The sequence below is a fragment of the Scardinius erythrophthalmus genome (genome assembly GCF_964197995.2).
Source record: "Scardinius erythrophthalmus genome assembly, chromosome: 23".
Classification (NCBI taxonomy): Eukaryota; Metazoa; Chordata; class Actinopteri; order Cypriniformes; family Leuciscidae; genus Scardinius; species Scardinius erythrophthalmus.
Window position 1 is genome coordinate 3,621,600 of NC_138243.1, and position 144,179 is coordinate 3,765,778.

General features: G+C 40.5%; 7 protein-coding genes across 17 annotated transcripts in view; 3 read left to right on the forward strand and 4 right to left on the reverse strand.

The window, feature by feature from the left end:
* Nucleotides 1-5,082: 5,082 nt before the first annotated feature.
* On the forward strand, nucleotides 5,083-85,014 carry chsy3 (chondroitin sulfate synthase 3). Its single transcript, XM_081353615.1, has 3 exons — nucleotides 5,083-6,220; nucleotides 7,772-8,055; nucleotides 82,768-85,014. Exons 1-3 carry the CDS (start codon nucleotides 5,620-5,622, stop codon nucleotides 84,328-84,330), a joined length of 2,448 nt encoding a protein of 815 aa, XP_081209741.1. The 5' UTR covers nucleotides 5,083-5,619; the 3' UTR covers nucleotides 84,331-85,014.
* Nucleotides 85,015-95,580: 10,566 nt separating this feature from the next.
* hint1 (histidine triad nucleotide binding protein 1) lies at nucleotides 95,581-97,312 on the reverse strand. The gene is made up of 3 exons (XM_081353825.1): nucleotides 97,134-97,312; nucleotides 96,586-96,690; nucleotides 95,581-95,875 (listed from the first exon to the last, which is right to left on the reverse strand). Exons 1-3 carry the CDS (start codon nucleotides 97,242-97,244, stop codon nucleotides 95,711-95,713), a joined length of 381 nt encoding a protein of 126 aa, XP_081209951.1. The 5' UTR covers nucleotides 97,245-97,312; the 3' UTR covers nucleotides 95,581-95,710.
* A 452-nt stretch (nucleotides 97,313-97,764) lies between these two features.
* ubxn8 (UBX domain protein 8) lies at nucleotides 97,765-106,410 on the forward strand. 3 transcript variants are annotated; one of them, XM_081353829.1, is made up of 8 exons: nucleotides 97,765-97,885; nucleotides 101,774-101,899; nucleotides 102,000-102,073; nucleotides 102,185-102,307; nucleotides 103,970-104,101; nucleotides 104,981-105,022; nucleotides 105,128-105,202; nucleotides 105,275-106,410. In XM_081353829.1, the coding sequence occupies exons 1-8, from the start codon at nucleotides 97,810-97,812 to the stop codon at nucleotides 105,434-105,436; spliced, it is 810 nt and encodes a 269-aa protein (XP_081209955.1). In that variant the 5' UTR covers nucleotides 97,765-97,809; the 3' UTR covers nucleotides 105,437-106,410. The 3 variants fall into 3 exon arrangements, with proteins under 3 accessions (XP_081209955.1, XP_081209954.1, XP_081209956.1); XM_081353828.1 differs by having other exon boundaries at nucleotides 97,773-97,885; nucleotides 101,985-102,073; nucleotides 105,275-105,856; XM_081353830.1 differs by having other exon boundaries at nucleotides 97,777-97,885; nucleotides 101,774-101,877; nucleotides 105,275-105,856.
* A 3-nt stretch (nucleotides 106,411-106,413) lies between these two features.
* ppp2cb (protein phosphatase 2, catalytic subunit, beta isozyme) lies at nucleotides 106,414-122,731 on the reverse strand. 2 transcript variants are annotated; one of them, XM_081353826.1, is made up of 7 exons: nucleotides 122,287-122,731; nucleotides 116,245-116,454; nucleotides 115,993-116,166; nucleotides 115,794-115,883; nucleotides 111,437-111,598; nucleotides 111,242-111,360; nucleotides 106,414-107,125 (listed from the first exon to the last, which is right to left on the reverse strand). In XM_081353826.1, the coding sequence occupies exons 1-7, from the start codon at nucleotides 122,386-122,388 to the stop codon at nucleotides 107,053-107,055; spliced, it is 930 nt and encodes a 309-aa protein (XP_081209952.1). In that variant the 5' UTR covers nucleotides 122,389-122,731; the 3' UTR covers nucleotides 106,414-107,052. The 2 variants fall into 2 exon arrangements, with proteins under 2 accessions (XP_081209952.1, XP_081209953.1); XM_081353827.1 differs by lacking the exon at nucleotides 122,287-122,731 and adding an exon at nucleotides 117,028-117,203.
* Nucleotides 122,732-122,782: 51 nt separating this feature from the next.
* tex15 (testis expressed 15, meiosis and synapsis associated) lies at nucleotides 122,783-132,849 on the reverse strand. 2 transcript variants are annotated; one of them, XM_081354770.1, is made up of 9 exons: nucleotides 132,744-132,849; nucleotides 131,536-131,674; nucleotides 130,849-131,014; nucleotides 130,502-130,736; nucleotides 130,264-130,407; nucleotides 130,013-130,175; nucleotides 124,873-129,821; nucleotides 124,296-124,342; nucleotides 122,783-124,186 (listed from the first exon to the last, which is right to left on the reverse strand). In XM_081354770.1, exons 2-9 carry the CDS (start codon nucleotides 131,648-131,650, stop codon nucleotides 123,532-123,534), a joined length of 6,474 nt encoding a protein of 2,157 aa, XP_081210896.1. In that variant the 5' UTR covers nucleotides 131,651-131,674; nucleotides 132,744-132,849; the 3' UTR covers nucleotides 122,783-123,531. The 2 variants fall into 2 exon arrangements, with proteins under 2 accessions (XP_081210896.1, XP_081210897.1); XM_081354771.1 differs by lacking the exon at nucleotides 132,744-132,849 and adding an exon at nucleotides 132,057-132,146.
* Nucleotides 132,850-137,957: 5,108 nt separating this feature from the next.
* On the reverse strand, nucleotides 137,958-139,431 carry purg (purine-rich element binding protein G). Its single transcript, XM_081353769.1, has one exon. It carries the CDS (start codon nucleotides 139,093-139,095, stop codon nucleotides 138,151-138,153), a length of 945 nt encoding a protein of 314 aa, XP_081209895.1. The 5' UTR covers nucleotides 139,096-139,431; the 3' UTR covers nucleotides 137,958-138,150.
* Nucleotides 139,432-143,670: 4,239 nt separating this feature from the next.
* The window catches only part of wrn (WRN RecQ like helicase), a 37,460-nt gene continuing 36,951 nt past the window's right edge, over nucleotides 143,671-144,179 (forward strand). For 3 of the 7 annotated variants that reach the window (XM_081354774.1, XM_081354777.1, XM_081354778.1), the window contains exons 1-2: nucleotides 143,684-143,892; nucleotides 144,014-144,090. In XM_081354774.1, coding sequence (XP_081210900.1) covers nucleotides 144,034-144,090 — 57 coding nt within the window. In that variant the 5' untranslated portion in view covers nucleotides 143,684-143,892; nucleotides 144,014-144,033. Of the gene's footprint in view, nucleotides 143,893-144,013; nucleotides 144,091-144,179 lie in introns of all 7 variants that reach the window. The other 4 variants (XM_081354775.1, XM_081354776.1, XM_081354773.1 and 1 more) reach the window with 3 other exon arrangements.

The following is a 144,179-nucleotide window of genomic DNA, read 5'->3' on the forward strand; positions in this document are numbered from 1 at the left end:
GCTCATTGCCCCGTGTTCTTTTCAAAGAACGACAGCGCGCTGTCCCACAAGTGGCCGCACTGCCCGCTATACGCGTTTCCCCCAGTCTCCCTCCTACCTCAGGTGCTGGAGCGAGTCAGGGAAGTGAAATGCCCAGTACTGCTTATAGCACCGTTCTGGGACAACCAAGCCTGGTTTCCAGTCCTGATGCAGTTAGCAGACTCCGCTCCATGGCCAGTGCCATTGAGGAGAGATCTCCTCTCGCAGGCCAGGGGCTCGATTTGGCACCCACACCCAGAGCTGTGGTCCCTTCATGCGTGGACGTTCAACGGTTACCCGTTAGCCTCACGGATGGAGTGCTGAACACCATCACTCAGGCTAGAGCGCCTTCCACCAGGCGGCTTTATGCCTCGAAGTGGTCGGTTTTCTCCAGCTGGTGTACAGCTCGGGGCCTGTCACCCCTCGATTGTGAGGTGACGGAGGTTCTCTCCTTCCTACAAGAGCTGTTGGATAAGGGCAGATCCCCTTCCACGCTCAAAGTCTATGTGGCGGCTATCGCAGCGTGCTCGACAGCAACGCCAGGCCAGTCACTGGGAAGGAACGATTTAGTCATCCGCTTCCTCAGGGGAGCTAGGAGGCTGAATCCCCCCAGACCTCCCTCAGTCCCGGTGTGGGACCTTTCTACGGTCTTGGCAGCCATGAAAGGCCCCCCCTTTGAGCCTATCCAATCTGTTAGCCTCAAACATCTGTCTTTCAAAACGGTGTTTTTGATGGCCCTCGCTTCGGTGAAGCGCATAGGCGATCTGCACGCGCTCTCTGTGAGTCCAACGTGCTTGGAGTTTGGGCCCAATGACTCCAAAGTCATACTCAAACCTAAGCACGGCTACGTGCCGAAATCCCTCAACACTCCGTTTAGGGCTCAGGTTATTTCCCTGTCTGCCCTGCCGGGGTCAAACGAGGAAGGGGACTCGAGCTGTCTTTGCCCCGTTAGGGCTTTAAGAGCTTATGTGTCCCGCTCCGCTGCCTTCAGACAGACGGAGCAGCTCTTTGTCTCGTTCAGTGGACGTTCCAAGGGAACGGCTGTTTCGAAACAGAGCCTGTCCAGATGGGTGGTTGACGCCATAACAATGGCTTATACTACCAAGGGCCTTCAGTGCCCGTTGGGCATTAGAGCGCATTCCACGAGAGGCGTTGCCTCATCGTGGGCCTGGTCTAGCGGGATTTCCTTACAGGAAATATGTACGGCGGCGGGCTGGGCCTCGCCGTCTACATTCATAAGGTTCTACAACCTAGAAGTTCCCGCCTTGCAGGCCAGGTTGTTTTCGGTTTAGCCGTATCAGCTGTCTACCACGACACTGATTTCGCAGGCGCACAACGCCACCGAATACTTCACCGCACTTGCAAGCCAAGTATTTTCGGCGTATTCGAGTCAGCTGTCTAAACACGGCACTGATATCGCAGACGCACAGCGCCGCCGAAGTTCTCTGGGCAGAATTGTGTAAGACCCATGTTTTCCCACATTAGCCAGGCTCCCTCCTGCCTATGTGATGTTATATCGCGTCTAGAACGCACCTATTTGGGCGAAAGTGTGTAAGTCCCACATTTCCCACATTAGCCAGGCTCTCCCTGCCTATGTGACGTTGTATCGCGCTTAAGGGCGCATCCATTGGGCGAAATTACGTAAGACCCACATCTCCCACATCAGCCAGGTTTTTCCCCTGCCTATGTGGCGCTGTTTCGCGCCTAAGGGCGCATATATCTGGGCAAATTTGCGTAAGACCCACATTTCCCACATTAGCCAGGCCTTCCCCTGCCTATGTGATGTCATACCGCGTCTTAGGACGCAGCTATCTGAGGGTGGTTGTCCCCCCCCCCCCCTCCAGACTCTCCGAGTCTACCGGGTGATTATGCACTGTATACCTGGACTAGCTTCCAGTGGTCGGTGTTTTCTCATCCCAGCACGCACGGCGTCTTACAAGTGGTTCCCGCAGCGTTTATTCAAACGCAGTACGAGAGAACTCTCGTAAGAGAACGTACTCGGTTACTAACGTAACCTCGGTTCTCTCTAGAAGAGGGAACGAGTACTGCGTTCCCTGCCGTGCGCGCGGTTCGCTCTGGTTCGCTTCGGCGATGAAAACCAGTTGAATCAGCCTACTCGAGCTCCTTTTATAGGGGATGGCCACACCCGTTTCGGCGGGATGTGACGAGGAGCGCGCGAAGCGCTCTCATTGGTCTGATGTTGCATCAGCCCTCGCTCGATAGGCTCATGCAGTTGCCGCAGAACAGCCAATGAGTGAGCGAGCCGTCTCGCCATGGCTGTGCACTGCTGCAATGCGTTTTACAAATATGAAAATTAAGGATAATTTTGCTTCAGTATTTCGTGAAAAGAGACTTTTCCCGCAGCGTTTATTCAAACGCAGTACTCGTTCCCTCTTCTAGAGAGAACCGAGGTTACGTTAGTAACCGAGTACGGTATATTTTATATGGTATCCCAAAATACTCTAAAATAAATAAAGCAATACATTCAAATAAATAAATTAAATCTTAATTCATGAAAACTTAAAGATTAACGGGTGTTTTTTTGCAGCCAATCACATCATGCCTCTTTTTCAATGTCTTTTTCAAATGCTGCTTTCACTTGTTATTAATAACCAGATTAACTTTATTTCTGTCAGACATCTACAGAAGCTCTTATTGAGAATTAACAGGTTTTGGTGTTGACAATTCATTGAATGTTTCATTTAAAGTCACCAGAATCGTGATTAGTGTCAGCTTTATTTGGGCTCTTGACCCTTGACGCTAGTTTCCTCTAATTGCTGTAAATGTGTGTTTATTTTAACACATTTGAAACAGCAGAAATAATCATGAGAAAAATATGCTCAAATGATAATATTATTATCATGGACATGTAAGATTGTTAAGCTCACCAAGAGTTTAATAATTGAAAAATAAATGTAATATATGAAATATATAGTTCAGTTCGAACAGAACCTTCTTGACTATCTATGGTATCAAACAGACATCAAGAATCAACACATGAATCTCAACACTGGTGACAAACAAAAAGCTTCATGCCGCAATGCATGCTGGGTGCCACCATAGTACAAATCTCATCCATGACTCCCAGCATGCACTGCGGCATGAAGCTTTTCGTTTGTCACCATTGTTGAGATTCATACGCTGATTCTTGAGGTCTGTGTTTGACTAGTTTATGCTGCAGATTAAAATTTTCAGAAAACATTTTTTTTTTATTCTGCACTGCTGGATAGCATGATGTAGTGTCACAAGATCATTATAACTAACAGCATATATATAATTTAAATGCACACAATCCATTTACTAAAAAACTTGATCAGATCAGCACATGCTGATTATGAGATCATCAAGAAACATCTGATCATATTTTCTCCCACCATAACAAATGTATTTTATTAAAATAAAGTAGCCAGAGAAAAGCTAAAAGAAGAGTAAAGGGTCAAGAGCTCAGATAAAGGAGCCATTAATCACGATTCTGGTGACTTCAAATAAAACATTCAATGAAACATCAACATCTAAACCTCTGTTAATTCTCAATAAGAGCTTGTCTATGTAGATTCATGATGTCTACCATCCAAATGTTCAAACAAACTCTTTATTAAACGTCACTGGACTACATAAACACAAGTTAACAATACGTTTCAGTGTTCGTCCAAACACCCAGTTTTAAAAACACAGGAAGTAACACATGTGACACATATCTGACACAAGTTGTGTAACTATAACACATTAGTGTGTAAAAGGTTTCAACACACTTCTGTGTAAGAGGAATAACACATTAGTTTTGTTAAAGGTATAATGTGTACTCCTTATAAACACAGAGATGTGTTAAGAATCAACACAGGTTGTGTGTTAAATTTGACACAACATGTGTTGTCCCTGAGCACACACACTACATGTGTTAAAACTGACACAACATGTGTCATTTTTAACACATCTCTTTTTAGAGTGCTGGAAATCGACAGGAGGGATTTCAGATTAGTTTTCAGAGTAAGGTAGGTAAATATTCCACTTTATCCACCAGAATAGTTTTTTTGGGGGGTATTTTGCTTTCTTATAAAGTTTTCTCAGTGCATGCAATAACTTGTCCAAATTATCGTGAAGTGATTTAGATCATTTTGTTAGTTTGACCAATTCACTGAGTAGAATCAACTTAAATCAGTGAGTTATTCATCAAATGGCCATTGCTATTTCAGATTCTAAATAGCAGACAGAAAATATGTATCATGTGATCACTGAAATATTGAGTGTTGGTAAAGGCTGGAGTACACTACACAACTTTTCAAATCTGAACAGATTTTAGACTAACAATACCCAGATGACGTACTCGTACCGCATATGATGGGATTGTAAAGTGTGCGAATAGTGGATTGCAAACACTTTGCTATCCCATAATATCATGGAAGCTGAGGAATCATAAAGCTGAAAAATAAAATAAAAAAACTGTAAAACTATGTATGAGCTCTTTTCTTACATACGTACAAAAAAAAAATAGTTCCTTGTGCTTAAATTGTTTAACAATACCCAATAAAGGATTTTCATTTTGGATGTTTTATGCCCACAATGTATTTACAGCATACATGCTACAGAACACTTCATTAACAAGAAGTTCCTTATCAATGTACTATAGTGAAAATAAGGCAATTCGGATGCAGCTAATGACTGTTTTCAAACAAGTTTCCCAAATGTTTTCAATGTTTAAGTTAGTCCCGCCCCAAACTCACACCACTGGCTCAAGCCGTTTCCAATCCTGATTTATTTATTTATGTGTTGTTGATTTCTGTCAGGTAGCTAAATGTTATTCATAGTATTAAAACATCACTTACAACTTTATTTATTTTTTTTATACATTTTTTTTATCTCTTGGCTGCACTTAGTCTTCTGACTTTTAGGCTAAACATCGTGTAGGCGAAGTAGTCTCAGTTAAGTCAAATATTCAGAGTCAATAAGCCCAGAGCAGTGAAATTCCTGCCTTGTATTTCCCAGCTAAAGTCCGCCAGGGAAGAGAAAGGTTCGCTCCGCCCCGCGACGGAGCGTGTGTTTGTCCCGTTACATCAGTGCGCCCACAGGCTCAATCCCGGAGACATGCGGGAGACGCGAGGTGGAAAAGTTCCGCGTCCGTGTGAGGAAAAATGTCGAGTGTGTGGAGACTGAAGCGGCTGAACGAGGAGAGAAGGGTTACGCGAATGCAGTGTATCTTTACAGTGAGGTGAGGAAACAGAAAGGCACAACGCGAGCGTTCACCGCTTGGGAAAGGAAGCGTCAACTTTATAAACGTTACCGTGTGACGCGTTTTCACTTCAGTAATGTGGACCGGCAGCGACCGAAAGAATTATAAGAAACTCTTCTCACCGAGCGAGAGATAATTGACCAGAGAGCTGCGATATCAACACTTGGATGGATTTTCACCGTGATCGATACATGTGAAAGATGTTTAGGTCACGTGTAACGGGACAACCCTCAGTTTCGGTCGCGCGAGGCTCACGCGAACGCACTTTGCAGATGTTAGATAATCACAGGCGTCAGTCGTTTGACTCCAAACTGCACTGTATATCAGTTTGAGGAGACTGTTGTTTATGAGGGATCTGCTGTGTTGACTGTGCGATGGCCCTCAGGTCGAGGAGACCGCTGGTGAGCCTCATCGTGGGGGTTTTTCTGGGCTTCACCGCCGCGTCGTGGCTGGTTGTGCCCAGAGTTGTAGAGATCAGTGCGAAGAACAGAAGATCCTCAGTGTGTTCCTTCTACAGTAACGCCAGGGCTCAGGCTGAAGTTTCAGACACCTCCTCCTCAACCAGTGGCAGACACAAGCATCTGCAGCCAGTCTTCTCCAGCCAGGAGGGCAGTGATGAAGGGGAAGAGGAGCTTCATGGGACGGGGAACGGCAGTGATAGAGCTGCACCTGTGCCTCAGGTGAACAGCTTCTTGTATGTGGGGGTCATGACGGCTCAGAAGTACCTGTCCTCCAGGGCCGTGGCTGCCTTCAGGACCTGGAGCCCCAGCATCCCGGGCCGGGTGGAGTTCTTCTCCAGCGAGGGGTCTGAGAAGATACCCCTGCCCATCCCTGTGCCCCTCGTCTCGCTGGCAGGGGTGGACGACTCCTACCCTCCCCAGAAGAAGTCTTTCATGATGCTGAAGTACATGCACGACCATTACTTGGATAAATATGAGTGGTTTATGAGGGCTGATGACGATGTCTACATCAGAGGTGAATAGCTGAAGAGCCAGAGTGGAAAGAGGCATTGCTGTGTTGAAGTTTGTTTATGCATACATAGCTCTTTGGAAATATTTAACTTTGAAAAGTGCCTTTTTCTTGAAAATTATAGAAAGAACATAGTTTTGGAAGCTTATTGTAGGACCATTGAGATGTTTTGCATTGTGACATTATTTTAATGACAGTTGAACTTCCCCTAAATCTGTTATGCATCCAGACATTTTACTTTGAGGTTTTTTTTTTTTTTTTAATGGTGATTCTCATTTGATTAAATTTTTACAGTAAAATAATTGTCTCTAAATATATAACAATTTAAAATATATAACATTATTTTTATACAGTAGTCAACATTTGAAGTGGATAAAAACCTTTCATCAAAGTTATACATGATTTTTGAACAATACCCGTTCTTGTCTTAGGACAACTTTGATGAACTTTTATATATTACTATACATTACTATATATTACTTTTATATATTACTACTACTATTATTACTATTACTACTATTACTACTATATATTAGAGTAATCAGAAATTTAAGGGTAAAATTAAAATGAAATGGCATGAAAATAATGTCACAATGTTTTTACAAATAATAATCCTAAAATCAGGCATAATTATGATGCTTAAGATAATGATTTTGATTTCTGGGGTGAAATATGACCCAGATATGCTCTTGGTGGGTTTTTGTGAAATTAACTCAGATGATTATCAAATGCATAATCAATTTAGGTGGCTATATCCATTGGTCAATCAAAAAATATTTGGTGAAGACAGTAGTTTTTTCCTCAATAAAAAGGTTTTAATCAGAAATATATGAATAATAATAAAAAACACGTCAAATCCGAATAACAGCTATTTTACATCTTTTTATTTCACAGGTCATCTAATGTGACTTGATACTGTCTATAATGTGTTCTACACTTCATTCGAAATGTTGAGTACATTAATTAAGGTTAATATTAGTATTAGGGCTGTGCAATATATCGATATATCGGAAATGTATATATCGCGATATGCATATCGCAAATGGGGTCATGAACAAAAGACAGAGAAAATCACTCACTGCTCTTGGCTGAATCAATTTTGTAGCTTTAATAAGAATCAATATATTTAATATTCATACAGTGAAAACTAAGCAGTGTTTTATTTTTACATTTGATTATTCAGTTTCTGTTGTTAAATAATAAACCTAATGTAGGATAACCTGAACCCTTAAACCCCCTGGTTTACTCTGATGTTATAATGACACTTACTTCTAATGCTACAGTAAAACACTGCTGTTTACTTTCAGAAGTTGTAGGGATGCTTTCTTCTCATGTAGGTTATATAATTTTAAAGAGAATTAAAGTTTATTTTACACACTTTAAGCATTATTGTATCACATATTGCATTATTTAATGAGTTATCGCATTTTTCTTCAATATCGTGCAGCCCTAATTAGCGTGTTTAAAAATATTAGTCATTGATAATTCACCACACAGAATTTGTATAAACGGCTTTTGTCGGATGTTTCTGAACCTCGTGGGTTTCTCCTCCTGCAGGTGAGAAGTTGGAGCTGTTCCTGCGCTCTCTGAACAGCAGCAAGCCGCTGTATCTGGGCCAGACGGGCCTGGGCACCACAGAGGAGCTGGGGAAGCTGGCCCTGGAGCCCGGAGAGAACTTCTGCATGGGGGGTCCGGGGATGATCTTCAGCCGGGAGCTTCTCCGCAGAATGGCGCCTCACATCGGGGCCTGTCTCAGGGAGATGTACACCACTCATGAAGATGTGGAGATAGGGCGCTGCGTCAGGCGTTTCGGAGGGACCCAGTGCGTCTGGTCATACGAGGTAACGCCGGTTAACATCCTCATGTGGAATGTGGTTTGAATAGGGTGAATTGTGCTGCTCAATCTTAGAGTCTCTAGAGTTCGAGTTTAGCTTAACCTCTTATTACTCCATGTTTACATTCTGCTTTTCTGCTGCAAATTATAGGAACTTAACATTATTTTTTTTCCCTAAAGATAAATTATTATAATTAGAAGATATTTCTAGTGTTATTGAAGATATTTCAAAAACAGTGTTTGTTCGCATCTGTCAATTTTGGGCTTTTTGGCTTTTCATAAAGTGTTTTTTCAGACTAGTGGAAAGAAAACATCCGAAATACACTTTTAACTGTATCTTTTCGAGCACTTTACCTGTTTGTGTCTGTAGATTTCAATTACAGTATATCTAGGCTGTTTTCTCAAAATGAGTTTTTCCTCCTACATTGAGCCAGAAATCTCCACTTCAGTAACACTTACATACACCAAACTTTACAGTTTTATTATCTATATTCTGTAGGTTTTTACAGAGGGGTTGTTCATATATAATTTTCCTGATTTTATACAACATTTTATTCCTTAAAAAAATGGTGAAAATTTTTTGCTGTTGACAGTATTTTCTGATTTGTGGACTGATAAATAAAGATATCCAAAATCCCCTCTGTAAAAACCTTTGACTCTAATATATCAAATAAATTTAACAAGAATTTTGATCCTGACTTCATCCAATGTTTTAGAAATGTATGCAAATTAGTGCATATTTAATTAGATAATGCCTCATTTGCATATTTAAACATAACATTTCAGAAAACTTGTAATACAAATTTTTTTTTGCAATTATTAATGTAATCAATCAACTGGTGAAGTATGGTGATATATTTCAGCTCTTGTTTTACCCTCTTGTATTCACCGGGTGTCTTGCCTTAAGACATATATATGTGCTGGTCAGGGTTACGGTAGTCTCGCGGAGCCAGAGCTTCAGACTGACAGCAGAAGGTCTGGACTCTATCGCAGCTTTTCTTGGCCAAGGACCACCCAAGAGGACGTTTGACTGACATGTAACGCAACCAATCACAGTTTGTTTTGTTCCGCGTCATATTCAGGGGCGTGAAAATATAATATCGATGTCCCTACAATAAAAGACTGGCGTGTATCTAATAAATTATTCATTCAAGGACGTTTTGCAAGTTTACTGCAACAATGGAGCTGCGAACTTCACATACTTTTGAAAATCCAGCGTTTTGTTGATCCTGGTAAGTGCTCATTGTCACAGTTGTAAACACAACGGCTTTCTTCTTCAACGAGGGGTTTTGGCGTCACGGCATATGTTTCCAGGCGGACCGATAAAGAACGCGACACACACGCGTCTCCCGGACATCCTGCAGAATTCAACCGATCAGATCCACGGTAATTGATACAAAGTCTGGATCCCCCGGCCTTCTTCTGAACTACCACCACTGGAGAAGCCCAAGGAGAAGTAGACATTTGAACAATCCCTTTGTCCAATAAGTCCTGTATTTGTGCTTCAATGAATTGTTGTTTTTCAATGGAGATCTTGCATGCACGTCGCCTTACCGGTACTTCATCAGTGGTAATGATGCAGTGTTTAACAATGTATGTCCGACCAATTTCTTGGGTACAAACAGTAGGCCAGTTTAATATCAGACTCTGCAGCTCTGTTCTTGTCTGTTGATCTGTGTCTGCTGCCAGTGTAAGTTGATGTTTGTTCTGTCGAGTTTCATCACTGCAGGTATATGAGGAAATGGCGAGGTAAAAATGCATTGTAAGGGTAGATGTCATGGTTGTGGAAGGGAAGGGAAAAGTATTTACTTCCATAACCCCTTCTGTTGTGGGTAGGCTGTACTGAGCTTTGTGAAAGTCTAGCACCATTCCTTTTTTTAAAGGGGTGGTTCAGGATTTTTGACATCGGACCTCATTTTTAAGTCAGCCTGGTTGTTATTCATCAGTGGAGAATTTAAAAAAAAAAAATTATCCAGTCCTTATATTTGGATAGTTAGCCGATGCTAGGCTAGCGTGAGTCAAGGGTAGATGTTAGCCAGCCATTAAAAACCGTTTTACCCACTCCACAGTGCACCAAACGCAAATCAATTATAACACTAGACTATCGATGCAAATGTCCGTTGAGAGAATAATGTTAGAAATCAAACTTACCTTTCATCACATTGCATTAGTTATAACTTGTTCCCTGTAATCATAAGCCTTGTCTACAGCAGCAGCGGAGTGATATTGATTACCTAGGAAACCGAGTGAGCCGGTACACACATGTACTGCACACACTGTAGTGCGCTTCTGTTCTGTGTTTACTTTTTGCCACATTACTAACTGGAGCAAAGTAAAATTCCGCAGCTGCTGAGAAACTAGTTCCTTTGGGATCATTGAGATGAAAGGTAAGTTTGATTTCTAACATTATTCTCTCAACGGACATTTGCATCGATAGTCTAGTGTTATAATTGATTTGCGTTTGGTGCACTGTGGAGTGGGTAAAACTGTTTTTAATGGCTGGCTAACATCTACCCTTGACTCGCGCTAGCCTAGCATTGGCTAACTATCCAAATATAAGGACTGGATAATTTTTAAAAAAAAATGTCTCCACTGATGAATAACAACCAGGCTGACTTAAAAATGAGGTCCGATGTCAAAAATCCCGAACCACCCCTTTAACAGAAAGTCCATTGACTGGTACTGTCAGGTCAGCATCCTGCATAATGAAGAGTATCAGGTCTACTGATTGTCCCTGGACTTCACACTTCCACTTCACCTTACCAATAGCGGTCTGCCTTTGTCCATTGGCCAATAGAAAAGATTGACCTTCACTGGGTTGGTATTGCTCTTGGTGGCACAACTGATTCCAACAAGACTCCTGGATCAGCGAGAAAGTGCTACCTGGGTCGACCATGGTGATGGCATACCTATCCTGTAAAATTATGGTCCTTATAATCATGTTGTACAGAAGTTTGAAAGGATTGCACTACTCAATTGCTTGTATGCGGTGGTTTTCGCTGAGGTTCTTGAACTGCGGAGGCTTTCTTCTTCTGTTCCTCCACATTAGCTTGGCTCCAATACCTCTCGGATTCATCGATATCTCTTTCGATCTGAGGTCCTATCCTGATAAATTCTCCAACGTCCTTGATGATTCCGTGTAGCAAACTAGCAAGTCGTGGATTACAGTTTCTAAGGATAGCTTGAACTACTTACTTTTCAGACATTTCTTTTCTCCACCTCAGACACAATAGTCAGTAGTGAAATGCTAAATCTCTGATGCTTTCTTTGGCACCTTGCTTCCTCTCTAACGTTTTCCTCGCTGCAACATAATCATAATCCTCACTTAAAAATGAGTGTAGGAAAGTTTCTTTAAACTATCTCCAGTTGTACACATTCCTCTGCTCTGCCAACCACCAGTCCTTTGCTGTACCTAGAGTACAGCAGATAGTGAAGCAAGGACTTCACCATCACTAAGGGGACGAACAGCGAAATACTCTCGCAGTGTTCAATAAATATGACAGGGTCATTGTCTTGGGTATTACTAAAGCTGGGGAAATTGAGTTTCACTGGGGGGTTATACTGTACTGTGGATTGGTTGCTCTGAGTTGGTAGGTGACTGGATTACACACTGTTTGTTACATTTCTACATTTAGAAAGAGGAAAGTGAACTGTGGAATTAGGGTCTGGGGCAATTGGAGGGGATGAACACGGCACCAGAGATTGAAATTTATGGTCCACATGACGATCTCGTCTCTTCAAGCAGTCTACTACAGATTGGCCCAGCTCTTGGACAAGCAGTTCTAGTTGTTTTTTTACTTTATCACACTCGCGTTGTACCCGGTAAGACATTCTCTCTATGATTCTACATCGGCTTTCAAATTCATCAAAAGGAACATTTTTCACTCACCCGCAGGCCAAAATCTGTTAGCTGGTCTTCAATCGAAGTGAATCGTTCTGTCAAACATTCTATTGTGGATGTGACTGAAGTGGATGGGTCGTTGTTTGGTTCAGGATCCATCTCCGGTGGTGGTGGAGGTGGAAAATGGATGTTGTCAGGAATGTCTGGAGCATTATCCCTAATTCTCTCACTTTCCTCATCCGAATCAATACATAGGTCACTGAAGGTGTTGATTAGATCTTTTAGGGGTTCCCTCCGCGTGGTGAAAGGTTCAGCAGAAAAGTCTACACCAGGCACGGCCTCGTCCCCATCCAGAGCAGTATAACTGACCCTTCTGTGCGACATTAATACTAGTTAAGTTTGCAAATATACAGGTTTAATGGTCCCTGTTTGGGCACCAATCTATAACCATCCTCCTCTGTTTAAAAAGGCACAGCTAATGATCATTTTAAGGGAGGGGCCCACCAACCACATTTAATATATGCACCTTAAATAATAATAAACCAAGCTTAAGGAAGTATGCCCACTGCAGCAAATGTATGTATTTATCTGAAATAAAGTTTGTATACAATTCAACTAAACGACCAGATGAGGTATACGAATTATACGATTATTATTGAAAAGTAAGAATTGTCATTAAAAAAAACAACAACAGATGATGAAAAACAAAGCAAAAGAAATCAACAGACTCACAAATTTGTATAAACAAAACCAGTTGGCATAAAGGCAAACATCGCAACAAGAGAGAATTGTAGATGAAAAGAAACAGGGCTGTTAAAGTGTGTGGAGTGGCCTTATATCCGGTGATGAGGTGATTGAAGACAGCTGGTGATGATTGTTGAATAAGTGGAGGTGAAGGACCAGGGGGCTGTTCCATAAACCAAGATTAGAGTATAAGCCAGGCTTATTTCGGTTAGTCAGGCTTATTTTTGGTAGATTCGGTTTCATAAAGCAAACTTAAAATAGTTCAAACTCAGTTACCCTGGCAACTTATGCTGGGAAACTAGCCTGGTCCAGGGCAGGCTAACTGTCAGGCTAAGCCTCAGTTGTTAGACAGATCCTCTAACACTGACCGACAAGAACACAATGATATTACCACTGACACTCTCTCATACCATTATTGGACTTTATTAACCACTATTAGTCCAAAAATAAATACACAGTATACAGAAAGTCAACTTAAATAAGGCTACAATGATAAATTAGACTATATAGATAGATAGATAGATAGATAGATAGATAGATAGATAGATAGATAGATAGATAGATAGATAGATAGATAGATAGATAGATAGATAGATAGATAGATAGATAGATAGATAGATAGATAGATAGATAGATAGATAGATAGGCCTAAATACAATATATGTACTACAGGTTTTTTTACTGGCTGAATGTTTTGTGCCCAAGATTTAATTAGATTGTTTTAAAGATTCATGAATACATTTCTCTCTGGTTTTGTTTGGCAGCTGTAGTACATGTTTATGATTATTAGAAGAACATTAGAACACAATCTGAAAAAAGCTTTGTAAAGCAGAAGTTAAAATCACAAAATTAAAAATAAATAATTACAAAAGCACAGTATAAATTTTAACTGGTAAGATGAATCTGAGCTCAGTAATTGACAGTATATTAGCCTACATTTGATTTACCCCATTACAATAGTTATTACCCCTTTACAGTTATTGCTATCATAAAAATACAGGTTTAAAATTCTAAATAAGGCACATCTAATGTTCAAATAACAAATATTTTAGTATATATATATATAAAATGTACTTTATTATGTCTTTCAATTCAAACACATTTAACACAATTATACAAATTGACAGTTCCTTTAAAGACATCATATTTTCCCCCAATAAATATTCCTTATTTTTCCTTCTACTTTTTTTCTTTTGTTATAATACCCACCAACACATAGCCTAAAAAACACACATGATTAAACAATAACCAAAAAGTACATAGACATTTTTACATATGATTTAAGGGGGAAAAGACAAAAAACAATAAATAAATAGTAATAAAAATTTAACATTAACATATTTATATCAAACTCTTATAATGACACATAATTCCTAATAGTTATTAAAGTAATATTATTTGAATATCAAATATTCAGTATTAAATAAGTAAATAAATAAAATAACAAATAACTAGAAATAAAAGGGTATATAAAAATGTAGTTAATAATATATATTCCTTTATTTTATGGAATATTCTTTGATTTTAGAGTTGCACATATCTTTTCAAAATGTATACATTTGCTCTTAATTTCATGTTATCCTCTCCATAATGTACTTTAGAAACTAAATCTACTCATTTAAAACTGGGGATTCTTGCTTTCTCCAAAAAAATATTGCATTAAAAGCTGTAGGCCTAATTCTCAGCTTTCTAAATAAGTATACATCATTTTTATTAAGTAGCATAGGTCCTATACCCAAAACTATATTTTGTATCGCTATATATTTAGTTTCATAAAATCTTCCCTGACTTATAGGCTACTTCACTGAAGTACTTCTGTTCGCTAGAAGTTCACTGCAACTTATCCAACATCCTAAAGATAAATTATTATAATTAGAAGATATTTCTAGTGTTATAAAATATCGCATATTAATTTTCCGAATTTTCCGATTTTAAGAATTATTGCGCTCCTATTTGGCGCGCATGCGCACAGCAGCGCTCGTTCAATATGAAAATTAGCAGCAAAATGGATACATTTGCATGACTTTCGAACATTTACAGATGGAGAATATAACTGTAAAATGTAAGTTTTGAACTGAGGGGGGAAAAAACATGTCGCAAACGCATAAAACAGCACAAAATATACGCTGTTTGATGGTGGATCGATTTGATCCACGATCGACCTCTAGGGCTGCTTCAGAAACGCGTGCACACGCAATTATCTAGACTAGATAAACCTGGATCAAATTAGTGAGATTGCGTGAGCTTCAATTACCTTTTATGGAACCACTTTAGCCCCAACTCATTTGTTAGGCTTATTCAAGTACGGTTTTGGTGTTTAATCCCCGCTTTTCTAAGCGTCTTTTATGGAACAGCCCCCAGGAAGGATCAATCAATCTCTCTCTCTAATAACTGCATTAGTCTATTAGTCTGCTATTAGCTCAAGCCTCTGTTACTAGCTCTAAAATGACATTTTTGAAATTAGCAACAGAGGCTTGGGATGAGATGCATAGGAAATGAGTCCTACACACAAGATCATTTTAAGGACAAGAGGCGATTTTAAAAAGATTTTAAGTTTGAGGCGTGGTGACTGTATAAGTGGAATAATTGACTTCGGGCCATATAAAAATGCAACAGTATGTATCATGGAGAGTGAAATTCATACAGGTTTAAGTTAGCATCAGATGTGTAAGGAATAACTGACAACGTGCTGTTGAGTAAATGCGGAGTGTGTTGTTACACCCCAGTAGCGTTTTCAAAAATATCGATATTTCGATATGTATTGACACTGAAATATCTGAAACAGTTCCAATACTACTTTTCTGCAGTTATCGATACACCGATACCAGCTGTGCGTTCTCTCGTTTGAAACACACGGCTCTTCCAACTCACTCGTCTCAATCACTCCGGTTGAATAGTGCTTGTATTGCACATTATTTTAGTCAATCCCTCACACCAAAAGCGCACACACCAGTTTATAAGTGGCGCTCACATAAAGCCTCCTCTCAAACAGATCTCAAGTACCAATTTGACAGCGTCCTTTTTCGTGGATTATTGTGCTTAATTGGTCAAATACATAACAAAATATGTAAAAATGCCCAGTATTCAGGTATATTTGGTCAGTTTTGGAATGTAAACAGTTGAGAGAAATCGCATGTTGTGTAACAGTATATTGGATCTGTGCATAAGCTCTTAAAGTGACAGTAGCCTAATAAACCTGCTGCTGTCTGTCATGTTAGAACAAAAGAGAAAGAGAAAATCACTCGCTGTTCTTGTTTTGTAAGCTGTTAGCATTAATCTGTATTTAATTTTTACAATGAAATCCATCCAGTGTTATTTTACATTTGATTACTTTCATTTCTGTAGTATTTCTTACCTGAACACTGTTAGACCCACCTGAAAAACTTAAATACATGTTTATTTTACTTGTCCCTTTATTCTGTTGTATTTATTTTGCTATCATTTGCAGTTTGTTTATTTGTTTTTTTTTACTGAATGTTTGCTTGTCTTTTTTTTTTGTAAATGTACAGTGGTGGTCAGAATTAATGGCACCCCTGGTAAATATGATCAAAAATGGCTGTAAAAAATAAATCTGCATTGTTTATCCTTTTGATCTTTCATTAAAAAAATTAGCAAAAATCTAACCTTTCATTGAAGTAAAAGATTTGATAGTGGGGGTTAAATCACATTATGAAATTAATGCTTTTCTCCGAAACACGCTGGCCACAATTATTGGCTCCCTGTTATTAAATACATTTTGTAACCTCCTTTTTCCAAGATAACAGCTCTGAGTCTTCTCCTATAATGCCGTTTGGAGAACACCTGACGAGAGATAAGAGACCATTCCTCCATACAGAATCTCTCCAGATCCTGCAGATTCACAAGCTCATGTTGGCGCTCCTCCTCTTCAGTTCAGCCCACTCCTTTTCTATAGGGCTCAGGTCAGGGGACTGGGACGGTCATGGCAGAAGCTTCATTTTGTGCTCAGTTACACATTTTTGTGTTGATTTTGATGTTTGTTTTGGACCGTTGTCCTGATGGAAGATCCAACCACGGCCCATTATAAGAGTTCTAGCCGAGGCCGTCAGGTTTAGATTATTGATCTGTTGGTATTTGCTAGAATCCATTGTACCATGTATCTGAACAAGATGTCCACGACCTCCAGTGAAAACAGCATATAAGATCCAGCAGTGTATTTAACCGTAGGCATGGGGTACTTTTTATCCCTGTTTGCATCAAACACATCTGGTGAGTTTGCTGCCAAAAAACCCTTTCTTAGTTTCATCTGACCACAGAATATGGTCCTTTTGAAGATCCAGTCGTGTCTGACAACTGAATATGCTGGAGTTTATTTTTGGAGGAGCGAGGAGGATTTTTCTTGAAACCCTCCCAAACAACATGTGGGGATGTAGGGGTTGTTTGATATATTTTTATTTTTAGGTTTTTAGGCTTCCCATGTGTTTTGGAGAAAAACATTTATTTCATAATGTGATCCCCCCCCCCCCCCACACACACACACACTCTTTCAATTCTTTTACTTCAATGAAAGGTTAGATTTTTGCAAAAAAAAATTAAAGGTCAAAAGAATAAACAATGCAGATTTATTTTTTACAGCCATTTTTGCTCATAATTTACCAGGGGTGCCATTAATTCTGACCACCACTGTAATTCAGCGATTCAAATAAAGCCTTCCTGTGCGGTGTGTAAGCTATTAAAACAAAATTTCCCAAATTATGAAAAAATTATGAGATTTATCTGTATGGCAGAATATATGGCAGTTTTCCTGTGGTATCGATAATGGTATTGAATATTGATATTTTTCAAGGTATCGTATCAAAGTTGGAAATTGCAGTGTATTGTGACAACAACACTAACCCGTAGTATTCTCATATAAAGCAAAATATGTACTATATAGAAAATCTCAAGCGTTTAATTGTTTATATTGTTACAAAATGTAAACCATATTATCGCCCAGCTCTTATCTGCTAAATGTGACTTTAGGGCATGAAGATAGTAAGATATTTTAAACGTTAACATCATTATTTTCTATAAAACTGCTTTGAAATCCACTATACAAATAAATTTGACTTGACTTGGTTTTCTCCTTTGTAATCAAATGGATATCTCTGGAAACGGACCTTGTCCACCTCTAGTTCCTGCACCAGCCAGCAGTGCCCACTATAAATGCTCCCGTAGACCTAGAGAGGATGGGGTTTGTGCTTTGTCTGCTTATAGATATGGAGAGAGGTTCTAACGTCTTTAACATCACACTGCAAAGAAGACTGGCCAACCAATAAGACTCTCACTTTTGGCCACATGCCCGGGGCCGCTGCTGCCTCTTTCTGTGGGCCGGTACTGATATAAGGCTTGATGATCACAATGGCGTCGGAGCGTCAGGGGTCGCTAGAGTCCGCCGGGTCCATCTGAGAGATGGTTTATCACGCAGCTCCAGGCAGGAACTGACACAGCAGCATTATGTCACTGATTCATTCAGTTGCAGTGAAATGTATTCAGCACCTTAGAGACACACACGCTGACACAGCGTTTGCTGACAAACTCACATCATTACTTTAATACCTCAATGACATGCTTACAGAGAGTACTGTGCTGTACCAGATGGTAATACCGTGGTACAAAATCATGACCATATTTATGTGGCATGTTATTTCTGCAAGCATGCTTTACGCTAAGTACAGATTTTTGTATCATCTGAAGAATAAAAATGAAAGTGATGCTAAGGTCACCTGGCTGTGTGATTGGCTTTATTTGGTGATAGCTATAGCAAGAAGAAAAGTCTTTAATGTTACATTGAAGGACAGGAATATTGATCAGTGTTCCTGCTTGAAGAGATTACTGAACATGACACATTTGAGTTGAGTTTTGGCTTGATTCTGACTTATTTGATGTGGTGGAGTATGATCGATTATAGACTCTGAGAGAGCGAGCTGTGTTTCTATCCCATAATGCATCAGTGCAGATTTCCTCCCTGCTGACTTAAATGCTTGATGTTGTGTGGGTTGAGCTGTATCTTCAAAATGTTTCCACTGAGCAAAGCAAAAGCAAGCAAATATTTACATTAATCACACACGCACATGCACGCACACAAACACACCCTGTTTACACTCATGATGTTTGGGTGTAAATATGACATTTATAGAGAAATTTTATAAAAAAATATATTTTAATACAAATTATTTATATTTTTTTTTCCATTAACTTCTCATCTATACGTTTATTCTGTGTTTTCGGAGATTTTAAGTAGTTTTTTTTTTTACCTATTTACTACAAAATTTCTCAACCACACCATTAGCATGCATATGAAATATTACATTTTTATGAAAAGAAAAACACTTTAATGATGATCAAAATTAAAGATGAATTGTTTCTGGATATGTTGAGGCAGAATTCTGCCATCTGCTGGTTAGAGAGAAATCTGTAGGAAATACAGTTTTAGAAAATAAGTGTAATGACCATAAACATCCAGTAGAGCCCCATGTAAATCCATTCATTTTTTCTGGATGTGGCCAACGAACAGCTTTTGTATACATTTAAACATTATAAAATACATGAAATCAGTATTTTTGTCAAAGTTTAGTTTAGTCTAGTCTTTTGAAGTGTCTTATTGCAATAATGCCACATAAGTTGGCACTAAAAGACAAGGCCTTATTGTAATCACATAATAATCCAAATGTATAAAAATAATTAACTTTATTATACGAAATTAATTTAATAAAAGTCAATAGAATGTACAAACAGCAATAAGCAGATATGAACAGGAGTGAAGAGTGAACACACACCTGTGTGTGTGTGTGTGTGTGTGTGCGCGCACGTGCATGCGTCAGCAACAGAAGAGGATATACAAAGGTAATTTCCATAATTGGTTTATTGGTAGGGAAAGAGGTGCACCGGCGAAGGCTGTAGGCGAGTAATAGAATTCGGTGAATTGCAAACAACTTAACCTGAATAACAAAAGTCCTTTTCGGATGCAGGTGCAGGCAGGAATAACAGGGAACAATGAAAACAAAAGATAGTGTAAGTGCAGATAGTGATATGGTAGTGCAAAACGAGACCAGACACTAAGGACAGGCAAGGTGTGTGTGTGTGTGTGTGTGTGTGTGTGTGTGTGTGTGTATGTCTAAATGAGTTGATGATCAGCAGCATGGCGTGATGGCTGACTGAGTGCAGGTGGGGACCAGGGGGGATGCTGGGAAATGTTGTTCCTGTGGTGACTGGATAATATGACAGCATGTATGTGTGACTGATCATGTTCATTCCACATTGCACTTGTTCTCTAGTACTTCATTTATGTGTGGAATTTAAGAATCAATATTGGTTCATCAAAATGCAATTAAAAAGAAATTAAATTTGATTAATTGATATTTTCAACTCAGCCCTAGTGTAAACATGCTTTCCATTGGGACGAATGAAGCTGGTCAGTGTACTGTATTAAGCCTAAAATGTGTTTTAACATCATTATTAGTAAGGATAGTATGATCTCTGTATAACATCCATCTTTAAATGCAAGATATTTAAAGTGTACCTAAAATTTACTTGCAATAGTTCCACTTTAGCACAATCCAATATACAGTACTTCACTATATCTTGTTGCACCTCAGCACTATTTCTGGATAACTAAAGTGCATTAAGTACTAAATCAGTTGTTCCAATTTAGCAGACTTTAAGTATACCAATCTAGTATACCAAAAGTACAGTTGCAGGGTATTTACATAAAGTAAATAATATGTAAATGTATTTGTAGTGTACTTAGCATAAAATTAATGTATTTCAAATACACTGCTCAAAAAAATAAAGGGAACACTTATAAAGAAAAATAAAGGGAGCACAGGGCGCATGTGGCGAATTTGCCAATCTTGATGTTCTCTGGCAAATGCCAAGCGTCCTGCACGGTGTTGGGCTGTAAGCACAACCCCCACCTGTGGATGTCGGGCCCTCATACCATCCTCATGGAGTCTGTTTCTGACCGTTTGAGCAGACACATGCACATTTGTGGCCTGCTGGAGGTCATTTTGCAGGGCTCTGGCAGTGCTCCTCCTGCTCCTCCTTGCACAAAGGCGGAGGTAGCGGTCCTGCTGCTGGGTTGTTGCCCTCCTACGGCCTCCTCCACGTCTCCTGATGTACTGGCCTGTCTCCTGGTAGCGCCTCCATGCTCTGGACACTACGCTGACAGACACAGCAAACCTTCTAGCCACAGCTCGCATTGATGTGCCATCCTGGATGAGCTGCACTACCTGAGCCACTTGTGTGGGTTGTAGACTCCGTCTCATGCTACCACTAGAGTGAAAGCACCGCCAGCGTTCAAAAGTGACCAAAACATCAGCCAGGAAGCATAGGAACTGAGAAGTGGTCTGTGGTCACCACCTGCAGAACCACTCCTTTATTGGGGGTGTCTTGCTAATTGCCTATAATTTCCACCTGTTGTCTATTCCATTTGCACAACAGCATGTGAAATTGATTGTCAATCAGTGTTGCTTCCTAAGTGGACAGTTTGATTTCACAGAAGTGTGACTGACTTGGAGTTACATTGTGTTGTTTAAGTGTTCCCTTTATTTTTTTGAGCAGTGTATATTTTAGTATATTTATTTTTTTACTAGGTTGGGTATTTCACATATTAATAATTCCCGAGGTAATTCACTAAATGTGACAATGTCTCGCTTCGTATTTCACAGGCAGTGTAGGCGCAGGTATGAAATGTGCAGCGAGGAATGATCATTTGCAGTTCAGTAATGCAGTGACTCGGATGTTCATTTAGTAACGGTTCTGGGCTGCTTTTCCCAAAAGTTGATTGTCGAGACCTCTGATAGCAAGGGTTTCTAGTCTACTTATGATGCTAATCCAAAGGAATATTAGGCCCATAAATTCTGCATCGGTTCACTCTTCTACATATTCTGTAGTTTAGGCTATAGATTAATTTAAACTATCAGCACTAGAGGCCTTTATTATATTTTATTTCTGCTTCCCTTGTGAGTGTCATTTTCACTAAAGGCTGAAATGCATATACACTAGGGCTGACTTCTAATAGTCGAGGATTCGACGATTCGATTCGGAGAGGTCTGATTCGACTATGAACCTCATAGTCGAATACATGGGCGTCAGTTTGGTTTGAAATGTGCTGGGGACAGAGATGCATTCGCATTTTCAGAAGGGCTGGGTACCATTTTTATTTTATTTTTTCAGGTCATGTTTTGAAAGACGATGTCCTGTAGCTTACTAATGTAAATAAATAAAAATGTATTCAAAAATCTGCTTCACATTTTCAGCAGGGCTGCGGAGCGGCTGTGAGTTGACTCCACACGGTTCTCATGTGCGTTAAAAAGCTTTACATGGTTTAATGTACCTAAACAATGATAACCAAATTCCCCTCTCATGTTGCTCCACATAACCACTTAAAATGATAAAAAAATCGAACCCAGAGTCCAATTATTATGGACGTTATCTGATATTAAGCGTTTCTGCTTCACATTTTCAGGAGGGCTGCGGAGCGGCTGTGAGTTGACTCCACACGGTTCTCATGTGCGTTAAAAAGCTGACTCCACACGGTTCTCATGTGCGTTAAAAAGCTGACTCCACACGGTTCTCATGTGCGTTAAAAAGCTGACTCCACACGGTTCTCATGTGCGTTAAAAAGCTGACTCCACACGGTTCTCATGTGCGTTAAAAAGCTTTACGTTGTTTAATGTACCTAAACAACGATTACCAAATTTCCCTCTCATATTGCTCCTCATAACCACTGAAAATGGTCAAAAAATCGAACCCAGAGTCCAATTATTATGGACGTTATCTGATATGTTTCTGCTTCACATTTTCAGCAGGGCTGCGGAGCGGCTGTGAGTTGACTCCACGCGGTTCTCATGGGCGTGAAAAAGCTTTACGTGGTTTAATGTACCTAAACAACCATCACCAAATTTCTCTCTCATATTGCTCCTCATGTTTATGAAATGTTATGATATATGTGTGATATATATGTGTTTTTTTTAGCTCTTTTGTTTGAAATGGAAAAAATCTAGCTGCTATCTAAAAAAAAAAAAGAAAAAAAAAAAGGTTCGACTATCAGTCGACTACGGCAAAATCTAACGAATCAGATTCGACTATGAAAATCCTTAGTCGAAAACAGCCCTAATATACACATCTCATTATATGCTTAAACTTTTCGGTTGTGTTGACAAATTAATATTTTGTAACATTTTGGATTGATTCCCCCAACCACCCGCATTTATAAACTTGGTTCTGCACTCATCACATAGGCTAAATGACATATTTTGGCTTCAAAATGATGAAATTCACCAAAAGGCAACAACTTTGGGCCACTGTTATTTATTCATCTGTAAATGACTGCAAATTCAGGTTATATCAGTAAAACATATTATATATTTTCAGTGTATATATAGTATAACACGCCATGAAAGTGACCGAACAAACAGAAGTTGACAAGCCACTTATTTATGCTTCTATCTCTACAATGTCGTCGTGTTGTGCCACTGCAAGGGATAATGCTGTACTCACAGTGGTCTGAAAGCAGCTCGAGGATGCTGTGTGAAGATGACTCTTCTGGTAAATGTATCAACCTAGAACGTTTGTCTTCCGGCCTCCAGTGAAATGGCTCAATCAAATTTAATTACTTTCTCTTTTCTGCTTCACTCAATGTGTAATGTTAGACTCAATCACCGCCTAGATTTAGGCATGCTGAGCCTTTCTCCATCACATGTGCTTTGAAATCAAAATGGTCAACAGAAATTCAGTTCTTTTGAGAGGCAGCGAGAGAAGAGTGGGATGCAGGAGTCTTATGGTAATGGAAAATTACTGCTTCACAGCATTGTCCTGTAATGGTATAAACCTTGAAATGGAGACATGTGAATACAGAGACATCTGTGTTCTGTTCACTCAGTTTTCCATTTAGTTCAGAAGGCACTGAAAGAGGTCTGAGTTTGGTCCCTCTGCAAAAGTGCTCTTCGCTCATACTTGACTGAAAAATGTTACATTTTTTTTTTATTATTTTTTTTTTTCTTCATCGGAATGGTACGAAACTTGGTAAAGGTTTTGGCACTTGTTTGGTGAACACAAAAAAATCATGGACATGATTCAAACAGGTTAAATGGTCCTGAAAAAAATAGTCACACTTGTGCTTCTCGTGGTCAATAATGAGCGCATTGGAAATGAATGAGAGGCGAATTTCATCAAGTGGAAACCTTTGGTACTGCGGCCAAACTAAATCTCACTGAAAGCTCATTTTTTGAGATATCAGGCTGAAATTTTGTTCAGTCTTAGTTGGAAAAACTTGTTTAGAAATATGGCTTTGGTTTTCTCACAGTTTTAGAGTAAAACGTGTTTTTGAAAATAGACATTTCATATAAAAATTGAAAATTGTATTTTTGCACATTTTTCATAACAATAAACGTAAAATTCTGTAACTTTTTTTAAGTTCACTTTTTAAAACTTTTTTCACTTCAGCAATAATCTTCCAAGTGTTTGTGTCTTTGAAAAGAGATCAAACTAAAGTCTGTGCTCTAAAGCATTCAAGATTTACGAGTTTTAAGTTGGAAATTTAATTTTCAGGTCTATGCTCAAAAAGTGAATAAATGGATTATAAATACAGTGTAAAAATAATTTAGTACCATAAAATACCCTAAAAATATGAAATAAAAAAACATTATCGATCTGAAATATAGTACATTCATTTAATTTAAATAAAAATAATAAATTTAGGGTCAGTTTTGACTGACACATGAAGAGCACAAGAGGGTTAAGATAGACCATTTCTTCTGGCTGCACGTCCTTTTCAGTGCTGGTTTCTGATTTCTTTGGTGTGTTTACACAACCATTGTGCTGGAAATAGCTCAGGACACATGAGCCAAAACTCTAATCATAGTGCTCAGTTCTATCTGGAGATAGTGAACAGATTCATTGGTATTTGCGGTGAACATTCACAGTAAATATTCCTGTTAGTTGTGAAAAGGCCTTAATGAGGGAAAAAATAATGTACTTGTAAATTTGCGGATCTCAGAAGTGCATGTAAGGGAAGAATCAAACCCCATCAGTGAGACATGAGGATCTGTGAGAAGCTCATTATGTGTTTTATCTTTGATGAACATGCTTTCTTTGAAGTGTGTCACCTGTGAAGTATTCTCAGACGATCTGCTCATGAATCTGAGTGGCACAGACCGGAAGCGCTCGCTACTTCAGTCATATCCATCCCAGTGTCCTCAACCATTCCCAGGAGAACTGGGGAAACTCCCTGAGCTTCTGCCACAGGAAATGAATGTCCTCCCAGAGGCATTCCGGACTAAATGATGGGAACATCAAAGCCTTCCTTATTATATGTCCTGCTGGCCAGAGCAACCTGTGATGTGAAAGCTAATGAAGTTACATCTGCAGGCAAGGTCGAACTAATGCAGTGGACAAGCAGAGCTCACGGATGCCCTTGGAAGATTTTTCTTCTGCTGGAATTATCAGGAGTTTTGTGTTAGACAGTGTCCATGATTCCTGCTGTGCTCAGGCGTAGCTGCTGTTGGCAGGTCGGGGAACCACCCCCATTTTTAATTTTAACCCATTTTTGCTTTAAATCAAATGCTGTAATTGTGGAGATTCATTTTGGATCTGGTTGGCTTAGAAGTCTTCACTGAAGATTTATTACAGCTGTGTGTTACCAGCCATAAGAGCAGGATCTCTATTATAAGATTGAAATGTTTGCTCTTCACTAGATCTTTCCTAGTTTATCCATTTAAACACACTGAGGGATGAGTTTAAATTATTGTCTGTGATGATTGACAATGTGCTATGGATGAGGTCCATTGGGAGTGTCTTTTGTATTAAACATTTGACTGTTGTACCATTTCATTAGAGATAATATGCTGAACATCCCCCTCTGGTCAATAATTGTATGCCTTAAAACTCATCTTTGATCACCAAAATTACATATGTAAAAGTTTTTTCCTTGAATTTTTTTTTCATGCCTTAAAATATCTTGAATGTAACTCAACACCCTTGCACTCATTTAGTATACGCGGTTCTATGAATATGCAAATGAGCCCCGCCTCCACTCACTCACTCACTCAGCTCAGAGATCCACTGGTTGACATTCACACATTGATCTGATTGGTTACAAGGTAGTTTGTGACGTCAGAAACACCAGCGAGCTCCCTTACTACTAGATCTCTCCTTTCCATCTAATTTTACAAACTACATGTGGTGATTAAATTCATCGCTTTTGTCAGATGACTCATTTTGCCAACATGTATCTTCTTTAATTGACATTTTTTTTAAATTTAACTCAACGGAGCAAGTCTCCCCCTCTCTCCTCTGGGAGACGCTGAAAGTAGTGCTCAGGGGGGACATTATATCATATACTGCTTTTATTAACAAAGAGAGGGAAAGGAAAAGACAACAGCTAATTAAGATGATATCCAAAATTGACAGTCAATACTCTTCTTCTCCTACACCAGAACTTTATAAAGAAAGGATTGATCTTCAAACCCAATATAATTTAATTTCATCAAGTCACGCAGAACAGCTTATTCTCCGGTCGGGAGGTTTTTTCTGTGAACACGGTGATAAGGCTGGTCGACTTTTAGCCCATCAACTTAAATACAGGTCATCAACACAACATCTCTCAAATTACAGATGATGCTGGGGATTTAACTATTGATCCCCTTACAATTAATAACATTTTTATGAACTTCTATTCTTGCCTTTATAAATCAGAAACCCCTAAGGATCAGTCTAAATTGGTAGAGTTTTTTGACATCATAAATGTCCCCACTATTTCATTGGAACATAAAAAAGACTTAGATCACCCCCTTCAGCTGCAAGAAATATCTGTGGCCATATCAGCGTTGTGAAGTGGCAAGGCCTCGGGGCCCGAAGGCTTTCCGATCAAATTCTATAAGAAGTTTTCTACCAAATTATCTCCACTCTTGCTCAATATGTTTGAATATTCTTTGTCTCAAGGAACTTTACCAAAGTCCCTTACCGAAGCACTGATTACACTTCTATTGAAGCCCGAGAAAGACCCAACACAATGTAGCTCATATCGACCAATTTCTTTGCTAAATGCAGACGTCAAAATTTTAGCCAAGTTACTGGCTATCCGATTAGAGTCTCCCTGGGTCAGTATCATTTCAGCTAATCAGACTGGATTTATAAAAGGTCAGCACATTTTCTCTAATGTTCGTCGCCTTTCGAATGTTCTTTACACCCCCCCACCCCAGGATACCTCTGAAATTGTAGTTTCGCTAGATGCCGAAAAGGCATTTGATCGAGGGGAATGGGACTATCTTTTTTTTTGCTATGGATAGGTTGGGATTCGGCCCCAGGTTTATAGAGTGGACCCGTCTTCTGTATACTTCCCCAGTTGCTTCAGTGGTTACTAATAAATGGCGGTCCAAAACTTTTTCTTTATCAAGGGGCACTCGGCAGTGGTGCCCATTAACCCCCCTTTTGTTTACAATTGCAATTGAACTACTCTCTCTGGTATTAAAATCCACACCTTCTTTTCATGGCATAAACAGGTGGGGTGTTGAACATAAGCTCTCATTATACGCTGATGACTTGCTTCTTTACGTTTCAGATCCTTTATCATGTATCAATGATATTATCAAAATCTTGCACAATTTTGGGACATTCTCAGGCTATAAATTTAATATCTCTGAAAGTGAATGCATGCCTGTTAACACACTTGCCAGGCTTATGCCTGACTCTGCGTTCCCCTTTCGCTTGGCAAGATCTGGGTTTAAATATCTGGGTATCAGTATTGCACATAACTTTAAAGGATTATATGAAAATAATTTGACTCCTCTTTTGATTAAACTCGATTCTTATCTTCAAAAATGGAGGACTCTTCGTCTAACCCTGAACTGTGTTAAAATGACAGTTCTTCCGAGATTGTTATATTTATTTCAATGCCTTCCCATCTTCTTATCCAAAGCTTTTTTCAACAGATTAGACTAACTTATTTCCAGTTTTATATGGGATGGGGAAAACCCCGTGGATTCGGAAAGAGTTTCTCCAGAAAAAATAGGAGTGATGGGGGTTTAGCTCTCCCTAATCTCTTATATTATTATTGGGCTGCTCATGTTGAAAAGATAGTCTGCTGGATGCACTCATCAGGCGCCACTGATTGGTGTGAAACAGAATCTAAATCCTGCACAGAAACCTCTTTACAAGCCCTAGTAACATCTAGCCTACCTATTAAAATAGCACAATATACATCAAATCCGGTTGTTCATTCTACTCTTATGGACTCAGCTACGCCAGCATTTGCAGTTAAGACAAGCACTTCTGCTTCAGAGCCCAATATGTACTAATCATGCATTCCTCCCTGCCAAACCAGACTCTGCATTTAAACAATGACAAGATAAGGGCATTGCTCAATTTGGTGATCTTTAGATTGATGGTCTTTTTGCTAGTTTTAATGATTTGCGTTCCAAATTCAATCTTAATCAAGCTGACCTTTTTCGCTATTTTCAGATACGACATTTTGTGAATGCCCAAAGCCCATCATTTCCACATATCCCATCTAAGTCCTCCTGCAGACTCTTTAAAATATCTTTAAAAAGTGTAGGAACAGACAAAGTTAAAAGTGGATGGGAGAAAGAGCTTGGAACAGTATTTTCAGAGGAGTTCTGGAGCAATGCCCTCCATAGAGTGAATGGTAGTACCTCTTGTGCCCGACTGAGTCTTGTACAGTTTAAGGTTTTGTGTCCACCTAGCAGAACAAGGGTTGCTTCTTTTAATCCTACTTTTGATAAGACCTGTATAAGATGTCACACTGGAGAAGCGGATCTGACATGTTTTGGACGTGCCGCACTCTTACTGTTTATTGGTCAACCATAATTTGATACACTCTCTAAAGTATGTAAAGTACAACTGAAGCCATGTGCTGAATTTGCTATATTTGGTGCTCCAGGTGGTGAATCGAATCTGACTCAAAGACAACTAAACATTATTGCTTTTGCATCCTTATTGGCTCGCAGACGGGTGTTATTACATTGGAAATCTACAAACCCACCTAAAGTATCGCATTGGCTTCAGGATTTGATGTTATACCTACACTTGGAAAAGATTAAATATTCAATTAGAGGTTCCCATAAATTCTCTTATGTCTGGCAACCCTTATTATCTTATTTCTCTGCCATACATGTACTTCCTGGGGAGTAGTGGGATTTACATTGGTATTGTAACTTTTTCTTTTACACACACCTCTCTATATGACAATCTCGTGGTCTTTGATGCTCAGGTGCATGTGCTCCAGGGCCCGTATTCATAAAGAATCTTAATGCAATGAGTAGCTCCTAGTGACAAAATTCTAAGAAAATTCTTAGAAATGTGGGCGTTTACTCTTAAATTTAAAGAAAAAATCCTAGTAAAGAAAAAAGTAATTCAGAAAGCATCTTAACCCTTAAAAGAGGTCTTAAGGTCAAAATTGTTAGGAGCACGGACGAGGACTTTTAAGAGGCTTAAGAGTTTCTTTAGCAGAGGAGAAAATGGCAGAAAGACGAAGAAGGAGAAGAAATGTGTTGCAGACAATGGATGACAGTGAGTTAATAAGACGCTTTAAATTAGATCATGCAGGGATCATGTTTGTGACAGATCTTTTTAGAGACACGCTAATATCTCCAACACAGCGCAGAAATGCCATAGCGCTCGAAATGAAAGTAATCACTACATTACGATATTTGGCAACTGGGAAAATTCCATGTTTGATACATTAAAACCAACATTCAAACCACCATTTAAATAGACATGCCAACAGTCAGTGTAATTAGAAAGAGTGGAACAATTTTTATCATTCTAAGCCAAGCAAATACCTTATAGGAAATCAACAGCATGGTTAATAAAATAAGGATTTATATATATAATGTGTGTGTGTGAGAACGGTCAAATAGGAAAAATGACGCATGTAATTTCAAAGTGGAGGCTTAGAATAGACCCTATACTTAAAATCACTTTTTTCCCCTTCTTGGACAACCAACCAATCACAGTCTTCAAAAGATTGTGTCATACATAGCAACGGGGTCAGCCCCGCCTCCTCACTAAGATAAAAGTTTTTGTCTTTTCCTTACTCAGAGTTGCTCTCAGATCAGTCCCGAATCGCTCTTAAGCTAAGACTCCTACATAAAAGTTTTTAAGCTAAATTAAGAGTTTTCTGAGAGGATTCTTAGAATCTTTATGAATACGGGCCCAGGTGTTTTTCCAGGTATTTACATGTGTAAATATGTAGGGCTTGTGTTTATTATTGTATCATTGTTACACCTTTGATTGTGGTGTGTCCAACTGTTTTTCTTTTTTTTTAACATTGCCATAGTTTTAACTGTTGCATATTTGTATTATTTTATTTTAATATTGTATCATTATTATTATTATTATTATTATTATCATCATATTTTGTACTCTTACTGTTTAATTAACATCATCTAAGGCAGGTTGTTCTGGGTTGGTTGGGGAGGGATTGAAAATGTAAAAAATACAATCTTTGTACAAACAAATAGTTTCAAAAACAATTTGTCTTTAAAAAATAAGAAAAGAAACCAGCGATTTCAAAGCGTGTTTTTGAGACTGTCTTTGGTTCACTGCAGTTTTAAGGAGAAAATACTCAGCAAAGGTGTCGACTTATGAATTTAAACATGGTTTGTCTTCAAGCATATTAAAAACACCACATAGACATTATTAAAAGCTGGATTTTCACCACAGAGGGACTTTAAAGGTCACATGATTCTTTTAAAAATTTTGATTATAGAAATTAATTTAGAAATGAAAAACTCTTGTTTTTCAAAACATGCTCAGCCCTAAAGTCCCTCAAACAGTCACACACTACCGTATATCATTGCAGCTCACAGCATCATAATGAAGTCAGTCTGGCCCATCTTGATTTTGTTCCTCATATTAGTTTCAGTGGTTTAACAGCAGGAATATGTCGCCACATGCGTTTCTAGAGTAACGACAACAATAGAAAAAAAACTGTTCAGCTTGCTTGGAGAAAACAACAGTTAGTCATCTTTTCTTTAGCAGACCTTCTGTATCTCTTCAGATTAATTACATCAAGTTTGTCACATCATGGAAAATAAAAAATAGTGCAATTTAGAAAGTGCTTTTTTGTTGTTGTTGTTGCATTTCCTAAAAAAGTTATTATCCGCACTATTCAAAGCCAGTTTGATACTTGGCAAGCATTTGTTTTCCACTGTCCGTATAGATGAATTTAATATGATAATGCACTGACAGACAGTTTTTCCAGTGAATGCTCCAGGTTTGCTTTAACTGCTGATTGACACAACAGGGAACATCATTCATCTATTGACCCATACAATAATAGTCTTCTACTTCTTCTGGCCATCTAGTAGTCCAGTAACATTGTGCTCTGAATCAGATTCATCTCTTCAAACCTATCAAGCATTAATTGCTTTGGTTAATTAACTAATTTATTTCCTTGTCCATTGTTTGCAGTGGCTGAGTTTGCACCAAGAATTGATTCCTTTAATCCTTATGTGAGGAACAGATATTCAGTTCTTCATTGTATCACCAGCTTCATCTCCATAATTGAAACTGATTTTTCATGCTGTTGTCCTGTCAGTGTCAGTAATGATCTGCTCATCCAGAAGTGTGATGGATGCGGGTCACTTCTGTGTGTCATCCATCATCAAGTGTCATTGAGTTGATCTCTCATGTCACCCAGACCAGGAAATTCTGCCTGCGCATTTAGGGAGAGTGGTTTGATTGATTGTTTTCCACAAAGTGCATTTACTAATAATATTACATAATTTGTCTCATGGAAATTTGACAGTAAGGCACCGAGTTTGAGTTGGTATGCAGATGTAAATTTACAGATAACAACATCAGTGTAAAATACTTAAAAATGCGAAGCAATTGATGTGACCTTGATTGTACTTTGGATTTGGTTTTATTCAAATCCACTATTGTTCTTCCACAGTATCATACACTTGTACATCATGGTAACTAGAGATGCACCAATGCCAGTGTCTGTATCGGGCCTGATACTGCGCTCGTGTTCTCGTACTCATTCAAGTGCTCCGATGCCAGCAACCGACACCACGCCGTGTGTTCAGCACAGGGCTAGTGACAAAGAAACACAGACAACAGAGCAGAATGGATATATCAGAGGAGGATGTTTTTGAAGTAAATGTATCAAATTAATAGATTGTTGTAGCAATTTAGCCCAAAAGGGAAATATGAATAATTATTCATATCTTTTTATGATTAATTATGAATATTTGGATCAGGTAATCAGATTAACTTGATGTAGCTACATTAACATTACAATCAATTAATCAGTTCGTCCTGTGGACACTCAATATTGATAATTAATTAATAGAAATGTTGATTTCCGGGGTTGGGAAATAACTCTTACTGTACAGTACCACGCAGAGCATGTAGTCAGAATCTGGAATCATTAAATTGACTTTGTTGCAGAGCAGACAATCAGAATCAAATACGTATTGTGCACAAGTTGTATTAACTAAATCACAAACACAAACTAATCTAAACACACATACACACAATCACATATACATTGGTAAAATGGTAAGTGACAGAATGAAACCGGAAGCAGAAAATTAAATAATGGAAAAGATTCATTTAACTATGAAAAGAACCATCAGCTTTCTTTCAAAGCACCTCATTAAGAGGCGTCTACCACTTATTATTAAACCTCTGAAGCAGTGTGTGACGTCTTTGAAGAAGATCTCATGGGTTCTGTGAGTCGATGGTTGGAGTTGCGATTGACTTCTGCATTGAGTGAAGAAATTGTGCCAAACTCCCGATGTTGTCCTTGACTCTGCTGAGGCTGAGAGAGTCCTCTCTCTCCTGAATGAGCACAAGGCCTGCTAACCTGTGGCCCAGTGAGACCATGCAGGACAGCAACCCGAATGCACAGGGAAGGGCTTGTGCAGAGGCTATATACAGCCTGAGAAAGGTCCCACCTCTCCGGGTTGGCTTGGCCAATGAGAAAGGTGGAATTTCCAAGCGGGAAAATTCCTCTGGAGATTTATGGCTCTTTGTTTCAACCGTGCTCATTTGCATGTGCAGCTGGATTGGTTGCTGATGAAGAAATTATTAAAGGTTCTTGTACTACTAATTTTGTGCAGCTATCAACATATCATATACACGATCATTTCGATCTTCAAAGTACCAATTTATAGAGACCAAACATGGTATAGGTATGTATCATAAAATACATAGTATAAAAAAAAAAATAGTATCATAAGACACTACGTAAGACAGTCATATTCATTCACCCAATGTCTTGGGGTGCATGTTCATTTATAGATCAGTTTGTCTATAAATGAATGCAGGAAAGTCTGTTTTAAGGGCTGTTGGTCTTTCCTTTGGCCTCTGCTTTTCCACGTGACCACATTTTTTTAGAGCAATAAACCATCTTATCAGTTGGTAGTCATGGTAACTGAGGCCCTTCTTGCCCTAGTTGTGGGATGGTTAAATATAACAAATAATTGTCTCTGATTTGTCTCAGTCTTACATTGTTAAACAAATGAAATATTTATGCCTATATAGCGGGTGTGCGCGAGCTGGATTGAGCGAGCAGCGGCACAGATGCACGAGCTTGTTGAGCCACATCCCTTTTTCACAGACTTGCTGGAACGTTTGTAGTTCGGTCAGATATGGCAATAGCAAAAGTTACAACAAGGCATATATTACTAATATTAACTGACGGTAAATAGAGAGAGAGAGAACGCACTTCTGCTGCATGCTTTTGATTGCACACTCAGCACACATGCATCATTCGGATTAAAATTAAATTGTATGTGGACGTATAAACTGTTACATGATTTATGTATAACAAGTAGTTCCCTAGTATTATCGGACGAATACTGCATTGATTTCTCTTTCACGTCTTGCGCTTGAACTGACAAATTCAAACAAAATTATGTTAAAAACACCCGTCTTGGCGAGTATCCATGTAAACAGTTGGTTAGATCTTCAGTGAACGTAAACGGTTTAGAAATAAAACACGTGTGTATCAGTATATTTAAACTGTGCATTCTGTCTTAAAGGGGCAGCAGCTTAATAAACCTGCTGCTGTTTTATATAAAGATATAGTTTTTAACCTTTATTTAACCAGGCAAGTCAGTTAAGAACAAGTACTTATTTTCAACAACAGCCTAGCAACTTGACGAGACTTGACAAGAATCTATTTTTATGGTTGTAACTAGTGCTGGGCGGTTTGACCAAAAATCAACATCACGGTTTTTTTTCTAAATTATACCGGTTTCACGGTTTTTACCGTTTTTTTTTGTTTGTTTTGTTTTTTTTAAGCATGATGGGTGTTAACCACATTTTCTACTGAGTGAGAGAGGAAATACTGGAGTAGATTTACTTATAATGCCCTATTTTATTGTCATGAGTGAATATTATAGAAAAAATCCACACTAATATTAATAATACAGGTTTGCAAGGCTGTTTACAAAGAGGTGCCAGCAGGACGCGCTTTAGGAGCGGCAGAAACAGTGGTTTCCCCGGTAACGGCTGTACACAAAGCAGCAACGCTCATAAACACTGCTTTATCAGGAAAGATAAAGAAAGATTCAATCGTAATACCAAAGAAACTTTTCTAAAGACCGTCAGTTCACTTCAGATACGTTAATACAGTATAAAAACACGCGCGCCGCGAGAAAAAAAGACACTCTCACCCCCACACGTCTCGTGCCCATTCTAGTCAATGCTTGTGTTTCAGATCGAAGCTTCCCAGAAGCGGCTCTCCGCGCCGCTTCGCTAAATATAGGCGCCTAGTCTATTTTGACGCACCGCGTGGAGGACGGAATAAAACCTTGTCGCAGCTGTAATGCGCCACAGACGTGTGTTGTAAATGAGGGGTGAGACTGTGTCGCGCAGCGCCGCGTTCCGATTAAAGCGACATACACCGGTATTGCGGTATATTAAAAATTCATATCGTAACAAAAATAAACACCGGTATTCGGTATGAACCGGTAAACCGCCCAGCACTAGTTGTAACGAGGTTAGTAATTCAGGGAAGAAAGAGGCGGAACCCGGGGAATGTTTCAACAACTTTAATATCAAAATAAACAAAACAAAAGTAAAAGTGGCAGCCCCTCACGGATGAATGCCTCACATACATAAACAAACCATGACATAATGTCCAGGCCTGGTCCTCTCTCTCACTTCACTCCTCTGTGAGACACGGCTCCTCGTCTCGCTCTCACGGCTCTCGGCCTCGTCCTGCTTGCCTCAATAGTATTTTTATGAAAAACATTAACATAAATAAATATTTATATAATTACATAAATATAGCTGCCTTCTAACTGCATCTTTCATGGCACAATGTTTTTTCTGTTTTCGGCATCAGTGCTATTGGGATTGTGGCATGATTAAAGGTGCTCTAAGCGATGCCATGCGTTTTTTAGGCCAAAACATTTTTTGTCACATACAGCAAACATCTCCTCACTATCCGCTAGCTGCTTGTCCCCTGAACACACTGCAAAAAAACGCGGTCTCTCTAGACACCACAGGCTTCACAAACGGCAACAAAAACAAACTGGGCTCACCCGCACCACGAAACACAACAAACAGTGCTCCAGCCAATCACTGGCAAGAAGTATTTGAGGGTGGGGTCTGGGGGGTTGTGTGCGTACACATGAAGGGGGTGTGGAGGAGAGAGAAGCATGAAGAGGGAAGTTTGAATCATGGCCGACACACGACCAAAGAGACGACGTTTCGATGAACAAATTGCAAAGAAGAGCGACAAGGATTAGAAACGCGCAAAGTACCAAATTTACATCGGAAAAACTTTCGAAAGGTTGCGAGAACTCCGCCGGCAGAAGGGCTTCCAATCCGACATTCAGTTGCTCTGTTTTTGCAGAACAGGTAAATCTGTTTTTCTTTCTAAACTGACGTTCATGTTCGCCAAACCAACACAAGGATGTAATTAGCTAGAACTATGCAGTCAGCGTTAACTTTGGTGAATACAGCATATGTTTCTAGCAGCTAACGTTAGCGAACAATCTCTATTGTAATGATCAAGCAAATTCACAGTAGGGCGACAATTTGTGTGAATGATTGTTTTCACCCACTGTTTGTTATGAATTTGAATGTTCATTTATAGGCTATTGACAACTTTGACTAAATTTGTTTACGACGCCGCCGTTGTTTATGCTCACTGGGAAACACGAAGCTAACGTTATCTTGCTATTATTGCATCCTTGTATTGGAGCTATAGCTATAATCTCAGGTGGCGAAACGATTTTAAGATAGTGTTTCTCTTTTTCTGCATTCTGTTCTGCAATATATAAAACCCTTTATCTAACTTGGTGACATTACATGCTGAATGAAGTATCAGTAAAACTTAACTTTGTTGTGAGACTGACTACTTTGACTTTCCTTTATGCCGGAAAGGAGGGGAGGAGGAGGGAGGAGACGGGATGAGGAGGAGGGAGGTTCTAGCTAGCCTCCGTTTTGTTTGACAACAATTCGAATGTCAACAAGAAGTTACAACTCCCGGGATCGCTTAGAGCACCTTTAAGATTGGTCCGTGTGTAAACGCTCATGTCTGAGCTCATGCTGCCCTGTCTATGGCCCGAGCTGATAAACGCTCTGTGCACAGTGTTGAAAAACGGTTGCGCTTTTGGAGCGTTTGGTGTATACAAGCATGAGGTGTGTTTTGTATGCTGGGACCGGCACGGGGAGCAGGAGTGCTGGTGGACCTGCTACAGCGATTCAGCTCTGCTTGAGAACAGCATGACTAAGCTGATTTTACAGCTAGAACAGCACTAGCATAAACCAGCCTGGACCAGCATGGAATTAATTCATGCTAGATTTTTCTGCAGAGTAGCAATATTTCTTTTTTCTTTAAGTTATAGCAATATTTTCTGCACATGTGGCACCTGTTTGATGTCTTTTTTTTTTCTTTAAAGTGAAGGCTCATGTATAAGTGAGAGGACATTACTCAGCACACTCTGTGGACATCAGTAACTAACACATGTTTATGGCTCTTGTCCAGGGGTCTCATGTATAAAACTTTCCATAGATTTGATCCTAAAAGTGTGTGTACTCACGAAAGATTTTAGATAACTTATAAAACCATGCATATGCCAGGACCTGCGCAAAATTCACTTTACACAACCTAGTCAGCAGAAATGACCATATATGGAGCTCACAACGCCTAGTTTTACCATGCCATGCATAACATCATCTGCTAATCATTTCCATATGCATATTCCCATCTACGTGATGCCAAGTTTAACGGTCCAAGACATTAGGAAAATATGAGATACGGACTATGTGTCGTCACATTACATTGCTAAAAATTATTCAGCATCCTTGCCTTGTTTTAGAATAAATAAATCACAATAGTATAAAATACATTTCAGAGAAAGTTTTCAGAGAAGAGTCATTCTCAATCTTTTCCATTGGCCGAATAGTATTTTTAATTGCTTTAAGCAAAACAAATTTATGCAATTTTGCCTACAAGGTAAACATATATATATTAGGATGTTTATATATTTTAATGGAAACAGATAGGCCTTATTTTTCCTGTGTATTGGGAAGAGCATGAAAGTGTTCTTCATTAGTCTGCACACGACACCAACAGCACCTGCGTTCAGCACAGGTTGTACAGTAATGTGTGTGTGTGTGTGAGAGAGAGAAAGAGAGAGAGGTTGTACAGTACTGTGTCATCAGACTTATTCAAACCGGCCAATGGACCATTCGATGACCGAGAAAGTCCTTCACTCGCTGGCTGTCATTATGCCATTATGTTGCTAAGCCATCTGCTTAGACAGAGTCAAGTGCTCATCATTGATTATTATTCGCGTGAGAATAGTTCTGCTATTAGAACACAATTCAAAGCTGAATTATCATGTGCCAAGCAATCCTCGCTGTTGTTAAAACATTAAAACACAGCATGATGCCAGCATGAATTGAGATCCCAATTCATCAGTTCAGTTCTGTCGTACCGTCTCCGTTCCCTCCTTCAGTGAACGGGGGTTGCAAAAGTCATACTTTTTATTCTTCCTTGCGGTTTACTTTCTTGTCAATCAAAGTGTGCTCCCAAATTTAAACATTAATTAAAAGCAGTCAAGGAAATAATTTCAATTCCTATATCAATTCCTCTTTAATAACAAATCTCCTCATATCTAAAGCAGGATATTTGAATTATAACCATCTCTGAAGATGGTCAGACTACAAACTATTATTCAATTTGTCAAACAACTTAACAAAATAAACTGCAGCTGAAACAATTTTCTGTAACAGAAAATAACAAAGGCGTCAGAGTTTTGGTTTCTGTCGATCATCAGCGGAGTTCTTTGTATCAACAGTAAATGTTACGCTCTTCGTCTCTCTTGTCTGTCCTGTCATTTCTTTCTCTGTAATCTGCTCACACATGTCCTGTGTGTTACAGTGTGGACAGTGTGTTATACTGTATAACGTAATGTTATAGATTATTGTCATAACATCATCTGCAGAAATACTCATCAGTTTAACTGGCATTCGGTCGGGCCAGAATATCTGTTAAAAAGCAGATATACTCCTGTTTGTCTGAAGAACATCTGTTTTACATGTTGACAGTTGACAGAAGAATAATTTCAGGCTGTTCCTCAATGTTTAAATCAAATCGTATGAGTGATTTGTAGCAGTGATACTGGGCCAGAACCCCATAAACAGCTATTGATTGTCAGTATGTTGTTCATTTATCAGCCCCATTCACCCTGACAGCAGTTTCATCACTGACTGTTGGTCTCTATAGGAGTTTCTGCTGCTGAGAGAACATTATTGGAGGCCTGCATAACTGGCCATATCTTTGTATTTTGGCAGTAAAACTAGGATACCAATGTTTTTTGGTAAGTCCCCAAAGACGGCAAAAACTGCACATTATGAGTGGTGATCCATGAGGGAATTTATAAGATGTGCTGTTGTTTGGAACTTGCTTACCCATTGTTTTTGCAGCATACAAGGCAGTTTAGTGTGCTTTTCATTGTACTATCAAGCTAAGGCGGGATATATTGAATGGCTCCTCCCCCTTTTCAAATAGCCAAAAGCGTTTAGTTTACTTCACAGACTGCAAGTTTACAGCACCATGGAAGCGAATCAATGGATTCAATGGTAGAGGTGTGAATAAATTCTAGCTGTTTCATTCTTAACAAAGTTGGAAAATGGGATAAAACTCGAGCCCATATTCATCCGTGTCTGTCAACGGTCGCTTTTGGCCAGGTGGTATTTATAGCATAGGGGTCGGAGCTTTAGATTCGAGAGAGCATTTGATTGGACAGATGAGAAGCTGAAGTACGCGGTGATGACATAAAAATCCCTGATCCATTTTAGCAGAAGTGAGAGACTATGTTTTGAATGCTTATATCTCCTAAATGTAAATTTTGTCATTTTTTTGGAGCACACCAGCTTATTCACAACCTTAAGGCTAACATATGTACTTAAAGCTAAAAAACGTACATTTTGGTTTGTGTGGATGTTACTCAAGATATCCCACGGCTGCAATTATCATTCATGCATTTCCGTGGGCCGCTCCTTTGAAGTGTTCCTCCTCATCCCGTCAGCTGCTAAAAATACTTGCAACAGTAATTGTGCAGTTTCTTCCTCCATAAAAACAACAAAAGGCCTAATGAAAGTCATGCATTTGCCATATGCGATATATAATCATCATATCTATATGTACTGTTGGTTTTGTATACATGTAATGAGCATAATTTGAAGAAAGCACCTAGATGTCTTTAAAGCATCTGCATTTTCTGTGCTGTCTGCTTCATGGGCTCTTTCAACTATTGTCTGGAAGCTGTTACAGTTTACCACTCTTAATGTAAATGAAGTTGCTCTTGTTGTACCAGCTGTGGTCTGTATGTTAATGAGTATCTCAGCCTGCCTGACAGATGAAGGACCACCACTTTCAACTAAACCTTGTGAAGACAGAGTTGCTTGTGGTCACGGCCAACCCAACACCTCATCACAACCATTCAGCAAGGCTCATCATCCATAACTCCATCAAGGTTGGCCAGGAACTTTGGAGTTGTGAGTGATGATCTATTGAACTTTACAGACCACATTGCTAGAACTGCCCGGTCCTGCAGATTTACCTTATACAACATTAGGAGGATCAGGCCCTTCCTACACTTCACTGGTCGTCAGTTGCGCTCGCATCAAATTCAAGTCACTGACGTTTGCCAACAGAACAACCACTGGCTCTACTCCCTCCTACCTAAACTCATTACTTCAGACTTGCGTGCCATACAGAAACTTGCGCTCTGCAAGTGAACGCTGTCTTGTGGTGCATCATCTCAAAGAGGCACAAAATCTCTTTCTCTGACCTTTACGTGGACTGTTCCCTGCTGGAGGAATGATCTGCCTAACTCAACCAGAGCTGCTGAGTCTGTGGCCATTTTCAAGAAATGACTGAAGACGCATCTTTTTCGGCAACACTTGATCCATTAATACTAACACTTTATCTTCTATTCTATATCTACTATCTTTATTTAAAATAAAAAATAAAAAAAGTACATGTACTGTGTTAAATTAAACTGGGAAAGGTCATAGCACTTGCATATTGTTGTCCTATTGTTAGTTTAATTGCTTCTATTGTTCTCATTTGTAAGTCGCTTTGGATAAAAGCGTCAGCTAAATGAAAATGAATAAATGTAAATGAAGTTGAGACACCCCATTGTCTGAGATGGTTCTCTGTGTCCCACATCCATTCCCATTCTACAATTGATGACCATTTGCTCAGGATGTGATAAACCCAAATAGTGAAGAAACAATATAACTTGACTTCATCTCTATGATAATTAAACCATTTTGGGGATGAGCTCATTCTAAAATATATTTTAGAGTAGAATCTGGGTCGAGGCAAACTACAGTTTCTTACAGTCCCCTCTCTGATCCTCTTGGCCAAAAAGAAGCATCACATCCACTCCCTTCTCACAGATTACACCTCCCTTCCCTATTGGGCAGGTGCCCAGTGGCGGTGAAGCCCTTGCTTATGTTGTCCTCCTCTGGCCACCGGAGAATCTGACACGTCATTGGGTCGACACCTCATGCACACTGGTCACAGTTCCATCCAATTTGGCAGAATTATCAAAGGGAAATTTGGCAATATGATACAAACATTTTCTTGGGTTTGAGTGAGAAGACATTCAAGGACCATCATAGCCAGCGGGAGAGTCCTAAAGCGATCATTGAAGTATCTGCAATTCAACATTTAAGCACAGAACACATAACATAACATTGCATTGGCAAATAACAAGGAAGATACATACAGCCGTTTTAAAGGTTACATCCCAAATTAAACCAGAATAGGCAATATCTCCATCATGCATTTGTTTTGGCAAAATCTTGTCTTTTTCTTCAAGGCCTTGTTGGGCTGTCACAATGTGCATCCGTAATATTAGCGTAGTTTAGTTTTGATAACTAAAAAAAAAATCAACAATCAATAGACATTATAATGTGTGCATGTATGTATGTGTGTCTGTGTGTACATGCTTTTTCATTTTGTCATGTATATTGTGTCCATTTTCTCAGTGTGGATATCCTTTATCCAAATGTGTGCATCCAATAGACTAAAATATATCTAATGCATATGAGTATGCATATATTTGTCTCTTCGTGTGCAGTAAGTCTGTGTCTTTGTGCATTTCTTAGTGTGGGTATGTCCTCTGCCCACTTGTTTTCAATCTAGGTGGAAAGACTCCTGTCCATAGTCTCTGAAATTGTTTGATCTCCTCTTGTTTCTCTTGTCATTGTCTATTCTTTTCCATTTGGAACGTAAGTCCTTCTAGAATAAACAGTCACTGGTGTTGTTCGAGTCTGTGCCTCATCATCAGTTCCATCCATCCCATGGTAGGTTTCAGGGTTTTAAGATCAATTAGGTCTGGAGTTCTGGATCTTGCAGGTCTGGAAATCTTAGTATTCTGTTCTTTTTCTTGAGAAAATCCCATTCATTCTTCATTCAAACCACCAAATCATCTTTCTCCAGGAGGTTACACATTTCAGACAAACATCTCGATGCTTATATCTGAAACAATAATCAAAAGAACAGGTTCCCTTTTCCCCCCTTTTTGCTTTGAGTGGTTGGTCTTGGCACACCTCAAAACCGGTCTCCCACCAACACTGGATACTTATCAATTCACCTACCGCAAAATAGGAGGACGGATGATGCAATTTCCATAACGCTGCACTCAGTTCTCTCTCATTTGGACAATAAAGACACTTACGCTAAAATGCTGTTCCTTGATTTTAGTTCAGCGTTCAACACTGTCATCCCAAACTTAAAGACTTGGGTATCAGTACTTTACTCTGGAACTGGCTATTGGACTTTCTGACCAACAGACCCCAGTATGTTCAATTAGACCATCACTGCTCTTCTACCCTCACTCTTAGCACTGGTGTACCACAGGGCTGTGTGCTGAGTCCTTTCCTCTATTCCCTTTTCACCTACGACTGCGATCCTGTACATGGTTCTAACATCGTCAAGTTTGCAGAAACCAAAGTGATCAGACTCATCAAGAACAACGAGTCAGCCTACAGAGAGGAGGTGGACCGCAATGTTGCATGGTACGCTGATAACAGCTTGTTGCTCAACACCAAGAAAACTCAAAGAACTCAACTTTAGGAAGGAGAAAAGTTGAGCACACACACCCATCCACATTAATGGAGAGGTTGTGGACTGTGTCACGAGTTTTAAATTCCTAGGGATTCACATATCCAATGACCTTACATGGATAATCAACAGCCCCTCACCAGCGCCTGTTTTTCCTGTGGATTCTGAAAAAGAACCATCTTTCTTTAGAAATCCTGATGAACTTCTACCGATATGCCGTAGAGAGTAACCTGACCAACTGTGTTACAATTTGGTACGGAAGATGCTCTGTGTCAGACCGGAAAGCACTGCAAAGGGTGGTGAAAACTGCCCAACGCATTGTAGGAACTGCACTCCCAAACTTGGAAGATATTTACAGGAAACGTTGTCACAGGAAAGCACACAACATCATAAAAGATTTCTCTCACTCGGCTCATGGACTTTTTGATCTCCTACTTTCTGGGAGGCGCTATAGGAGCCTCCGGACCAGGACTAGCAGGTTTAGGAACAGCTCTTTCCCCACAGCTGTTTCCATGCTGAACTCTTCCCCCTAGTAACTCCATTATTCATATCTGTGCCTTGTACTGTAACATGTGCAATGACAATAAAGATTAATCTAATCTAATCTAATTAGAATTGATATGTAGTTGTAATTTATAATAAATGTTTTAATAGCATTATGTTAAGAATTTTTTTTTTTAAACATTACAGATGTTTGATGTTTTGAGATGAAACTTATGTGACTGATGTTTGAATGTTAAAAGATGCTTGTGGGGGTAAGTAGGTTTGTATTCACTAATGGTCTGAATGCCCTGCCACATACGTTGGGAGTTTGAGTTGAAGTGTTCCTCAATCTTCAGCTTGTGGCAAGTGCTTGGCCTTCTTAATGCCCCATCTCAGATTAGCTTTGCCCATACTGTAGGCCTGTGCATCACCAGATCTAAAGGCAGTGTTGCGTGCCTTCAGTAAGAAACGAATCTCTCTTATTTATCCAGAGCTTCTAATAAAACATGTTTCATAAATCATTAAGAATCACCCTCCTTTTGATAGTAAACCTTTTTCTAAAATGTGTTTCTATCATAAAATTAATTCTGATTTGCATCAGCATCTGCTTGTGACCGATCTACAGTCATGTTGTTCAATATGTTTGACAAGGTGGGAATGGCTTCTTCTTTATTTCCTTTCCACAGTGCCAACTGGGTTTCTAAAGTGCCTATTTTCTTAAAGGGGTCATATAATGCCATTTTTGTACAAGCTAATATGATTCTTTAGGGTCTAAATTAAAAGTTTGTAATATACTTTAATTAAAAATTCTCATTAGTATTGTAAGAAAACACTAATTTTACCTGGTCAAAAACAGCTCTGTTTTCAGCACGCCGTTTCAGTGCATGTGTCTTTAAATGATAATGAGCTTTGCTCACCCCGCCCCTCTGTTCTGTGGGTACACCGTATTAGACATTCTCTGACTGTATCTAACACAATAACCACGTGTTATTCGTTATAAACGTGGGATTATGAATTATATTGAGAACGTCGTACATAGAAAACATGCCGTAAAGTACCCTGAGTGTAAACCTTAGACGCATTCATCATGAAGCCTGCAGCAAGGTTTGCAAATTTCGCAAAGATTAATATAAATACGAATATAAAGGTTAATAAAACATTACACTCACATCTTCTGGAGGTTCAGCAGGAACACGTTGGTACCGATCCGTTTTTTCTCGTTTGTGAAGCTGTCTGGTGTGAAATGATTCGCGCAAACATGAAAGCACAGACGATCGTGGGGAATCCCCGTGAGGGAATCCCCGCGTCAATCCTTTGGGCATATCGCTTCAAAAACAAAACTCAGCCACTGCTTCTTCAACGGCTCGGATTTAGGAACATCCAAATGACTGCTGTGTTCCTTATTACATCTAAGAACAGAACACCACAATCGCTTAGACGCCATTCTACTCCAGCATATCAACAATGGCGGACTACAATGACGACGGCTGTCACAGCTCGCTCAGGGCGGGTCTTGTGTTGAAACACGGCTGTCAATCACAATAGCGGGAGGGGCGTACGATCTTATGACGTCACAATATCGAACGGCTTGATTTCAGAGATGGTCAAACATATAAGGAGATTAAAACAAAACCACTGGATGGATTTTTATCATGATAGGATGGTTGTGTACAGGCACTGCCAACAGACATTTCAGTGCAATCAACTTGTAAAAGTGCATGTACCATTATATGACCCCTTTAAGCAAACCACGATAGCCCATCTTTCTTTTGTGTGAAAAGTGACACTGTCTTGCCATGTGTCCCATCTTTCCACAAGCAAAACAAACAACTTCCTGAGAAACTTCCTTTCTTTTCTCCAAACAGTGCCTTGCAATGTCACCATCCTTTCCACATGCATGACAGACAAAGCTTTGGAGAGGTCTCTCATTGTCTTGACAATGTCTAGCAATGTGACCAGCTTTTCCACATGCATAGCAATGAATAACACCACCTGATACCATTAGATAATGTAGAACATTCTCTCCCACTAAAGGCAGCAACTGGATGTCTAGATTTGGCAGCTTTCATTTGACTATTTGCATTAGCATTATTGTTGTAAAACTGTGTCATTTTAGCAATGATGTCATTCATATTCATATTCAGAGAGAGGTGTCACAAGCATTGTCACAGCAGGCCGGGTGAGTGGGTCACATTTGTTAATCAGGGCAGACTTGAAACTGACATCATTCTTAGTAATATCAGCATTGCCACTGGAAGTTTTGAACAATCGTTCTGAAAACGCTGCTGGATGCTCCCCTTTCCTCATGTGCATCTCAGATATTTTATCCCAATTAACTGACATCACAGCTAAGACTTCAAGCAGTGCTTTTTTCCTCTCTGACTTATTAGCATTTCTGTCCTTTACTTTCTGAGTTAAGGCTCCAGACAAAGTTTCAGGCAAGCACATTCTTACCAAAACGCTTGAATCACCATCTGTTAAATAGTAAACTTCTGCATATTCCTCCAAGTTTTTCAGAAAATCTAATGGATCTTGTTTGGCAGGATCAAATTTCCCAATATTCTTGATCACAGTTTCTAGTTCAGTTGGATTAAATCCTCGGACTATGGTAGAGCTCATTGGTTCTTCCCTTCCTTCTCTAGCAAGCATAGTCGTAGTAGCATGGACTGGTGCCATGGGAAATCTTACACTTCAGTCAGAGTATTGGCTACTGAATGACTGAGAATCTTTTTCCCAACCCTCAGTGCTGTTTTCCTGCAAATCTGGCATTTCTGGAACTGGGTTACACAATGTGACACCTAGCAATGTCTTGCATGGTTTTTTCTCAGTTGTGCCATTCTTTATCATAAACTGACAAGCTGCCTTCGCCTCCTCCAAATTGTTGGTCAATATTTCCACAGATGATTTAAGCATACTATTGTTAGTTCTAAGAAGTGTGATCTCATTCTGCATCTTGACCTTTTCTTTTTCTTTCTTCCATATCGTTTCACTAGCCAGGAAATTTTTTGTAGAAATAACCCCAACACTGAGTCGCTCATTTTCAGCCTCTGACTCATCTACTCTCCTCCTAGTTACTTGTATGGAGCAAAAACTGCTTGAAGCGCATTAGCAATTTTTCCATTTTTGTTCTTAGGCATTTTGGGATCATTTTTTAACTTAGAGATAGCCCACTCATACGGTTTATCAACAATATTCTCTATTCCATCAAACATTCCCTGATAACCATGTTTAGCTATGTATTTAACAATAATTTCTTCTATTTCAAAGTTTTATTGGACTTTAGAGTATGCCGTGATTTAATAGTTATTTAGAATGTCTTATTTAAATAACTAATCATTATCTAGTCGCGTTAAGATTTCCTTTAATCTAATCATTCACAGCTCCAGTACTTCAGATGCAAATGAACAAAACAAGCACACTATCTTGGGCTTCTAAACTTAACCACGGCCACAATCTGTCGGGCCGTAAATTTCACTACGCAAAAAAGTTAAGAAATGTAACACTGTCACAGTATGTTGGACAAAACCACACTACGTCGGGTGTTATGTTATATTCATAAAACAACCTACTTAGCCACCGTAATTCGGGCTTAAACAATATTTATCAAATTTAAAACACTGCCACAGTACACAGTGTGTAAGTATCTGTAAGTTTACTCTATTCTTCTTCCACTAATGTTCATGTCTTTAGGGAGAAGTGGACGAATTTATCTAACAAGCTCGTTGCGTTTACTTAAATATTTCGGCGCACAAAGGCTGCTGTTAATGGTCATTATAAAAGTATTTAAATCACAAAATCTAATTGAAACCCCCCAAAGAAATAAAAAAACATACATAAGTCATTCAGAGCGAAGTGTCAGGTGACAAGCTTGATGTATCGCCATGGAAACAGGAGTTTCGAGGTGTAAATATATGGAGTTTGTAGAGCTGTAACGATACACCAAACCCACGATTCGGTTCGTATCACGATTTTTCAGCCACGATTCGATACAATCCGATATCGGTTTGATGCGGTGGTATGAAGATAAAAGAGTAGCAATAGTCGAGAGCACGTAGATGTGAATTTGAGAACTTGTACAATAAATATTCGTACTTGTTCGTGAACATTTACACTCACAGCTCCAATGTGAAAACCTGCAAAATAAAAATCTGAAGTTGAATGTTGAAATTTGCACTCGCAGACAATAGCCACAAACCTGTATTCTGAATTTGAAGCTGCAGACATTTGTAGTCACAAATGTGTAAAATGCCATTCACAGAAATACAATGACAGCCACAAACTTGTAACATATTTTTGCATTTAATCTTACATTCACATTCGCAGTACAACCTCAATTAGGCACTTGCAACTTCTCTTGCGCCTTGACTTTTGCTACTCTTTTCGTGATATATCAGGTGCCAAACTAACTTGTGCACTTGAAACTCAGTGGCGGCGAGAGAGAAAGGGGGGCGGGAGCGGGGGTGTTCAAAGGAGCCGTTTTATTGGTTGGCGCCTTGCCAATGAAATGGTACTTTTATTGTACGCGATGATGTCACGAAACCCGCGTGCACTGAAACGCTAACATGTCTTAATGCATTAAACTGATATTAAAAGAAATAAACGATATTATCAAACAGTAAACACCATACTAATAATGCATAGACAGAAAAGCAGATTACAGCCCTAGGAGTTTGTTATTGTCATCAACCAAGTTTTAGCAAGGCCTTGCAGTAAATAAAGGTATCTTTGTGAATTTTTTGGGGGGTTTGGGTGCAGATAATGAGTGATGAAATTGGCCCTTTTATGGGGATGGGGGCGGAGGGCTTTCTTTCTAATGGAAGAGCTGCTGATGCTCCAGATACTGTCTAATGTGATATACTGTACACACACTAACATCTACTAAGCTCACATTTTGTTTGAGCAATCTTGTGCATAATGCAGGTGATTTATTAGGACACTTACAAAAACAGTCCTACATGCAAATAGTTGAACGCTGTTGGGACGCTAGACAGTCGACTTCTTTTGCTTGGTTTTGTGTAGATATGACTCAAAGGGTCATTGGGAAAATGTCAGTTGGCTAATCATAGAAGATTTAATTGTTTGTCTTTTAATTATATTGCTTTTAGCTCCAGTGTATAAAGGTGCACCAGAGAAAGCAACTTTACATCCTTGATTCTTGCATCCTAAAACCCTAGTGCACTATATCTGTGACTAAACTCACACCGTTCTGGAACGACGACGGTGAGTAAATGATGACAGAACATGAACTACCTCTTTATTGTGCATAATAAAATTATCCATAAGACATGTTATCAATATCATCCATGCACATTTACTGTTGAATCTTTGTAACTGTCATAATTAGTTTAAAATATTGTCTTATGTTTGTATTCTATTATTGTAAGTATGTGAAGGCTTTTTGGATGCTAATTAGCTTCAGTCACTGATGTTTGTTGCTGTGAGATTTGAACATCATTTTAAAGGAGAACTTGGTAGCTTTTTTAACTTAATAAAACTGTCTAGAAATCATTTGGATGGTTAAACAACCTGTTCTGGTGATATTGGTGACTTTCCCCGCTCCCCCCAGCGTTCCCAGGCGGAAAACCAACCTTGCAACTTGTTCACTACCGTCCCGGCAAGATAGAAATTGGAAGTCTCGTGAGAAGCGAAAGCGAGAAAGAGAACGAGCGCGAAACACAAATTGCTTTACGGCAATTCGACATAAACACACACGCATTTATGATGTATTACCAGATTACCCACCTCAGTAGACATAGCTCCACGCGATACAGTTGGCTTGCTCCGATCAAAACAAACGCACATGAGCAGTGGTAGAGAGGGGGAGGAGGCCGCCGCAAGTGAGTTTTTTACGACTGTGTTGTGAAATATACGCCCCACCACAGCTGTAGGGGGAGCTCGTGGGGAAAACATGCGACAACAAAAGGGAAAATCAGCGAAGAAGTGACTAGAGTTCGCTAGAGTTGCCGAGTTCTCCTTTAATAAGGCTGTGTGAAGGAAACCTGTTGGAACGCAAGCCGTTGATGAAAGTGAGTAGATTGACCTCTTGATGAAATTAATCCGAGCTATTAATGATGTATTTCAGTTGTTCAGTTTTGTAGTCAGTCAAGCATAATCACATTATTTACGGTAAGTTTGATATTATGCCTGCGGGGAGATCAGCACTGAAAGAATCAAACTTCAAAGTGTAATTCAGTCTTTAGTCTGATAACACGACATATCTAGAGCACAACATTTTTCTAGCATGAACAAATATTTTGCTTTTAATTTCTTTCTTCATTGAAACGTTTGCTCTGAGTTTAAGTGCAATCATGATATTATGTATGTCTGTGTCAGTTTATATTGACCTGAAGCAGATGTGGCTGTTTGCGGACATGAACCCAATCTTGAGCCTGGCAAATAAAGGGTTTAATATGGAAGCTTGTTTCCGCCACAGAATAAAACATTTTAATTGATAATTGTGACTTTTTATCTTACAATTACGACTTTATATCACGCAATTCTGAAACTACAATGTGGACAGTTAGGTATTAAGGTATCTCAAGCATTAATATAATGAATTGCTTTGAAACTGTGTGTATAAGTGCTATGCAAACTGACAACTTCCATTTTGCAAAACACGTCATGACAGTAAGTGAGTCTCCTCATTGAGTGACATGTATGTATAGCTGTGCGGGTACACCTCACCCCCCCCCGTCCTCAAGAGACACTGCGGTCTTTAGCGTCTCATTAGCGCACACTCCCATGCCATCTGTCAGCGTTTGAGCCCAGTGGACCCGCTGACACGTCAGATGGAGGACCACAGGGAAGGGCACTGCCGTGATGTGGACTACTGAAATAATCATTTTGATTATTTGTTGGACATTTTTGTACAGTTGCTGCCAAATGTTGTTTTCTGTGGTGTAAAACCTTGCTTTAAATCCCCAAACCAGTAATGAATACTTTTGACAGGTTAAAGGAAGCATTGCGAGGCTCACAGGAATGTGGTAATTATAATGTTGATGAAGTTAACTCAGTTGTACAGACCTCTTCACTCTTCACCATCTCTGTGAGAGCCAGGGTGAGGGTACAGAGATTTTCTTACAACGATTTGTCAATGCTGTAATGTGGGGAGGAGTAAAGAATATCTAGTGCATACTGTATTTTCATGGAAAATTAGCTACACCACTTATTTGACCCGCACGCAGGTCAAAATTGCATTTTTGAGAGAAAGAATTACATCGGTGTGTCACATTTTATTAAAAAATAAAAGACTTGAAGTATCATACAGTAAAACTAGCAAATTCTAAACATTATTAAAGCAATATATACAAACAATTTACACGGTAAGCATGAATTCCTCTTAGCCATCGCTACTGTTTATCTGCTGTTTATCTAACGGTCATAGGTTTGTAGTTTCATGCAAGCTTGCCTCTCATCTAGGTGTGGGTTTGTGAAAGTGCATGCAAACATGAATTGGTTGTGTCCTATAGTGGTGCAGGGATGACGTCAAAACCCAGACGACTAATTCACCACTGGTTCCCTCCAGAGTTTGAGTAAACAAAACAAAAGTTGACGATACTTTGACATTTTGTTCACACGCCTATATCGAAAACGCGCATTTTGAAGCAGTTATGTTTATTTTTTAAAAACATATGTTTCTAACAGGTAACCAGAGAAGAGCGTTTGGAGTGTGAGTGTGTGCAGTTTACACTGTAGAACAAAATGTTGAAGTATTATCAAGTTATGTTTCTCATAGGGGCGTAACAGTTCGGCATGCACTTGCACCACGGTTCATCTTAAATCTGACGACGCATTTATGGTTCATTTGCAATAACAACGCATAAAACAGACAGATAGTTCCACTAATGAATGCTTTGTCAATGAAAACACATTCAATATGTTACCATGTAAACAACAAGCTTTTCTTCTTTCTTTTTTTCTTTTTTTTCTGAGAATTGGAGGATTTTCGGTTATTAACTGGTCTTATGTTGATGTTACTGATGTATGATGTTGAGTTTGTGTATGTCAACTGTGGTTTGTGGGTGTGGGGGACAGGTTGAGCATTTCTTTTGTTTTGTATATTTGTAGTGTGTGTTTGTTTTGTAAGGTTGTTGTGTTTTGTGTTATATTATTCTGTTTGTGTTTTTAGGACCTCCTTGAGAATGAGATGTTACATCTCATGGGACTATCCTTTCAATGAATTCAAATATACAACCCAATTTTCCTCAAAACGAGCTTTATAATATAAATTGATCTCAATGAGCAGGCGGCTGAGAGACAAGTCTGAACGGACCGTCTGCAAAGTGCAAAACCCGAAAAGCGTTACTAAAAAAAATAGTCATTAACTTCAATGTTATACACTGTAGTGTCACCAAATTCAGTTTGCACATCAGTGGTCTCCTAGTGGCCATACTAAAGGTCCCACAGACCTTATTTTACTCATACTCATTGAAAAACCCCATAGGAAAATCTTGAGGAAAGCAGTGGCGCATCAGTCTTCGGGGTCTGATGTCATCCCCGCATCACTCTATTATACATTACATTTCCTGTCAAATGCAGACAGCTCAGTTATGCGACGCTGGTACTGTTAATGGGCTGCATCCAACACTGTAGACGAGAGACACATGAAGCATTTGTCTAACCAGCCATGACTGCGACTGTCTATCGCGTATTGGTTTAATATCTGTGGCTTGGTTCCAGGGAGCCCACAGCTATATTTTGTTGGAGTGATGTACCTCTCCTCATGCATATGAAACTGCGGTTGAGGATAGACTGATTTTGGAAGGTTAAAATCATTATATGATATATATTATACAACAGTATATGAAGAGTTCAGATGCAAAAGCCTCTAAGTGCCATCTGAAATTTTCCTCTAGAATGATTATTTTTATCAAGCTTGTATATTTAAGTTCAGTAATTTCACTTAAATGACAATTCATAGGTAATTTGCATTGCCATTTAAGGCAAGGCAAGGCAAGGCAAGTTTATTTATATAGCACATTTCATACACAATGGCAATTCAAAGTGCTTTACATAGAAGAAATTAAAAGAGATAAGAATAATTAAAACAGTTAAGAAGAATAAAAAATAAAATACAGTACAGTACAAACAGTCGGACGAGCATTGGCACAGTGCTCATTCATTAAATGCATAGCTAAACAGAAGTGTTTTGAGTCTGGATTTGAAAGTGACTACTGTAGGAGCACGTCTGATCTCCTCTGGAAGCTGGTTCCAGCTGCGGCTGGCATAATAGCTAAAAGCGGACTCGCCATGCTTTGAGTGAACCCTTGGTATTTCTAGCTGATATGATCCTAGTGATCTGAGTGATCTGCTGGGTTTATATTCAGTGAGCATATCTGCAATGTATTGAGGTCCTAGGCCAGGGGTGGGCAAACTACGGCCCGCGGGCCACATGCGGCCCGTTAGGCTGTTTAATCCGGCCCGCCGAGCCCGCCGAGTATTTTAAAAAATTGTCTTAAGATCGCATTAATTTTGCCTTTTTTCTTGCAATACTTTGCGTTATATATATATATATATATATATATATATATTGCGTTGCATATATTTGACAATCGGAATATCAGATATTGCATGCCATAGCTAACAAATGTAAAAAAGGAAAAATGACATAAAAGCAGATCATCATTCATTCAGCGCTGTTGTGGCTGCGGTGTGTCACGTAACAAGCAATGACGCGTCACCATGGAAACCAAACAGACAGCGACTTAAGCGCATAGACTTGTTGCACGTTAATGTTTTTTCCTTTTTTGGAAACTCAATGAGAAAAAAATGTTTGGTAACCGCTTGCACACCATAGTTTTTCCTTTGATTTGTCTGCTATTTAGTTTCTTTGCTCCTCTGGATTTGTGGATGTATCCTGCCCGATTCCGTTTACCGACCTTTATCGCCCGGCTTTCGACTACGCTCCCCTGTCTGCCATGTACAGAACCCGTTTATTTTTTTCATTAAATGTTCTGATCTCCCTTTGCCTTTTATGTTTTATTTGATTATTCTTAAAATAAATTTGTATATTCGTTTATTTCCACAAATGTATGACTTTTGGAAGTGCAAATTGCCATTCAGTTTTAATAAAGTTGAATTAACGTAGCCTGTAATTTTTACTTTTCTAAGTGTACACTTGCAGATGTTTTGTTTCTAATTTACTGTTAGGCCATTAAATAATAATAAGGATAAACAATATTTAAAAAGTGTAGGCTATAAGTATCTAACATCTTTAAAAATTAACATTAAAACATAACATGCTAAATGGGGGATATCTAGCATAAAAAAATGTATTGTCAGAATGTCGTCTCTCAGTTGTTGAATTTCGCACAGACATTGCCACAACATTGTCTGTTTGCTCAGCCCGATCTTATGAAAGTGCGAATACCACGAATTGTATTTGTAGTGCATAGTATGTTTTCGCGTGCATATGATATGCACTTTATGGCGTGTAATAGGCACGCACTCCACACCCCTAATCCTAACCAAGGGGTTTACAGTGTGTAGCATGCACACAAAAAAAAAAAAAACCCAAAAAAAACATTTTTGCCATATAAATGGCACGAGAAATAAAATTTGTGGTATAGATACGCACTTTCATGAGATCGTGCTTCATAATCTGCTACTGGGCCGGCCCTCTGTCAAATTTTTTAAACCCAGTGTCGCCCTTGAGCCAAAAAGTTTGCCCACCCCTGTCCTAGGCCATTGAATGATTTATATACCAGTAATAATACTTTAAAATCAATCCTAAATCTAACTGGGAGCCAGTGTAAAGACCTGAGGACTGGTGTGATGTGTTCATATTTTCTGGTTCTGCTCAGAATCCTGGCGGCAGCGTTCTGTATGAGCTGCAAATGTCTTATGGTCTTTTTGTGAAGGCCAGTGAGGAGTCCATTACAGTAATCCACCCTGCTGGTGATGAAAGCATGCACAAGTTTCTCTAAGTCTTGTCTGGAAACAAAGCATCTAATTCTTGCAATATTTTTCAGATGATAGTATGCTGATTTAGTTATTGCTTTGACATGACTACTGAAACTAAGGTCTGACTCTAGTGTCACACCAAGATTCCTGACTTGATGTTTAGTTGTTTGACCCCTAGAGTGAAGGTATGCGTTCACCTTGAGAACTTCATCTTTGTTTCCAAACGCAATGACTTCAGTTTTGTCTTTGTTTAACTGAAGAAAGTTTTGACACATCCAACTGTTGACTTCGTCAATGCATTGGCACAGGGAGTCAATGGGGCTGTAATCGTTAGGCGATAGGGCTAAGTAGAGCTGTGTGTCGTCTGCATAGCTGTGGTAAGCAATTTGGTTCTTTCTCATTATTTGGCTCATTGGGAGCATATACAGGTTGAACAGGAGTGGCGCAAGAATTGAGCCTTGAGGGACTCCGCATGTCATGGATGTCCACTCAGACTTATGATCTCCTATACTCACATAATAACCTCTCCCATCTAAGTATGACCTGAACCATTTTAGGACTATCCCAGAAAGCCCCACCCAGTTTTCCAGCCTGTCAAGAAGTATGTTATGATCGACAGTGTCAAATGCAGCACTGAGGTCGAGTAGTGCAGCACTGATAATGTTCCTGTGTCAGTATTTAAGTGAATATCGTTTATTATCTTTATGAGCGCTGTCTCTGTGCTGTGGTGCGGTCGAAAACCAGACTGAAAATTGTCAAAGTATCCATTCGAGCATAAGAATTTGTTCAGCTCATTGAAGACAACTTTTTCAACGATCTTGCCTATGAAAGGAAGATTTGAGATTGGCCTATAGTTGCTTAATATGGTCTTATCCAGATTGCTCTTTTTCAGGAGGGGCTTGACAACTGCAGTTTTCAGGGAGTTTGGAAAACTCCCAGAGAGAAGTGAGGCATTTACCACTTCTAGAAGATCTGCTTCTAAACTGTTTAACACACTTTTGAAAAATGATGTGGGGAGTGTGTCAAGAGCGCAGGTTGATGTTTTAAGGTGCTGTACAGTTTCTTCCAAAATTTTGCCATCAATTTCTTTGAAATCAGACATAACTACTTTCTCAGGTGGTCTGATCTGTCTGACCCCAGAGCAACTCAAGGATGTGCTGATCACCTTTGTGATATTATTGATTTTCTCAGAGAAGAAAGAAGCAAACTCACTGCACTTGTTCTCTGAGAGCATTTCACTGGGAATCTGGCTTGGGGGGTTTGTCAGTCTCTCTACAGTAGCAAAAAGAGTGCGTGTGTTGTTTAAATTACTGTTTATAATATTTGAGAAGAAAGTCTGTCTAGCTTTGCCTAGTTCCATATTAAAAGCATGAAGGCTGTCTTTGTAGATGTTATAATGGACTACAAGTTTTGTCTTCCGCCACATGCGCTCTGCTTTTCTGCATTGTCTTTTCATATTTTGCACTGCTGTTGAGTGATTTAAGTGAAATCACTGAACTTAAATATGCGAGCTTCATAAAAATGATCATTCTAGAAGAAAATTTCAGATGGCACTTACAGGCTTTTGCATCTGAACTCTTCATATATTGATTTTAAACTGATTGTTTTTTTCTCTTTCCTTCACACTTTGTTTTACCCTTTAGTTGCTCATAATAATCAATCTCTTTCTGAATAGAGGCAGTGTTAGTGGTGGTAGTGTGCTCTTTATTCTCAGTCCAGAGAAAAGCTTTGTGTTCCTCTTTAAGCGCAGAGCAGGATCAGTGTGAAGCCTCGCGAGCGTTAATGCGTCACCACTTCAGGCTGTTTACTGCTCAGGTCAGCTATGCAGATGTAATATTTGATATTCCTGGAGCACTTCAGCACGAAACTCCCACATAACTCTCGAAAACGCAGCCATTACCCCAAACACCATCACAGAGCAGTAAAGCTGATCATGCTCAGTGTGTGCATTAGCACAGTAATGCTGAGTAAGACTGAAGGTACACTATCAAGAGCGTGACCCATTCACAATTCAAAAGCTTTGACTAAACGCTAAGAAAAAGATGATTGTAGAAAAGCACTTCATAATGCTGTCTGTGATGAAGGCTGATGAAGCCTTATTTTTATTACTTTTATACTGTTATTCTTATTACTTTTATTTTTTACAGCCCCAATGTAAAGGATATGTGTACTTTATTTTTTCCCACTGACATGAATAGTTAGTCAATGCAGATATTCAGTGGCTCTCATTATGTTGGGATGATTTTAATTAGTATTCTAACCTGAAAAGATAAGAATTATTCAGCTTTAAATGGTTTACAGGCAAGAAAGCACCGAGAGAAAAATATATCAGGCCATCATCAATCATGCGTTTTATGAGAATCTTTGAGATTTATTCAATATATTCTTGAATAAATCTCATAAATAAATAAATTGTATTCATATATTCTAAATTATGAGTTTTCCTTTTGGACTGCCAGATGAAGCTGTGTCTGCGTTTGTGTTTGAGCACTGTTCAGTTTAAGCCTGTGTGATTTGTTATTTTATCTTTCATATCCGTCTTTCATTCTTTTTCTCCTTCATTTCATCAGACCCTACAGCAGGAGGATATGAGCATTTCAAACACTGCACTTGAGACATGTCCACGCTCTTACCTGCCATTAGTTGGGAAAATAGCCGCACTTTCACCGTTTGCTGTAACCTTGTGTCCCGTAGTGAAGGGCCTTTCCCTGGTGAACACTGAGAGCAGTCAGCACTCTTATGCCGTCTGTATTTGACTAATGCGTTCCTCTCATGTGAATGATTGCCTAACAGCACATTATGATTCATATGGTGATTAATTTCTATAGACAGCCTAATATTATGAGCTGTGGGAGATATTATTAGTGCTTGTGAAACAGAATAATGGATGTTGCGGTGCTGCAGTCATTAGTATTATTGCACTAAATTCTGGTTCTTTGCAAGTCAATATCAGTCCTTTTACACTTTTATAATCCAAAACTGCTTTAGGGTTTCTTTTTGATATGTGCTGTGGTAATACCTTGGAGTACCATATTAATGTTGCATGAATATGGATTTACCTGTATTCATGTATGAATTGGTCATACAGTTTGTTCTGGGTTGATCTATGTAATGCAATGATAATGCATAGATAGACAGACAGGTGCAAACAGTCTTTATTAATCCTTATCCACAATTCTATATAAAAGTGATTACAGTGATTACAGCCAGAAGTCTTTTCGGATATGATGCAACAAGCTTTACAGAGGTGACAGTCGTCTTACAAAGGCCCTTCTCCTCAGTTTGGCCAGGCATCAAGCTGTGAGAAGAGAACTGGATGTCCTGAACTTTTCCCATTTAGGAATTATAAAGGCCAACTGAGCTGTGAACATGTGCTATTCACTTTCACAGTGTTGCTGAAGATAAATGTTGCTTTGTAAAATCATCATATCACATTCCTGCACGGATGAAAGAAAATGTACTCACAATTTCTGTCCTGTGGCAAAACATGGGCAATTGCATTTTAGACCGAACACTGGAATGGCAATCGAGTGCGACTATCCTATGCAGGACCCAGCATACAAAACACAACTGATGCTGGTGACCAGCGATGATGGATTTTTCAGCAGGGATAGCCATGGTTTTTGCTCTGAAATGCATTTTCAGATGCTAGACTAGGGTGTGTGCAGTTGCTGAACAAGACTTTTACGGGCTGGCCGAGGCTACTTTAGGATCTCCATAAGGAATATCATGTGTAATACTTACTTGTTTTCATTGTTTTGACCTATGTAACATTGTATTCTAATAAATAAGCTACCAAAATTGTAGATACCAGTGTAATTTCACAATTCTCAATTCCAACTTATATACCACAGCAAAAACTACAAGCCTAACTAATATACATTTAAAACATTATTGAAGACAAGTGAACTGTTAATAATAAAAAAAACAGTGCTAAGAATTAAGTGCTTGAAGTTTTTCAGGTCTAACAGTCATTCAGGTACAGAAATTGAATGAGCGCCCTATAATCCATCGCGCTCTTTAAGATCACTAAATTCGAGGCTTTTGGTCATACCTAGGATATCCAGGTCCACCAAAGGAGGGAGAGCATTTTCACATTTAGCACCAAAACTCTGGAATAGTCTTCCGGATACTGTTCGTTGCTCAGACTCGCTCTCCCAGTTTAAAACTAGATTAAAGACGCATCTCTTCAGCCAGGCATTCATATAATACTTTTAATCCTACAGTTAAATCCGACCTCTAGTTCATAAACGCCAGAGGAGAACTGGCCCCCGACTGAGCCCGGGTTCTCCCAAGGTTTTTTTTTCTCCATTAGGTCACCTGATGGAGTTTTTCGGTTCGTTGCCACTGTTGCCTTTGGCTTGCTCAGTTGGGGATATTTGGGGATATTTAATTGAATTAATCAATCAACGATACTATTGATCAGCATTACCAAACGTAGACGTTCCACTAGAAACAAACATTGATGTATTGTTCTAATTTATTACTGTGAAGCTGCTTTGATACAACCTGTGTTGTGAAAAGCGCTATATAAATAAACTTGACTTGACTTGAAACTTGACTTGAATAATTAAACGTAAAATAACATTGCATAATCTTCACTGTATAAATTTAATATAGATTAATCCTTGTTAAAGCTACTAAAATGTTTCAGTCAAGGATTTTTTTTCTTTTGTTCTTTGATTAACTTTAATGACATAGACGGTAGCAGATAGACTATATTTTGCTGTTGTCACTTTAAGACCGAATGCAATAGATTGACACACATCTGATTTATTTCTCAAGTGTTTACATTCGGTTAAGACTGTGTTTATGATTCTCGACAATAATTTGCCATACTTTTATGTTTATTTGTCTGTTCAAGTGCAAGAAGAGGATTTATGCACGTTCTGTGTGGATGAAGAATCATCTATGGATGAAGCGCCATATGCCTCATATCAGACACGTTGCATTCTCAAGTTCAAGGCGGCAATGCAAAACACTGAATTTAATCACCATACAGTCAAAAAGTTCACTTCAAGAGTGAAGAAAGTGCTGCTGATGTGTTTTGCTATAAAAACTGCATAAACGGAAACAGAAAGGACAATCTATGTTATATCTCTCCATAAGCACAGACTTTATTAAATACACAGAAAGAAAAATATTGAAAAATGTCTATACACACTCTTCTAGCCTAGGGTAAAGTCATTATGTAGATACATTAACAATGATTTGAGACAAATTATGTAATGTAATGGGAAACGATGTGAGTGGCGCTCTGTGACACAGCAGGATTTTAAACAGCTCTGCGTCAGTGTGACCAACTTTATTCTGAATCCTCTGTGTTTTGCAACTAACGTTAATATTATCCTAATATTCAACGTTAATACATTAGCAATGTGCCGCACCACCGCTCGTCAAAATAAATGCTTCTTTTAACAGGAGGTGAAATTGAAGTAGGAATTTTGCTTTTTAGGTGGACTCCAATCAAACTTTGCAAATATTTGTGAGATGATCCAGAGAAATGGGGTGTACCTGAGATAAACTATAGCCAAGTGTCAGCAAAGGGTCTGAATGCTAATGTCAGTGTGGTATTTCAGGACAGTTCGTCTAAAAATTAACATTCTGCCATAATTTATTCACCTACATGTCATTCTAACCAATGCATGTATCAGGACGAGAAGAAGCTGCACAGTGTGAATGTAAAGTGAACGAGATTTGACGACCCACTCATGGAGGACTAGTGTTAGATGATGAAATCAAGATCAAGAAACACTGCACGTCACAAACCACATTATGAACACCATTATGCAACTCACTTCCACTGCCCACCACACCAGCATGACAAACAGCCTGCCCAAATGCTTCATGGCCTCGGCCTCTCTGAAAACTTCCCTGTGGACAGAGACAACAGAAAGCAGTGTGCACACCTAGACCATGTTACACTGTCTTTTTGGACAGAAGGTCAAAGGTCAGTGTCAGGACTAATTCCACTAGCCTCATTAGGAAACGTCACCCTGAATATTTCATCATGATCTGGATATCGAGCAGCAGCAGATGTTATTGCTGTCGCCTTGAGCCGCTGGAGGAAGAGCTCATTTATATTCCCGCCCGAACGCTGTTCTGAGTGAAGCGAGTCCTACAGTCCTGAGAAGAGCTAAAGATTCACAAACCTACAGGGTTTGAACTTACTCCACAAGACAGACAGATTGCTTGTGGCTGGAAACCTATCGCTTGGGCCCTATCTTACACTCGCCACAATTCAGTGCAAGTGTTTTTTGCTAGTTTTCATTTTCACGTCCTGCGCCACGATGTTTAATTTAGCAAATGCATTTGCGCCCATCTGTGCGCCCATGGGCTGCGGGTCTGAGAACCAGGTGTGTGTTTTGGCGCATTGTTGGAGCGTTGCTTTTTTAAGGAACTGAAATAGACTGAACCATTGACCAACTGAAACCTGGTCTAAAGTCAATGGTGCAGGGGTTAGCGGGTTAGTAATGTGCGCCTATAGGCGGGTCCACAACGCGCTTACACTTTGTCCCGTAGATGGTCTGCTTACACTTTAAGTTCAGTTTAAGTTCAGTTTTTCCGCTTGCAAATTCCGCCATGAAAATAGCGAATCCGCCAGTTGCGAGAACTTTACTCAGAAGTTCCTTTGTGTCTACAGTGATCCACAATCTTGTAAACTGCAGAATTGCATAACCTACAGAATCCTTTATATTGTTCAAATATGTCGTACAGGTCCCTGTTCTTCATGTCCTCGTGCTCATATTCCAACAGACGGCTGGTGAATGACAGCTTTATACGTGACAAGGGTGTGAAATGAACAGCAGCTTCTATGAAGGTTAGAAGAGAGAGGAACATTACTAGAATGAAAATAAAAGAGTTTGTTGATCAAAACATGGAAGCTGAAGTGTGTCATCACAGCTCCACTAGGATCTCCAGAGGAAACTGCAAAAATAAGGACTTTGAAACAAGCTTCCTGAACACTCCTCCATCTGCCACTGTGCCGCGTTGAATTATCATCTTGTAATCTTTGTCTTTCCACCAGTCATTTTCTGCCAGCTAAAGTGTTTAGAGTGCCACATCTGAAATGAAAAAACTTCTGATAAATGCATACTGCGTTTTAGTTTCATGGGATTCACTTTGATGAAGTAAATGTGCAACCAGTCTACTTTTGACAAATGAGCTGTACATTTCAGGCCAGTGTTGTTTGGACAGGTAGATCCATCTGTGCCGGTACAAATGAAGTGACAGAATGATTTTGTGGTTGAATCGTAGAGGCATCAGCATATCTTCAGTCTTAAAGGGGTCATATGACGGCTCTAAAAAGAACATTATTTTGTGTATTTGGTTCAATGCAATGTGTTTATGTGGTTTTAGGTAAAAACTTATATTGACTTATATTGTTATGTAAAAGTCTTTATTGTTGCTCCTCTGTGCCCCGCCTTTTTGAAACGCGTCACTTTTTACAAAGCTCATTTATCTTTAAAGCATGGTGTGCTCTGATTGGCCAGGGATCCAGTGCATTGTGATTGGCCCGAATACCTTAAACGTATGATGGAAATGTCACGCCCCTCACCAGATTTCGAACATCAGCTCCCAAAGCAATAATGACAGGTGATAATGTCGGTACTACCTTATCAATTCGAGCCCGAATCTGATCCGGATGATGCAGATGACCATGTAAACATAAAACCGTGTCTGCATTTGTGATCGTAGAAACGACAAATATGCGCTACACTATACTGCTCAAAACTCGCTTTTGAATAGTCAGTAGCAAATTCTTAAAATATGAAAACATACTTGAGTGTCTGTGTGTCAGAAGCGCCAGACTGTACTTGCAAAGATGTAATTGCCCCACTTTTTAGAATCAGGCTTTGTCCACAGCCGGCCTTGTGCTCTCCCAGGTTCTGGAAACAGTCCTCCGAAAGATGCTCAGCACACAGTCGAATATTTTGGTTGTACTGTTCTGGAACAGTGTTGTAAATAAAGCTGAACCACTATTTTCTAATTGTGTCCTCTTTTGGAAGGCCAAACAAAGTAGCAACGAAAAATACAGCATCTCCATGATGCCAGCGGCAACAATAACACAGCGAGAATAAAAGTTACGCCTTCTTTCTTTGCGTGTACATTTGGGCGGTGTTATGAAACTGCCCACACAGACTGATGTCGATTTTTGGGGGCGTGTTTGAACGAAGCGTTTTAGGAAGGCGTGGCTCAGCCTTAACCTTTAGAAAGAATATCTCTTTGGGTTTTAGACTGAGCTTTGTAACTCGAAGAGATGGTGTTATAGTGTAGAAATGAATTTGACAGCACACATGGCAGCGTCTCTGCTGGAGCTCTCCTCGGAGCGACACCCACTCACAGATGGAGAGGTGACTGCCGCTCTTCATCTCGCAGTCGCAGAGATGTTTTCTGTCTCTGCTATTATCTGTTGTCAAACACTGTCGTTTATTGTGGACCTATGAACCACATTTGATGCTCTTAATATACGTTCATATAACAGTGATAAATTCACTCAATATTACTAGACACATCTTTCTGAATAGACTATCATAAAGACTCAAATGAATGCTCATTTAATTTAGGCTTTTATTCTCATTTGAACATATATCAACACATATATAGCACAATGAATATGGCAAACAGAAGTGCAGCCGCATGTGCTCTGTGCATGAGAACCTGCTTTCCTGATGCGTGAGCATGCTCGTGTAAACTCATGTTTACCATGCCAAGTGAGGCAGGATGTTGTTCAGTGTTACAATTCTCAAGCCTTTATTAATAGTTTTATAGGGGTCAAGACATGGATTTTTATTTGATTTTATTCCTTGAAGGTCACTTATAATGTTAATAAAGTTTTTTTGCACTATAAAAACTAATACACAGAAACCCTCATTCTGCCCCTCTGTCTGAAATGATCCGTTTTTAAGGGGCGGCTCCTTTAAGGGTTGTGCCACGATTATAATCTGTTGTCAAATGCTCTGAACAAACATATAATCCTCAGACGAGTTACAGGATGCCATTAAAATAAACCCTCCACTTGTTACCGATGCTGGGATTCTTCTGAAGTCTGTACAAATGAGCTGGTTAAACTGGACGCGTTCTTTCACTCTTCAATTTGTCCTGTTGTCAGGAATCTCTCAATCGTGTGGATTCAGTCATAAATTGAACAAGTGTCTGTATACTGTATCAGTGATTATAATGAGTTCTAATTACTTTTGATTGCTATGTTCACGTCTTGTGTAGACAGGTATCCGCCGAAAAGTGACTGAACGCAAATGGGTGGGGCCTATGTTGCGATGATGTAAAACCATTCGTCGATACCTTGCTCTAGAGGCAGTCATATGCAAATGTGTTTGTTCGTGTGACATCACAACATCAGACTGAGATGTTTTTGGAGCTTGATTGCATAAATGCTTTTTTTAAGCTATGAAACTTGCTGGATGTTTTAACGGTACAAAGGCCTCTTATATGTCAAAAGATCAAGGAAAATGTTTAATATCATGACCCCTTTAATATAATGAATTAATTCCAGTTAACTTGTTGTAGAAGCTTCAGCCTCACATTGCTCATCATTTATTTTTCTACAACTGTCACAAATTCCTGCTTTTCCATAGTGTAATTGATTGTGAGTAATATTGTGAAATTAGCCTTAAAGCATGCAAACCACATTTCAAAAATTCACCAGAAAATATATCATATATCATCTGAGCACCGTAGGCTACAGCGTGGGGCACAGTAATTCTCACATACTATTAAGGAAAGTATATGAAATTGGGTTGCAGCTAATGTTTGCTGATGTTGAGCTCGTAACTGGATGACTTGATGGCATAGGCAGAGTGTGTAGAGTGTGAAGAGTCAAGTCAAGTCCAGTCAAGTTTATTTATATAGCGCTTTTCACAATACAGATTGTATCAAAGCAACTTCACTGTATTAAATTAAAATAATACATCAATGTTTGTTTCTAGTGGAAAACGTCTACGTTTGGTAATGCTGATCAATAGTATTGTTGATTGATTAATTAAATTAAATATCCCCAAATATCCCCAACTGAGCAAGCCAAAGGCAACAGTGGCAAGGAACCGAAAAACTCCATCAGGTGACCTAATGGAGAAAAAAAAAACCTTGGGAGAACCCGGGCTCAGTCGGGGGCCAGTTCTCCTCTGGCGTTTATGAAGTAGAGACCGGATTTAACTGTAAGATTAAAATATTATATGAATGCCTGGCTGAAGAGATGCGTCTTTAATCTGGTTTTAAACTGGGAGAGCGAGTCTGAGCAACGAACAGTATCCGGAAGACTATTCCAGAGTTTTGGTGCTAAATGTGAAAATGCTCTCCCTCCTTTGGTGGATCTGGATATCCTAGGTATGACCAAAAGCCTCGAATTTAGTGATCTTAAAGAGCGCGATGGATTATAGGGCGATAGAAGATCCATAGACTGGAGCTAAGCCGTTTAGGGCTTTATAAGTCAGTAGCAATACCTTGTAATTAATACGGAACTTTATAGGTAACCAATGTAGTGATGATAAAATTGGTGTTATATGGTCAAATTTTCTTGATCTAGTAAGAACTCTAGCGGCGGCAAGAGTGTGTAGTGCGCGTAGAGTGTGTAGTGCGCGTGTAGTGTGTGTAGAGTGTGTAGTGCGCGCGTAGTGTGTGTAGAGCAGGGGTCACCAACTGGCGGACTCCGGTCCGAATCCGGACCGCAAAATGCGTCCATACGGACCGCGAAGCCTTTTGAAATAATGAAATAAATAAATGCCGCTATTTTCTAATAAAAACACATTTATATCAGGCACATCAAAGTCAGCTCAGTAGAGACGTTTGGGTCCAACAGCGCAACGGTTTGCTACTACAGTTACTATGCTCACTGTTGCTACGTTCAGACTATTTTTCAGACCAGACGCGCAGTCAGATTGCGCAATGAAGAGAGCAGAGAGCGCGCAGACAGATGAAACTTTCAGCCAGTGAAAAACGCAGAGAGATAAAACTTTCAGTGAGTGAAAAACAATGGCATTTTCAAAAATTAGTAAAGTTGACGCTGAAAACCAAGTTTTCTGAGATAATTGATGGAAAAATACGCATTTATTCTTCCTGCATCGAGCTGTAACTGTTACAAGGCCCGTGTGTCTCATTTGCTCCGAGTCTGTCGCGGTTTTATAAAAGTGGAAACATTAAATGTCAGTACGAAGCTAAACATAGACACTTATTAGAAGAAACTTATCCTCAGCAATCCGAGGTAAGGGCACAGAAAATAAATGAGCTCAAAGTCCAGTATGAGCGATCTACACGGGTCGTCCTCTCTCACTCATTCGCCGCCCAACATCGAGCATATGAGTGTTCACTGATAATACAGTGAATTTTAAACAATTTTATTTAAATTTCATAAGAGGTTATTTACATTTTTATGGACTGTAGCCTACAAAATAAGAGATAAAGGGTTTCTTGCACTTTTTAATTTTTCCAGGTGGCACTATTTTTTGCATGTGTTTCTGAATGATATTGCTGAAAACGCACTTTAGTTTTCCTTTTAAGTTGTTAATGTTGAAATTAATGTATGTTTAGTGCACATTTAGAGATGAAGGCATTTTGCACTGTTTCCTTTATCATATTTTTGTTAGACATTGTTACTGGTTGAATTCAGATATTTTGTACCAAATCAACGTAAAGGACATAACAGAACAGCATTTAAATTAGATCAGTTTTGTGAAGGATTACTTATGGCTGCTTATGAAAAGACATATTGTTTATCCATTATATTTTGTTAAAAAAAAAATGTTATCTACACTCGTTTCTTTAGTCTGGTAAAACCCATCAATTCATATTTTTAGGTAGGCTATATAATGTCCGGACCTCGGCTGGTGAGGAGGGTTCATTTACTGGACCTCAAGCAATTTTAGTTGAAGACCCCTGGTGTGGAGTGTGTGGAGTGTGTGGAGTGTGTGGAGTGTGTGGAGTGTGTGGAGTGTGTGGAGTGTGTAGAGTGTGTAGAGTGTGTAGAGTGTGTAGAGTGTGTAGAGTGTGTAGAGTGTGTAGAGTGTGTAGAGTGTGTAGAGTGTGTAGAGTGTGTAGAGCGTGTAGTGCGCGTGTAGTGTGTGTAGTGCGTGTAGTGCGTGTAGAGTGTGTAGTGCGCGTAGTGTGCGTAGTGCGCGTAGTGTGTGTAGAGTGTGTAGAGTGTGTAGTGCGCGCGTAGTGTGTAGAGTGTGTAGAGTGTGTAGAGTGTGTAGAGTGTGTAGAGTGTGTAGTGCGTGTAGTGTGTGTAGAGTGTGTAGTGCGCGTGTAGTGTGTGTAGAGTGTGTAGTGCGTGTAGTGTGTGTAGAGTGTGTAGTGCGCGTAGTGTGTGTAGAGTGTGTAGTGCGCGTAGTGTGTGTAGTGTGCGTAGAGTGTGTAGAGTGTGTAGTGCGCGCGTAGAGTGTGTAGTGCGTGTAGTGTGTGTAGAGTGTGTAGTGCGCGTGTAGTGTGTGTAGAGTGTGTAGTGCGTGTAGAGTGTGTAGTGCGCGTTTAGTGTGTGTAGAGTGTGTAGTGTGTGTAGAGTGTGTAGTGCGCGTAGTGTGTGTAGAGTGTGTAGTGCGTGTAGTGTGTGTAGAGTGTGTAGTGCGCGTTTAGTGCGTGTAGTGTGTGTAGAGTGTGTAGTTCGCGTTTAGTGTGTGTAGAGTGTGTAGTGCGTGTAGTGTGTGTAGAGTGTGTAGAGTGTGTAGTGCGCGTAGTGTGTGTAGAGTGTGTAGTGCGCGTAGTGTGTGTAGTGTGTGTAGAGTGTGTAGTGCGCGTAGTGTGTGTAGAGTGTGTAGTGCGCGTAGTGTGTGTAGTGTGCGTAGAGTGCGCGTAGAGTGAATAGCCTGGCAATTTCTCACTCAAACCTCCTTCTGCTTCTGATTGCTTTTAGAAGGAAAAGCTGCCCATAACTGCTGGTCTAGGATCAGTTTTCTCCATAATAATGGCACACTGGCAAACAAATTTGGTGTTTGCGCTCTTGAGATCGTATAATGTGTTTTTGCAACGTTGAGCAATGTAGCCAATCAGCAGTGTTCAAGCCAGAATCCACTCACCTCAAGTTTTTACCCAGGGCTGAGTTCTGCACTCTCGCAAGTCCTCTCGAAATAAGTTAATCTCTCGTTATAACAAACAAAGTCTAGACATTCTGTATGCTTAATAAGTGACTCAAGCTTTCTAGGCGATATATAATCCATTTAGAATTTAATAAAACTTTTGTTTTGCTGCATTAGTTAAGGCAATGGTTATTTATCATTCTAATTGGCTGACATGCCAAATCATGCATAAAGTATGCTTGCTTTTCTGTTCAATTTATAGTGGTTTGTGAACGTAGCCGCTTTAATAACAAATAAGATATCATGAGTGTTTATGCTAGGATGCGTATGTTGTTACTAGGTGACATGTAACTTGAAACTATTTCATAGCATTCTATTTAAATGTTTTTTTTTTTTTTTTTTTAAAGAGGAAGTGCATCTCCTTAGCCTTACCCTGGAGCTGGTTCTACTGGCCTATGTTCGATGAGTTTATATTGTGACCAACCTGGAAATCTGCCTTTATTCCCACTTAAACGGCTCCCATTCCACTCATATAATCTCTCAAATAAACAGCTAAGTGCAGTCAAGTGAGCTGATGCACTGCAGAAACACTGATGAAACTCGCTTCTGATCACTTGATTTATCTGCTGATCCTGAGCTCAGACTGCAGGCGTCAGTCCGAAGACCAGCAGACTCACTGACAGTCTGATGCATGTTGCCAAAATGTTAAGAGCTTTCAGGAAACAAAAAGCTGATTGGCTGACTTTAATTAAAGGAGTAGTTCACTTCAGAATTAAATTTCCTGGTAATTTACTCTCCCCCACGTCATCCAAGATGTTTATGTCTTTCTTTCTTCAGTCGAAAATAAATTTAAAGTTTTTGAGGAAAACATTCCAGGATTTTTCTCCATAAAGTGGACTTCAATGGGGTGAAGGTTTGAAGGTCTAAATTGCTTCAAAAGGTTTTACACGATCGAGGAATAAGAGTCTCATCTAGCCAAACCATTGGCCATTTTCTAAAAAAAAAAAAACATTTATTTAATTTTTATAACACTTTTTAACCACAAATGTCCGTCTTGCGCTAGCTGTGATGCGCCACACATTACGTAATCACGTTGAAAGGTCACGAGTGACGTAGGCGGAAGTACCGACCAAGTGTTTACTAAGCGAATGTGCAAAAACTAATTCAACAATGTCGGATTTTGAAGTTGGAGGAGAAAATGAGATGGAGTTTTTCGCCCTACATTTTTAAACTGGGACATGTTGACCTTTCAACCTGATTAATGTGTGGCACATCACAGAGCTAGCGCAAGACCAGCATTGGTGGTTAAAAAGTGTGTGTACATATATACTGTATATATATATAATATATATATTAAAACACAAGTTTATTAAAGTGTTCATGCTGCTCTTTTCCACACAAGGAATGACTAAACCTGTAAAGCTTCAAAATTTGCCAAAATAAATTAACAATAAAATAAAATATACTTTTGTCCAAACTGATGAACAGAGCTAAATTTAAGTTTTTCCCTTGCCTATAAATTTCAAAGCTCATTCACAGTTTTGCTCAGATATGGTGCATGCACGATGTGATGCCAGTGTGAATGAGATTCGAGAGCTACAGCGAGTTAAGATTATCACTCAGTAAAACTAGCATAAGACCAGAGGTGGAAAGTAACCAATTACAAATACTTAAATTACAGTACTTAAGTAATTTTTTTCATTTTTAATTATAATTAAATTGTGGTACTTTTACTTGAGTTGAAATAAAATAAAGTATTCAACTTTGCTACATTTATTTTTTACCAAAAGTATAAAGTACGGAGCAACAGGGCGAGCTGGCACTTTCCTATCTACTGCGGTGGAGCCCTGCGCTTCAGCCAATAACTGACAGGTCTGACTCGGGTGATGAACCAATCAAATCGTCCAGTTCAGCTGGGGGGCGGGCGTTCAAACTGCGCTTTGACCAGTGTTGCCAGACGTATGATAATTATCGTATTTGTACGATAATTTTGACCTCTGTACGATGTACGATCAAAAATGAAAAAAATCCCATAATGTACGATAATTTCAGAATTGTGTGACACTTCAAATGATGGTCGTTGTAATCATAGGGCTTCTATACGCATTGATCTAGCTGTGGATCCTACGTCTACTTTCAAGATTGTGAGGAGAACGTGATTGTGGTGTTACGCATGTCTTCCATCTCAACTCATGTTACGTCGTCTTGGCATTTCACGGTGGAGAATGACTCTCTCTCTCACGAGCACAAGTTAGCGTTCCTGCCGCGGCGCTTAGGTCAGCGGTTTACAAGCTGAGCTCGGTGGTTTAGCAATAAAGTAATTTGCTGGTCATGTCAAAAAGTTGTTGGTCTAGATAAATAGTTGTATTCTGTACGTTTGACTCATGTACAATAATTTTCTTCCAAATACGATCATTTTGCTTCTGGGACGATACTTGGACATTTTCAATCTGGCAACACTGGCTTTGACATTCAATCACTGGCACTCGTGTTTTGAATCAGTATCGCTGACGTTTCAATATTTTAGTGAAAGTGAGTTATGCTCATATTCTGATTTTAAATTTTTATTTTGGTAGCTCCTGAAATGGGTCATACCACTGATATTACCAGAGCACTGAGCAGTTGAAGCAAATAGAAAACTCGGCTCATACAAGGACGCAGTTATTGCATGGACGGAGCAAGAACAATGTAAGTGTCTAAAGTACATGCACACCGTTCAGTTGAATGGTAAAGCTCGCCCTCATTAAGAATGCAGTTAAACTAAATGTGTGAAGCAAACTTTGCTTCAACTATAGCAACAGCGAGCTCCCGGCACATTTTCGGTCGAACGAAAAAAGAGCATTTTATTTAACACGTTAACCCGAACCCCACTTAATTTTTCTACTGGCTCTTTTCTATTCATACTTTAATCCCTCATTTCTTTGATCAGACTCGCTAACCCTTCTTTGCTTTTGCCCTTCTTCATGTCAGTTGTGTTTGAAATAACTTCTGTGGTCTCATGTTGCGTGAATATATTATTATAACGTTCTATGATACAGGTTATGTCGATTAGCGTTGCATAATTCTATGAAAATACCCGTGATGGCTTATACCCATGTGTTAATTGTTTTGATGTTTCATTAGTCAAAACGTCTCTATCTGCATGTTATTCAGCTGTAGTGATATCTGATGTCCATATAAGGGATTTCCTGGAACGTCATAAGTTTAATACTTTTATGAATCTCACTTGTGGACTTTCCGGGCAAGGGCGCCCTCTGGCTTCCAGTATGAATGAAACAGAAATTACATGAAAGTGTTTAGCGCTCCATGTTGCTAACATTGCCTCATTTTGGATATAAATAGAAAAATAATACTAAAGTACTTTGTAACATAGTAACTTGAGTAGTTTTTCAGCAAACTACTTATTTACTCTTACTTGAGTCATATTATTTTTCAGTACTTCTGCTTGTACTCAAGTAAATTATTTCTGAAGAAGTAATACTTTTACTTGAGTACAATTTTTATTAGTCTTTTCACCACTGCAAAAGACCAATGTCAGGATGAAAGGAGCTTTTCCTGAAACACAAATTTCACAGTGTGAATACACCGAATATTCATATTCCCACAGTCCTGCTGTCTTTGCACTGATGATAGTTGATGCTTTCCTCAAGCGCATGCTCATTTCTATTGTGCTAGTAAACATCTCATTCTCATTGTGTGGACAGAATCAATAAACATGATTTCTGCTCTTTTCATGTCCACTGCCCTTGAGGATCGAGTCTCTGCTTCAGCTACTCATACGCTCTACAGACACACGCTGGCTGGACGAATATACAGCTTTATATGTGCTGTAAAATGGGCTTGTAGAAGCTTCAGAATTGGGCTCATTTCTCAATATTTGATGAGCCACCAAAATGAAGATAACTTTCAGGGATGGTTCCCCCTAAAATAAAGATTTTGTCATCAATTATTCACCATCACGTTGTTCCATATTTTAATTAAACCTGAGAGATTTCTGTCCCTTCATTGAAAGTCTGTTCACCCAAAACTTTCAAGCTTCAAAAAGTTCATAAAGGCATTGCAAAACTAATCCACATGAACCAAGCACTTTAAAGGGGTGGTATAATGTAAAGATGTAAAATAAGTCTCTGATGTCCCTAGCTATGTGAAGTTTTAGCTCAAAATACCCCACAGATATTTTTATAAATCATGGGAAAATTGTCAATTTTTGAGGGTGAGCAAAAACACACCGTTTTTGTGTCTGTCCCTTTAAATCCAAATGAGCTGCTGCTCCCTGCACAGGGGGCGGAGCTTCAAGAGCTTGTGTCCTGAAAAGTCAGATAAAAGATGGAGAGACTCAAGAAGAAGTGACATCATGTAGACAACATTTCTGAATGGTTAGTTGATGAATTTATGTAGCTGATGTGTAGTTATCTTCTAGTCATTGATTAGCATATTCTGTCTTGATAATCTATAAATTGTGTTCAGGGGGCGGGGCTTATGTAAATTTTAGGGTTGGTGATGTCACTAACGGGGGAGGAATGTTGTGTAGTCTCTACCAGCCGTTTGTTGTAGTCCTTAAAAAGCTATTTCTGTAAAAGAAAATCACTTTATACAGAGTTAATTAGTCCTTGATTCACATATAAACATTGATAAACGTGCATACATAGAGCACATCAAATATGGTTCATGGAAGCACAAACATACTTGTTGACATGCGAGAACAAACCTCACTGGTTCTTGCAATCTGTTGAGCAATGTCCTCTCCAGAGAACAGATTCACACATGATGAATTATGTTTTGTTTTGTTTTTTTCATATGTTTTTACCATATATGGTGAATTCACACAGTTAACCAGCATTTTTACAGTGTGTAAATGTTCCATTGGCTCATAGTCTCTGGGCTTGAAGCCAGCTCTCTACATCACGAGAGAGAGAGAGAGAGAGAGAGAGAGAGCGATGTCTGTGAACAGTGGCTCTCTGAGGAGCGGATGTCTTCTTCATCCATCTCTCCAGTATTGAGTGATGAATATCATGGCTTACCGTCTCCCAACTGATCCTCGCACTGAAGTTCAAAGGCAAATCAATGTCTGCGTAGTGGCAAGATCTTCACAAAGCCCTTGATTGATTACCCTTGATTATGTAGTTGATTTTCTTCTTGCTGTTGAATTCCACATTCTTGCTCCGGGCATATTTGAACATCAGTGATGTGCAGATCAAAGTCAGTCCGAGTCAGTTTATGAAGCATGAGACTGTCTGTGAAATGAGCACTAGAGATAAGTATTAATGATGCTTCTCTTCACTAGAGCTCTCAAATCTATTATTTGCATGTCTCATGTCCTGATCGATAGTGATGTGGCAAGTTTAAATATGCTGAAAGATTTGAGAGCAGTTGCTGTACTCATTTCACTCGATGCCTGAAAAGAGTTATAAACATATATTTATATGTTCATAACTCAGGATATAGAGTGCTGTTCTCCCAAATATCAGCGCTATTGTAAACATGATAGCCTAATGATTTTATACAACAGTGCAGAGCTGAAACTGACGTTTTTAACCAACTTTTTCCACTTTTGATGTTATGTCTACTATTGTAGCAATTCAATATTTGCTTGGTTATCACCAAAGCTCTATTTTGCTGTAGGTCATGAAACCGTTGTGCTGGCCCAGGAGTCTGTCTGAAAGCAGGTTTATGATGAACCCTCATGCACAGACACGTCATTGATTGGGCAGCGAGGAAACAAGTCAGTCCTGAGCTTTCAGACGCAGTCACAATTGCTTTGTCCCTAAATGCCTTTTAGATATCACTCATAAGCTGCTGCCTACCTCAGGCCTGCAACAATCCTACACTACAACAAGCCAGATTTGGGTTAGATTAATATGAACCCCCTGCATTTCATATTTTAATAAACGTTTCACTTTCTGAATTTGAAACAGCATCACTTTCCTTTAAAGGCTGATGTGATCTCACATGGAGGACGCAGTCACAGAGAAACACATGCCGTTTGTGGCATTTTAATTTGTTGTTTTGTTCTGAACCGGCTGTGCAAGAAACACAACACTGTCAAACTGAACGAGTAGTTGTTCCTCTTAATACTAAAATCACTCTTCATCCTCCACTCACATTCTCATCTCCTCATGCAAACGAATAACAGCATCTAAACACAGAACACCCCGACTGAGAGTGAAATTGCAGAAGTCTTAATGGTGTTATTGCCTCGAAGCTCAAGGGAGAAACGAATGAGATTCCTCAGATTGAGTTAATGTGCTGGAAATGAGCCTGTGCTTTGTTGCACCAGCAGCTTCACAACACTTCAGAAACAGACACGAATGACGTCTGGACCCTCACTCATTACTTCAGTAAAGCACTGTTCGCACTGCAGTCGAAGCATGAGGGAAACCCTGAGGAAGAGTGGTTGTGTGTGTGTATATTATACACACTACCGGTCAAAAGTCTGGAAGAATTACGATTTTTTTTTTTTTTTGAAACAAGTCTCTTATGCTCTTCAAAGCTGCATTTATTTAATCAAAAATACTGTTAAAAACTGAATATTGTGGAAATATTATTACAATTTACTGTTTATCACAAATAACTGTGAATGTAATTTCTTTCTGTGATCAAAGCTGAATTTTCAGCATCATTACTGTCACATGATCCTTCAGAAATCATTCTAATATGATGATTTGATTATCAATTATTATGATTAATGCACAATTATTAACAATAGTTATTATTATTAATATTGAAAATGTTTTTGCTGCTTAATTTTTTTATATATTTTTTGGGAAACCTTCATATACTACCATTCAAAAGTTTGGTGCAAGTAAGATTTCTTTTTTAAATAAAATAAATAAATACTTTTATTCATCAAGGACACATTAAATCACTTAAGTGACGGTAAATACATTTATAATGTTACAAAGATTTCTATTTTAGATAAATGCTGTACTTTTGAACTTTCTATTTATCAAAGTATCTTGAAAATATGAAGAAGCAACTGATAATAATAAGAACCATTACGAATAATTTTGCATTAATAATAATTGAGCAGCAAATCATCATATTAGAGTGATTTCTGACTCTAATATAATGATGTAATGACAGTAATGATGCTGAAAATTCAGCTTTGATCACAGGAATAAATTCAATTTTATTATTCACATAGGTAACAGATATTTTAAATTGTAGTCATTTCTTACAGTATTACTGTTTTACTATATTTTGATCAAATAATTGCAGCCTCGGTGCGCAGAAGAGACTTCTTTCAAAAACATTAAAACATCTTAATTATTCCAAACTTTTGTTCAGAGCCGTGTGTGTGTGTCTAAAGACGCTGCTGGAGACGTTGTTAGTCTCAATGCTTAAAGCTTAACATTAAAAGGATACTTCACCTCTGGAAAGATTAATGTGTATTATGTAGAAGAAATGTGAAATTATTTTTGAATTTGAAGCTTTGTATTTTTTTTGTATAGAAATGTATTTTTGGCTTATGTGGATGAAAGACAACAACTCCCAGAATGCACTTGCTTCGCTGCCCTAGGAGGCCGCTCCCAAGCAACGCCTACCGATTAGAGAGCAGTTAAACAACAAGGTTAGGCTACTAGTGAGTCTCCGTGACGAGTTTGCCCGGGATTTCGAGATCGCCCAAAATGTCCGGGATTCGGCTTTTGCGTTCTACAGTCGCCATTCATCATGTTTACTGTGGCGAGCAGGACGAGACCGAGGGAGAACGACGCGAGGCCGGTGGCGTGATTACTGATGAGCGTATCTCTCACGGAGGAGCGGGAATTTTCTTAGCAATGTTAAAAAGTACATCAACTGATCACTTGTTTAGTGTTCATGTAAACACTACATTCAGATTCACCAATCGGAATGAATTCAGCTAGATTGAAACAAAAGGTGTGCATGTTAACAATGGCAGGAAAAAAAGCAAAAAAACTGCAGAAAGCAAAAGCTGAATCCCGGACATTTTGGACGATCTCGACGGCCGGACATGTCCGGGAAAAAGAGGATGGTAACCCCTACTATTCAGCTTTCTCCACAGAACAAGAGCCTGCTAGCTTAGCTTCCAAAGAAAGACGGCTGACAGTGTGTACATTCTGTGAGTGAGATCCCACCCTGTATGGGCGGGTTGAACACATGCGGGACAGCGCCTCCTACTGGCTGTAGTCTCTCGCCTCTGGCCAAAAAATCCTCCGATGACGCAAAATGACGATTTTTGCGTCATCGGAGGATTTTTTTCCAGACAAAAAATACATAAATCTCTCGTCTCAGGGGGATATGAGGGTGGAAAGCACGGTAATTCGAAAATACTACAGGTTTTCTACTAATACAAAGCTTAATGCTAAATCCTGAAGTATCCCTTTAATAACAGAGCTTCGTTCTAGAGTTGCAGAATCACTTTTCCTCATTTACACTAGAGTTTTAGTGGAAATGGGCTTGAGATTGAGTTGTGAAATACAGGAACTTCAGTGCAGGTCTAACGTGCTTTAATACTGACACCAGGCGCGGTGTAAAGCCTGAATACATTTGCATGACTCTAAAATGAACAGGGACCAGTTAAACTTATTGAAAATAGTCCTGTGAAGTCTATTTGAAGTTATACATATTTTTCTTTCTTGAACTTACTGACGACTTATCTGTTTTAGAGCTGCTTCACATTTGAAATTAAAGTTGCAAGCAATTATAATTGAAATGATTGGTTTCTGAAATTGAAAAATGTTGCGATAGTGATGCTGTTTATCTCTGTAAAGCTGCTTTGAAACCATCTGTATTATAGAAATCACTATATAAATAAACGTGACTAGACTTGACTTGACGCTCTCTCCTCTTACTCCTCCACATTTCCTCCTGTCTGTGCTTGACGCGTCACATGACTGGACCTGTGCATGTTTCATCGCAGGGTTAATGCAGCAGAGAGGGTTTACTCTGTCTCATCACTGATCCAGCCTCACTTTCGCTTGTTTTGCCTACACCTATTCAAATACACACCAAATACAAAGTTACTCTTTTCAGAGCTGAGTCTGAGTTCGAGTTTTGCTCTGGAGACACTAGATGCTTTATACTGGATGCCAAACATCCCGGAGCGGCCGACCGCATGACTGCAGCATTTATACACCGACCACTAGAGCCCAGAGCCAACTTTACTCATACCTCCTGTCAGCAGACGAATGACCAAAGCGCTCGTGGGTTAAGTTGCAGACGCCATTATTTATCACACTATGAAACTGCTAGAAATCAGCCATAGAGCTTTGGCTTGATAATGTCCAGCTTTCCTCCTTTCGCTCTCTGAGCGTTGTTGCAAGCAGTTTAGTGTAATCACTGTTGATAATCCAAACATGGTCGGATCTTGGAGAGCTAAGGGCCGTTGACGGATCCCGATGATCTGTGTGTGATGTAGTAGAGTCTGAACCGGAGTGTGTGAGCGAGTGGAGTGGCAGCAATTTCTCTCCGCGCTTTGAAATCTCGCAAAACATCTGCTCATAATATATAGGCTAGGCCTATTAAATGATCAAATAAAAACACAATGCTAGGAGAATAGTTTCAACGTTTCAACTGATTTGCAAAGATTTTTCCTACAACATGCCAAGCTTATGACATGGTAATCAGCATTAAAAAAAAAAAAGCATCGTTATTTTATTTTATCTACGGGTCGCTACATTTATTACAGATTTCTGCTCATTCACAATCATGTACAGATAAAGTAGCACTGTAAGATTACATTTGTCTGAATGCATTAGTGAGAGAGCGATTGCGTGTGTGAATAAGTACCTGTTTAAAATGTGCTTTCACCCGATCATATCCAGTAGCAAATCTAGAAGGGATAAACAAATTCCTTGAGAAATATAAACTGATGGATTATGTCCATCACCGCCATCATAACCTTCACATTCTTTCTAATTTGAGTGATCTGTATCATGCTAGCTAAATGTGTTTAACGTGTAAATTCTTGCTAAAAATGCAGCATGGGCCGTTGGCATGAATTGTAAATCCCGCTGCTCCACTCCCACTCTTACTCCGGTCTGAACACCGCAGGGAACGCGCTTCATCTCATTAGAGGAATGAGGAAGACTGTGGTCGCTCGGGTCTGGAGATCTGGTGTGAAAACACACCACAGTCCAGTGTTAGTCAGTCTCTCAAACAGCAACAGCATCAGTAGTGCCGTGCTGGACGCCGCTTTCAGAGTGAAATGCATGAGTGTGAGGACAGGACAGGTCAGAATAAAGGTGTTAGTATTTGAGCCTGAGCGTTAGGAAGCGCATCAGAGCTCTAGACCTGCAGACAGTAGTGCTGTTGTTCGAGGCTGACGCATGGGATAATGCACGCTAGGAGGAGGAAGAATCATTTCTCCATAACTTGTAAGCACGAAATGAAAGGCGTCTTGAGGAGTTATGACTTCATCGGCTGTAAGGGTGACTCAACTGTTCTGTTGCAATCAGGAGTTTGTTCACTATGAGAGATAGAAAAGGTCTGAAACAACATCACACAATTTTGTTCAGTTTGTTTTACAGATTAAATCTCTCTGCAACACTTGATATTATTGGTCAGTAGTGGCTTCTCTGTACATACAGATGAAGTAATAATAATAATAATATAGTGAAACAAATGCAAGTCAACTCATGTGCGTGTATTTATTTATTTGGCAGGTTGCTATGCATTAACTGGGAAAATGTAGTCAGCCCTGCTTGATCAGCCTATTGGGGATTATATTGCGATAAAAAGTGATTAAAGAGGCACTTAAAGTACACTTAAGCTGAGTTAAGTACAATATAGAGGATTTATTATCTTATTTCCTTAGAAATAAATAATTGAGCCATTAAATCTGCATTGTAGGTAAGCTTACAATAAAGATTTACATCTTAAATAAAACAAGGTTCATCTACGATGTCGACAGGCATGCTGCTTTTAAAATATGCCTTGTAGGACTATTTTAGTTTATTCTTCTTACTTGCATATTACATGGCTTGGTTGAATTCTAATGTAGAATGCGGTGTGTTATTTCTTGTTATACCATGGTCTGGGTGAATACTCGATTCTGATTGGCTGCAGGGCGTCCATTAAAAAGTGATAATGTACACCTAGGAAAGGCGTCCCGTCAATTTGCCTGATGACAGTTCTAAATGATTGCGCTGGCTCAAACTCACTGATCGACTGCTGCGGTCGGGGCGCTGTGGCCACGTTGCTGTATACGGGAGATATTAAATAGTGCGCTTGACTTAATAAAAACCCTCACGATTTTTACTCTAAAACACATTAAAGTATTATTAATTGATTAAATATTTCTTTCTTTCGTAAGTGACCATGGTATAAGCGGGTTAATGCCCTTCGAGGTGTCCATTATCAGGTATTAATGGACCTCCGCTGCGCGTCGGACGGTTCACGCCTCGCCTTCGTCCATTAATACCTGATAATGGACACCTCGTCGGGCATTAACCCTTACATAACAGTCGCTGCTGAGTATAACACACCGTTGCCATGAAAAACAGTGCGTTGCTATGGACGCAGGATTCTAACCGTAGAGAGGAACGGACTATTTTCTTTAGCGGAAGCAATACAATCGTTTTTAAATCAATAAACTCCTTTTTAAATCAATATTTTGTGTCAAATTATTGATTTATTTGGTAGGTAGCCATGTAATAAGCGGGATAATGTAGAGCGAGGCGGTTGTTATAGCGAATACAACCCCTTCAGGCTGATTCAAGGCCCCTCCTGTCGGGGTTGTATTCACTATAACAACTGCCTCGCTCTACATTATCCCTTACTTAACACACCTGGAGAATATGTGGTTCTTATGTGGTCGTGTAAACACATTAGTGGCATTCTTACAGGTTTTTAAGGGTACACATCTGTGTGGGAAAACAAAGTAACAGAAAGGTGTGGAGAAAGCTGCTTACTGCATGTATATGCGGGTTAACAGATCTCTCAAAGACAAAATCTGGCACTCTTGGATGCGTATGTGATGGTGAGAGCTGATAAAAATTGAATCTGGCACTGATGCCTTACAGATGTTCAATTTCAACAGCTGTCCTCAGTTTTGATGGCCTCTCTTTCATGCCTATCCACTCTCTCTCGAATAAATCCTGAGTTAACACGGTCTCTTTGTCTAGCCACTAATATTTCACATTAGGCTAAACAGGGTTGGTCACATTTTCCATTGACTGAGCTTGGCTAGAACACAGTCCTGTCCTGCTTTCCAGTGCATCTCATCCCAGTGGTGGATTGACTCATGTCGTGCCGTAGGCAACATCAGACATGAGCAGCAGATGTGAGAGAAGAGGAAAGCACAGCGAGCTTCTCAGAGTAAATCCCGTGTCCGAGAGCTGACTCCTATATCACCTATGCCAGGATCTACCACTGTCTCATAATGCAATGAAACACAAAGCTGACGTAGCGAGCGTTATGTGTGAGACACACTGTATGGCCATTAGACTTTGTTGCAGTTTTCTGTTCCTGCATGACGATAACTCCACTGATCCCAGCAGCAACCACAATCACATTTACTGGAACGGCCATCCCTTACCTCAATACACCCTTACAAGTGTACGCTCCCTGCCGCCAGTGACTTGAACAACTTCTCGTTCCTTGTTTCTTGTTGTTCCTTCACAGGGAGGAACAAATGTGCTTTCCAGCTGTCTCGGCTCGTCTCTGGTGGAGTGAACTGAGACCAGCTTAACATTCAAGAAGCTGCTCCTCTTCACAACCTTTAAACTATCACATCTGCTCCAGCTCGATTCCTAATCTAGCTTTTTAATAAACCTGGCACAATATACTATTAATATTGGTGACTCTGTGATGAATTGCTTGTTATGAATGTGTAAAATGTGATGTTTTGAATAAAAGTGTCTGCTAAATCAGTGGTTCCCAGCCCTGCTCCTGGAGTCAAACTAACCGTACTGAGTTTTAAACTCTTTCTAATCACGCACACATCAACTCATTGTCAGATTGTTAGAAACTCCAAAACCTGAAATGAATAGGGTCAGATAATGGAGGACAAGAACAACGAGATTGGGAAACGCTAACGCTGTGCACAAAGCGAGGTCCATATAAAAATGGTTTTTGGTGTGGGAGAACTTGACTGACCTGCGCAAACCCCACTAAACCCCTTCATCATCAGCTAGAATACAAAAAGCGAGCCAGATCATATTACCCATCATCAGTGTCTGACCTCACTGGTACATTTGTCTCTGACCGCCAGCTCAAACGTTTAGCTCAAATCCTGCCTGTGACTCTGAAGACCTTGACGGGCTTATTCAGATGAGATTTACAGCTATTCTTCCCTTACAGAAATGAAGTTTATTTATACAAGTGTGCTAATAGTATACTTCTTTTGAAATAAAAACAAGTATACTTTCAGTCTACTTTTTATTTACTTCACAGAAATATACTTTATATACTTCTCAGAAACATACTTAAAATTGCACTTAAGTATAGGCTTCTTGACTAATACTGACAGAAAGGTCTAAGTATATTTGGCCTATACTTGTACTCAGTCTTTTTTTTTTTTCTTCTTTTTTTATATTATGTTTTTTTTTAATATAAGGCAACATATAACAGTACAAAGAGACAAGGAAAAGGACAAGGACAAGAAAAAGGGGGGAGATTTTACAACCGTTGAATTACATCAGTTTCCTCCAGTTTTATTTATATTTTTCATAATGTTATACATATTTTTCTAGGCCAGTGGGCACGGGTAATATGGTGAGCATGCAAACAATAAAAGGATCAAACATTTAAACTGTTATCCTTGACATTTTTTATAGCTGATTAAGGAAGGGTTCCCGGGTGGTTTGAAGACACCAATTTGTCACCAGAGAGGTTGTGAGAGTCGAGAGTCTCTCTAAATGCAGAGTGGTAGAGAGTTCAGATAGCCAAGATTTAAAAAGTGGTTTTGATGCCTTTTTCCATAGACAGAGGATGAACTTTTTAGCTGCCACCATTACATATTGTATGGCTTTTTGATTTTGATGACCGAAGCCATGAAGAGAGCTAGACCAGCCGAAAATAGCAATGGCTGGGTCAGGGGAATATCTCAGAGTAGAATCTGAACATTGCGCTCAAACTCGTAAAGCTTTGGGCATGACCAGAAGAGATGTCCCAGAGAGCCCTCGGTAGATTCACATTTGTTACAGTTAGAGGACATGGAGGGGTAGAATTTGTTAAACTTAGCCCTAGAATAATGAAGCCTAGGTAGTAGATACTACTTTATATTGAATTAGTTGGTGGCTGACGTTACTAGAACATGTGTTTATGACCTTGATAGACTCTGTCCAGTCCTCCTCGAGAGTTATCTGAAGATCTAAATCTTTTTCCTAGGAATCTTTTAGATATTATGTAGATATGTCGAGCTGACTGGTAAAGACATCCATAAAACGGTAAATCAAACTAGGGTCTTGTACTCAATCTTTTGATCGAGATATACTTAAAAGTATATTGAATTATTCTAAGTATACTTGGCTTGTTGTTTACTCTTTTGATTGTAAAGCCTATTAAATACTTTTTTCACATAGTTTTACATACTGTCTAATAAACTTACATTGTTTGAAAATATTGATTTATAAAGAAAACAGATATGTTCCTTATTCTAAGTGTGTGAATTTTTGTGTATGGTAATGTACATAGGAATTTACTTCAAATCCACTTAAAGTACAGTTAAAGGCATATTTAAAGTGTAAAAATGAATACCTAAATAGGAACAAAGTAGTATACTTAAGTAGTAGCAAAAATAATATATAAACAGTAAAGTATAAGTATGATGTTAAGTTCCCTTAATTTGCAGTCCCTAGCCTAAAATATACTTGTAGTATAAAACTAATAAACTAGTAGTTTACTGAGAGTATATTAAAGCAATAAGCCCCTTGAAGCCGTGTTTTCAGTATACCTATAAGTATACCTATAAGTATACCTATAAGTTCACTTGTAGTATAGTTGGAGTACAAACAAAAAACTTAGCTGTAAACTAGTTGTGTACTCAGTTTACTATACTAAAAGTGGGCCAATTTAGTCCCAAGTAGTATGGAAATAGTACACTTACAAGTATACTACTTGTATATTGACATTAGAATACTTACTACATAAAGTACTGTTATATACTTGAACTATACTTATTTGAAGTATACTTAATCAAATTAACTGGAAGTATACTTATTTTTTGTAAGGGTCTGCAAAGAAATTCATGCTTTTTGTCATGATAAACAAGCGCATACGGGTGAGGGTTTGGGTGTCACTATGGGCCCTATCTTGCACCCAGCGCAATTGACTTTGTACACCGACGCATGTATCATTCCTATTTTGCACCCGCGCAAAGCGCGCTTTTCCCTCCACAGAAGCACGTCGCTAAACTAGGGAATGAACTTGCGCTCCCTGGGCGGTTCAGCGCAAAGAAAGAAGGCGTGTTCCGGCGCAAACGTTCCTTCATGCTATTTTGCAGGTTTAGAAAACAGTTGCGCCACTAACCAGGAAAAAATAGTTTAAAGTCAGTGGCGCGTTGCGCATGTTATTCATATGCTATTTTAAGGGCGCATGCTTGGCCATAATCAATGTAGCGTGTGCACAACGCGCATACACTTTGATTCTCTCATCTACACAGAAGCAGCAGTTTTCATTTTTGCAAATCATACATTATGATAGATAGATACATCTAGCTTACACATTTACCCAAATTATCATACGCCTTTTTAACCGAAGTTAATTTGGGTGGGTTTCTCCATCCCCAAACTCCCTGACGAGAGCTTTGCTCTCCTTGGCTGTGAACCGCTCCTGGCGCGCGCCTGGCAAATCTGCCGTTATGATAGGAATCCGCTTTAGAAAAAGCGCGTCTGCTCTTAAAGGGAATGTGAGATGACGCTCTGATTGGTTTATTTCACGTTACGCCCAAACCACACCTATGAATAATGAAGCTCTTCAGACCAACCCCTTTTAGATTTGCGTCGGGCGCAAGAGTCATTTATCCCGCTGGGAAAATAGCAACAGCGCCAAGACCCGCCCACAAATTTACTTGCGCTTTGCGCTTTGACACTAGCATTTCAGATCGTTAAAATAGGGCCCTATAAGTTCTAGTTCTAGTTCTAGTTCTTTTATTTATAAAGCACGTTTAAAAGCCGTCTGAGGACTGACCAAAGTGCTGTACAAGTCATTAAAATCCTCAAGTTGTTCTCTTCTTTCTCTCTGCAGATGCAGCAGTTGTTCTACGAGAACTATGAACACAACAAGAAAGGTTTCATCCAGGACCTTCACAGTAGCAAGATCCACAACGCCATCACGTTGCACCCCAACAAGCGTCCAGCGTACCAGTACCGCCTGCACATGTACCTGCTGACCCGCCGGCTCTCCCAGCTGCGGCACCGCACGGTCCAGCTGCACCGGGAGGCCCTCACCGTGAGCCGGCTCGGCAGCGCCGCGGTCCGGCGGGAGGACCAGCAGCTCGGGGCGTCACCCTCATACACACGCTACCGGCCCGCGGCGCGAGGGGACGTCCTCGAGTGGGAGTTCGTCACCGCTAGGCACCTGTACTCGGCCAGTAAGAAGCAGATGCCCCGGCAGGGCCTCGGAAACCTGGTGCGCTCCGCACTGGAAGACACCGTGCTTCAAGTGATGGAAATGATCAACGAGAACTCAAAAACTCGAGGTCGCGTCATAGACTTCAAGGAGATCCAGTACGGCTACAGACGTGTGGATCCGCTTCACGGTGCCGAGTACATCTTGGACCTTCTGCTGCTCTACAAGAAGCACAAGGGTAGGAAGGTGACCGTGCCGGTGCGGAGACACGCTTACCTCCAGCAGTCCTTCAGCCGGCCGTTCTTCAGCGAGGCGGAGGAACTGGACGTGTCCCGACTGGAAGACACCATCAACGGTGACTCTCGCTCGCTCTCTTTCCTCTCCAGCTCGCTCAAGATCTTCTCCTCCTTCCAGACCTCAGAGTCCACACAAGTCCAGAGTCAGACCAAAGTGCACTTCCTCGTCCCGCTCACCGGTCGCTATGAAATCTTTGTGCGTTACATGGAAAACTTTGAGAGAATCTGCCTGATCCCCAACCAGAACGTGAAGCTGACCATAATCCTGGTGGACAATGACACAAACCAGGATAAGGAGAGACACCTAGAGCTGCTGAAAGAGTATCACAACCGATATCCTAAAGCAGACCTGTCTATCATACCCATGACGGGAGACTTCTCTCGAGGCCTGGCCCTTGAGATGGGCTCTTCTCAGCTGAGGAACAACTCGCTGCTGTTTTTCTGCGACGTGGACCTGGTCTTCAACACCGACGCCCTCCAGAGATGTCGAGACAACACTGTTGAGGGAAGTCAGGTGTATTTCCCCGTCGTCTTCAGTCAGTATGATCCCAAAATTGTCTATGCTGGCGACCCTCCTGAAGACAGCAGCTTTGTCTTTACCAAGAAGAGTGGATTCTGGCGAGATTATGGATTTGGGATCACCTGCATATTCAAAAGTGACTTGCTTCGAGCGGGGGGGTTTGACACCTCAATACAGGGCTGGGGTTTAGAGGATGTTGATTTGTTCACTAAAGTCATCGATTCTGGCTTGAAAGTGTTTCGCTCTCAAGAAGCAGGTATTGTGCATATATTTCACTCTGTCTTCTGTGACACGCATTTAGAGCCCAAGCAATACAAAATGTGCGTCGGGTCCAAAGCAAGCACTTACGCATCCACAATGCAGTTGGCACAACTGTGGTTGTCCAAACATTTAGGCGTCGGTTATAACAGGACTTCCTCCTGATGTCCCAACCAGGCCCCAGCAATCACTGGAGTTTACCTCAGATCTGCAAAAGTGCAAACGGCAATGCTTTCACCGTATGTGTGAATATTTTTAGTGGTTCTGGGTGAATGTATGTCCAGTACAACCAAATGTTTGTCCTTGCCATCTAATACATTGCAGCATCTTCCAAGGGATATTTATTGCACAAGTCTGAAAAGAAAGTCTTTTGTTTTCCATCTTGCGCTCATATCTTGAGGAGCATGAGTTTAATGAGGTCTTGAGGACCAAGGAAAAGGTATTTTCTGTTTGTCATCAAATAACAAGCTAGTTCACATTGCAGTGGTTATAATATAGTAAACAAAACAATAATAGTAATGTACAGAAAGTGCCACAAATGTGCTTTAAATTTCCTCGCTGGGGGAAAGAGCAGGAACAACTGAGTTCTCTGATTTATACAAGGAGAAATACTATACCTTATTTCAGTATTTTTTAATGGAGGTGAACTGTTTGATGATTCTGCTCTGTGATATTACGGTACTGGTTACCATGTGACATCTATGTCTTTGTTATTTTTTCTTAAGTGCTGCAATGAACAACTTACATTGTGTTTTTGCTTTGTGGCTTTTATGATTTTTCCATTTGCTGGCAGGAAAAATTCAGTGGCATTGAAATTATTTATAATAAAAACATTGACATGCATATTTGAAATGTATCTGTCTATGGTTTAAATTGTAAAAAAACATTATTACTTTTAAGTCGGATGTTGTGTGTAGGTTTTAGACATCCATCTTTTACAAGGAATGATGCAATTTTCAGAAAATCCTTTATGTGAAAACCAACAATCTGAAATGAAGTTTCTATCATCAAATATTATGGATGGACATAAAATAGCAGCAAAAACATATTAGCATATTTGCTGTCAGAACCTTTCAGATATTGTATGTGTGTCAGACTGCTCCAACTGAGCTAATTCTGTGGTTAGGAGGTCAGTCTGTACCGTCCATTTAAAACCCAGATTGTGCATCGTGTTGATGTCTCTCAGCCAGCTGATCTCCCATGGTTCCCCTGTGCTGCTTCTTCACATTACTGTCCACATTATAAAGCTCATCATGCAGAAGGAGAAGAGGGACTGAACATGAGCACCTTAAATGTACAGTATCAATATACGTTACATTAGCATTACTGTAATTTTGTAAATCAATCGTTTGTCTGGGACCGAAGGATTGGGAACTTTTTTCACCCCTCATTGACTTGACTCATTTACTCGATCATCCCAGAGTGACACAGGTGAGTAAACAATGAACATTGTTCTTATTTAAGTGGAATCAAGAGTTTGTGTGTGTTCTGTTCACATGAAATCTGGATGATTTAATTAGAGTCTGGACTAAAAGTAGGATTAATGATGGTTTTGTGATATGAAAAGTACTGCCCCTAAAGGGTTTTCACAGGCTTATTGTTTTGTTTCTCATACAGTAGTTTGTACACTCAAGTAATTTATGGTTAGTAGCTTTAAACATAGACATATAATCTTAAAGGTTATTTTGTTGTGGGTGTTGTCAGGAAAAAAAAAAGTTAATGAGCCTCTTGACCTTTGTAGTGAGCATGCGAGTAGTGGGCGAAAGCACTTATCACCCTGACAGGCGTGAAGGATCGTCCTGGCCATCCTGCTTTAAAGGTTAATGTCTGGATTCATGAGGCATGAATACTCAATGAAACACAAGAGCTAGCTGGTAAACACTCCAGTGCACTGGCCTTACGCTGAATACAAGTGCTTTAGTGCAGTAGTAGTGACTTTTATAGTATTATACAGCAACCCAACTCTCAAGTTGACTTGCTTTGTTAGTATACAGTGAAGTTGCTAGTAGGCATCAATAGTCAAGTCAAGTCACCTTTATTTATATAATAATAATTTGTTACATTTATATAGCGTTTTTCTGGGCACTCCACCTGGATGATGCGACGGCAGCCATATTGCGCCAGAACGCCCAACACACACCATCTTACTGGTGGAGAGGAGACCGTGATGATATGGGGATGATTAGGAGGCCATGATGGACAGTGGCCAATGGGCAAATGTGGCCTGGATGCCGGGTAAAAAAAAAAAAAAGGATGCCGGTTTCCGAAAGGCATCCTGGGATTTCTAATGACCACAGAGAGTCAGGACCTTGGTTTAAACGTCTCATCCGAAGGACGGTGCTCTTTGACAGTATAGTGTCCCCATCACTACACTGGGGCGTCTGGACCCACACAGACCACAGGGTGAGCGCCCCCTGCTGGCCTCACTAACACCTCCTCCAGCAGAAACCTGGTTTCCCCAGGAGTCTCCCATCCAGGCACTGACCAGACTCAGCCCTGCTCAGCTTCAGTGGGAGACCAGTCTTGGGTCGGTGATATGGCTGCTGGCTATATAGTGCTTTTACCAATACAGGGTGTTTCAAAGCAGCTTTACACTGATAACAGGACAAGACTGCAACAAAGTTTGTATTTACAGCAGATCTAAAAAAACGGTATCAACCCATTTTGACAGTGAAAAAAATGATTTGCTGCTAAAATGAACGTTTTGTGGGAAAACATTGTCACTCGTTCCGTGCCTCATTGAAAATTCCCATTCGACCTGCCGTTGGATTATCTTCTCTCTCCTGTCACTCCACTGCAGCATCTGCCGTGACTTGGTCGTTACGATCTAAAAATATTCATTTGCAAAATTTTAAACTTTTCTTAACTTTGTTGTAGTTGAACAAACCCACATTGTGTCGCAAGCAGTTGCAGTCACTCATGTGAATAGCTTGCGGTGAGAACTGGCTCAGGTTTGGCAACAGATTTCAAGGTGCAAAGATTTGCAAATCTGAGAGGTTTTGACTGACTGTGTATTAGCAGTTTTGTAGCTGTTGTAGTATTTACGTACAAGTGCAATTTTTCATTTTGTTCACTTTGTCTGGAGCTTCTAATTCAGGCCACGGTGCAAATCTTAAAATTCAACTTCAGCGAGATCCTGAAGGGGAATATCACACACACCTCCACATCTTCACTGCTGGACATGTGAAGCCATCCGATCACACTAGAAACGGTATGATTGTTACTGTGGCCATCAGTGCAATGATGAGGTGTCTCCTAAATAATTAATAAATCAATATATCAATATAATAGATCACATCTGTTCTTGTTTCTCTTCATTATTCCCATAATAATGAATGGGTAACTGTAGTAACTGGGATTTACAGTTACTTACCAATGTAAGTAATTCATGATGTGTTAGTGACTATTATGACTAGCTTTTTTAATCATAAAATTAGTTTTAAACTCTGTTTGTTCATTTCTATCGGTCATGCAGTTGTCAGCCTGTGGAAATAACATATTTAAAGTACACTTCAAGGCATGCAGTCTGAGACTGTGTTCTGTGTGAGAGGACTAGCTTCCTTGTACTATCTAAACCAGTGTTTTCTGGTTCTCGCACAGAATAAACAGAAGTTTATGTGTGAGAGTGTGTGTGTGTGTGTGAGAGAGAGAGAGAGAGACAGAGAGTGAGAGTGAGTGTGAAGGGAAAACTTTATGAAATGTCACGCTCATCCGCTCTCATAATACGTTCCTGCTAAAGTGCAGAAATTGATTAAAAGCTGCTCAGAGTGCATAAAACGAAGACTTTACCAGAAAATATCATTATTTATAATTTAATCTATTACAGTGTAAGAGTGAATCCGTGTGAAGCTCTAAAATGTCTACATGAATGGCTCTGAAAATTATAAAGACAGTGAGATGTAGATGCTCTCAAGTGTTACTGCTGCAACAATAGTGGATGATCATTTTGTTTCATTACTTTACAACGGATTGTTTGAAACGCTTGAAGATCTGCTGTGTTACTCTGAGGAAGACTGTTCTGGGTCTCACATCTCCAGTGTGTGTTCATCAGCTGTTTCTGCACACACACTTCAGTGTTCAGATGAGGAGTGTGTTACAGTGAAGCACGCAGCGCCCCCTGGTGGATCATCTCCATCTGGAAATATGAAAACATAACTGAGACTTTCATATTCAAATGCTTTCAATTCTTTTTATTGATGTCTTTTATTTCTTTTTCCTTGTTATGAATCTTGTGTTTTCTTTATAAATTCTAGATCATTTTTATTCCTTACGTTACATGATTAATCTTTTACATGTTATTGACTTCTTGAATCATTTACGCATATTCTTCTTGAGCTCTGATATGTTTGATTATTTTCACATCTTTTGTGTGTCTCCTGTAAGATCAAATGGGTGTATTTCCCATCAGAATGGATTCTGTGAAGTACACTGGTATCTAAATATGAGTTCATCTGGTGAGAGAACACCAGATCTGTGCTTGTGTCCTGAAGGTGTTAAAGCTGTTATCCGAGGGCCATGATGGTCATCAGACCTGCTGGAGAAGTTCAGGAACCTGTCCCTTCTGCTACATCACATCTTCAGTTTCAGAAGACTCGGGATCCTTTCTTTTCTCTCCTATCCTCTTCTTCCTCTATACTCTGATCTTCACTTCACCTTCATCTGATTCAATACTTTGGATATTACAGTGTTTCTCGATTGCTAACACACTATGACTGATTCAGTTGGCCCAATTTCCCAAACCATTCATTCAGTTCTAGAAAAACACAACATTTTAACACATTTCACCTGTTTTCACACACGTTCCAATTTTCTCAATGTTTTCTATAAAACTCTACTCAAAAATGTCCTCATTTTGCCTCAGGTTTAACCATGTTCTCCAGGGCCGGCCCGAGGCATAAGCGAACTAAGCGGCTGCTTGGGGCCCCCTCGCCACCAGGGGGCCCCCAAGCGATTATTTTTTTTATTTATTTTTTACATATTAATTAAATTAAACAAGTGACATAAATGAATGAATGGATTAATAATTCAAGACAAGAAAATTCAGATTTCATGATCAATATACCTGCCTACAACTGCTGCTGTGTCTGCCAGTGTTTGAGTCATATGCGCATAACCTCGCGTGCATAGACAATTCGTGCGCAAAGTCACGGTAATGTTAAGCCATGTCACAAAAATTTGATTTGATTAATGATTTATCCTTTAAATTTAATGATATTCAGAACAGAACAATAATAAAAAAAATAACTAAAAACAAGCCAAAACGAAATAATTTAAAAGCGAAAGTGAAAGCGGCGTTGGGCTCACGTATTTCTCTCTAGAATCAAAATGTTTAACATTCGTCGCGATGGATTTGGATGGTAAACTATTCTTTATTATAGGCTTCTTTGTACTTCACCCACGTTCCAATATCGAGGGGAAAAAAATCATTATCTTCACATGCGCAAAAATGTGCTTGGAAACATCACAGTGGAGCGTTGCTTAGGCTACGCAGCGCTGAATACGAATTGTAGGCTTATTTAAACAGAACAGTGTAATTTTTATATTTTAGGTTGACTATTTTATTATTATATTTTATTAAGGCTATAACGAACAGGCTGCGATGTCAAGATTGCAATGCTTAAATATGTTGTTGTTGTTGTGTGTGTGTGTGTGTGTGTGTGTGTGTGTGTGTGTGTGTGAGAGAGAGGCGCGGGTGCGATCGAACAGTGGAAACATAAAAACATACTCCGTTATGTTCATACAAGACATCGTTCAAACTGCAAAGTGTTGCAAAACGTTGGAAGTTTTTTTAATATGTTTTGTGACAATTTTTTTCAGAAGTTTCAAAGAGTTAGTAAAAGAGTAAAGAAAAAGTTAAAACATTTTTAAGTATCTATTTTTTATTAAGTATTTATTTTGTATTAATACATAACCTCATTGTATTAATTTATAATGTAACATTATAGAGTGACATTGTGTCAATAATCGTCAAGCACAGGTGACTCCGCGTGGTGGGAGGGGGCCCCCAAATCAAATTCTGCTTACGGCCCCCAAAAGGCTTGGGCCGGCACTGATGTTCTCATTCAGAAAACACAAGCACTTAATATAATTACCTCAGGTGTCCCACTGTGATCGCTCACATTTACCCATGTGTATACATTAAACGGGTGACACACCAATCAGAATCTCAGGATATTATAATTAGGGCCACGGGAGATGATGTGTTTTGGAGAATGAATCCTAGTGGAGGGAGAGGAAGAGGAGGAAAAGAGAAATGAAGGTGACGGGGTCAAAGGTCATCTGTTCCTGATGAAATACAAAGCACTGTGGTTGACCATGTTCTTCTGCAGCAATGACCGTGAGGGAAGTCGCTCTACAGGGTTTATACTACTCTCTCACACAGTTTAATTACAGGACACAGTATCAGAACCTCCACTATTCTGTGTACAGTAAATACTGTAGCACATGCTGGACACCCTCAAACTCATAATTGTCAAACTGATTTGTAGCCAAGTACTTACATTTCATATTTCTGCAGACCTGAGAGACGCCAGGCCAGCGGAGGAAGAGAAAGTCTTGTGTCAGAGACTGAGAACTGCTCTTGTGTTGCAGAGATGCTCATTATCAGAACTGCAATGCAATTTGCCTGAGGATGATGAATATTTTTTTTTACTGTACTGTAATTGACTGTATCGTGTATTGCATACCAAGCTCATATTCACTTAATCTTCGGTCTTTGAACTTTTCTTTTCTAGATCTCTTTACAGAAGTGTAATGAAAATAAACTATTCTTAAAGCTATTGTTGAATTTCTCTGTATCTGCACCCCTATATGCTGTTTGTTTACTGTAAGTAATAGGCATTGAGCTGGAAAACGATTCCTGATTGCCAAAAGTGTATTTGTTGGGTTTTGTGTGTCATATGAGGCCAAAGTTTGATTCTGAGAAAAGAGAAAGTGTTTTTGACTAAAATATTTGTATTTGAAGTGGAAGTGTGAAGTCTGTGTGAGTCAGTGTGTAGTTATGAGAGTGTGTTTATAGTTGTGAGAAAATTAGCATTCAAGAAAAACTGTAATACTTAGGATTAACTTTTCTATCTTATCTAAAAACTTTAAAAAAAATTATTTTATTTTTATTTGCTCTTGTCCTGAAACCCCGTGAGGATCTGCTGGGAAGCGGACAGAAGTCCTCATGTTGAGTCTACACTGCTGTGTGTTCTCCAGACGATGCCAAGACAAGCGTCCCTTTAGCCGATGTGTTGAGGCTCCATCGGTGAACAAACACGCGTTAGGCCTCGGCTAAGAGTTTACTCGCCTCAGATCCAAGAGATGAACGCTTTTCACAAAATTACATTCAGATTGTTTTTTAATTTCTTACTGTTAAAAATAGTTTGGAATGACATGAGGGTAGGTAACTAATGACAGATTGTTTTTTGCAAAAAAACACTTCAAACTTGTGAATAAGACAAATGTTTCTTTCCACAGTGAATGTTCCTTTTAAAGCAGAAATGGCCTCCTCATGCAGGCTTCAGGGAAACAACAGTCGCTCTAACTGAGGGCCGCATGAAATCATGAATGTACAACACCCGCCTTGTGTCCATCGTTCTTCACATGGTTCCTGGCCAGTTTCAGCTGAGCTTAGATGAGCCTCCTGAGGGCGGTGATGCCAGGAACAGCGTCTCACTGTCAGTTGTGCTGCGCGTGAGCCACAGCTGCATCATGGCCAGCAGAAGCCTGTTCTTCACATTCATGTCATGAAGCCTGTTGGGATTTTACAAACGTGTGACTGTATTCAATATAGCAGACGTTGAGCAAATGGAATAACCTTGACTTTAAAGCACACACTGTAAAGCTGGCCGTTAGAGCCAATTCAATATGCTTTCAATTTGTATTATTATTATTCTCAGCTTATTTCTGTTTTATGAACAGTGCTGTATTATTAAGAACTTAATTGAAGTTCCATCCATCCATCCATCCATCTTCTACCGCTTATCCGGGGCCGGGTCGCGGGGGCAGCAGTCTAAGCAGGGATGCCCAGACTTCCCTCTCCCTAGACACTTCCTCCAGCTCTTCCGGGGGGACACCGAGGCGTTCCCAGGCCAGCCGGGAGACATAGTCTCTCCAGCGTGTCCTAGGTCTTCCCCGGGGTCTCCTCCCGGTGGGACATGCCCGGAACGCCTTCCCGGGAAGGCGTCTAGGAGGCATCCGGAAAAGATGCCCGAGCCACCTCAACTGACCCCTCTCGATGTGGAGGAGCAGCGGCTCTACTCTGAGCTCCTCCCGAGTGACCGAGCTCCTCACCCTATCTCTAAGGGATCGCCCAGCCACCCGGCGGAGAAAGCTCATTTCGGCTGCTTGTATCCGGGATCTTGTCCTTTCGGTCATGACCCACAGCTCATGACCATAGGTGAGAGTAGGAACGTAGATTGACTGGTAAATCGAGAGTAAATACTCCCGGAGCACCCTCCACAGGCCGCCGCGAGGGACACAGTCGAATGCCTTCTCCAAATCCACAAAGCACATGTGAATTGGTTGGGCTAACTCCCATGAGCCCTCCAGCACCCTGTAGAGGGTATAGAGCTGGTCCAGTGTTCCACGACCGGGACGAAAACCGCACTGTTCCTCCTGAAACCGAGGTTCTACTATCGGCCGGATTCTCAACTCCAGCACCCTGGCATAGACTTTCCCAGGGAGGCTGAGAAGTGTGATCCCCCTATAGTTGGAGCACACCCTCCGATCCCCCTTCTTGAAAAGAGGGACCACCACCCCGGTCTGCCAGTCCAAAGGTACTGTCCCCGACCGCCACGCGATGTTGCAGAGGCGTGTCAGCCAAGACAGCCCCACAACATCCAGAGACTTGAGGTACTCAGGGCGGATCTCATCCACCCCTGGTGCCTTGCCACCGAGGAGTTTCTTGACTACCTCGGTGACTTCAGCTTGGGTGATGGACGAGTCCACCTCTGAGCCCTCAGCCTCTGCTTCCTCAATGGAAGACGTGACGGCGAAATTGAGGAGATCCTCGAAGTATTCCTTCCACCGTCCGGTGATAATCCCCAGTCGAGGTCAACAGCTCCCCACCTCCACTGTAAACAGCGTTGGTAGGGCACTGCTTCCCCCTCTTGAGGCGCCGGACGGTTTGCCAGAATCTCTTCGAGGCCGACCGATAGTCCTTCTCCATGGCCTCACCGAACTCCTCCCAGGCCCGAGTTTTTGCCTCCACAACCACCCGGGCTGCAGTCCGCTTGGCCCGTCGGTACCCATCAGCTGCCTCAGGAGTCCCACAAGCCAGCCAGGCCCGATAGGACTCCTTCTTCAGCTTGACGGCATCCCTTACTTCCGGTGTCCACCACCGGGTTCGGGGATTGCCGCCTCGACAGGCACCAGAGACCTTACGGCCACAGCTCCGAGTGGCCGCGTTGACAATGGAGGTGGAGAACATGGTCCACTCGGACTCAATATCTCCAGACTCCCTCGGGATCTGGTCGAAGCTCTGCCGGAGGTGGGAGTTGAAGATCTCTCTGACAGGAGATTCGGCCAAACGTTCCCAACAGACCCTCACAGTACGTTTGGGTCTGCCGAGTCTGTCCAGCTTCCTCCCCCGCCATCGGATCCAACTCACCACCAGGTGGTGATCAGTTGACAGCTCCGCCCCTCTCTTCACCTGAGTGTCCAAGACATACGGCCGGAGGTCGGATGAAACGACCACAAAGTCGATCATCGACCTCCGGCCTAGGGTGTCCTGGTGCCATGTGCACTGATGGACACCCTTATGTTTGAACATGGTGTTCGTTATGGACAAGTTGTAACTAGCACAGAAGTCCAATAACAGAACACCGCTCGGGTTCAGATCAGGGGGGCCGTTCCTCCCAATCACGCCCCTCCAGGTGTCACTGTCGCTGCCCACGTGGGCGCTGAAGTCCCCCAGTAGAACGACGGAGTCCCCAGTTGGAGCACTTTCCAGCACCCCTCCCAGAGACTCCAAGAAGGCCGGGTACTCTGCACTGCCGTTCGGCCCGTAAGCACAAACGACAGTGAGAGACCTATCCCCGACCCGAAGGCGCAGGGAAGCGACCCTCTCGTTCACCGGGGTGAACTCCAACACATGGCGGCTGAGCTGGGGGGGCTATAAGCAAACCCACACCAGCCCGCCGCCTCTCACCATGGGCAACTCCAGAGTGGTGAAGAGTCCATCCTCTCTCGAGGAGTGTGGTTCCAGAGCCCAAGCCGTGCGTAGAGGTGATCCCAACTATCTCTAGTCGGAATCTCTGAACCTCACGCACAACCTCAGGCTCCTTCCCCGCCAGAGAGGTGACGTTCCATGTCCCTAGAGCTAGATTCCGTGTCCAGGGATCGGGTTGTCTAGGCCCCTGCCTTCGACTGCCGCCCGATCCACTTAGCACCGGCCCCTTACGGTCCCTCCTGCAGGTGGTGGGTCCACGGGAGGGTGGCCCCATGTTGCTCCTTCGGGCTGAGCCCGGCCGGACCCCATGGGGGGAGGCCCGACCACCAGGCGCTCGCATACGAGCCCCAACCCCGGGCCTGGCTCCAGGGTGGGGCCCCGGCTGCGCCATACCGGGCGACGTCACGGTCCTCTGTTTTTTTGGCATCATAAGGGGTTTCTGAACCGCTCTTAGTCTGACCCGTCGCCTAGGACCTGTTTGCCTTGGGAGACCCTACCAGGGGCATATAGCCCCAGACAACATAGCTCCTAGGTTCATTCGGGTACTCAAACCCCTCCACCACGGTAAGGTGGCAGCTCAAGGAGGGGTTAATTGAAGTTATCCTATTCAATTTACTTAAAGTTTTCCTTATATAGAAATTACTTGAAGTTAGCTTTAAAGCCTCCTTATACATTCATACAAGTATAATGCTGTTTTAGTTAAAGGGGTTCAAGAGAGGAAGGAAGAGAACGAGAAACAGTTATCTTACGGCCAAAAATGAGAAAATTGTCTAAACTGGAATCTAAGGAAGAGATAATATGGATTGAAGACATGTAAGATTTTAAAGGAATTGGAGCCATGCTTCAGCACTGATTGGAAGAATTGGCTGAACGAATTTCAAGGTTTCTGTTTTTGCATTCTTGTTCGTAAAAAATAAATGTGCAACACTATTACGGACTGGCCGTGTATTTTTTGGCACACACTTCAACTCATAATAGACGCAAGAAAAAGGTGGCTTTGATCCTTGTTTCTATACTGGCGTTATTCATGTAAAAGATTGATATATCAGCTCACTCACCGTTGCAGTTGTTCAGTTGTTTCAGGAGGAAATACTCAAACACAGCCTTTATTTGAATGCCCACTGCCTTCTCACACACTTTAAAACCCTTTTTATTTCTCAGTGTTAATGTCATAACATTAGATGATATTCAAAAGTCATTCAACTAAAAACACGCACAATATTTGTGGCAAGACTGAAATAATGACACATTTCAAACGGTAACATTGAATGGTTTTTATTGACATCCTCAGACAGAGCTTTTTTTCAGTTGTTTTCTGGATGGATTCCTCCTTGACATCTAACACTTGACCTCAGCTATGGGGACAGGGACAGGCTGTCTGCACAGATGTTACCCCGGAGGCCAGCCCAGCTGCCGGCCGCCCAGCACGTGGATGTGCAAGTGGTACACGGACTGGCCCCCGTCGGGCCCCTCGTTCAGCACCAGCCGGTATCCTCGCGGTAAACCCTGCTGATCCGCACACTTCTTCGCCACCAGCATCAGGTGACCCAGCAGCTGCGCGGCAAACACAACACATTACACTCACAAACACAGCCAAGACAGACAAATAACCCTAAGACATGAGTTACCAAGATAGACCATAAAACAACCCTTCAATTGTGTTTAACAACTGAATAATTATGAAGAGAATCTTCAATCTGCCAATCAGAGAATCAGAGGAAATATCTGCCTGTCCAATCCCATCTTCTATATCTGAATACTTGCAATAAACTTAAAAATAAACTCTTTAATATATATATAAATGATTGTAATGTTGTAAGCTGGTTGATCTGGATCAGAACTCTGTTAAATAATTATTAAATGAACAAAGAAAATGACTTCAGGGACAAAGCCACAAATACAGATTCATGTGCACAAGATTAATTTGGGGGTCTGTGGCTTTGAGATGGAAGTCCACACACACACACGTCTGGTTCACTATCTTTGTGAGAACTTTCCATTGACGTAATGGTTTTTATACTGTACAAACTGTATATTCTCTCCTCTTACACTAACCCGACACCTAAACCTACCCATCACACACACACACTAACCCTACCCCTAAACTACCCATCAGACAAAACTTTTGCATTTTTACATTTTCAAAAAAACTCATTCTGTATGTGTATTAACCCATTTCCCTCGTGGGGAACCGCAGACTGGGCACCATAATGAAGGTGATCTCAGAAACCTGTAAACACACACACACACAGTTTAATACTGACCTCTTTATCTGCGTCCTCTACTTGAGAGATCTGAGTGATGGGCTTTCTGGGGACCACCAGTATGTGAGTGGGAGCCTGAGGGGCCACATCATGGAAGGCAATGCACTGATCATACATTACACAGAGGCAGACAGAAAGAGAAAGAGAGATTAACAATGTGTATTATTCATTTGACAACTGGGTGTATTGAATAAATAAGTGTAAAAGTAGTTTAACGGCCGTGCAACTGAAAGCGTTCACGTTATTTTGCAGCGGGTTCTTCGTTAATCGCTGTTCAATGTGCAGAAACGTGACAGTTCACATACAAGTGCAGAACATCTGAACTAGCACTGAAACCTGGCACATTGCCAAATATTGAGCACAAACTCATATTTCACCGGTACAAACTCATATCTCAACTGAACTGTCAGCAGAACTCGAGATGGATTTGCAAACGCGTTGAGGAGACACTCGATGACTCTCAATCGTATGATCGAGTCTGAAGCGCATTGAAAAGCTGCAGAGCAGGCGCAGTTTCGCCATCGCTGTACAAACAGCAGAGATCGCACCTGATCATCTTCATAAATGATGTTGGCAGGAATCTCTTTACGGATGATTTTGCCGAATATCGTGTCTCCTCCTGGCAGCGCGCTCTGCGCCCGCGACACCTCATCCGCCATGATGATCACAGATCTGCAGCAGTGCCTTGCCTTCTGCACTCACCCTGCAGCTGCGCGCAGTGCGCGCACACAGTTCAACGCCTATTGGCTGAGACCAGCACGACACGACAACAACGACTGGACAGCGCCCGCCGACGATCGGCTACATGATTGGACAGCTGAAAATGAACTCTTTTCATAATAAAAGCGCTATGCCGAGAAACATAGATGTGTATAGTTTATTGTTTGCTTTCAATTGTTCTTTAATGATTTGTCGATACGTACTACTATATTCATGATAATAAAACACAATTAAACTGAGAGGTTTCATCATTTTAATATTCTATTATTGCAATCTTGCTGCTAAAATGAGCATCGATCTGTATTTTTTTTTAAAAAAAGCGCAGAAATAAACTGAATTTCAGTCTAAAGCTCAATGCAAACCTAAAAACTCCATAATAAAGCAAGGTCTAATAAAAGACCAAAATAATACTAAATTGTGATTTTTTTCCCCCGTCTTGTCAGCTTTTAATTTGACAAGACGATATTGTTTGACTTCCGTGTTGTTATTCGTATCACTGCTGACATGTCTGACAAATTTGCTGTGTTCCTTTGTTTATTGGGAGGATTTTGCTTCATTTCATGGAAACACTCGTTAATTGGTAACACGTTATCATGATTATCATTATTCTGGCAATAATTATTTAGTTTTTTGAAGTAGAAAACCTTGAGTTACATGATGCTGTCTTTCACTTTAGCAGAGCAAAAACAAATGGCTCCAAAGTCACCATTAAAATGTCTTTTCTTGAGACACTTGAAAAAGTCTTCAACTTGTAATCGATACAAAATGTAATCAATAAAATTGAATTAATTTGATCACTTTGCCTATTTAGATACCTTTTCGATGTTTAAACATGTATGAAGTCCTAAGGCAATTAGTAATGCCAGTTTTGTGAAACTAGCTTGTGTTAATGTTACTGTAGTTGTTAAGTGAGCCATGGCTGCTGAGATCTGACAGCTGTGTTATGTGTGTTACAGGTGTTACACATGCTCTGACAGCTGTTTGATGTGTGTGTTACAGGTGTTACACATGCTCTGACAGCTGTTTGATGTGTGTGTTACAGGTGTTACATATGCTCTTACAGCTGTTTGATGTGTGTGTTACAGGTGTTACATATGCTCTTACAGCTGTTTGATGTGTGTGTTACAGGTGTTACACATGCTCTGACAGCTGTTTGATGTGTGTGTTACAGGTGTTACATATGCTCTTACAGCTGTTTGATGTGTGTTACACATGCTCTTACAGCTGTTTGATGTGTGTGTTACAGGTGTTACACATGCTCTGACAGCTGTTTGATGTGTGTTACACATGCTCTTACAGCTGTTTGATGTGTGTGTTACAGGTGTTACACATGCTCTTACAGCTGTTTGATGTGTGTTACACATGCTCTTACAGCTGTTTGATGTGTGTGTTACAGGTGTTACACATGCTCTGACAGCTGTTTGATGTGTGTTACACATGCTCTTACAGCTGTTTGATGTGTGTTACACATGCTCTTACAGCTGTTTGATGTGTTCAACATGCTCTGACAGCTGTTTGATGTGTGTGTTACCGGTGTTACACATGCTCTGACAGCTGTTTGATGTGTGTGTTACAGGTGTTACACATGCTCTGACAGCTGTTTGATGTGTGTGTTACAGGTGTTACACATGCTCTGACAGCTGTTTGATGTGTGTTACACATGCTCTTACAGCTGTTTGATGTGTGTTACACATGCTCTTACAGCTGTTTGATGTGTGTTACACATGCTCTTACAGCTGTTTGATGTGTTCAACATGCTCTGACAGCTGTTTGATGTGTGTGTTACAGGTGTTACACATGCTCTGACAGCTGTTTGATGTGTGTGTTACAGGTGTTACACATGCTCTGACAGCTGTTTGATGTGTGTGTTACAGGTGTTACACATGCTCTTACAGCTGTTTGATGTGTGTTACACATGCTCTTACAGCTGTTTGATGTGTGTTACACATGCTCTTACAGCTGTTTGATGTGTGTGTTACAGGTGTTACACATGCTCTGACAGCTGTTTGATGTGTGTGTTACAGGTGTTACACATGCTCTGACAGCTGTTTGATGTGTGTGTTACAGGTGTTACACATGCTCTGACAGCTGTTTGATGTGTGTTACACATGCTCTTACAGCTGTTTGATGTGTGTGTTACAGGTGTTACACATGCTCTTACAGCTGTTTGATGTGTGTGTTACAGGTGTTACACATGCTCTGACAGCTGTTTGATGTGTGTGTTACAGGTGTTACACATGCTCTGACAGCTGTTTGATGTGTGTTACACATGCTCTTACAGCTGTTTGATGTGTGTTACACATGCTCTTACAGCTGTTTGATGTGTTCAACATGCTCTGACAGCTGTTTGATGTGTGTGTTACAGGTGTTACACATGCTCTGACAGCTGTTTGATGTGTGTGTTACAGGTGTTACACATGCTCTGACAGCTGTTTGATGTGTGTGTTACAGGTGTTACACATGCTCTGACAGCTGTTTGATGTGTGTTACACATGCTCTTACAGCTGTTTGATGTGTGTTACACATGCTCTTACAGCTGTTTGATGTGTTCAACATGCTCTGACAGCTGTTTGATGTGTGTGTTACCGGTGTTACAGATGTTCTGATTTAAGGCGTTACACATACTCTGACAGCTGTTTGATGTGTGTGTTACAGGTGATACACATGCTCTGACAGCTGTTTGATGTGTGTGTTACAGGTGTTACACATGCTCTGACAGCTGTTTGATGTGTGTGTTACAGGTGTTACACATGCTCTGACAGCTGTTTGATGTGTGTGTTACAGGTGTTACATATGCTCTGACAGCTGTTTGATGTGTGTATGTTACAGGTGTTACACATGCTCTGACAGCTGTGTTATGTGTGTGTGTGTGTTACAGGTGTTACACATGCTCTGACAGCTGTTTGATGTGTGTGTTACAGGTGTTACACATGCTCTGACAGCTGTTTGATGTGTGTGTTACAGGTGTTACAGATGCTCTGACAGCTGTTTGATGTGTGTGTTACAGGTGTTACATATGCTCTGACAGCTGTTTGATGTGTGTGTTACAGGTGTTACACATGCTCTGACAGCTGTTTGATGTGTGTGTTACAGGTGTTACACATGCTCTTACAGCTGTTTGATGTGTGTTACACATGCTCTTACAGCTGTTTGATGTGTGTGTTACAGGTGTTACACATGCTCTGACAGCTGTTTGATGTGTGTTACACATGCTCTTACAGCTGTTTGATGTGTGTGTTACCGGTGTTACAGATGTTCTGATTTAAGGCGTTACACATACTCTGACAGCTGTTTGATGTGTGTGTTACAGGTGTTACACATGCTCTGACAGCTGTTTGATGTGTGTGTTACAGGTGTTACACATGCTCTGACAGCTGTTTGATGTGTGTGTTACAGGTGTTACACATGCTCTTACAGCTGTTTGATGTGTGTTACACATGCTCTTACAGCTGTTTGATGTGTGTTACACATGCTCTTACAGCTGTTTGATGTGTGTGTTACAGGTGTTACAGATGTTCTGATTTAAGGCGTTACACATACTCTGACAGCTGTTTGATGTGTGTGTTACAGATGTTCTGATTTAAGGCATTACACATACTCTGACAGCTGTTTGATGTGTGTGTTACAGGTGTTACACATGCTCTGACAGCTGTTTGATGTGTGTGTTACAGGTGTTACACATGCTCTGACAGCTGTTTGATGTGTGTGTTACAGGTGTTACACATGCTCTTACAGCTGTTTGATGTGTGTTACACATGCTCTTACAGCTGTTTGATGTGTGTTACAGGTGTTACACATGCTCTGATTTAAGGTGTTACACATACTCTGACAGCTGTTTGATGTGTGTTACAAGTGTTACACATACTCTGACAGCTGTTTGATGTGTGTTTCAGGTGTTACACATGCTCTGACAGCTGTTTGATGTGTGTTACATGTTAAAGATGCTCTGACAACTTTTTTATGTGTGTAACAGATACTCTAACAGCTGTCTGATGTGTGTGTTACAGATGTTCTGACAGCTGTCTGATGTGTGTGTTACAGATGTTCTGACAGCTGTCTGATGTGTGTGTTACAGATGCTCTGACAGCTGTCTGATGTGTGTGTTACAGATGCTCTGACAGCTGTCTGATGTGTGTGTTACAGGTGTTACACATGCTCTGATTTAAGGTGTTACACATACTCTGACAGCTGTTTGATGTGTGTTACAGGTGTTACACATACTCTGACAGCTGTTTGATGTGTGTTTCAGGTGTTACACATGCTCTGACAGCTGTTTGATGTGTGTGTTACATGTTACAGATGCTCTGACAACTTTTTTATGTGTGTAACAGGTGTTACAGATGCTCTGATAGCTTTTTGATGTGTTACAGATGCTCTGACAGCTGTGTTATGTGTTACAGATACTCTAACAGCTGTCTGATGTGTGTGTTACAGATGCTCTGACAGCTGTTTGATGTGTGTGTTACAGGTGTTACAGATGCGCTAAAGCTGGCCGGACGTGGGATCATATTCCTGGGCATCTGCACATGGCTGATTTATATGTTACCGAGGCTGAAATCTTTCTTCTTTCCAGTATGTCAAGAGCTCCCAGACAGTACGACCATTTTTATTATTGTTCAATTGCGTAGTTGTGTATTTGGTGTAACTGTAATGGCTTATTTTTATGATTGAAGTTACAGTTTGTTATCTTGCAGGCCCACTGCATGAATCCGACAGACTGAGACAAGAGGAAGCTAGAAGAGTTCAACAACATCAACATAATGACAAGGTTCAACACAACATCTCTGCCTTTAAAATCTAAGAAATGTTCCACTGTAAGTCAGTAAATATGTTATGAATATATTCTAACCAGAAATATGCTGTTTCTCATATCATGAAGATGTCTGACTACTCTGAAAGAGTGTTAAAGCCGAGACAGAGCTCGTTGCTCCAGCAGAGAACGGAGCGTCACTATAGCATGGCAGGAGAGACCTGGAGACTGACCCAGGGGTTTCCAGTCGGGGTGAGCAAACTCAAACTCATTATCACTACTGCCACATGCAGCAGGACGCGAAATGTCTTATTCTGTTTGTTTTTTTACAATTAAAAATAAGTCAAGTCACCTTTATTTCTGTAGCGCATTATACAATACAATTCTGCTGTAAAGCAGCTCTAAAAGACAACAGAGTCATTGTTCAGTTCAGTGTCGATTCAGTTCTATAACTGTGTAAAGATCATCAATTATTAAATGAGTTCAATTCATGAATAAAACAGCTCTGCAGAAAACAGTGATGTTATTTGTCAGAAAAATCTAGAATCTAGACATGGTGCAGCGGTTCTGGCCCTCGTCCCGAGTCACTCACTTCTTCACTCATTCACTGTTCCCTATATAGCCAATGACATTTGAGTCCTCTATATGAGTCTTAAGTCTTAAGTGACATGTGAAGACTAAGGTAACCCATACTCAGAATTTGTCCTCTGCATTAAACCCATCCAAGTTAGTGCACACAAATTAGGAGCAGTGAGTACACACACACACACATGGAGCAGTAGAAAGCTACAGGCAGAGATGAGTTGATCAGGGTTGGAGGTCGTCTCTGCAGGACAGTGGATCTCGAGGGCCAGAGCTGATATAATCAGTACAATTGATGATTTTGATGTGTGTTTTAGCATCTTTTCTAGGCACAATAATGTGTAAGTGTACTGAATCCAGGAGTTATCTTCATTACAAAGTTTCAAACAAAATGAATAGTACTTATTAGTAGCAGTAATGGTGGTTATGCACATAAAAACTTCTGTATGGTGTAAAACAGGTCTCATCACTCCCAGTTCAGGTCTTTTGGATGTGCTTCGTTTAGAGCCGTTTTACTCGAGATGCCTTCAAAGCAGCTGCCAAAGATAAGCATAACCGCATATGCAGATTGATATCTAAAAGTTTCACTAACATTTAGATATTTAGATTGAATTAAATAGCAACAATAAAAATATCTAGCTAGTTTAGCAGATTACCTTAAAAGTCCATAGATCTCGTCATCAGTTCACACTGCTGATAACACTTTCCCAGACGAGCGGATGTGATGAGATCTGCTTTCCTGTTTGTTCATGTGGTGTTCAGCATAAAGCCTATTAATAGTAATCAAGGCTGACTACAAATAGAGCATTTCTATCATGGCATTGGTGACAGAAACACTGCACTGGTTCCAGTAGGAGTCAGTCTGAGTCTGAGAAAGGAGTGTTTTTAATCTGCTCCTGTCCCAGTCCAGCACACCTCAACCCGCTAGTCAAGCTCTGACTAAGCACACTGGTTGACTGGACACCCCTGATGTAAGATGACTGACCAGCGCAACATACAATACTGCTTAATTGGGGACATTTAATATTCAACAATAATATTTGATCTGCCTGCATTGACACCATTATATGAGAACTGAACTGAGCTGGACGATGACATCACGGTTTACTCCTGAGCGGCTATATATATATATATATATGAAATGAACCATCACTGAACTTACTTAAGCTGGACTGTGATGCTATTTTCTTCTAGACACAAACTTTGTTGCATTATTTTCCTGTTATCTCTGTAAAGCCTTCTTTGAAACGATCTGTATTGTAAAAGCGCTGTATAAATAAAGCTGACTTGACTTGACTGAGAGAGCACTTTTAATAGCATGCTGTGGTTCAGGGGGAAGAGGATCAGGTGCGTGTGGATGCCGGTGTAGACGAGAACCCTAACCAGGGAGCCCGGAGGAGACGGACGCTGCTGCAGACTGTGACTCCGGATCCGACTCGAACACAGGCGCCCAAGCAGAAGAAGGTGGGAAACACTGCACTCGTGTGTGTGAGTGATGCTCAGGCGTAGATGTAGGAAGGACTTTCAGAAACTTACATGGGCCTGTGTGGAAGAAATGTGTTTTTGGTAACACTTTACAATAAGGTTAATTAATTAACATTAGTTCAAGCTACAATGTGTAAAAAAAATTTTTCGCCGCTAGGGGTCGCTAACCTCTTACATTAACAAAGGCGTATGTTGATGACGCATGAGCGGAATTATGGATCTTGTCGTCATGCCGATGGATCTAATAATGTTTATGGATGAGTGAACACTGATGTTTTTTCATGACTGTGGTGAAGCAGGGCGCGAGTGCTAATGAGAGACAGATCTCAGCGCCACACGCGAGTCCCGCGGATATAAAGAGATGAGGACATTTCATTCTACAGAGCTAACTTACACACGAGTGCAGAATTACTACACACACAGGGCAGTTTATTAGACGAATCACACTTGTGAGGAAACACACTGCTGTTTCACCTGCACTATCACACTAAACTGAAACATTTAGGATAATGTAAGTACACAACTGACAGAAATATATAACACTCTGCAAGTGGTTTTTGGATATTTTGATACAAAATTCTTACATATTGTACCTTTAACTACATTAGTTAGCATGAACTATTAATGAACTGCACTTATACAGCATTTATTAATCTTTGTTAATTTCAACATTTACTATTAAAATCTTGTTATCATTAGTTAATGCACTGTGAACTACCATGAACAGCTTTATTTGCATTAACAAAGATTAACAAATACTGTAACAAATGTATTGCGCACGGTTAGTTTATGTTAGTTAATACATTAACTAATGAATCTTATTGTAAAGTGTTACCATGTTTTTTCTTTCCATCAAAGGTCATAGTTTTGCCCGACGAGCCGCCCGAGGACGCTGAGGGGGTGAGTGGAGTGGACCAACACGTGATCCAGTAGAAACAACATGATAACTGGCTCTTTCTCCTGTGAACGGGTGTTTTCAGTGACATCTCTGCTCTGCACTGACAGGTTGTGAGAATCGCTCTGAGATGTCCCAGCAGAAGAACCATCCACCGGCGCTTCCTCAGAAGCTGGAGCTCCACGGTGAGTCCTCCCTCATTCCTGTCTCCGCTCTGACTAGATGACTAGGTGATATTGACTTCTCCCGATCACTAGCTCCTCCTGGACTGGATGATGAAGTCCGGCTATCCTCCTGCTCTCTACACGCTGTGCTCGTCCTTCCCGAGGGAACGCCTGCGCACGGCTGAGGGCCTGAGCCTGGAGGAGGCTGGGGTTCTCACACACACACTGCTGCACGTGGAGGAGAACAGTACCTAACAGCACTCACACACTTACGGGACTGGAACATCGCGCACCAACAGGACTGGAGATACATTTCATTGTAACTCTTGTATAGTTAATGTTCAAGAACATGTTCAGGAGGTCAAAGAGGGACTATTGTACGGCTGATTTTGCGCTTCCAATGGTGTATGGATGGATCTTAGTTTTTCTATAATACATGAGTAATCCGCAAACGAAAAAGGCAGTGAAACAAATGTTACCTTGCCATATAAATACATTATTTTCTTTGATATTATGAGACTTTTATGAGTAGTTTTCATACTAAGCTGCAGATTGTTACGCTTGTCTTGTTTTATCTAGTATCTGAATGTTCATATACTAAAATGTTTGAGGTTCATTCAATTTTGACTATCTTTGATCAAATAAATGCAGGTGAAAATAAATGTTTTTCTTTGTAATCTTCCTCCAAAATGTATGAACTTGCCCACCTCAGAGACAACTTTTGCCTTTTTTTTTTAGCTAACGTCACAAGACTATTGACAGTCGTCTGTGTTTAGTCGTGGGCTGCTGTTGTAGATGCTGCAGCCTTTCTAAAAACACAAAGAACATGTGGTTATATATTTACATAATGGTTATGGCAAGGCTAGAACTGAAGCGTCGCCTTCGGGATGTGAAGATCTGGACAGTGACTTTGACCTTCAACTTTGACTGGGGAGCCAAAGAATCAGACCAAAGCACTACAAAGGGATGAAATGTTTGCTTGCAAAGTCTATTTTCTCAGAGTACATGGATATTTCTGTGAACGGATAAAGAGTGTGTAGTTTCAAAGCTTGAACAATGACCTGCATCATTCCAGTATACACAACAAAAACACTTCATGATCCAGTCAATCCTTGACGGAAACTACATTTTTTTTTTTTTTTTTTTTACAAAAATGGTTTTACTGTCGATAAACACAACAAGCCTCAATTCTCAAATGTCAATAGAAGCACTACTAGTGTGTGGTTTTGGAGTAGCTTGCGATTAAAAGTACTTTATTAGTTCAAATACACCAAAGAAGAGGCTCACTTATTAACAAATACACAGAAGACAGGAAACACAAAAGAAAAGAAAATGGTGAGATTAGACAAAGAGAGACAGTCAGATAAAGTCCATGTACACTTGTGTGTGTGTTCACTCCCAGAACGGAAGAGGCACGTCCTTCGGTTTCGACATTCCTTCCCGATAGGATTTATTTGTGTGTGTGTGTGTTGTTTTTTTGGGTGAATACAGGAGGAAAGAATGTCAGCTTGTGCACTTGTATAAAAGGTTACCGTTTTTCACATGCCTGGCATTGCCATGTTTTTCCAGTGATACTGTAAGAGAGAAAGCTAGTCACTTGCTTGTTTTTTTACGATTCAAGAACGAAGGGAACATCTCTATTCATTGTATACAGCAGGCAATTTGCACTATATGCTAAAACGAGACACTTTGTAGCAGTACTGAGACAGAGCGATCGGATTTGGGCATTAAATGCTTGTATGGCACATTTTGGTCCGTGTTAGTGTTGTGTCAGAACATCTCCCCATGATATATACACACTGTATGAATAGATGTATGCGTGTCTGGAATTGTCCTCGTGTTTGGTGTTGCGTCCGGCCTCTGGCGCTGGCTTATAGGAAGTAGTCGGGGGTGCGGCGGGTGACGTGGGGCTCTCCGCGTCGAGGAGCGGGGTCGAACTGAAGACTGAGGGGACAGAGGAAAACACAGCTCATTAAAGCCTGGCCTGTCACATTTCACTCCAACACCTCAACAAGAAAGAAATGACATGTGGCAGAAGAATGAAGCATGTAAGAAAATGAAGCATCATTTTAGGACTACTAAGATTTGTTTTTGGCATTGTGACATTTTAATAGCAATTAAACACATTGCTGTAATAAAGTATTTTTAATTCCCGCTATTCTCAATGGAGATTGTTATTAATGAGTCATTATTGCAAGTCATTTTTTCCTGCTTTCTCCTACCCCGGTTTAATATTCAGCGAGACGTTTGTAGGCTGATTTCCCTGAAGTGTCCAACACTGGTGCTATGAAAACACTGCTCCTTTTATTTGAACTTCAACACAGCAACACCTCCTCAACCAATGACAGGGCTTCGGGGCGGTTCCGCTGAACCAATGACAGGGCTTCGGGGCGGTTCCGCTGAACCAATGACAGGGCTTCGGGGCGGTTCTGTTGAACCAATGACAGGGCTTCGGGGCGGTTCCGCTGAACCAATGACAGGGCTTCGGGGCGGTTCCGCTGAACCAATGACAGGGCTTCGGGGCGGTTCCGCTGAACCAATGACAGGGCTTCGGGGCGGTTCCGCTGAACCAATGACAGGGCTTCGGGGCGGTTCCGCTGAACCAATGACAGGGCTTCGGGGCGGTTCCGCTGAACCAATGACAGGGCTTCGGGGCGGTTCCGCTGAACCAATGACAGGGCTTCGGGGCGGTTCCGCTGAACCAATGACAGGGCTTCGGGGCGGTTCTGCTGAACCAATGACAGGGCTTCGGGGCGGTTCTGTTGAACCAAGAGGCTTGTTTGAGATGAGCAAAATCTGCGCAGAATCGATCACCGGTGATCAGCGCGAGATGCATGCCGGTTAGAAATGTGTCCGAGTGCGGTCCGCCTTGCTCTGATGTCATGCTGACGTATGTCAAAAATCTCTCGCGAGCGCAAGGCACACCTGTCGGATTCTGCAGTCGAGCGCAGTTGCTCTCCACTGACTGCGCTGATCAAAAGCATGATGGGAAACGACTTGCTGACGACACAGCTTAATGTTCATTGGTTTAAACAACCGTGATGTATGTTCTCTTTTAAAATGTTTGATTTTAAAACTCTGATATCATGTTTTATGTATATGTGAATATTCCCAAACTATCTAACAGTGCGATCTCTATGGATTATGCAATGTATTTTTTATAAAAAATAAATAAAATAAAAAACATGTCTGTATTAAAGAAAAAAAGACTGATAAACATGTATTTGGAATGGAACTAAATAAGTAGGCTACTTTGGGTGTCTTGTTCATTATATTTATTTTCATATAAAAGCAACAGAACTTAAATTCCATCCAGTTTATTAGCAACACTGTGCACGAGCGTGAATCCCGCGAATCCCGCGATATCCATCTTTGATCTCACAGCTGTCAGATCCACTGCGAGAAGAGAGAACTGTCCGGCTTGTCTGCGCTTTTTTCACTCCTCCCCTCACTGCAGCCGCCTACTCTCGCCTACATTTCAGGCGAGGCGAGGCGCATCTCAAACAAGCCTAATGACAGGGCTTCGGGGCGGTTCCGCTGAACCAATGACAGGGCTTCGGGGCGGTTCCGCTGAACCAATGACAGGGCTTCGGGGCGGTTCTGCTGAACCAATGACAGGGCTTCGGGGCGGTTCTGCTGAACCAATGACAGGGCTTCCAGAGAACCAGCTTCAATCATTTTACTTGCAGTTTGTCAACAATTACACAGAATAAGACAATTGCATTGCAGCAATGAGAATTCTGCAGCAATATGGTTTAAGTGTCCCTATTATGCTATTTTAAAGGCTCCTAATTTTGTTTTGGAGTCTCCTACAATATGTTGACATGCAAAAAATACATTGCAGCATCAGCTCGTCGATCAACGGTTGGATCAAGGATTCAGTATCTTTAAACCCTTCCTGAAAGCCTACTCTGCTCGGGCAGATGGCCCCGTCTGCTGTGTTTGGTCGATCGCTTCCAGCTAGGGATGTAAACGGTTAATCGATTATCGATTAATTGTCGACAAGAATTTACTCGATTAAATAAAATTATTGTCGGTTAATTGAACATTGCGAACGTGCACGAGATTCTCGCGGGCGGCGAGAGACCCGACACAAACTTGAGGCGGCAAAAAAGAAACCAAACATGAGGCGGTCAAAACGGAGGGGAATGTGGGAGCATTTCAGAAACAGAGCTGCCAGCCCTCACGCATCACACCACACATCCATTATCTCATGCACCGAAAAATCGCGAAGCTAGACAGAGGCGGGGTGCGTTTCCCGAAAGCATCGTTGGCCAACTATGGTCGCAAGTTCATCGCAATGCCCATTGAACTCTATTGGTAACGACGGAACTTGCGACCATAGTTGGCCAACGATGCTTTCGGGAAACGCACCCCAGGTTAGCTATGATATATAAAAACTCAGCTCTCAGATTCTGTCAATTTTATTACGAAATTCAAACAATAAATACCTTTTGGCGCTTGTAAATGTTATGTGACAGATCCCATAGCGCACGTGAACCGATCATCTCAAACGCTACTAGCTAATAGTAAAAAAATAACACGAACACTGTTGAAAGATACAGTACAACTTACCGAAATGTATATTTCTCATACATAATATCGATCAATCAGTGTTTTTCATCAGCGTGAATAGGTCAATAACATAGCTGGAGAACAATTATCTCACATTTACCTCAGGAAAGCCATTTAATGAACATAATATAGGCTATAGCACGTAGTTGGCAAGAAAAGAAATAGCTATAGAGAGTATTTTGCTAAATATGTGTTCTATATTACATATTTATTATATTTTTACTTGTATCATTAAATAAAGTTATTATAATAAAAAACGCATCATATTTAATTATTTTTAACCTTAAATAATAGCCTACTACCAGCTGATAGGGCTTTCTGTATGTTTACAGCATTAGGTGAGTTGTTGTTTTTTTTCTTGAGAAAAATTAATGTCTATCTTGTGTAGCCTACCTAATATTTATCCAAACGAGTCAATATTAAATAAAATCACAATACCGGTAATTGAATTGAAATAATAAAAAAGTGTAGCTTACCAGAAATTGTACCATGTAAACATTGTAACATGTTGTCACTAAACCTAATAAAATTCAGTTTAGTTACTAAAATGTTAGTGACAATCACAATACACTTATTGTGATGCAATTTTTTTTTTACAATTATTTAAAAAAAATTTTTATGTATTTTAATTTTCTGTGCATAATTTATTTTGTTAAACTACATAAATTCCATCTGTACCGTATCCCAACTATTACAATAAAACATCAGTTGAGCAATATAACATGCATTTTTATTCAGTATAAGCAATATTTTGCTTTTTATGTTAAAGACACTATTGATACCGTGAGAAATTTACATTCTCAGGAAAATAGCCGCTTATCAATTAATCGTTAATCGATCGATAAGGTCAATCAACTAATGATTAATGAATTAATCGATAATTTGCATCCCTACTTCCAGCACATGTCAGAAACACATTAGTATATCTGAGTTTCAGCTCTGGATCTTCAGCGCTTGATGCACAATGATGCGAACCGTAACGATGGCGTCAGTTTACCATCTGAATTTCAGCAGAAGTGTCTTCTCAACACGTAGCTTTCAGACACAACTATAGTGTTTGAGGGCAGGTCAAATTAGATGTTGTCCATGGACAGCCAATGAAGACCATCGGTGGGATTATGCAAATGTGTTAAACACACACAGACGAGCTACGGGTGCGAGACTGGAATTACTGACGACCAGTTTCAGCCGTTCACAATCACTTCTTGTAGGAGACAATAACTTCATGCGTCATACACTTTGATCTTCAAAACGTTGCCGACGTTACATTCACAGATAACTATATTACACGCAACATGAACGTTAATATCTGAAAAGGCGTAATAGTGCACTTCAATAGACACAATATGAAGATAATGAAATAGAAACAGGCTTCATTTTCATTCTTTAAGTAAAACAATTGAAATATGGTTCAGACATGTTCTTGACATGACACTTTATATGAGAGAACATATTTGAAAGATTATCGTAATAAGTGTAACTTACAAGGAGTATTTAAGAGTATCATCCAGCTCCATAATGGCGGCCTGGTTCCCACAGCGATAGCAGTAGTTCGGCGCGCTGAAGATCGTGACAACGTTCCTATCATGACACCAGTTGTACCCCTGGGGGAAAACAAGTTGTTTTATCAGATCTGTTATTGCACTGAAGGGTTGTGAGGAGTTGAAGTGTGTATGTCACCTCCATGACCAGCTGATGTGCGCGGGACACCAGCGTCAGGCCGTTAGCGTGGTTGAAGGTCTCAGAAATGTCCTGTCCAAAGGTGTAACCCGCTCCTCGAGGAGAGATTCCCCAGCCACCACGATCATCAGGGTCCGACCACAGCAGGTCACACATGGGGCCCTGGAACACACACACACACACACTGATTTACAGCCAATCCCCATCGAGAGCCTTCATGAGAACCTGTGTTGTACACATGCCATATATCTTAAACACTTTAATTACTCTCGACATTCACAAGTACAGCTGGTGTCTTGGTTACTTCATCTGGAGAGCTGAAGTTGAAGAGACGCTTCTACAGGTCTGGGCAGTCATGGTCTTGATAAGGGCAGACGAAAGCCCATAATGCACTGCAGGTGAGGCTGAATGAGCGTCTGCAGCTGAACACAATGGCCTGAGACACATTTGACCTGAGCATTTCAGCTATGACGACACGTGTGCCGTATTTCTGTCGGCTATTTAAAATCAGAACCAGCGAATTGAATGATTTGGAGCATTACGCAGAGTTTTTGTTTCTGATGAACTGGCCATACGGGTTGGTAAAATAGTCTGATCTTCAGATTCAACTGGATTAGTTCAGAAAGTATAATTTGCTGTAGTTTTCCAGGAAAACAGTATCAGGACACAGAGAGGAAAACTAGGCTGTTGTCTATTTATACATGCAACTGACAATACACAAGATTGTTCACCTAGCGCTGTGTCGTGTGTTCAGAGTGAGCTGCCCTTTATTATGGGCGTCTATGAGCACTGCGGCACGCTGAATCAAACACTGAAGGACCCTGCCATAAACAACAGGTGCTAGTTCACCAGTTGCACATAGTATTTATCATACTTTAATTTAAATAACATAAAAAATAAAATAAATATATCAGTTCTGCTGTTGTTCATAAATACCAGTAATAATGTTGTACAATGAGGACGTTCTCATATCACTGGAAATACAGTAGTGTCTTCACTAATGTGCAGTGAGCCAACGTCCTCACAGTGCCTGATTCATGAACACGATACACTGATCCACGAGCTCGGGATCTGATGGAGACGCAGCACAAGCGCTCGTTTCCTGTCTTCTACTTCCTTCTCTGCGTATCTTCAGATGTGATCCTGAACGAGCTCACGGCTACACCATATTTATTCAAATAGAAATAATTTTTTTTGAAATTTTATGTTACTCTTGTACTGTAAAACAATAAGTATTTAAAAATAATTTATAATAATAATAATAATACAAGAATATTAGAAGGCAATTGTAAAATTCACTAATAATATTTATGGTCGTATTAATTTTCAAACGTTAAACCACAGAACATTTATTTCCACAGAAAACCACAGGAAGCCCACAGATATGTGAAGATGGTTGTGTTCCCAGATGCAACAAAGTCAGAAAGTTGCCAGTGTTTCTATGGCACACACAGACAGGTTTGATTAAAGCCCAGTTCGCCAGCAGTGAATTAAAGCCCTTTAAACATTTTTTTCTTTCTTCTCCCACTGTTATATGTGCCAAATCATCATGGCGACGGCAGAGCAGCTGAGATCCATTACACTCAGACCAAAACCTGAAACTTTTACACTTAAAGTCAGTGTAAAGGCAATTCAGAGATTTGTTTCTAGACACATTATAAATGTTAGAAACGTATTGCAGAAAAAACATTACAAAGACTTTGAACTAGTTCTGAATTGTGGAGTTGGACCGTTAAATGGTTTTTCACCACTTCGTGGCCTGAAATCATGTCTCGATGACGCACTGTGGTTCGCCCACTCAATCGTAAGTTACTGTCATTACCGTTAGACGTTAGTTACTGCAGCCTACAGTTTGCTAGCAAGCTATCATCACGTAAATGCATATTACCTGGTTGCAAGCATTTACAAAACAGCTCCTTATTTAAATCTCCTATAAACAATGATATCAAGAAGAGGTGGATTAATGTAGTGAACAGTCACCTTCAGTCACCAGTCTCTGCAGTGAACATTTTACAAACTTTAATCAGAGACAACTGGGATTCACTGAGAGAATACTGCTTATTTTTTCAAGATTTTAATCATTTATTTTAATTTACTTGGCAGTTTTTATATCACTCAAATTTGTCCGGGTGGTTAACAGTACATTTTTCTGTGGTGTGACACACGGTTTAATATTGCTTTACACAGACTTTAAGGAAACATCGATTCCGTTCAGTGAATGATATTTCTTCAAGCGGTTATTAGCTCATGTTTTTCTCTCCTCTCTCTCTGATAAACCTCAGAGATTGCTGCAACTCTCTTTACTCTGGCACGTCCACATCCTCCATCGCTCGTCTCCAATTACTGCAAAATGCCGCTGCAAAATTCCTCAAAGGCAAACGCAAATTCGATCACGTTACTCCAATTTTAAAATCTTTACATTGGTTACATGTGCATTTTAGAATTGAGTTTAAAATTCTTCTTTATCAGGGTTTCTGCAGGTTTCAGTAAGTCAAATTTAAGACCTTTTTAAGACATTTTACGACCATAAAGATTGAAATTTAAGACCTACACGACGCATTATCCAAGTTAGATAGATAGTTACCTCGAGATCATTAGAGTATCTATCTATCTATCTATCTATCTTTCTTTCTTTCTATCTATCTAGGATTGTCTGATTTGTGTGTGTGTGTGTGAGAGAGAGGGAGATGTAGATTTATTGTTGATTTTAGTTGATCATAGTTGATCATAACTAGAGGGGAAATGATGAGATGATTAAAGTGACCAAAATGATCACGGTTATCACAGAATCCTGTTCAAAAAGTACTAATACTACAGAATGAAGTAAATTCAACAAGTTTTGTCAAAAAACCGCAAATAACAAATTGATTAGCATCAATATGCACGTTTTGTTTACGTGAACATTAAAATACCATTAAAAGTGATGGCCAGGTTTTAAAAGAGTGTCTTGCAACATGTTATCTACTATCATGTACAAGTTCAAATAAAGTTTTGACAAAAAAGGTTTTATACAAAGATAAACCTCATATTTTAGCCTTTAAATATTTTTTTTTATAAAAAGAATGAGTCAAAAAAGATAAATTATTGACATTTACACATTAGCTTATATTTATTAGTAGTGTTTGGGTGCACCCCCATCCTTCATGTTGACTGAGCTTTCAATATTGTTATAGAAAGGGGTGATTGGTTGGTTCCTGTCACATGACCTGCGGTGCGTTTGCGGCATTCTGAAAAGTTGAGATTTTTTTCATCTCGTTGCGTCTGGTAAAAAATTAACGCGCCGCTTCAATTATGAGCGCGCTTGCCGCGCGCCTACATTTGAACAATTGAGCTAGCTCATATCAAGCCACGAGGTAGCACGCGAGCGACGTGTTGGAGACCCCTGCTAGAGCTCCGCTTTGTAGGCTACAACTCGATACTTTTTTGCTACTTTGTAATAACTTTCTGCGGCCAGCGATTCTGGAAATGAACGAGGGTAAACACTTTTTAAGACCTGACTAAATGAAATTTAAGACCTAGGGATGAAAATCTGGCCGTTTTTAAGACTTTTTAAGGCCTTAAATATAAAGTTCAGAATTTTAGACTTTTTAAGACTTTTTAAGACCCCGCGGAAACCCTGTTTATGTTATTAAAACCTTAAATAATCTACACAAAAAATCTACTCTACACAATCCCACACGAAATCTGAGGTCTGGTGATCAGAGACTCCTCTGTCATCTCCTCTATGCTCTAATGGTGATCTGGAGGTCGAGCCTGTGCTTCTGCTGCCGGCTCTAGACTGTGAACAGCTTCCGGCGTACAGCAGATCGCCACAGTCCTGAACGCTTTTCAAATCGCCTCTTAAAACACATTTTTTCCCTTGGCATTCAATTGAGTGTGAGCTTCTGTCATGAATGCGGTTTGCCCTGCGTTTCTCAGTTGTTTGTGTTGCTCAGCACTGTTGGGCCCCAGTGAGTGCTGGGTCACAGGTGTTTAGGGTGTGTTTGTTCCATTTGAGGCTCATTTGCGGGGCTTTAAGAACTGAACGCTGATGATTGCGAGAGAGAGCTACGATGACTGAGCGGCTGATATTTTGTTGCTTTTCATTATATTTATTTGTTTGCATCCATTCTAGACCTTAAGCTTACACTCCTCCTTCATGCACGCCTTCACTACTGACTTCCATTAATGCTGATTATTGTATCTTTTGTAATTATGTTTATTTCGTTGAATAAATGTATTCTTTCACTACTTGCACGTCCGTGTTGCCTCTCGTTCACGTTACAATCTTGAGCCGGTTGTAACAAGCACTAGATGTGCTATATAAACAAAACAAATTTGAAACTTGAAGCAGCCAGTAGTGTGTGTTTGTACTGACCTCATGCGGCACCTCCTGCAGACGATCCAGCGCACGAATGTGATCCAGCGTGTCTATGGATGGAGAGAGACCACCGTGCAGGCAGAAGATCTGACAGAGAGAGAGTTACACGAGTTATCAGCAGGAGTCAGAGACGTGATGTCGGTGTTCTGGTGTTATGGTTATAATGTGTGTTTGTCAGGAGCGGAGGGTCGCTCACCTGCCCATCCACCAGGGCTGTGAGCGGGAGGTAGTCGAAGAGGTCTGTGAAGTACTTCCAGACGTTTGCGTTGCCGTATTTCCTCAAGCACTCGTCATAGAAACCGTACACCTGTGTGATCTGCCTGCTCTCGTGGTTTCCTCGCAATATCGTGATGCGTTCTGGGTAGCGAACCTACAAACGCAGTAAACATCAAGTGTCAAGAAGTCTGAAATGTTTGCAAGACCATCATATCAAATGCAGTAAATGTACCTTTAGTGCAACAAGCAGTGAGACTGTTTCCACTGAGTAATATCCTCTGTCCACATAGTCGCCCATGAACAGGTAGTTGGTGTCAGGTGACTTCCCACCGATTCTGAAGAGCTCCATGAGGTCGTGAAACTGGCCGTGCACATCTCCACACACTGTGACGGGGCAGCGCACCTCCTGCACGTTTGACTCCTTCGTGAGGATCTCTTTAGCCTGTGGGTGTGAGAACAGGACAGCGCATCAGCACAGCGAGAGTCCAGGGCCTCGTGTGTTAAACCTCCCCTTAGAAGCGTGCATACGCACAAGACTCTTCAGATTTATAAAACCATGCATAAGCCAGAACCAGTGCAATATCCCCCTTATAAAACCCAGTCAGCGGAGGATTGTGCGCACATGCGTCTCCTCCCCGAAATAACCACATATGGAGCTCACAGCGCCTCGTTTCACTACACATGACGTCATCTGCACATCATTTCCATATGCATATTCCCCAACTACGTGATACCCAGTTTAACGGTCCAAGACATTAGGAAATTATGAGATTATAAACGCCATTTGGCAATAACATTACATTAATAAAAATAATTTGGTACACTATATCAAAATATCAATTAAAAGCCATATAAAATACTTTTCAGAGAAAACTTCCTTGAGTTATTCTCATTCTTTACCACTGACCAAACAATATTTTTTATTGTTTAAATCGAATCAAATATATTCCTTTGCAGTGTAAATACAATAGTCTGACTCAGCCAAAAACATTCTAAAAAAACATGCAAATCTTACCGTTTCTTTCAAATTCTATCCTTCAAATACACTGGTATGTTTGCTAACGTAGTGAAGATCACAGGAGGAGTTATCATTAGGCTACAGTCTGTCTGCGCACGACATCATCAGCAGCGGGTGTACTGTGCCATCGGACCCGTGCAAACCAGCCAACGGTCCGACCGATCCAGCAGCGTCTGCCGTGATATCAGAGTCGAGCGCGCATCATTTACTGTTCTCGCGGGAAATATCCTCAGAACACGAGCTCTGCAATTCAGAGGAAGTATAATGCGCCCACTAGCACTCTCGCTGTCAGTGAAGCGTAGCGGCCCACAGGAAGAGTGTTCAAGCGCAGTGCATCCACTACAGATGCTTCTAAATTCATCAGATTTTTGTTTAACCTCTGGATAATGACTTCATTAATGGAGTTAAGCACTCAAATTACATAAAGCACCTTTATCAGTATATTAGATCTGTGCATTCAGTCTTAAAGGGACAGCAGCCTAATAAACCTGCTGCAGTCTGTCATTAATGTGAATCAAACAAAAGAAAATCACTCACTGCTCTAAAATAAGTATAGTGATATATATATAGATAGATAGAGATAGAGATAGAGATAGAGATAGAGATAGATAGATAGATAGATAGATAGATAGATAGATAGATAGATAGATAGATAGATAGATAGATATTTGATCGTGAAACAAAATCTCTCATATCGTGAAACAGCTTTTGCCCTAGCTGACGCATTAACTGTTGTAGTTCGTCCACATGTGTGCATGAAACAGACGCTCAACCAGTCAAACTGCACCATATCAGCAGTGCTAATTAACCATCACGGTGTCAGTCAATGATTTCGACCCTTCAAAACCATTTCAGCCTCAACATGTTTGGCAGAAGTGAAAGCGTTCGGTGCGTGCCGAGCCTGGGCTACCCTCCAGCATACCTGACCAGAACATGTACAAAGCCACAGACTGGATCCAGCCTTATTCCACAACTCCAGCACCAAGCCTGCTTTAGACGGTGCTGAGCATTTATTAACGGCGTCTGATAACGCGAGAGGCTCTACTCCCCTCATTCAGTGCGCTGAACCAACAGTACACCCGTTATCAGGACATGAACTCGCTCGTGCTTTTGTTAAGAGACCAGGCAAGCGCCACTCATCATCAGAAAATGGAAAAGAAATCTAGTTTGACATTATAAATGCATGCTCCCAAATCTCTCTGACACGTCCACTGTCTAATGCTGACCACGCTGAACGTCCTCAAGACCAACAGCAGCTCTTAAACGTGCAAAGATATGAAATATTAAAACCACCACAGTGCTCGTCTGATGGACGTACATCTGTATCGCTGTGAAACCAAATCAATATCTGCGAGAACAACCCCCGTCACCATGGAGACCGATGAGTGTGTTTCCATGGAGAGAGAGAGAGAGAGAGAGAGAGAGAGAGAGAGAGAGAGACCTTTGGTCCCATTTCTACTTAGTACAGCAGGGAACAGAGTTTTCTCCTCTTCTAGCCCTGGTTCACCACAGCACATGATTACACAGGCAGATCTGGACATGCTCAGGGCTCAACACTATTGCTATTACTGCATACGTTCTTAAACTACAAACAACACAAAAGGCATCATGTTTTGAAGACACATCGGCTCAAACTCAAAGAAAAAAGCTTTTCTCTGCTGTTCCTGAAGAGCATTATGGGTAACACGTCATCTCCTGACAGTTATGAAAACACCTCTTTGTGTTTCCAGATTAAGCGATATCTCAATATTAGGGATGCACCGATTGATCGGCTGGTGACCGGAATTGGCCGATTTTCACGTGATCGGCCGTGACCGGCGACCGGCCGGTCAGTCTGACAAATGCCGATTTTATGCCGGTCAAATGCGCTCGGGCGCCACATGATTAACATCGCGCAACATCAGAATCACACGTGCACACGGAACACGCATGTAGGAAACCTCGTGAATTACGTCCGTTCAGACCGCAAGCGCGTATTTTTTTTCAGCGTGCATGTTAATCGATGAGTGCTTTCACAACGGAAGCAGGAGCAGCGCGTGAGCGTCAAGCAGGAGCGTCGCGAGCAGTGAAGCGCGTGTTTCGGCGCCGAGTCTATTTGCTGCACTGCTCGCGCTCAATAGGCTTTATGCCCAGCTCCACTACTTCCTGAACTTCAGCCAGCTCCTTTGTTTCCTGTCTGCAATTATTGGACAAACTGATTAATCCAGGTGTGCCTGACCTTAGTAACAATAATCAGACACACCTGGATTAATCAGTTTGACCAATAATGACAGACAGGAAACAAAGGAGCTGGCTGAAGTTCAGGAAGTAGTGGAGCTGGGCATAAGGCCTATTAAAGGGAAAGCACACTTTTGATGGATAAAATAGCCTAAATAGGGTTTCACAAAAAAGCGCCCAAAATGCACAGAATTTGCGTGTTTTAACAAGAACTGGAGTAGGCTATGTCAGAAAAGAAAACGAAGACTAATATTTATAGAAAATGTACCCATTTAAACTTGTTTTATTATTCAGTTTGTACAAGTGATTGCAATAGGCCTGTGTGTGAGTGCTTTGAGAAATATCTTTATACTGCAAGGCTATTTATTTTTTATTTATATATAATTTTATTGCCATTCCCTGTTTTCATACAGACGTTTAGTTTGCTAAATACATTTATAAAAAATTATTGGATATTGAATGTGAAAAGGAAATTGTTCTTCTATAACACTGCACTTTAGATGTTTGAATTACCCACACCTGGAGTAATTTATATAGTTCTATTTTATAGCGTTTATCTGTTCAAAAAAATATGTACTATGCAAATTGTTAAATGTTCTATTACAGAAAAGATATAAAATAAATATTTGTGTGTGCTGTAAAGTGGTTAGAAAAAATTAAATCGGAATCGGCTAAAATCGGTATCGGCAGGTCAAACTTAATGAAAAATCGGAAATCGGAATCGGCCCAGAAAATTGTAATCGGTGCATCTCTACTCAATATTGCTTCATGTCATAATGTGGAAGGCTATTTATGTTGAATGTTCTTTCAGGATCAGATCTTCTAATAGAATAATGGCATCTAACAAATGCACTAATGATGGTGACCCCAATATTTTTAATAAGCAGTAACTGTTTTATAAAAGCAACAAGGCTTTCTATGCCACACTACAGGACACAGTTACTCGCTGTGTGTAACAATGCTCTTCAGCCACAACTAAACTCACAATATAGCACTAAATCTCATTCTTTATTGCCTAAATCAAAACCCTCCTCACTTAGACACCGTGTGTAAAGGACTCCTGATAAAGCTTTGCTACGTTTGACCCAGAAACACATGGAAACACATGGTTGTTTGAGCCACCGGAACGGCTTTATTTTATCATTTTAATGGCAAGATTGCACTTTTTTACTTCCTGTATTGTTAATTAACTTGTATTATTAACACCCTCAGTGATATCAAACAGAAACTGCACACATTTTCTTTGGATCATCTCAGGAGAGTCCAGATCCACAGTGATGATCATGCTGACGTCAGTCAGATGTGTGAGGTAACATCTGTGTCACATGTACACAACAGTGGTGAGTGTAAACACACGCAGCTCGAGTGTGTGTGCTGGAGGTCACGGTTCAACCACACACACTCCAGTTCACACTGTAGAGACCACACATGACGACAAACGCATATAAAAAACACTGGCATGAATAAAGTCGGGCAACTAAACGACACGCATAAATGAGAATATTGTATATATCAATACTGACGCGTGTCGGCTGTGGCGTTACATCAGTCAAATGATGCTATAACAAATTCACACTGTATCACATCACAATCTTTTGAATGTAGACAGTGACTATCTAAAAAAAAACATGCAAATCAGGAGCATCATATCGAGAGGTCCTCGACACGGTTTGGTGAGCAATATGACATTTAACACCGCCCAAATCATTCAGTCATTATGGATATCAGCAGACATCATTTTTCCTCCAGCCTTTCAATGCGGTTACAAGAGTACTCGAGCAGATCTACTGTACGCAACACTGTACGTGTGTTGAAGGACTTACTGCGAACTTTAAAAACAATCAAAACAAAGTATTCATACTTCGCCACTATTCAGAGTATAGACTAATACGCAAAATGTGGCCTAATTTTCATCAGCTAAAAATGTATATCATCCTCAGAACCAGGAAAAAAAAGATTTTTGAATTTAGTATTTCATGTTTGAAATATTTGAGATATTCATTAAATTGTTCATTGTTTAGACCATAGGGAACAACTGAAAAAAAAAAAAAAAAACTTTTTTTACATGTACTGTATTCATATGTTACGCTATTCCTCTGTGGTGACACCAGGAGTTGTTTAAAAACTAAAAAGACATGAATAGGCAAAAACAATGGGATTTTTTAACATTCACCAAAACATTTTTAGGCTTCAGGTTTTCTTTTAACCAAAATTTGTATAAAGATTATTCTCAAGTTTGTTATGAAATATATTACGGATTTAATTGATTTACCACTTTACTTTATGCAATATGTGGGTAAAATGGCCATAAATGGGTTTTCCCATTCAATACAATGCATCTATGAACTGTATCTAATCTGCATATTAATGTGTTCTTGGGGTATAATAATGGGGAGTTATAATTAGCAACATTTCCATAATAATAGTTAATATTTCATAGGAATATTGATCTATAATTTCACTTATTGTGTCTCTGATAAACCCGCTGTACGCCCTGGTGTCTCTACAGTGGACATTTACAGTATGAAATCAAGTCATATTTGATTAGAAACACCATAACACTTTCCTGAGAAGTTGATTTATGACAAAGCAATTTGAAAATGAGTCAGATTTAAATGCTAAAATATAATAATATTCCCATAAGAGTGCCACATTTGATCACTAAATGAATGTCATGTTTAAAGACCAAGCAGAAGTTGTCCTGGTGAAACCTCTGAACATTTGGTGTCTCTGAAAAGCCCTGAATCTGCTCTTTACAGGACACCCAGACTCAGACCTGTGGCATGTGTGCTGTCAGAGAAATACACTACAATATAGAGTCCACTACAGAGGACACAAGTCTAGTCCTGGGTCCCAGGAGGAGAAATCAGTGTGTGAAAATCACATTCATTGTATCAAAAATTGTGTAAAGAATCTTGATGCTTGCTTGCTATAATAATGATGTATACATTTTATTTTGCTATGCTAGACGTTACGTTTAATAGTATGGTTTATGTTTATTAAAAGCTAATGATGTATGAAACTCGAGCTTTTCTTTACCTTCTCGCAGAGTGTTCGCACTTGGTTCTCGCTCAGCTGTTTGCACTCGTTCAGCTGCTCGACCCATTGGTCTAACTCTTTCGTGAAGGTTTTATCATCCATTCTGCGGTGTTTCTCACGGATTCTGCGGTGACCGAATCAGCAGTGAGTGCGCGCGCACTGAACACTGCCACACTCACGCGCGGGCCGACGCACGAGCACCAAACACTGCTGTTCCGACTCGGCTATCAGCTCATTAAACACCTAATGCGTGTCACCGGTGGTTTTATATCTAGGGTTGACGGTAACGGATTTCTGTCTTTGGACGGTGTCCGCGATCTGTCGGTAATTATTTTTCCGTTGACTCGTCGCGCTTCCGACCTTCCTCCTAAACGCGCTGTGTAATGGCCGCCGCCCGTGACGTCATCAGAAAGGCATGCAGTGCCGCCCGGGCCGCTCTGCTGCCCCCAGTGGCCAGGAGGATGCGGGTAAATAGATTCGTGCTCACATGTTCAATGAAGGTTTATACTACAGGCTGTACATTTTTAATCAGTTATTCAATGCATGCAGTTTACAACGGGTATGTGGGAAACCTATTAGACATCACAAGCATCTCTGCGCCTAATAATGCATAATGCAGGCTTCTTATATGTTCTGCAATAAAACAAAAGTAGTGACCCCTCAAGTGACATTTCTAAACTGCAGAGTACAACTCAGCAGAGTAATACTGTATGTAAAATACCTGGTAACATTGCGTGGCTGTGCCAGAATCATGAATAGTACAGTGTAGTGTATCTATGTAAGTATCATGTTTCTGATGTGTAAGAGATCGGTACTGTACAGTTCTGTGAGTGTAAGAGTTTCTGATTATGCAGTGAGCTAACTGGCCAGAATATTGCAGAACAGTTTGGCCACAAAGTGTGTAGAATTATCAAATCATTTCTTTATTTACGGTATATTGTTGTAGATTTTTTGGGTTTTTTTTTTAATTGCAATAAATAAAGTAACTGAACTCTTTTTACAAAACACTGTTATATACAGTAGCCGACAAGGATGGTTTTACCTGAACATTTATGTTATATTATATAAAGTCACATTAGAGTACATTTGCTTAAAAGTACCTGTATTTGTGCATGTGTATGCATCAATAGGATTTTTAGTTGTAAGATGTAAAACCAGTTCTTTCTCATGTAATTTCCCTGTAAATAAAATTGTAAATACAACAAAAATGCATATGCATGTGATTCTCTGGTATCTTGTAGTTCATCAGCCCATGGTGTTGGGATAATATCTAGTCTCAGGGTGAATGGCTGCAGTGGAGCCTGTGGTGTATGTTTGTCCGTTCAGAAGGAAGTATGGGTAATGGATGGCTGTAATCCTGCTGGGCACTGGCACATGTGTCAAAGAGTGAGGAGCAGGAGGAGGAACCGCATTCACATTCAGAGGACAGTTGGCTACATTATAAGGTTGCGTCATGGCTAAACTGAACCGGTTCACTTGTTCTTGTGTGAGCACAGGACGATGTGCTGCAGTGTTATTTTGTCGATATTTAACACTATCAAACGCTGGATGTGTGACACGAGAATCTCCTCGTAAAGTTGCTGGGGGAGCCGAGACTAAAGGCCATTGCGCTCTTTGTACGTCTGCTAAAGATCTCCTCTCATCAGAGTGTGATAAAGTCACTCGTCTTTTAGACAGAAGATGAGGATTTATGTCTGAGTGTGCATGAGACGTGGAAGGTGCAGACATAGTCCAGTCCGCAGCCGTACTTCCAACCTTTCCCCAATGGCCCGGGTCCACTCTGTGAGGAAGAGGGTAGTAAGGCCTCGGGATCCCAACGTGGGTTGCAGGAGTTGTTTGGTAATGGGGGTTCACACCTTTATTATGCATGTTACATTGTGTGACGGGTGGATGAGTTGCCCTGAGGACGTTGGAAACATTTATCAGCCACACATTTGTTAAAAAGCCAATGCAATATGCATTAAAATAAACATTTGATCATTATGTTAAAAATTAAAAATGTCTCCTACCTCCTTTTGGCCATGTTGTCAGCCACCTCTTTGTCAACATTTATACTCTAGATTATTCAAAAAAATAAAAGCATTTAGAAAGATACACAATGTTTTTCTTTCAAATAGAATTCAATTTAACATTTCTATCATCCAAAAAGCAACATCCTTACACTCTTAAAAATAAAGGCTCCAAAAGGTGGGTTTTTGCATCGATGCCATAGAAGAACCATTTTTGGTGTCAGTGATTTCAGTGATTCATTTTCTTAGTGTGAAAAATCTAAAGAACATTTTTCCACTTAAGAACCTTTTGTGCAATGAAAAGTTTCCATGAATTTCAAAGGTTCTTAATTGGAACCACAAATGCCAATACAGAACTTTTACTTTCAAGAGTGTAAAGTCAAAGTAAACTGCCATTTGCAACTCATATCGCAATGTATTTCTATGTGAAAGAAGATATTCAACGAGAGAAAAGGACTTTTTAAAGACAACCAACCCAAACAATTATTTTTCTTTGGAATAACATGGGCCTTGAATCATCCACACTACAAGCCTAACGTTTTGATTTCATGTCGTCTATATTTGAGCGAAATCTTACCCTTGCATCACTGGGTTGAGAGGACATCCATAACTGTAAACCTTTGCGTTTCCGTGCAGGATCACTCTTATGTCTCCTCTCTGCTCCATCCATGGACGCAGGAGGCTGTTCCACTTTGTTCACGAGGGCAACACCTGACTCCGTCACCCCGAAAATAATCTGCGGGTTTGAATTCTTATATGTCTTGAGAACCTCACTTGGTGCACCATGACCCATGTCTTGCCACACGAGAACCTTAGAGGCGTCATAAAGAAGGTGTTCAATCCCAAACCATGATATTTTGCTAATCACTTCCTTGCATGATTTCAAGAAAATGGCTTTTTCTTGGAGATATCTGCATGCGATGGATAGATGCTCTGCTTTCCCCACATTAAATGTCCCAGGCAACTGATCTGATGGTGTTTCCACAAAAGTCATTATGACTTTATGGACCTTTTCCAGTCTTTCCAAATTGTCTCCAAAATTGATCATCGATGCAATGGGTACTGATAAAAAGAAGCTTTTAATATCGTGGGGATTCCTGAGAGCGGCCTCAGCCTCGAGGAGCTCACGCTTGCTCTTCAGATACATGTAGTAAGAGGCATCAGGCGCCGCATGGAGCTGTCGGTGCAACAAGGACACGGCACTGTAGTATTCCTGCAGTTTGCTGTAGCCCTCTTGTGCCAGGATATTTTGGAAAGAAGCGAACAACGACGACTGCTGCTGAAAGCCAACCTCCCCCTTGTAGAGTTCTCCATAAAGAGAGGGATCGTACCAAAGCAAACTCCTAAATGTAGGTTTACCTCGCATGAAGTTAATTTTGTTTTCTACAAACTGCCAAGCTTCCATCATCATCTGCAACTCCAAGTAAGAGTTCACTGCTTCGTACTTCAGGTCTACTTGTGCAGGTGGATGGTCCAAGTATTGCTCTAAGATGAGGCATCTTGAAACAAAAGACTGGTTGAATGGCACTTTCTGATCTCGTTCAAAACTAGAGATGAAATGCTGCAACATGTTTTTGCATTTAGACTGCAAAGATCCAAGTTCGGTTAACGAGGTTGTCTCGTCAGCCAATTTAAGAGTGTTTGAAATGTCACTGATGCTGTATTCATTTTCAGCGAATGTACTGCTGACATCGCCATCGTCAATGATTTCTATCGTGTTCAAAGACTGATTCTCTTGACTCTTTCGTTCACATAAACTATCCAAATTCTCTGAGGGATTTTGTCGGCCAGTTGTGCTCGCTCTTTGCATCTGGAACTGTGCATTGGGGGTGTTACTGATGGAGATTTCTGGGGAACCAGTGTTCAGGTTGTTCACTTGGACCAGAGGACTCGTATTATCTTTGACGGTGTCTAATGCACTGGTACTGTCAGGACTGACACTAATAACTGAGCTCCTTCTTGATCTTCTAGTGCGTTTGGTTTGAGAAGATCGTCTGCCTCTCTTAGACTCAACAGGCACTAGCAGGCAAACATCAGCTCCAGTTTGAGCATGTTCCCCTCGAGGAGCCCTCCTGGTTTGAACAGGGGTTTCATTGCATTCACTGGGACAGTCTTGCGTAACAGCGTCGCAGCCGGGAGGCTTCAGGCAGGGAAGATTCACCATACAGTACTGGCCTTGTTCAAACAACTGCTGTTTATGTGCCGTGCTGTCAAGTGTTATCCACACCACTGATCTTTCCTTCAGATCTTCATTCACTGCATCTTGTTTCTTGACAGTGGACTCAAATTTGGTCAAATAATCTCTTAGTTTAGAAATAAGATGGGTTTCTGGTGAGTTTGTTTCATCTTTTTTGTTTGGCTCCGGCCTTGATAAATCACATTTGTCTTTGATTATGTGAGTACTTGGTGATTTGGTTGAACCAAGCGAATTGGTTTTCAAAAACTTACATTGGCCATTCAACACTGGATCATCAACAGTAAGATCTACAACATTATTTGATGCACATTTCAAAGTCTCTAGACCACACTGCTTTGAATCTGATGTTGTGTCTGTATCAGTATTCAAAACACTGCTGCCATTAGATGTGTTGGTAGATATTTCAAGACTTGATTGATTCATATTTTGGATATTTGCTGGCATGTCTTCTCTTGCTTGTACATTTCGAGAACTAGCATTTTGCTCACATTTGACAGTGTCTGTCTCAGCTGTATTATCAATAGTATCAATCACTTTGGCTTCTTGAGTCATGTTTGTCTGTTCAGTTGTATGACTGTTGTTTGTGTTGCTTGCAGTCATATCACTGCTGACTTTTAATGCCTCATAATCACAAATACGCAAGCTCTCAGAAGCATCTACATTGTCATCTACTGATATTTTCATTGTGAAATCCTCATTGCTTAATGGATCCAATCTAGTCTCTGATGTGACTTTCTCCTCCTTGCGCTCTGTGATACTCCCATAATCTTTGCTCGTGCTTTTCATCAAGGATATTTTGTTTTGACTTGAGATGTTTTTAGTTGTCCTAACTGGTTCTCTTTCATCCACCATTACTGAAATTAGGTGTGAAGTAAAATCTTTTGACTCCTTCCCAGTGTGGTCTGAATTGCTTCCACAGAGATCTTCTGAATGTGGTTCTGTAGGATTTATTGCTTCCTCTTTGGCCTCAGGAATAGTGTTGAAACCTATGGATGGTGTCAAGTCTTTGCTGATAACAGACATGGTTGGACAACACTGATCTTGGATTATACTTTTAAAAGCATTAGCTTCCTGACAGCTCAACCACTGTCTGTCATCATCAGCATCAGATGTGTGGGATGTTACTCTTAAATTAGAGTCCAGGTCTTGATCTTTTTCAGATGACTGTGACAGACTGTTTGAAGAGTCTGATGTTGCCTTGCTGTTTACTGTTTCTTTGGCACTCTTAGCTGACACAATTCTTCTGCAAAGATTCTTCTTTGCTTTCCAAAAATGCGTCCTCTTGAGATATGTGCTTCTCTTTAGAGAGTGAGCTAGTGATAAAACAGTGTGCTGTTTTCTGAGACATGCCTTCTTGATTCCTGGTCTACTCAAGCTCTTGCTTTTACTGAACCTCTGAGCTAGTAGCTGTATTAGTTCGGCATTACAGGTTTCCGTTTCTTTGTGTCCTTCACCGCTGCACATTTGGGTCCCTGGGGTTTGAATCACTTTGTTGTTTCTTCCACTCAACTTCTTTTGAAGGCCTTTGATTTTTGAAAATCGTTCAGAGAGAGAAAGCATTTCTCTTTTATGGGCAGACGCAGACGTTTCGTTGGCCTTTAGATTAACTAAGAGATGGAGATTTCTCGAGCATCTTGTGTCTAGGTTTGTTTCAGCTTTGCTTTGATCTTTGCTTACATTTTTTGCCGTGGAAATGGTGTCTGCGGGTCTGCCCATAACTCTGGGTGTAAGGTAAGCCCTTGAGGAGAAAACATGTTTTGGATTTTTGCTTGGCAATAGCTGATCAAGTTGAAGTCTTTTGTACAGAGTTTCCAGCTGCACTGTTTCCATATCAAGCTCTGGAGATATTTCTGAGAGTTTGCAGCATTTTTCCTGTCTAAAAGAATCCATCTCTTGAACACTGCTGCAACTTTTCCCATCCCGCTTTTGCTTTACTGCCATGGCAGGACAGTTGTCTGATGCCCCGCAGCTAGAGACTTCGACACAGCTTGCAATTTCCATGATGTTGTTTGTATACACAACGGATGATTTAGTGCTAAGCCTTTCATCCAAGTTAACCCCGGGAGCAGATCCATTGTCCTGCTCATCCTCTCCTGCACTTCTGGAAAGCTCACACTCATTGCTGTGATTAAGCGTAGCTTCATTAGAGGGACTCGGGTGCTTGAGGTCAAACTGAACACGTTGTCTAGCAGCGTTGTCATAGAGACTCAGTGACCCCAGCACCAAGGATTGCTCTGAAAGTTTATCTGGAGACTGAATCAGACATCCATTGGGATCCTCCTGATGAGTCTCTGGTAGCATGTGATCCTGTCCCTTTATTTCTGTGCTGGGTTCTGGATGATCTGGATATTTGGTCTCATGAATGTGTGTTGTGCTCCACTTATCCCCGTTAACAAAATCATTGTAATCTGACAAACTTGCAGCATCATGTGGTTGTGCTTGCTCAGACTGATTCTGTTCGTCTGTGTGTTTTGTCTGTAAAACATGATTTTCTTTGGGCTCACTTTGAGACAGACTGGAGGTCTCCTTTGTCTCATAGATTTTTTGAAAGAGTACGCCCTTTTTATACTTCTCGTAATAAACCTCATAGAAATGTATACGGTCAGCTAGTTCTTGCTTTTGTTCTGGTGACATGTTTTCTTGTGACCAGATTTTTTGACGTCTCTCTTCCTCATTCATTCTTAAGTATGCAGCATATTTCTGGAATTTCATTTTGAATAACTTCATTGAGGGCAATGCTGGGATGGGAACACATTGATCATTCATTGAGGATTTTAAGGAACAACCATTTTCTCTTTGAACTTCCATCTGGTCAATGTTTGATGGCTCTTTTGAATCACACTTATTTCCAGCAAATCCATAATTGTCCTCTTGGGTTTGACAGGCTCGTTGGCCGTTTATATGATCCCACGCTGCCTCGGCCTCTGAGCAGTTGGTCTGTCGGTTTGCTTCTTGTCTAGACAGACGCGGATCCCTGACCAAGCGTGAAGAATACACTATGGTGGAAATTTGGTCCAGTGGACTTTGAGGCATTTTGTCCCATTTACTGTCACGTCTTCCACGTGTGAATGCTTTCTTTCCCAGCGAGCTTTGGGAGAGAGCAGTGTGACCCGTAACTGGCGCTGAACTGCTGTCCTCGCTGGCAGGAGTCCGGCTCTGCTTCGGCTTGAGTGACTGAGTGTTTTGCATATCCGTCTTTTGAAATGGAGCTGGATTTTGAGGTGTGTAATCCGTCTCAAAGCAGCCCGGCGTGCCAAAATGTTTGAATGTAATGGTGGCTGTGTTTCCTTTTCGTCTTCTCTCTGCCACAGTACAGGCTTTGAAACGATCTATTGCATTTCCAGTGGTAGAATAAACACACATGTTGTTGATTAAATAAATAGAAGCATAATTACAAGACACATTTCTACAAAGCCGTTTTGAAATCATGTATTATGAAAAGTGCTATACAACTAAGCTTGACATGATAATGATGATGCATGTATTTGATGTGTTAATAAAGAGGCTTGTTGTATCTCACCATGCACTTGGCCGGCAGGTAGCGCTGAAGGAGAGAGTTGTAGGTTTACAGGTACAGTCAGAATGGCACTGCTGGCGGGAACGAATGAAACTACGGCATACGGCAAACACTGCCTGGGTCTTTCACTGAGCTCCTGCTTTTCATTATAGTCAAACAGAAAAACCTAGAAAAACAATGTTTGATTAAGACTCCTGCTGATCTTTAGGTTCATTTGATTAGATCGGTTGCTATTCTGAGATTAATCAACTCACAGCAGAGCCGAGTACTTGCTGGTGAAGAGTGTCTCGATGGGACGCTGCATCTTTACACATGTGACAGTCAAAGCTCACTGTGGGATCCTGAGTTTTGTTCCAGTCCAAGCTTGGAGCAATTTTTTTCACCTTTCCATAAAAAACCTGAAGCCCCAAGCACAAAAATGCTCACAAATGTCCTTCCACAAGTAAGTGTCATTCCAAAATGTTTAGAGAGTACAAGAAACATTCAACTAACCTTGAAAATTAATAATTTCTTTGCACTTAATGTGCTGGTAGTTGACTTTAATGCCACGTCGACATGCTTAAACAGATAAACACCATGTGATGGCTTTCCTAAGGCATGCTGGACTGTGTTTCCAACCCGCAGGCCATGCTGATAAATCTGGGCCGCCATTTGATCCGATGCAGCTAAAAAACAGAAACTTTCCTCCATTTCTCTCCCGTGTCTTCCTTTGGCACGCATCTCTGCCCTGCAGTCAGCCGACGAGATCAGCAACATTCACTTTATGAACCGCACAGCTACAGTAGGTAACAGCAGAATCACTGAAGATGTTATTGCGCGATGCAGTTTTATGTAATTACCTTTTTTCAGAGAACTTTTTAAAGAGCTCTTCATTGTGCACTAAACAAACATCTCTCCAGATCCATGCGTTTGCTCGGTCCTTCCTCGAGTCCAGGTTGGAGTCTCTCAGTTTTGTCTGAATGAGACTGTAATCGCGGCTCTCCTCTGAACAACGCTCCAGAAGGACTGACCCAAGAGAAGTCAAACACCACTTATTAAAAACAGCAGATGAACTCAACATCAACTCTGGATTGTGACAGTACTATCATGACCAGCAAGCAATTTTGCCTTTAAAAGACGTCTAATAGCCGTCTAAACACACCCCAGACGTCTAGGCTAAAACAAGGAAAGATTTGGGCTGTCAGTGAAAATTTAATAGACATCTAAACCATAGCCCACGAATAGACTAGTCATCAATTAGATAACAAAGAAATTAAATGAGTGAAGAAATTAACCTTGTAACCAAACACCTTGTAATCACTGTTTACTTTGCTAACATGATGGAATATCGTTCATCTCGCCAGTTATTTTGGCAAAAATGACATGTGACTCCAGTAAATTCAAGGTTATTTTGGCTAGAAGTGTGTTACTCATAGCCAGACTATATCGGGTCTATAGTTAACCAAGATGGTGAAATGACGGCTATTGCTTGCTGACACAGTTTGCATGCCATCACAGATATGGGTTTTGTGAAAACCTAGTAAAACCTTCTCCAGAGGAGCGTTTCTTCCTGGGAATGGTGAAGTTCTTCAGGGTTGCTGTTAACGCTGAGTGCTGTGATCTGGAGCCCTCTACCGTCTCCTCACGCTGTCGTCTCTCCATACTCGTTCACAGCTGATACTCACCCTGAAAAAGACAATATACCTTACTTAATCTGATGGTCAAAAGGAGTCTGATGACTCTTTGCCCAGCGATATTCCCACTATAAGAAGCTGTCACTCAAACAGTTAAAACTCGGAAACCTTAACAGCCGATTAGCTTTTTCACAAACACAGTTGGTGTCTCGGGTGTTTATATAGATAACCAAATGCATACGGATTCAGGATCATTGGTGCAATCGTATAGCAATTGTGCTTTTAAGTGCATGTTCCTTAACCTGTTGCCCACTAGCACAAAAGCACACTTATCAGCACCCTGTAATCATTTACTCATTTACAGATCTGAAGACCAGCGTTTCCGTACAGAGAAACTGCCTTTATGTAGAATAATGTTTAAAACTAAATCTTACCAAATGCCATGGCCGCGAGAGCTTCCCTGTTGTCCAGATTATAAGTACTGTATATGCTGCAGTGCACTGCTCACTAACGTGAACTTTGATTACTCTACATGCTGTTAAACCTGGCCAGCTCTCTGTTTGCTCTCTTTACCATGTGACTATACAACCATAAAAAGCCATTGAGGTTTTATTTCAACAATGACCCTTTAAACAGACGAAGAAGATGCTATTTTAGGACAAGGAGGGGTCGCAGAAATCTTGACTGAGAAAAAGAAATGCATCTTGGAAATGAATAACACTGCCAAAACAAAACTCAACACACAACATGGTAAAACACATCAATGAAATGCAAACATTGACACAGGTATTTTAGCTTTTACATGTAAAAGCAGCTTTTAGACGTGGTCAGAACTGATATAACGGTTTAGGGAACGTTGCAGTTATGCAATGACAATCACATGGTTTCTAGAGAAGGCTGGTTTTGTTAAAGCTGTATTATCGGTAGATTTAAAACTGCATGTTGGTTATATTCACATGACAGTGTATGTGAAAACACAGATATGAATATATATGAAATGTTTAATGCCTAGTAAACTCACACGTCTACACCATAACCGAGAAAACATGCTGATATGTATCAATACTCTGATGAAAGATATAATCGTTTTGCTTTGTAAGATCAAAGTTTTAGGTACTTACCATCATGTAAAATGGCAGTTAAACATGCATGACATGATCGAAGATGTCTTAGCTGGGAACTGTGCGAAGTTTGTCACTTCAGTTTGAGGAACATCAAGTGAGACATACCAAAAAGGAAATCGCTTGACCTCAAACGCTGAGCAGCAAAGCACAGGAAATTACCTAGTACTGTTAGCACTAACACCACGGGTTCTTCTTTAGTCCAACCACCAGTGAGCCTCCAGAAAATATCACACACACACACACAAGAGATCACAACGTCTGGTTCATCTGGCTTTGAGAATACTGTTGAGTTTTAGTATTATACTATTTGAGAAACTTCTCTTGATATATGGGTCAAGGGTCGCCACACAGAAAACAGAAAGAGACTAGCCAGCATATTCATGTAAAAGCCTTGCTTTTACAATGTGTTAAGATTCAAGATGACACTTGAATCTGAACAAAATGGTTGTTTCATCTCTCTCTCTCTCTTTTAAGTATTTACATTTCCAACATATGTGCATTTCTCAGATGCACTTTGGATTGTTTATGCAAGAGGAAATGTTTTTAGATGAGGGTGCTCACCAACTGACCATCGTTCTCAGAAAGAGAAGTCTCTATTTACAGCGTTTACGCCCATCATCTCACTTGCTGGTTTCTGTGCTTCCTTTTTTTTGTGGGTTCTTGAGAATGATTCGAATCTCTGACAAGTATCTTAAAATACTTAAACATCCTATGAATGCAGCTCTGTAAAACAGATTAAACACAATTACTTGATTAAATAACCAGTATTTCTGAAAGTAACCCATGAGTAATCTATTAGTAACCCACTTAAATAAAGTAACCCACCCAAAATAACCTTGAATTTGGTCGTTTTTGTCAAAATAACTAGCAAGATGTATGATATGCCATCATATAAGCAAAGTCAACAGTGATTACAAGGTGTTTGGTTTCATGTCTTTGACACGCATTGATGACTAGTCTATTCTTGGGCTGTGGTTTAGACGTCTATTCAATTTTCACTGACATCCCAAATCTTTCCTTGTTTTAGCCTAGACGTCTGGGCTGTGTTTGGACGGCTATTAGACGTCTTTTAAACGCACAATTGCTTGCTGGGAGAGGTCAGGATCGGGCAGCTATCGGTGACCATGGCTGAGTCAGAGGGATATTTCGTCCTGACACGAGTGTTAAGATTCACTCGCCAAATACAGCACTTAAAACTATAGGACTGTATCCTGCACTGTTTGTACACATTTGTCCTCGTGACTCTTCAGAGACACTAATTATAAAAAAAAACATTTGTGTTTATATACCAAAATATTAGTGTGCAAACAACTATACAGAAAATAAGTTATGAAGTGGGAAAAACTTCAGCATATTCTTACAACAGTCAATCAAATATATTCCTGTTAGCCAATGATATCTGATCAAAAGACACATTTTAAACATAAAAAAAGTTGTACTTTATTAGATTGTCTGTGGAACTTTTACACACAAATATTAGGTAACTGTAAATAAGCATCACACATTTCAGCATGTACTTTGGTGAGGATATCCCCCAGGAGACACCTTGATTCACCCGCATGTTTATAAGCGCTGTTATTCACGTAACGTCTGAGTATCAGACTGGGGTAGATGGGCTGCTCCCTGGTTGCATTCAACAGGGGAAAACACACCTTTCCTATGTCAACCGTAACGGGAGAACAACGGCCACCAACACACGGCTGGGACTCAGGATCACGAGCGCTCGGAAGAATGCATGACTTACAGTTACGCAAAACTGCTTGCGTCGAGAACGGGCATCGTGAGATTTAGGCCGGCGTCTGGCCTCGGGTTTGCTCTACTGTTTCCATTGTCATTCAACATGCATGCAGCTAGGGTCCAGTTCAGCACCTTTATTTGTTCTCTATAGCACCATTTTTTCATATATATACTGTCTATACTGTATATATACTGTAAGTTTGTTAGGACCCTACTGTTGGCATGCACATATGTCTATTTTAAACTTCATATTTCTCCAGATATGTATAATCCTACATATTTCACCCTTTTAAAAACATTACAAGGCAAATCAGGAATATTCATACTGTACCATACATGTTAGACAGAAACTAATACAGTACTCACATTAAAGAAAGTGCTACCAGACAGAACCATTTCTTTCTTGTTTTTGAGTCGTATAATATTCGAAGGCTCTACAGGAGGACACACTACATTACGGTACACCAAAATATCTTTTACATTTTTTTTTTTTGCCATCTTTTAAAATCATTTACCAAACACTAAAACGTCTTAATTCCAACTGCAGATGATCAACACACAAAAAAAAAAAGGAACAACTGAAAAAAGCTTGTGAACAACCACTCTGTTTTCTTTTTTTGGACGTCACATCACCCACATAACTACCAAGAACAAATACAGAAGTTTATGCATTTCTGCTCCATATTCCCAGAACTAAAATATTTGACTTTTTGTGTTATTGTTCATTGTATTTGCGAGATCATTCGAAATACTCTTTCCCCGGTTCTTTTGTTTTCTTACACCATGCGTTTTAGAGATGAAGGCATACTACGTTGGAGCAACAATTTGTAACCCTAAAGTCAATCATTACAACCGCACCGTAATGATTTTAAGGCCTATGGGTTGAAAACGTGACTTCAGTACATGTAATGCATAACAGTCCAATTTCATGATTTCAAGTGTTTAGAGTAACTCGGATATAGCTGCAATACAATAGCATTTGAGATGGCCTTATAAATTGACATAGCTGTTTCCTCTAACACTAAAGGAAAATAGTCTTCACAATAATTGCTTTCTTTTTAAATGAAATCAGCTGTTTTATCAGGGTGATAAATTGTGTACACAAGCAATATTTGTATACCACCTATACATAAAGCAAGAAAAACATCATACGAACACTGCTCTCTTCTGGTCATGCATTGCACATACACGTATAACAAGCATACTTTACTCGTTTTCTTTGTTGGGAACAAACCTGTACTCAGATTTTTAAAGTGCACACGGTTCATCCATATCGCATTAGCTTTTACACTGCTTCATAGGTAAAAGAGAACAACCTGCCGCTGCCATTGGGGGAGGGGGGGGGGGGCTGCCTCATCATTCCTGCCCTTTAAGTACAGTTAATCTGAATAGGCATTATGACCCACACTAGCAGATACTGCCTCCTATAGCAGCCCTTATTGTAATACATCTGTGTGCAGACAGTCATAGGAAAACAACCAGACGATGAGAACAATACAATCACAGACTGAGTACTTGGTGTCAGTGAAACGCTAGTAAGACACATCGCAACCGAAACAAACCAGAAGTGCAGAGAGCAGACAGATGAATGCACTTCTGGAAGGCTGAGGTGTTGGTTTGGGAGCACGAGTGTCATTCTTTCACACGGGGCACAGACGAAGGTCCTCTTGCAGTGGTGGCGCAGGTGAAGCAGCTCAAAGTGCCGTTTGAATAAAGTGCTTCTGTAGGAGGTGTAGAGATGTATAGATCAGCGCCTTAACACTGACCCATAGAGCGTACCCATAATTCAGTCATATTCTGGTACAAGATAAATACTCTCTCTCTCACACACACACACAAACACACACATGTACGAACAGAGAAAAAAGGTATCAGGTAACAGCTGTTGATAGCTGAGAACTCAATAGAAGTGGCGAAACGAATTGCTTTTCTTGTCAGCTGGACAGTAATTACAGTACAAATAAACAGAAGCCAACTCGCGCCAGACCTAAAACCAATGCAAATATTCCTTTAGTTGTGCTTCATCCAGAAAACAACCGCCTAGATGCACGGACGCCATGCCTCTAAATGCTACTGGCCCACAAAAAAAACGGTTTGGTAAAGGCCACTATAGTTAACATATGCTTTTTTGTGTTTTTAATAACAGCACACTACTGCTTGTTTTATATTCCACAGAGATTCAGTATGAAGAACACATACTGTGCATAGTACGCACAATTTCAGTGTAGTCTTTAAAACTGTAGCCTATGCCAAAATCTGCAAAACCATTTCCCACAATCCAACTGGGAAAGATGGGGCAGTTTGCTTGTAATTTGTTCATTTTATCATACGCCATTTAAAAAAGGAATGCCTAATTATTAGTTATGCAGTAGAAAATATGTTTGATAATTAAACACAGCTATTGTTTTGAGCAGAATGACATCATGTCAAATGCATTAAACCTTTTTTAGATCTGTGCAAATCCATAATGCAACACCTCACGTAATAACCCTCCAAACCAAGCTAAATTAAATTCGGCTCTTTTAAACCCATAATGCTCGCTTTGCTTTTGCACAGTTCTCGTTTGATCCCAGTGACAGGGACTGATGAAAATCATATATTGCACACCTATCAAGAGCGAATCTGTATTCGTCTAGTCAGAGAGATGGATTTTGCTGAAATCCACTATTTAAAGCCATGTTCAAAAGCTTTTAAATCAAAAAACCTAATCTTTGTGTTCGTTCATCATTTATGCTAAAGCAACACACTTCGATGCTCTATAGTTCAAGCACCTCTTGGGCATTTTTCATTAGGCTAGTGTGTAAATAATTCATCCAAATACAGTAAGTATTAAATGCACTTTTTGGTTTCTGATTTCGAATGGGGAAAGTATTGTTTGTGCAATGGCAAAGTGTAGCAGATCTTTTGATCATTGAAATGAAGTCAGACTTCAAGCTTCAAAAGACAAAAAAGCCTCCACTTTGGACCATGAAATACTCGGCACTTGATCTCGTGTGTATCTCTGACATAAGTGCTTATGATTATTTGATTCTCAGCTTGGAGAAATTGCACAGCAGCCTCATTCACGTAAAGCCTGTGAAGGATGCAAAGAGACCAGATCCTAATGTTCTCAAATGCACACACACACACACACACACACACACACACACACACACACACACACACACACACACTGCAACTCCAGCAGATGCAAAGAGACCAGATCCTAATGCTCTCATATGCACACACACACACACACACACACACACACACACACACACACACACTGCAACTCCAGCAGATGCAAAGAGACCAGATCCTAATGTTCTCATATGCACACACACACACACACACACACACACACACACACACACACACACTGCAACTCCAGCAGATGCAAAGAGACCAGATCCTAATGCTCTCATATGCACACACACACACACACACACACACACACACACACACACACACACACACTGCTACCCCAGCAGACGCAAAGAGACCAGATCCTAATGCTCTCATATGCACACACACACACACCGAAACCCCAGCAGAGCCTCTCTGCACAGATCCTGTCCAGATTCACACATCAGCTGCAGTGATGGCCATGAACGGAGGGGTCCGGACGGGACGGGCCGGTCCGGTCCTCCAGAGGTACAGCTGGCACCCGAGAGGTCCGGAACAGTGCTCAATCCTCCGGTTCCTCCGTGTCTGTCCGCTTCTCTGTCTTGTGGCAGCTGAAGATGTGTCGCATCTCCTCCTCGTAGCGGGTGAAGTTCTCCCCGAAGCGCGCCCAGGCCTTCAGCGGCACGGTGATGGTGTTCCTGTAGGGCTGCCGGACCTCGCTGACCTTCAGAAACACGCCGAACCGGTTCGAGCCCACGTCGAAGTAGAAGCGCTTGTTGTCGACGCGGAAGGACGCGGCCTCGGGCAGCTCGGGAGACTCGTCGTGGTTCCGCGCGCACGCCCGCTCGGGCTCGTCGTCTCCGTACTCGTCGATGAGCTGCGAGAGCGCGTCGCGGAACTCGATGAGCCCCTGCGCGGGCAGCACGATGGTCTGCTCGATGCCCTGCCCGTAGTAGCCCATGCCTCCGTGCCCGCGGGTGACGGTCTGCCGGATGCGCAGGAACCGGCCGCGCTGGTTCTCCTTCAGGTCCAGGTAATACTTCCTGTTGTCGCGCTCGATAAACTCGCTCTTCAGCACCCGGTGCGTCTGCTCCTCTGACGCCGCGGAGCCGCTGGGAGACGCCGCCGGTTCTGCTGCTGCTCTCCGGCGGGCCTGTCCGTTGCTCTGCTCCTCCGCCCGGCACCCGCGGAGCCCGATGTGCGCGTAGTAATCGATGAAGTCCGCCAGGCAGTAGCGCAGGGCGGGCGCCATGGCCATGGACAGGGTGAGTTTGCTCTTGCGAATGTTGTCGTGTCTCCCTCGGCCGATCCACACCTCGGCGATCTTCAGGAAGCGGCCGCGCGCGCTCTGCTTCACGTCCAGGTAGAAGCGCTTCTTCTGGATGTCCACGCGCTTGGACGCGAGCTCCTGTATGTCCGACGCTTTGCTGCTCGCGTACTGCGGAGAGTATCCCGAAGTCATCCTGCCTCTGCCTCCGTCCCTCCGCTGACTGTCGGCCATACTCATGCACGGCTCTCCATCATCATCATCCTCATCCTCCTCTCTCCGCGCGCGGGGTTACAGCTCGAGCTCCGGCGCGTCTCCTCGACTGACCTGAAAACGGCGGCTCCGCGAACGGCTCATCGACTGCCTTTGTCCTGATGAGAGGTCAAGCGAAGCGCAGAGGCACGCACCGTTTGCACCATATTTTAAAAGCTCTTGTTTTTCGCCTCACCATCCATCTGACACATATTCCTGCCAGCTGGAGTGAGTGAGAGAGAGAGAGAGAGGGAGAGAGAGAGAGAGAGAGAGCGGATCTCTATGGAGGGCGCCGCTGCTGTAGTGCGAATGAACTCAATGACCCACTCACTCGCTCCCCCTCCCTCTTCCACACATAGGGGCGCGCGCGCGCTCCCGAGCGCAGCTCAGCTCAACGCGCATACCGCTTCTGCGCTCTACGACACGCGCTGTGCTGTGCACGGCAAAGTATGCAGCAATACATCAATAGTCCATACTACTAGATGTATGGATCCTATGGAGGCCCATTTCAGTCACATGCAATAAATCATGCTTTTGTAAATCACATTACATGACATAAAAAGTCAAATATATGCATTCTAATTCATAATTATGACATCAAAATTATTAAATAAAAAGGATTACACTGTAAAAAGTGGCTTGTTACCGAGATCTGTTATGCAAAATTCACTTTTACATGGTGTTTGAATATAAATGTGTGTTGTTTTAATCCCCAGAAATCATAAGCAGTGTCTCAGAACAAGCCTTTTGCAGATTCTAGCTTTTATGACGTCACATTGCACAAACCCAGCCCAGAACTGCTGATGGACTCTGCCTTATTAGCTTAGCTCCGCCCCTCAGTGATCTAAACACAGTTCGCCATGTTAATCTCCTCGCCAGAGCATTTAACAGCAGCATTCACATAATGTTGTATTCTTATTAAAGCTACTAAAGTTATTCAATCAAGAGCAGTGAATGAGTTTCTGTTTTTTAGTTGTTGTTTGATTCATATTATTAACAGCATATATATATATATCAGTAAGTACTGTATATTACGCTGCTTTAAAGGGATAGTTCACTTTGAAATAAAATTTTGGTATGTTTTAGCTTACCTCAAGGGCATCCAAGATGTAGGTGTCTTTTTTTCCGCAGTAGTTTCAATTTTGATATTTTTAGGTCAAACCGTTCTTGTCTGTCAGTCATATCATGCAGATCTATGGTTACTGTCTCAAAGAGCAAGCACAGAGTCCAAATTAAAACAATTCCCCGTCGTCCAAATGAAACAATTCCCCATCGTAAGTACACATTGATGGCCTAAGACACGAAACGAGCGGTTTGTGTGAGAAAACGAACAGTATTTATATCGTTTTTAGCTCTTATAACACAGCCACGTCCAAGTGATCTGAGGGCACGGGCCATCTTAGGATCATCTTGGATGCCCTTGAGGTAAGCTAAAACATACCAAAATTTTATTTCAAAGTGAACTATCCCTTTAATACACAGATCTAATATACACATGCGATTTCTTTACTTGCTGTTTACGTTCACATACATAACTGACTGTTTATGTGAACTTTGTGTGTTTTTGACATATTCTTGTGTGTATTCGATCGTTTAAGCGCAATAAGACGTGAAAGAGAGCTTAGTTTAACACTCACGGGACGCTCCGTCTGACATCCAGCTTTCTGTGCGTGTGATTCAGATGTGTGCACTCAGAAAACCATATATCAGAGGTTTAGACTGATATGATTTTAAAACGCATGCAGATAATAAACTTTCATGATGATGAAGAACTGCAATGTCACATGAGCGATAGAGATGATAATCAGACCCAAACAGATGTTTTAGTTTTTGACAGTATGTGAGGCACGAGCTGTACAGGCTCCGCCCTCTTCTGGGAAAGGGGGCGGGAAGCAGTAGCTCATTTGCATTTAAAGATACATGCACGAAAACAGCATGTTTTTACTTCCACTCAAAAATGATCTGTGGGGTATTTTGAGCTGAAACTTCACAGACACATCAAGGGGACACCTGAGATTTATATTACATATTGTAGCGTAATAGGTTTAATGAGCTATTTCTACCTGATTTAACCCATATAAATGAATTTTGATGGTATAAATGAATGCATTTAGGTTGATTCAGTACTGGTAAATAATATTTTTGACTTTAATAAAACTAGATAATTTAAATGTTAAAAATTGTTTACAGTGTATGACAGTCATAATTTAGACATGTTATCCCATCATTTCATAATTAAGACATGTCTCTTTTGTTATGAAGATAAAGTTGTTAGGGGGAAAATCTCTAAGCCCACCAGGAATTTCACTTGGCCCACCTAACATCTCAAAGCTGGAGCAGGGCCTGTTTATCAGTACATTTTTCAATAAAATTGTTTTTGTTTTTATTCATTTGTAAATCACGTTGTATAAAAATGACTAACGTGATTGACTAATGAATTATAATCTTACCCCTGGTTTCACAGACAGAAGCTTAGTTCCAGACTAAAATGGGATAACATTGACATATAAACATATTGACATATATTATTAAAATATATAAAATTGGTTTTGTCTCAAGATGCACATATAAAAGCTACTTAAAACTAAGACCCAATCCTGGCTTAATCTAAGCCCTGTCTGTGAAACCAGGTCTTAGTGTACGATTAGCATTAGCCAGCACTTGATCTTCAAGCTGAAGGACGTTTTCTGAATGAAACCAATCCACAATCCTGACTTGTGATGCTGCCTGAATCATAATCACACCACGTTTGTTAATTTGGCCAGAGGAGATCTGGTCCCCCGACTGAGCCTGGGTTCTCCCAAGGGTTTTCCTCCACTCTGCCACTGATGGAGATTTAGGTTCATGCCACCGTGAACTGAGCTGGATGATGACATCACTGTTTTCTGCAGAGCTGCATGCTTTATTGATGAACTGAGCTAATTTCGTAATTGGTGATCTTTACACAGTTATTGAACTGAACTGAATCAACACTGAACTGAACAATGACTCTGTTGTCTTTTTACAGCAGAACTGATCTCTGTTTGCATCATTCTGGGCTGCGTTTCCCAAAATCATTGTAAGCCTCAGTTGATCATAGAACAATCGCCACCAATGGTCTATACGATCTTAGGCTTACGTATTGTAAGCCCCTGTATTGGGTAAAGTGCTATATAATCAGTGTTAGACATTACCAAAAAGTAAACTAATTAATAGCTGATTTAACATCAGAAGGAGTCTATAAGTTTATATTGTTTAAAATCTTTTGAGGACCATTTGACCAGAAATAAGTTCAATAGGTCAGATATGGACTTCTATATGGCTTATGAAGCATCAGAAGGAGAAGTCTATGAGTATGTGTAGAAAGTTCAAGATAAAGTACTCTTGGGCCAGAAATGTGTTCAGCAGCTCAAACGTGAACGACTGTCTGGCTGATATAACATCACAAGAAGTCAATCTGTATATAGTCAGATACACTTCAACAGTGTAATTAGATTATTGTATGAATTACTCTCTCTAAAAAGCATTGCACTATAATGAAAAGGTACATTTATATAGCGCTTTACTATGTACTGTACAATCACCTTTACAATCACACCTCGACTTCGACCAGTTGAACAATACAAGGGTGGACATTAAACTGCTCTTTTAATTCTTTCAAACAAATAATAAAAAAATTCTTAGACTGACCAAAGTTTTTAAAGACAGAATGTTACATTAAAAACATAAATGTTAACATTAGCTGTTAAATTTTGATGTTAAATCCTCTATTGTTCCATTTAATGCAATTACATGAGATGTGACTGTAATTCAATTACAGAACGAAGAGTAATCCCTTACTTTACTTTTTAAGGGAAAAGTAATTAAATTACAGTAATTAATTAGTAATGCATTGCACTGGGCACTAAATGAAGGCGACTCGGAAGCAACGCTGTTTTGATGCTGCTGTGACTGTGTATATCCATGCAAATAGCCAACGATATCTGATCCCGCTCCGTTCCCAGGTTTAACCCTGTGCATTATTCAGTTGTTTTACTTCAAACATGAGAAACATTCACAATCTTTGTATTAAAGTATTTTGAGAGAGTTCACGTCATATCTGAATAACTGTAATGAAGTGCTTTCACATAATCTTGAACTCTTATTACCTTGTAAACCTGGAATTTTGGCACTGACATTTAAGATGTCTCAGTGCAAGAGGCTTCAGTTCAGACAGCTCCAACATGCTTTTAGTCTGGGACTAGCTTAAGCCTTGTCTGTGAAACTTCACACACAGATGCTTTACTTCACTGTAAAAAGGTTTTTGTAAACCGGTTGCCTTAAAATGATTAAGTAAATAAACTTAATACTTAGGCTAATTGAAAAAAAAAAAAGGTATGTGACCTTGACAATTCCACCTTACTTTTTTCGATTAAACATGAAGTTTATTTACATAACAATTTTAATGCAACCGGATTCCTACTCTTTTTTTTTCGTTAAATCAACTGATCACTTTTTTACAGTGTTGTCACTTCATTGATATTAAACATAACGACTGACTGACAGTGACGCGTGATTTCCCTCCAGTCCCACAGGTGGCGCTGCCCGACACACACACACACACACACACACACACACACAGCGCGGGAGAGTTTGGCTGAAGTAACTGCAAATGTTGCGGGTAAATATAAATCAGTATTCAAAACGAACAGACAGACTGCGTGTTTTCAAAGCTTTTAGAGGAATATAAAGTGCTGAATGAAAAGCAGAGGCAGGCAGCGGGACATTCAGCGCGGTGAACAAGACACGCGTGCTTTGTGGATCACTGTAAGTATACGCACAATATTATTATTGTCACACTGTAACTTTATGTCAAACTCGGAAACAGTCTTACTAGCATTACTGTTATTATGTGCCGAACTAGCTTTGTGGTGTTTTCTTGTTAAAGGCGTATGAAATGAAGCTGTAATGGGTGACAGGACTCTCCCTGAGTGGATGAACAACAACAAACCTCAAGAAGAACAGGTCAGAAACCTCAACAACTCTAACACACACACACACACACACACACACACACCAACCACACTACACTCACCTGTTTGCTCTTTTTCTTC

Bases quoted from the DNA above. Each gene is read 5' to 3' on its own strand.
- chsy3 (XM_081353615.1), top strand. From the start codon at position 5,620: ATGGCCCTCAGGTCGAGGAGACCGCTGGTGAGCCTCATCGTGGGGGTT. The intron at 6,221-7,771 runs GTGAATAGCTGA...CTCCTCCTGCAG, and splicing joins TGACGATGTCTACATCAGAG to GTGAGAAGTTGGAGCTGTTC. The intron at 8,056-82,767 runs GTAACGCCGGTT...TTCTCTCTGCAG, and splicing joins AGTGCGTCTGGTCATACGAG to ATGCAGCAGTTGTTCTACGA.
- tex15 (XM_081354770.1), bottom strand. From the start codon at position 131,650: ATGGAGAGACGACAGCGTGAGGAGACGGTAGAGGGCTCCAGATCACAG. The intron at 131,015-131,535 runs GTTTTACTAGGT...CTCTTGGGTCAG, and splicing joins GAAACGCTCCTCTGGAGAAG to TCCTTCTGGAGCGTTGTTCA. The intron at 129,822-130,012 runs GTGAGATACAAC...GAAATGCAATAG, and splicing joins ACCTGCCGGCCAAGTGCATG to ATCGTTTCAAAGCCTGTACT.
- hint1 (XM_081353825.1), bottom strand. From the start codon at position 97,244: ATGGCGGATGAGGTGTCGCGGGCGCAGAGCGCGCTGCCAGGAGGAGAC. The intron at 96,691-97,133 runs GTGCGATCTCTG...ATGTATGATCAG, and splicing joins TCATTTATGAAGATGATCAG to TGCATTGCCTTCCATGATGT. The intron at 95,876-96,585 runs GTCAGTATTAAA...TTTGCCGCGCAG, and splicing joins TAGAGGACGCAGATAAAGAG to CTGCTGGGTCACCTGATGCT.
- purg (XM_081353769.1), bottom strand. From the start codon at position 139,095: ATGAGTATGGCCGACAGTCAGCGGAGGGACGGAGGCAGAGGCAGGATG.
- ppp2cb (XM_081353826.1), bottom strand. From the start codon at position 122,388: ATGGATGATAAAACCTTCACGAAAGAGTTAGACCAATGGGTCGAGCAG. The intron at 116,167-116,244 runs GTACATTTACTG...CTGCGTTTGTAG, and splicing joins CACTGCTTGTTGCACTAAAG to GTTCGCTACCCAGAACGCAT. The intron at 107,126-111,241 runs GTAAGTTACACT...CTGTCCCCTCAG, and splicing joins GATACTCTTAAATACTCCTT to TCTTCAGTTCGACCCCGCTC.
- ubxn8 (XM_081353828.1), top strand. From the start codon at position 97,810: ATGTCTGACAAATTTGCTGTGTTCCTTTGTTTATTGGGAGGATTTTGC. The intron at 101,900-101,984 runs GTACGACCATTT...TTGAAGTTACAG, and splicing joins ATGTCAAGAGCTCCCAGACA to TTTGTTATCTTGCAGGCCCA. The intron at 105,203-105,274 runs GTGAGTCCTCCC...CCCGATCACTAG, and splicing joins TCAGAAGCTGGAGCTCCACG to CTCCTCCTGGACTGGATGAT.